This window comes from Archocentrus centrarchus, unplaced genomic scaffold, assembly GCF_007364275.1.
Source record: "Archocentrus centrarchus isolate MPI-CPG fArcCen1 unplaced genomic scaffold, fArcCen1 scaffold_63_ctg1, whole genome shotgun sequence".
In the NCBI taxonomy this organism is placed as follows: Eukaryota; Metazoa; Chordata; class Actinopteri; order Cichliformes; family Cichlidae; genus Archocentrus; species Archocentrus centrarchus.
The window spans coordinates 897,921-1,004,498 of NW_022060280.1; the positions used below are offsets into that span (position 1 = coordinate 897,921).

General features: G+C 39.8%; 1 protein-coding gene across 1 annotated transcript; it reads left to right on the forward strand.

The window, feature by feature from the left end:
• The first annotated feature begins 14,113 nt into the window (after positions 1-14,113).
• Positions 14,114-84,129, forward strand: arid3c (AT rich interactive domain 3C (BRIGHT-like)). Its single transcript, XM_030725610.1, has 8 exons — positions 14,114-14,322; positions 14,621-15,250; positions 52,127-52,199; positions 70,321-70,504; positions 72,653-72,897; positions 74,388-74,678; positions 80,416-80,505; positions 83,178-84,129. The coding sequence occupies exons 1-8, from the start codon at positions 14,284-14,286 to the stop codon at positions 83,339-83,341; spliced, it is 1,716 nt and encodes a 571-aa protein (XP_030581470.1). The 5' UTR covers positions 14,114-14,283; the 3' UTR covers positions 83,342-84,129.
• Positions 84,130-106,578: the final 22,449 nt, after the last annotated feature.

The following is a 106,578-nucleotide window of genomic DNA, read 5'->3' on the forward strand; positions in this document are numbered from 1 at the left end:
ATGAACACCTTTTGCCAGCAATCCTTGCTGCTGTTTCTCTGCAACCTGAAGCCATCAGTAAGCCAGCTTTTGAAACTCAGCACAGAGCATTCAGTTTGAGAAATTAAACTGTAATGCAATGACATTGAACCTCACATTTTTTAGTTTTCCTTTTTGGAAGTCAGCTCAAGCTCACTAGCTAACATGTTATATTGCATTTTAAAACAAAACACATAGATTTTTATGGTTTCCTAGCCTTGGAAAACAAGTCCTGATGTTTTAGGTAACCTTCTAAAATGGCATACAAGCAACATAATATTAGAAGGCTGCCCAGTAGTTCTTTCTGACTACTAAACATAAAAAAATCTTGCAATAAAGAAGGTACTTACCTCCCAGTGTGCTTTGTATGTGATTTTAATGTACATAACTGTCATTTATACAGCATTACACTGGAAGAGTTGCACAGATAGAAATTCAGTTTTGTCACTAACACTGATTTATTACAAAGCCTGTTTTTTTATTTCTCTACTTTTATAATCAGACTGTAGCTTTAGTAAAAAAAAAAACAAACAAAACAAAAACCAAAAGCTCCAATAGTAGTTTTGATTTAGTGTTAGATTTAGATTTAGTATGTGTTTAGTAAACTGAGTTTTCCTACATGCATGTAGGATCTTCCTACATGCCCTACTCTCACCGCTCAAAGTGCTTTTTACTGCACACCTTGTTCACCCAGTCGCACACACATTCATACAAGTACTTTTTCCCCTATGTAAGTGCTTTCTCTAACATTCACGCACACTCACATTAGATGGCTGAAGTTCAGAACGTAGAGCACTTAATCTACTAATTGGAAGGTAGGTGGTTAGACCCCTGCTGCTGTCTGCATGCCAAAGTATCCTTGAGCAAGATACTGACCTGTGTGTGTGTGAATGTTAGATAGAAAGTGCTTAGGTGTAGAAAAAAAAAAGTGCATGTGTGAATGGGTAACTGAAGCATGTTGTATAAAACGCTTTGAGTGCTCAAGTAGTAAAGTGCAATTTAAGAACTAGTTCATTTACCATTTATTAGATGCATTGTTCAAGGGCAACTCAGGGTTCAGTATCTTGCCCCAGGTTATGCAGACTGGAGTATCTGGGGATCTAACATCCCACTCTACCTCTGAAGCCACAGCGGCCCGCATGTGGCTGCAGTTTTTTTGTCAGTAGCTACTCTGCTTCGTGTAAGTAACATTAAAGAAATAAGCACATTATATATGTATAATATTAATAGTGGTGCCTTTAATTATCTGTGCCAAAGATGGGCCACAGTTCACTGTGTTTTATCGTGTAGGATTTGTGTGTAATTTATTGAGTTACGGTCACAAATAACAAGGAAATGCATGTAGATTTCTGTCAAGTGTGAATTTGCTGCCATGCCTTTAAACCTACCAAAAGCCAATTCTGAACCTGGAAAAACCCTAAAGAGTCACTGGTACTTTTAACTGTGAATTCCCAAATCACATTTTTGTAGTAGTCATGAAGAGGGGCCTCTATTTTAGCTTACACTAAACACGTAGACCAAAAACTAAAGGTGAGAGAGCTTTTGCAATTGTGGCCCCAGACTCTGGAACTCTCTGCCCACCAGTCTATGTTCTGTGGGCTCAGTGGACTTACTCAAAAAGCAGCTTTTTTTCTTTTATCTTTTTACAACTGGGATTCGAGTAGCATTTTCCCATTTGTTTTTTTTTTTTTAAATCTTGTGCCTGTCTTTTATTTTTTTTAATTTGTAACCAAGAAGGGTGGGTGAACTGTCATTTGGTGCATAAGCTAGAATAACAGTCAGGACCTGTTCCCCAGCCTGAAGGTGCAGGGACGCAACCCTCTCATCTACTGGTGAAAACTCCAATGTACAGGCAGCCAGCCGAGGGGATACAAGAATACCCACCCCAGCTTGCCACTTATCACCGAGGGCAACTCCGGACTGAAACACAGTCCAGCCTCTCTCCAGGAGACTGGTTCCAGCACCCAGGTGAGCCCAGCTATATATAGCAGGTATCTCTCAACCTCACACGCTAGCTCAGGCTCCTTCCCCACCAGAGAGGTGACATTCCATGTCCCAGTAGCTAGTCTCCATACTTGGGGTTTAGTCTGCCAGGGCCTCTGCCCTTGACACACAATCTACCCGAGCCCTACAACACCTCCTGCGGGTGGTGGGCATACAGGAGGGTGGGCCCATGTCCCCTCCTTGGACTGCACCTGGCCAGGCACCACAGGCTAATGCCTGGGCACCAGATGCTTTCCCTCAAGCTCCCTCCCCAGGCCTGGCTCCAGGTTTTATATATTATATTAGGTGTTTCAGATGTCCCAGATAGGATTTTCTTATCTTACAGATGCATTTTCTTTGTCTTATTAGCTGCTCTTCAGAAACTGACATGTTTTTTTCTAAATTTAATCTCAATAATTGTGGCTGCTGTGGCTGAGGTGGTAGTCCCAGTTTGTCCACCGATCAGAAGGTTGTTAGATTGATCCCCAGATTCTCTAGTCTGATGGGAGTTGCAGTAGAATGTGCTTTGGGTGCTCAAACTGAGTAGACAGGCACTGCATATCAGTCCATTATTCAATAATAAACAATTTGAAAAAAACATTTTCTAGTATTTGTAATTTGTATACCTATATTTTTTTTTTTTTTTTTTTTTGTTTTTTTTGCATTTTGTTTTTTACTATTTTCTAAATTATTGCAGCTGGATAAAGATCCATGTAGTGCATTTTGAGAACCTAAATTAGAGTTTTGCTTAGAAAGTGGAAGACTATTTCTCATCTAAAAACTGGAAAATAAAAAAAATAAATCATATTGATAGCTTAGCTATACTTAGTAGAAATAAGCTGGATGAAGAAGATATCTTATTTTGAATTATGTTTTCAGACAATGCATTCTGAAACTGATTCTATAGACACACTATTATACTTCTCTTAACAAAAAAGGCTAAATAAGTTATTAAGGAGCAGTTAGCTTTTGTAGTAAGAAACAAATAATTGGACTACCATCATTACTGGCGGTAGTTACTGCATGACAGTTGTGAAGCAATTGATTGCACCCAGCAATCTGGTCAGCAATCTCTGGCGGTTAATCATTAACTGGATGGCGAGGTCAATGGTTCAAGGCTGGGTTGGTTGATAAATCTTCACCTCAAAGTTGATGAGAATTTGTTTTGAAAACTGCTACTCCTCAAATCAACAATGGCTCCTACATTTGTAAAGAGATTAGAAACATAGATGGACTTGGAGGGTGGAGAGAATGTGTGGTCAGGTGATCAACAAGCTTTCTGAAAGTTCTTGAGACAATAAAAGAAAGCAAACACACAAGACAACATATACTACCCGGCATCATTTTATGTTATATGCTGTTCATATGTTGTTCAAACACCACATGAAAACAATTAATTTAACATTCACAAATCATAGTAAGGTGCAATGTAAAGGTTTACACAGCTCAAGAGCATATTTAGAGCCAGGATTCATCCATATTCAGTAGTGTTTATTACAGAAGAGGTAAATTTACCCTGTGAGCTTTCTCAGCCACAGTAGCTGCGGAGTCATTTTTCTGTTCTTGTGTGGTTTTTCCCATGCTCACATGTTGACCATCAACCAAGACAGGGGGAAAAGCAAGCATTATCTGCCAAACATAGGTGTAAACAGTTCATGTATCAAATATTTAAGAAGCGTCAGTTTCTGAGGGTTGTATGAAAAAGGAGACATGTTTTATGCTGTTTTCTGTGGAAAGAATGAAGTATACTGAATCAAAAATAGAGTTTTCAAAAAGTCACCTTTTTAATAAGCAAACATCTTTGAATTGCTCTTGTAAGCTGTGGGCATAATATCAAGGTTACTGTAAGTAAAGCCTTGTTGACAACATCTCATCAATATAATTATGTTTATGAAGCCATTTACAAGTAATTGTCATACTATTGTTCACTGTACAGCAGCAACTGAAATAATTTAATAATAATTTCTAGGCAACCCCACTGACTAAAAGAAATGTTCTGTTTTTTTTTTACTTATTTTGCAAGTGCATGTAACATTGTTATTTATTTTATTACTAATAAATGTTTTCACCTTTATGAGTATATCCCCTGTAGGCAATACATTAGTCTTTACTCTGAAGAGACTTTGCGCTTGTTTTGGGTCTTCTGAACTGCCACTAGATAGAGCTATTTTCTATCGTTTTGAGACTCTCCTCACCCTATATATTCCATATAGATGAAGAATGATCCCCACAGTGCAGCTGACCTGGATACCTGGATAAGTAACACCACCTATGGTGGCCACATACCAATTGATGCCATGGCTATATAAGTACTTTAATTTATTTAAAAAGGGACCACGTACAATATTAACATAAATGCTACCATTTGATATATTGTACCAGAGTTGGCTTAAAACAAATTTTCATCAGCAGTCCCTTGGCAGGTTAAATACAAAGAACCTCAATAAAAGAACCCCCCCCCCCCCCCCGCTGATAGAACTACACTTTTTAATGATGTTAGGCAGAGTATTCCATTGAGTTGTGGCTTTCACAGAAAACACTGATTGTCCAAAAGCAGAATAACAAGAGGGACCACAATCTTTAGTTGAAGATATCCTTGTAGATTTCATGGATTCTCTTGAGCAAAAATTAATAAAATGAAGCAATGGAGGAGGGGTCAAACCATTTAAAATCTTAAACACTAAATACATATTAGAAAACAATTTAAAAATTTCAAATGAAATTAAATGATGCCTCTCCAAAACCTTACAATGATGATATTTCATAGATTTTTTTTGTCCATATCTTTTAGAGTTTGTTTATAAAGAGACTAGTGGTTTAATAACCATTTCCCCAGAACTTTGGGGAACACCCAACGAGCACCTAGCATTAACAGACAACACTGTGACCTATCAGATGGATATGAAGACATCCATTTGAGGACTTGAGATGAAAAATTAAACTTGGAGAGTTTTGAGATAAGAATATTATGATACTGTATCAAATGCCTTCTTTATATCCAAAAACAAAACAAAAAAAAAGTGTGTGTGTGTGTGGGTTTTTCAATTCCTTGATATCCACAAAGTCCAGCAGATGTGTTGTTTGGCGATGTGAACTGTGACATCAGCAGTTTCCTCTTGTAAAAAGAGAGATGGTCTTCAGACCCCTCTGTTATCTCCCCTTCAGGGGCCGGTGAAACCATGACTGCTGGCAGGATCAGCTTTGCCTACTGGCTGGCATAGCCATTTTCCCAAGTTGAATCCAACCTGCTTTCACTCAGCCTACCCAATTCTCCCAGGGTGGAGCAAAAGAATATAAATAAAATAAATAAAAAATGAACTAAGAAATTAAATAAAAAATATAAATAAATAAAAAGCAAGTATAAAGTGTGGCATGTGCACTGGCAGTTGCTGCCTGAAGCACAAAGCCAGTAAACTGCAAAATCTTGTAGTCTGGGATAGCTTGAGCTACCACACATTCAATTCAAGAAAAACAAACAAAACACAGAGAGAGAGAGAGAGCGAGAGAGAGAGAAGGGCCTTACACCCACAGTTGTCTTAGGCAAGCTTGTGTGGCTTTAAGTGTATGAGGTGTGATTAGCACCACAAGCACATATCCCCTCAGTTTCATAATCAGCACATTTCCCAGAATATGTCAAGCCCAGTGGTCCACACCTGTTTATGTTATGGAATATATGGAGGATAGCCATAATAATTCTGTCTATTGCTTAGGCCCAGACCCTGCTAGCATGGCCAGCAGGGATATAGCCTCATGCATGAACTGTTTTATATTGCCAGCTAGAGTGAGAGAAGTGAGGGCTCGAGCTTTCTCTCGTAAACACCCAGTCACTCTCATTAGGAAGGTGTAGCAGGCTAAGCTGCTTAAAGTGTAGTGTGGGCAGAAGAGCTGGGGGTGGAGTCTTCATCCCCTCACATTCCAGCTATGAGGGGGTAAACAGGGCTCTACTCTCTGACTGTGAGTTCATCCCCACCCACTGTCAAGTTCTCTGCCTTCCCCCGAGGGAACGAGAGAGGCTGGATATGAGACATCCAATGTCAGATGTGTTGGATGGAGTGGAAATTGCTGTTCTGCTCAGAGGGTGAGTACCACCCTCTGGGTCAAGCCTGCACAGTGACAAAATGGTGGAGGAGAAGTTAGAACAATTAGTTGGACAATTGACTGGTCTGTTCTTGCTCAGAGGACTAGTCCTACAGGGACGTAGCCAGGTTCCTACATCATTTGGAGCACCTAGGACTGCACCTCAACCTCTCAAACCACAGAATTCCTAGACATATGGCAGAATGCCAAGATGGGAACCCTCTGCCTAACATCTGTGAGACAGGTTGCCCTCAGGACTTCCTTGTCCCATTTCTGGTTGGGAGCATGGATGACGTGGAGTTTATGCCTGTTCCTGTCAGGTTAATGGCAGCCACAGTACACATAGTTCCACTGGCTCAGCTGTTCAGTGCTATCTCCTGTTGCTGCCCTCAGAAGCACCTGCATACCAGAGTTCTGGTAATCTCCACATTGGTGGGAGCAGCTGACCAGTGTGGGAAGGTGCAACATATTGGACTCAGTTCTTCATCACTGGGTTGTTTCATCAAATTCCTGGTTAGCTGGGGAACGGTGCCCAAGGGCAAGGGTGTCAACTGTTGGTGCCAGGAGCCAAGGCTGATACAGCAAATTGATACCTTGGAACTGCAAGCTGTCTATCTAGCTCTTCTGCACGTTGTACCAAACCTGAGTAACCACCATGTACTGGTGCAACAGACAGTACTATAATAGCAGCGTACTTAAGCAGGCAAGGGGGCAATGAGTGAATGAATGTATGTGTGAGTAGGCTTAAGAAGCATCTTGAGTGCTCAGTTAGAGTAGAAAACCATTATATAAGTATCAGTCCACTTACCATCTACGGACGATGAATGAGATTGGGACCATTTTGACACGGCTGTGGCAGATCTCTTTGCCTTTAGGGAGACAACTCATTGTCCCCCCTTTTTCGCCATAGGGAGAGACAGTGCTCCCTTAGGCACATCAGTGTCATAAGGGCCTTCTTTCCCTTTTCTCTCCTTCACCCTGCCCTGAAGAGATTTCAGGCAGAAGAGGTGAATCTCATCTTAGTATCTCCAAACTGATCCCTCACCATCTGATTCTTGAGAATTACACCACTTCTTGGAAGTCACCCAGGAGCTTATTCTCAGGGCCTGGCCCCATGGGCTGAGCAGTACCATGGGGTTGTCCCAGTTTGTGGTGAGTCCTCTGCAAGAAACCCAGGCTCCATAAACCAGGGCAACATATTGATATCATTGGGGAGTGTTCCAAGCATGGTGTAATGTGAGACAAATTCCTTTACTTCCATGTCCTGACATTTTCCAGTTTCCACAGAAAATTCTCTCTCAATTCTGAGAGCAATGGCAGCAGCTATAAAGGCAGCCCGTGTCCATCCCTAAAAATTGGCACAGGGCTGTTGGACCCTTTTTGCTCAGTTTATTAAGGGGGCTTATAGGGTCACTCTGCACCAAAGGCAACCAGCTGACTCTCTATGGGATTTGGAAGTGGCAATGCTTGTTTGAGGCCCTGGAAATAGTGAAGCTGAAATGGCTTACTCTGAAGGCAGCGTTCCTGTTGGCCATTGTGTCAGCTAAAAGAGTGGGAGGACTGCATGCCCTTTCAGCCTAAGATTGTGCCTAAGATTGAGTCCCATGTCTGTCAGTTTATAGAGCTATGCCCCTTCACCTTCCTCAAGATTGTAAAGTAAAGGCTGGTGAGCCACTGTTTTGTTTTTGCTGTAGACTAAAATAATTTGGGTTTACATTAAAAGATGAATATGAGACAGAACACTGGCATCTCAGCTTTTATTTCCAATTATTTATATCAGGATCTGATGCACAATTCAGAATATGGCACATTTTGTCCGAACCCACCCATTTTTCTAGTGAGCAAAAGCATTGGAACATGTGATCCAAAAGACATACAAAATGTCAGGCAGGCCAGACCCCACAAGGCTGCGTGTGCATTCTACACAGATTCTTGCCACTTCATGGGCTTTATAGTGAGGTGCTTCTCTCTCAGAGATCTGCACAGTGGTGTCTTGGACTAACCCATCCACTTTTATCAGGTTCTGCTGGATCGTGGTGTCCATCAGTTCATTTGGTTAGCACTTGCTGAGCTGAGTGCAGGAAGAGATGGCCTGAGAAGGCCATGCCACTGAGGCCCAATATGGCTCAGAGTGAGGTCATTTCTTTTTTTTTTTTTTTTTTTTAAGCCTGTCATGTCTGGCAGTTTTCGCGATCAGAATGATGATCTGATCTGAATGCACTGGTGTACAAAACATACTTGCTTTAACAAGAGCAGCTCTATAAGTGTTCTATAGGCTACTCTTGTTAATGTTTATATTTTTATTTTATTTATTCATACCAGGCCTGACAAGCAGGAAGGAAGGGGTAAGAAGAGGGATAAAAAGAAAGAGAGAAGGAAAGAAAAAACATTTAAACAAAGGGGAGAAAACAGAAAAATAGATACAGAAATGTAGATACACAAACATACACATATTCACACCTATACACATACACACAATCTAGCTGTGGTTTGTAGTAATGTGAGTGTGTGCGCCTCTGTCATGGAACATACTCAGTAATCAGGGCAAGAAGCCGCAACCATGCCCCTCAGGATCCAGGGCCAAACAGGGGACCCGGGGTGAGGTCATTCCATAATGTTAGCTCGGCATGTTAGCATACCAGCTAGATGGCTTGCAAACAATTGGTAGCTGGTCTTAGCACTTGGTGGGGCCTTGATAGTAGTTAATGTCATTGCTGTGTGTGTATCAAGAAATAGTTCTTGCGGTGATGTGTCACATTGGTGAACACACAGGTGAACACTCTGGTGGTTGTGGTGTCTCATTGAACTCAACTACCATTCCATGCTCTTGCAGGAGAAGCTGCACCTGCAGCTTAAAACATTGTTACCTGTCTTACAGGGTCCCTGTATCTATGCAATATAGGGGGGGGGGATGGCTCAGCGGCTGAGTACCTTGACACAATAGAGAATGATTTATTTGCATTATAACCCAGGTTCTCCAAGTAGAGAGATCATATCTCCAGCTCCAGGCCACTCAGAAAGGTGTTCCAAGCAAGGTTGACCAAAGAAGCATGTTCAGTGGTTATATAACCACAGCTTTAATTAGCGTGTGGCCAACACATTAGATGTTTTACTTTATAAACTGACCTCTAAAGTCTTACTACTCTACTTAGCTTTTTTTTTTTCTTTCAAAATCTAGAGCAAAAATGGAGGATCTCAGATGTTCCCAATCACTAAATTAACAGCCTCTTTTTCAGGTTGAACATCTTTAAAGTATAGTCACGCTCTATGCCAAAGGGATAACGATTTCAATAGGCCTGTCGTAAAATTAATGCAATATTAAAGTTTAAACTGTAAAAATATAATGTCTTTAAACTAAGTGGCAGATACACGGACTGATTGCACATCTTGGTGGTCATATCAAGACTGAAAGCGGCCAATGTAGAAGCTGAAATGGCCAGCCAGTAAGTACACTGCTCAGTAAAAGTGGTATGTTGCTCCTGGATTGTGGCAGAATGCACAAGTTTCTTTTGCAACATTTTATTTTACTCTGTGAATAAAGCATAGATTATGCGGCCATTGTTATATTTCTTAACATTTAATAATGCCATGGTGTTGTCACACATAATGGCTTTCATTGTCCTTCGGTAATCAAGAAATAAATAATAAAAAGTTAAATTACTGCCATAATAGCACCATAAAGTTTCTATATAGCCTAAATAAATTTATTTGCCAATAATTCAATTCAATTCAACTCATTTTTATTTATATAGCACCAAATAAAAATAAGTATGTATTAGGTAAAGACCCTACAATAATACAGAGAAAACCCAACAGTCAAAATGACCACCTATGAGCAAACATTTGGCGACAGTGGGAAGGAAAAACTCCCTTTTAACAGGAAGAAATCTCTGGCAGAACCAGGCTCAGGGAGGGGCAGTCATCTGCTGCAACTGGTTGGGACTGAGGCGAGAGAGACAGGCAAAAGACATGCTGTGGAAGAGAGTCAGAGATTAATAATAATTAATGATTAAATACAGAGTGAAGTATGAACAGAGTAAATAAGGGGAATGAAAAGAAACAGTGCATTATGAGAACCCCCCAGCAGACTAGGCCTATAGCAGCATAACTAAGGGATGGTTCAGGGTCACTTGATCCAGCCCTAACGATAAACTTGATCATAAAGGAAAGTTTTAAGCCTAATTTTAAAAATAGAGAGGGTGTCTGTCTCCCGATCCAATAGTGACCAAATTTTCATACAATAGTCATGCCATAAATATCTTAAAAATCAGTATATTTTCATTTCTACCTTTGACAAGGTGATTAAAAAAACTTTGCATTATACAAAATATTAAACTGCTTTCCCATTTGCTTGATGACATGCTTTTGAAATGCCTGATTAAGAACTTTCAGGTCTACATTCTTATTGATGCTGATAGCTGTGTTGGCATCTGCCAATATGGTTAGCCTAGAAACCTACAGTAGCAGCCCTGATTAATCAAATACTGATTAGGAGCTCAGTTATACTCTAAACACTTGAACCATCGGCAATTGTACAACTCCATGAGCAGCACGCCATTGGCTGCTTCTGGATTGTAGCATCTCTCGAGAAATCTTTAATTACAGCAGTGCATTTTCTTCAGCATTTTTCTCTGGGGTGAACTGATAACTGGGGTCAACTGAAAACGTATCAGTTATCAGTTCACTGGGGTCAACTGAAAACGTATCAGTTATCAGTTCACTGGGGTGAACTGAAAACGTATCAGTTATCAGTTCACTGGGGTGAACTGATAACTAAAACTACACTAGCAGGTGGTTCAGTGCAATTAGGTTAATGCGCTTAGAAACATTTTTTTTTCCAAAAGGAGGAATACTAGGAGAATTACTAGAAATTAAAACATAATTATAATGTAACTGTCAAAATGAACAGAAAAACAATCACTTTAAATTGATTTAGTTAAATTTTGTATATACAACAAACTATCCAGAGCTGACCATCTTTTTATTTGTATTGTAAAGAACAAAAATGAAAAACAAAACAAAACAAAATTCAAAAGATGGCAAATGGACTGGTTCTTATATAGTCCTTTAGTACTTTACTTGAGCACTCAAAGCACATTATACAGCATGTCTCAGTCATTGTTTCCTACACCTAAGCACTTTCTAGCCAACATTCACACACAGAGTTCAGTATCTTGCCCAAGGATACTTTGGCATGCAGACAGCAGCAGGGATCAAACTGCCAACCTTCCAATTAGTAGATGACCTTTTCTACGTCCTGAGCTTCAGCCGTCTAGTGTGAATGTGTGCGTGAATGTTAGAGAATGTGCTTAGGGTGGAGGGTGGGGGGTGGGGGGATGGGGGCACTTGTATGAATGTATGTTCATAACCTAATGTAACCTTATGTATGTACATAACCTACAGTAGCCAACGCCATTGCCAGCATTTATGGTGTGTCAGATGCAATGTGTGTGTTAATTATCATGTGGTCATGTCCTGGTGTTTCACATGTGGTGCTGGCCGACAGAAACAAATAAAATGCTGGGACTTTTTTCCCTTCTCGGTCCTCGCTCTTTGTCGTAGTAAGCTTTCTATCAGGTGCAAACATATATGTACCTCTAGTTTCTTCACTTCTTTGTACCTTCCATGTCTTCAACAGTCAACCGCCAGGAATATGCTGGCATTTGTGAGCTCTGTTATCATTATTATTCCTTATGCTATACGATGTTTGTTATTCTCTTACTGATAAATTCAAAAAATGTAGCAAAAAGTAGCCGGAAATTCATGAGATGAATCAACGATACCGAACAGGCCACGCACAATCATTGTGGGCTGCATCAACTCGATGTCTAGTTACATTCCTTGAGAGGTTCACATTAGGTACAGTGTAGGGTTCAGAGGGGTTTGCAGTTATGTATGTAGGCCCCACAAAGACCCGACACTTAAGTCTAAATCAGGCTATGGCAAAAGAGAAAGAAAAGGATGACACATGCACCCTAGGATGCCAATGTTCTCATTTTGAAACAGGAAGACAAATGGTTTGAAAGAGGACTAAAAGAAGCCATCTATATCTACTGTGAACGACCATAATTGAACAGAGGGGGTGGCTTACGACGCTGGCTGTCATCCACCTATAATTCATTCTTAAGATCTCTTCTCAGGCACCTCAACCCCCACTCACACCTTACTTCAGGTGACCTGATACACACGATCGGGTGGGGCAAGGTCTCACAGTGGTTTCACCCAAAACCCCTGGTGGTAATGACCCATGCCTTTTGTCACATCTTAGCTCATGTGATGACATACATGATCAATAGTGGACCTCCAAAGGGAACAATACCCCCAACTGGGCTTTAAATACCTGGGACTCTCCACCTTTTGGTTTGAACCGAAGAACTGAAGAAGCTTCTTGGCTAAGAGGTGAAATGTCTTCAAAGAAAGAAGCCCAATTGCCTTTCTCAAGCTCTTGAGACTCAGGGTTCAATATTTTGCCCAAGGACACTTTTGCATGCAGGCTGGAGCGGCGTAGATGGTCTCCTCTTGTCCTATGTCAGAGCGTTTTTTTATGCTCCTGCTTATGTTCTCTTGCCTATTCTCTTTGCCCCAGCGTTTCCAAGCCTTAGTGTCTTTCTCCTTGTAATACCAGTGATTCATAGTTTTCAGTTTTCCACTTTCAGTTATGTTTCACATTTTGGATTTTTGCTGCTTTTGTACCTCCCACCATTAGCCAAATAAATTGTTCGATTTCTGTTAAACTCTGCCTGCTTGCACGTCTTGCATTTAGATCCAACCCAAACATCCAGTATGCACATCCTGCAGTGTATGACACTAAAAGCATAAACAAAAAAAGTCTGTACATTAAACTAATTCACATTAGTAATCATCACACAGAAATGTGCACAGAAATATAATGGACTTATTTATCCATGTAGTAACAGATTAACAGTTAAATACGCAAATCTTGACTTGAGTTTCCAGAATAGGCAGGTATTTATTGAGTGTTTCTCACTGAAACCAAAAAGAAAAAGGAAAAAAGAATTTTAAGGTAGCAGTTCTTTATGGGCCAAAAGTGATATATTCTAAATGCTTGCAATTATTATTATTATTATTATTAAATAATCTTTCTTAGTTTATTACTTGGCTTTCAGTTTAAAGAACTGGGCTAGCGGACAATTGTATTAGATGTTTTTAGAAAGCACCTAGCAGCTGAAGAGCTGTACAGCCACGCTGCCCCTGTCAGTGGAAAATGGGTCTTCTTTCTTCCTTGTGTTTCTGGTAACAGTACAGTTATCGCTCCTTTCCAGATACTTGGGTGTATCATGTCAGAGTTGCCAATCAGTGAGTAAAACTGCATTAGTTTTTGTATTTAATATTGATTTTTTATATGATCAATGTAATGAAGTACCTGGATTTGATAGGGGTAAAAATTTTGTAACCAAAGGTTTATGTCCCAGGTGGGAACTGAATACCCATTACAGGAATACATTTATGATAATCTGTATCTGTTGTAAAATACATAAAATGAATTAAATACAGACAATAATATCATATCACAATATTGATCATATTAAATCAGTGTATTTATTATTATTATCATAGTATAATGAAAACAGCAGTAGTGGCTTTCAAATGACTTTACCGAACATACTATTTCATTTTATGCACATGGGTAATGTATCTTGTATTTTAATTGGGAAAGATTCAATAATGCTTTTATGATGTAGTGTTATGTGGTGGTGCAGCTTTACAAAATAAATGAATAAAACTACAATACAATACAATAAATGGTACCATGGTTTATGGAAAGTGCATTAAAATTCCACAAAACAGTTATTAAGCTAGCCTGTTTGTTGAATACTTAATTACATAAAATAATGAATACATTTTGGATTGAGGTCTCAGGAGCTGCATCACAGTACTACAGTATATGAGCATACGGTCATTTGCTGAGTACCTCCCTGCTGACCTTAAAGTATTTCTCAGTACTGACGCGTTGCTGCAGATGGACCAAGAGGGCTAATCTCTGCCTCCAGAGGTCATTCTCGCTACACTTGCCACTTGTTGCCAAAAGAAATTGGGGGCTCCAGCATTTAACACCGAACACGCTTTAAGTATTTATTCTGCTGACTATCGAGGCATTATTATATTGATGTTGAATGCCGAACGCCAACTGAAAGAAGACTCGTGATTAGGCTGACACTACTTCGGCGCACCTGACGGAGAAACATGGTTGATAACACAAGTATAGCAACTAAATCTGTTTTGGTAAGCGTCCTGGCTTTATCTATGTTGGACTTAAATGTTCTACTTTTGATTTCGTCTTCGTATTTAAGTGCCCGTAACATCTAATTTTAATGTTTAAAAACGTGAATTTTTTTTTCTTTCTGCATAGAGCTATTTTCTGACACTGTTTTCGCCACTCAGAAAAGTTTTCACTTGCGCCAAAGGTGAAATGTGTCATGTTATACTATATTAAATTCCACTCTCATAGCCTACCACGTGGCTTACTGAAGCAACAATTTATTCTTATAATATTTACGACCAAAATCTTTTTTCATTGCAGCAAAGCTCTTTCTCGTCTGCCAGCAGCCTTCCACGCCAGACTTCCGCCGCCTTTTCCCACAGCCTGTTCCCCGGCGCACAATCTCACCAGCCCGGCAACGGCGGCATGAAGCTTGAGGCTGTCATGGAAAACCTGCAGCGGCAACAGGCAGCGCGGTTAGCCCTGGAGGAGAAGCTCCGGCAGGCGGAAAAAGAGAAGGACCTCTGCTGCATGGTAGAGTCCCAGATCCACCAACAAGCGCTGGCTTTCCGCCGCTACCAAGCGGCGATGCAGGGCGCCTTGGCCGCCGGAGCTGAAAGCTCACCTGCAGGAGTGACTCTTCCTCACATGGAAGTCCGCATATGCGACGAAAACGGGAACTCCAACCCAGGTAGCGACGTTAAGGAACGGGACGGGGAGGGAGAGGACACGGAAGAGCAAGATATCATGGATGAAGAGGCGGAGGACCGCGATGATGCTGGGTTAAACCACTACCAACACCGTCAGTCCTCGCTCCAGGAAGTTTGCATACCTCAGCATCTTATGGCCAGAGTCCCAGCCGTCTTCGCTCCGGCTGGTTGCGCAGAGTCTCCATCGTCGCACGCCCAGTCGCAGCAACACGAGTGGACCTACGAGGAACAGTTTAAACAGGTAAGACACTGCTGACCTATTGAACGCATCACCATTCTTCCGGAGCTCAGTCTGGGCTTTCAGTTGTTTGTGAACTCTGATAAGATTTTGACAACAGCATATTTTTCATCTCAGAGTAGCTAAGTACTTAGAGACACTATATTGCGGGTTGTCATATGAAAACAGAATCCTTTCCCTGGGAAACTTTTATGCTTTTAGAAACGTGTCTTTGAATGTACTAATAGCCTGTGTTTTTGTTGCCTGAGATCATAACTAATTGGGAGCATTTATTGATATCCTTTCAGAGGACTGAATGGTAGTAAAATGTCAGTTCACAAATGCTCTTCCTGTGCGTTTAGTGTATTGAGCCCAAAACACAGGTACTTGTTGTGGTGTTTTACCCAAAGTTTCTTCTGGACTATGATTGGATGTAGCCTAATGTTTTGGGCATCATTTCTTTAATTTTCATTTATTGATTTTATTTATTGATAACCCTTAAGTTACTGTGATGGGATCATCAATCTGCCTAAACGATACAACCATTTAGCGTCACAGAGGATGTGCATCAATATACCTTTACTAAACAAGATATGAAACAGTAATTGATGGCTTAGATGGGTTTTTAACCACCCGGTACCCAAAGTTCTTTTTTTTTAAGCAAAGGCATAAAACCCTCATACACATTATTATTTATTTATTTATTTATTTTTTGTAATTAATAGCTTCTATAGAGGATTTGTAAATAATTTGTTCCTAAGTAATAAATCAGTTATCATACTTAGGTATCTCATTTGATTTGTTTTGTGTGTAATTTTTCTTTGTATTGGATATTAAATTGATTTCTTAAACAGTGCTTATGTTTTGTAGGCCACTGGTTATTATTAATCAAATAACAAATTATTTGATTGATACAGTTGTCTCATTATATTTCCAGCTTGCATCAGACAGATCTATACTCTCTCAGTGATTGTGGATGCTTCACATCATCTTTTATTTATGATAGATCATCCACAGACTTCCATAAATGTGATGTGTATAGTAGTGGCTGCATTAGTGCATCACATTAAAGGAACCCTATGCATGAAAATGCAATTTAAATATAAGCTGAAACCAAGAGCCTCAATATAGCAACAATTATGTGTGCAGGATGGTGAGGTGGCACTCCAGCAAGAATACTCATTATTCAGTTCTTTGTTTTTTCTGTGTCTATAATTCATTAATGGCACATTTACAATTATTATAGGTACACCAACTTCATATTCTACTGACTGCAGTTTATTTTTAATGTTACAATATATTATTTATAAGTTTAGCTCAGATAAACAGTAAAGCTTCAGATAATTTAACCTACACATTACTGTTATTATGTTATTGTTATTATAAAGTAATTACTCTTTGCTGGAAATTCTTTTTAATTAAACAAGGTTCCTGTGCCCATGCATGCTCCATTGAAGACAGGTTATATGCTGCTAAGATTCTTAAAGATGCTCAATTATTGTGGTGGTCATTTGTATGTAGTCATTCAGTGTAATGAACATGGGACAATAAAAGATTAAGATTAAGATTAAGATAGTGTTTATTCGTCACATGCACAGTTATACACAGTACAATGCACAGTGAAATGTATTTTGGACCTGCAACCATATATACACACACATATAAATAAGAAGAATAAAAATAAAAAAGTAATTCACACTATACACTATACTCTATATACTATACACTATACACACTTTTACGTGGAATTATAGATTATAAATTATAATATTTACATTGTGCAATAATGGTAAAAGGATGCTTATGCTTGCTAAGCAGACAGAGTGGAGCCAGCATACTAAGCATGCTCAAAGCTGCAAAACAGAACCACATTTGAAGGCAGTAAATTCATTTTTGAAAATTGGAACAAGATGTGGGCTAAATTTAAATGGCCCACTGAGGAAGAGAAGCTTTAATGTAATCTGAACCAAAATGAAGCAGTTGATGTTACAATAGCTTCTAAATCACTTGTGTGTGTACAGTATGAAAGTCAATACAGGCACACGTATTTTTGCCCTTAATTAGCTTGAACCTCTTTACATTTGCATTGTTTTCAGTTTTACTTTAATGTTGCCTTCTTGAATAATATTATACGGTAACCATGACTCAAATGACTCAAGATTAGTGCAAACAATGCTGACAGGCACGTGGTAAAGGTTATTTTAGCTCTTAATTACACAACAGGAGACAACATGAAGCAGAATCTGTACAGATGATTCAGGAAAACAAAAGAAATTCCTGAGTCACAAGCAGAGCTGAAATAAAAAGAGGTGAGGGAATGAGAGAAAGAGAGAGAGAGAGGAGCTGTTGCACAAAGTTTTGGCAGCCACTCTGAAAATGCCAGAAACTGGACCTTGTAGTATTCCAGTCTGGCTCACTCCCCAAAAATGCTGGGATTTCCCTGTCTGGTAGCATGCGTGGCAACTGAGTTGGGCCTTTGCCATGCTATTACAAAACAGATAGAGAATCGCATGCAGTTACACACTCTCCTAAATGTGCACACATTATTTACAAGTGTGTTTACACCAGTGACGTGCATTCAGTGGAGGCAGGTGAGGTAGTGCCTCACCTGTCATCATGACAAGTAAAATACTAACAATGATAAGAGAAAATACATTTGACCACTTGAATTTTCTATACAACAGTTTTATAAAACTGTTTTCTTAATTATTTCAACACTTTAATGGTCAAAATCGTGGAATTTATGCATTACCTGTTGAAACACATGGAAGAAATGTGGGGTGAGGCAGTGCAGTGCTGTGCCTCACCTCTGGTGGCGCTGTGTCGCATACAATAAATGAAGCAGGTGGTTGGCGCATGCCCATTGCTGGCTCTCTTTTTATTGCCAATATACATGTGCTACACATGCTGATGTTCTGCAGTCTGTCTAATATAATGAATGAATGTTGAATAAATGTGTGACATGTTTATTCTTTGTGATCAGTCATAAATGAAAATATACAGGGTGAGGCAGAAAGTACCGTGCCGCACTGATAGGGGGCAGTGGTGCGGCAGCATCTGTTTCCAGAGGAGTCAGTGCCTCACCTGTCACAAACCTCACCGCACATCACTGGTTTGCACGTATATGTGTACATGCAGGAGTTTGTAGAAACTGTAATACTCTGTGTTGTTTCATGTGGACTCATGTCTTTTCTCTATAAACTGCATTTTAGTGTTAAACTCACTAAATTAACTTGTATTAGTTGTAGTCAAAGTTCTAATGCTGAATGCTCTACACACAGAGAACTGAAAAATATTTGCATTGTTGGCACAGAACAAACAACAATTAAAGCAGACATGATATGTAGAACTACACAACCAGGTTTTAAGTTTCACAGCATTACACATATCTTAAAGGCATAGTTTTCTTACTGCAAAAAGCGCCTTTTGCCTGCAGTTTCATTCCAGTGCTGAGGGACTAATCTGCAAATTGAAAAATTATACCTTAAATTTTACTTTAAGGGGTACCCGATGCTTTCTGAGTAGTAGATAGTATTGCTATGATACTGTAACTGGGAATGAGAATGGATTGATAGAGCTGATGAAATATGAAGGGCTCTTTAGAAAACCAGAAAGCTTGTAAAGGGACCTTTCTAGAATTTTTCGCCAAAAAACACTTAGAAAATGGTGTGTTTGTGGTCATAAGACCTAAAGAAATACAAGGGAAACGCTTGTACAAAATACTAAAACAGTAAGCTAAAACAAAACCAAATTCCCCAGATTACCTGGCTTTGGAATTTTACGCCATTCACACCAGTGGATGAGGGCAAAAAGGCACATGTTTTCAACTTATGTGCATTTTGTTACTTGGTGTATCTTTATGTTTGGAATTCATTTCTTTATGTCTTTGTGTGCTCACTTGTGTATGCATCATATTTGGTGCATTTGGTAGGTTTCTATGGATTTAAAGTAAATGTTTTTTCAATGTTTCCCCTTCCAACTTCATAAAAGTTTATATTGTGAAGTTATGGTGTACCTTTTTTATTCCAAACACATAAAAAAAATTTTTTTTTCTTACCTGGCTTAATATGCTAACAAATTGCATGTATGCAAAGGTCACTGAAAAAATAACCAATAAAAATGAAGGAAGTGCAGTTTGTTTGAGCTTGGAATAAATCAAAAGAAAGGTGTCTATAATGACTATAGCTCTTTATGCAACTCCTTTTTCATGTTGCACTTTCATATAAATTTCCAAGGAAGGAAATGCTAAAGTGCAAGATAAAAAATTTTCTGCTTTGTTTTAATACACTCATATAGTCAAAATCATAAGCTCTTTAACCTCTCCTGCTCAGATCTGCTGAGAATTCATGAACACAGGGGCAGGACTTTGATGGGCACCATGCGGTCAATCACACGCAAAGATTGACTAGGATACTAATAATAATAACTAGAAGCACTCAGAGAGTGCAAACCTCCGCCAAAGCCATAGGGTCACTGACGCTGTAATACGTGTATCTAAATACTGTGAAATAATCTTTCATCTTTCCCAGACAACAATAACCCCCTATCCCGCAATAGTGAAGAATCTTTAAAAAAATTCCTGGATCTAGATCGTGATCCAGATCATCGCCAAAATTTAATCACTTCTTCCTCTTGTCATTTCCAACCACTCCACAAAATTTCATCAAAATCCGTTCATAACTTTTGGAGTAATCCTGCTGACAAACAAACAGACAAACAAACTAACATGACCGAAAACATAACCTCCTTGGCGGAGGTAATAATTAAAGCCGCAAGCGGCATTAAAGGCCCTCGCCACCTGTGAGCCCCCGCGAACCCCCATAGAGCCGCCTGCGAGCCCCGCAAACCCCAGCGAGCCACCTGCGAGCCCTGCAAATCTCCAGCGAGCCGCATGCAAGCCTCGCAAACCCCCAGTGAGCCACTTCTTCTGCCGAATGTAAAACCCGAGTTGGAGCTGTTATTGTAGGTGTTTCCAGTAGGTGGTGCTGCAACCGGCAGTAAATGTCATATGGATGTATTGAGGGGTGAGTCCTTATCACAATTGTGAAGTTTGATGCAGATTGGATGTGTCATTGGGATCCTCTTTCCAATAGGTGGCGCTGCGGCTGTCATTGAATAATCTCATGTGCATGTGTTCAGGAGTGGGTCCTCATCACACTTGTTAAGTTTGGTGCAGATTGGACAATGAGTGTTTGAATTTGAGCAACCTCCTGTTTCCACTAGGTGGCGCTGTCACTGTCATCCAATGTCATATGTATGTGTGCAGGGGTGTGGCCTTATTACACTTGTGAAGTTTGGTGCAGATTGGACAATCAGTGTTTGATTAGAGCAACTTCCTTGTTCCACTAGGGGCGCTATACCTGCATTCAATAATGTCATGTGGATGTGTTCAGGGTTGGGTCCTTATCACACTTGTGAAGTTTGAGGGCAATCGGACAAAGTATATGAGAAAGAGATGCAATCAAAATGTCATGGCGAAGGATCGAAGGTCGCCAGGAAGTTGTAGTTGTAGTTACCTGCAGGCTGTTTCAAGCCTGCAGAACACACACATGGATACGTGTCTCATATATGCCATGTCACGTATGCACATTCCACAGTATACTTACTACCATATATGTTAAGGAAAAAGCCAAGAATGTTGTTTCTAACATGCTGTAAACTGCGTTTGGTGTAACCCACGTGATCTTATTGTGAAAGTCCGAATAAAATCGCTGTGCAGGAAGCAGTCCTTTGGGATAGATAACTTCCGCTCAGCCGCGAGTTGAGTTCAAGGAACGGGTCTCTCCTCCTTGCGCAAGTTTGAAAAGAGTTGTGTGTTTGTTCTCTGAGTTATTAAAATGATCTGAACCTATCACCAGTCACCCTCATATATACCTTTTCGGAAACGTCTCGACCTGATGCGCATACCCATGAGGTCCGAGGTCACTTGCGACCGCGTCCCATGCAACAGCGCCCATTTTTGCACCTACGCCACTTACAATTCCAATAGGCTCCTCGCCGACCCTTCAGTTGTCTCGACCCTAATAATAATAATAATAATAATAATGCATTTTATTTATACGCGCCTTTCATGACACTCAAGGACACCATACATGGGTGAAAACAAGACAAAACACAAAAGCACAAACAAGTAACTAAAATGACCTAATGAACTAAAGCAAGTATGCAATTTGGAACAGGCAAGTTTTGAGTTGTGATTTGAAGATATGAAGAGAGTTGATATTGCGAATGTCTGGTGGGAGAGACTTCCATAGCTGGGAAACAGAGCAGGAAAAGCTCTTTTCCCCACAGTACTGAGGTGGGCAGGGGGAACAGTAAGGCAGGTGGAAGAGCAGAGAGTGCGGGATGAGGAGAAGATTGACTAGATAAGGAGGGGCAAGTTTGTGGATGGCCTTAAATACAAACAAGAGGATTTTAAACTCAATTCTGAACTTAACTGGAAGCCAGTGGAGCTGCTGTAGGACTGGGGTGATGTGGTGAAATGAGGGTGTTCTGGTGATAATGCGAGCAGCTGAGTTTTGAACTACAGTATTTGAAGCTTCTGGAGGGATTTGTAAGGGAGGCCAATTAGAAGAGATATACAATAGTCAATACAGGAGGTAACAAGACTATGAACAAGGATGGAGGTCGTATGCGGGGAGAGGGAGATTTTTGTTCCATGGGTGGAAATATGCAGACCGGGTAATATTATTGATATGGGAGTGAAAGGATAGAGTGCTATCAAGGATGACACCCAGGCTCTTAACCTGAGGGGAGGGTAAAACTGAGAAACTGTCGATGGTGAGGGAGAAACTGCCAACTTTGGATAAGGTGGATTTCATTCCGAGGAGGAGAAACTCAGTTTTGTTACTGTTCTAAGGAATTTAAGGAAGTTTGAGGTGAACCAGGATTTGATTTCAGATAAGCAGGCAGTGAGGGAGGAGGGTGGGAGGGAAGAGTTAGACTTGGTGGATAAATAGAGCTGGGTATCATCCGCAAAACAATGGAAATGGATGTTGCATTAATGGAAAATATTGCCAAGGGGAAGGAGGTAAGTTGTGAAAAGGAGGGGCCCCAGGACAGAGCCTTGAGGCACACCTGAGGTCACAGGAGAGGGGTGGGATTTGAAAAATCTAAGCTGGATGAACTAAGTACAGCCTGTGAGATAAGAACAATCCAGTCAAGAGGGGTGTGGGAGATGCCAATAGAAGATAATCTGTAGAGAAGGATGGTGTGGGAGATAGTGTCAACGGCCGCACTCAGATCAAGGAGGATGACGAGATAGAGCAATCTAGAGTCAGCTGCCATGAGAAGGTCATTTGTGATTTTCAATAGAGCAGTTTCTGTGCCATGGTGGGGGTGGAAACCAGACTTGAACTGTTTTGAGTTAGATGGGAGTGAAGTTGAATAGAATACAGTTTTTCAAGTTTCTTGGAAATGAAGGGTTGGTTAGAGATGGGATGAAGATTATTGTAGTTGTTTGGATCAGAACCAGGCTTTTTCAGAATTGGGGTGACTGCTGCAGTTTTGAAGAGAGTGGGAACAATACCAGTGGTAAGTGAAGAATGAATGATAGCAGATATGAAGGGGAGGAGAGAGGAGGCAGGACTTAACCAGAGCTGTAGGAAGAGGATGAGTCCTGTTTTTTTCTTTAAATGCAGTCAGTTTATATGTCAGTTTGATCATATCATTTTTATGGTTGTAAACATTTTGACTTAGAAAAGTTTAATGTCTTTGTTGCATATAGCTATTTTTCTACATTCTTTCTCTTCTAATTTATCTTCCTTGAACATCTTCAAAGAAAGGGGAACCAGGATGGTGACCAGGGAGAAAATATATAATGGAGAGCAAAGAGGGAGAAAAAAGCTTCCTCTCAATATCATCTAATACATAAAAGAATACATAAGTAATGTGTTATATTTACATACATGCATGTGCTGACTCAGCAACACTTTTTTTTGTTTGTTAGGCATGTAAAATTCCCAGTAAAATGGGTTGATTGAATTTGGACTGATATATTATGTTGCCAAAATTATTCCCTCACCTATCCAAAAAGATGATTAACCTTAGTCTGTGAGGAAGACACTCCATTTACATGAACAAATTGGAGTACCTTTAATACCTATGGTGTGTTCTATTCACTGTAGTAAAATATTGTGGCCAACAGTATTGAATGCTGCACTGAGGTCTAGCAGGACAAGTGTAGAAATGAATCCACTGTCAGAGGCCATAAGAAGGTAATTTGTAAACCTCACTAGTGTTGTTTCATTCAAATCATTCAACTGAGGTATTCCAAACATTTACATAACCACAGGTGTCATGCAGACTGCATCTACAAACATCTGTGAAAGACTGGGTTGCTCTCACGAGCTCCATGACGTCTAGTGTAGTACCGTGTTTGAATGCCACATGTGCAACAAGTCCAGTTGTGAAATTTCCTCTCTACTAAAAATTCTAGTCAACTGTTAGTGGTCTTATAACAAAGTGGAAGTGATTGGGAACAACAGCAACTCAGCCATGAAGTGGTAGGCAATGTAAAATGACAGAGTGGGGTCAGTGGATGCTGAGGTGCATAGTGCGCAGAGGTTGCCAACTTTCTGTAGAGTCAACAGACTTCCAAACTTCCTGTGGTCTTCAGAACAGAAGAACAGTGCGTACAGAGCTTCATTGAAAAGGGTTTCCATGGCCGAGCATCTGCATCCAAGCCTTACATTTCATGCTACCGAGTTTGTAGGAACAGTTTGGGGATAGCCCTTTCCTGTTCCAACATGACAGCACAGCAGTGCACAAAGCAAAGTCCATAAAGACATGGATGAGCGAGTTTGGTGTGGAATAACTTGACTGGCCTGCACAGAGTCCAGACTAGTGATGGTGATATCAATTGAAGAGTTCCATCCAATTGGTGAACTCATGGCCCAAAGCTTCATGGTGCTGCATTTGCTCTACTGCACCATCAAGTGGCCAGTAAATGTAAAACAGGCAGAGTGATTATAATCACACTGTGGCTTTTTTGTGTGAAACTTTGAAAATAATAAATTATATTTTGATACCAATACATAAATTCTAAACTTATTAATATGGTGTCTGTCTTTATGATACAATGGTGGGGTAAAAAGAGATCGGCTTTCCTAGCTCAGCTGTTTTTTGGATCAGTTATTCTTTTTTGCTGGTTCCATCGCAAAAAAATGAAGCTCAAAACAAACTGTGTGGGAGAGATCGATTGGGTTTCGCCCCTTATATTTCAACTCGCACGCCAAACCTATGAACCTTTCCTAAAACAGTCACGTAGTATGACTGGCTGCAAGGCTTCAAATGTCATCAACACAAGCCTCAATACACACTTCACAAAAATCTTCATGGAGTACTCAACACAAGACTCAAAGCCTTGACACAAAAAAGACACATCCATAGTCCTGACCTCAACCAGACAGCATACCTTTGGGATGAATTAGAGCGAACCAGAGACTGCAAGCCAGGACAAGTGGCAGATAACAAATCCAGGGCAGGAACTTTACTGATTCTTCAATATATGTGACCTTCAGCCTCATTTGCATCCTGTATTATGACACATACAGCATTTTTTGGGCCAGTGCATGTAATTAAAAGCTGTGCAATCAATGTCTGGAAATTTGCATGTGCCACCTTGGTAGCTGCTTTGTGATAACAAAGTTGAGTAATTGCTGATAGACAAATGCCAAGCTAGCAGATTAGATTCCTACTATAGTGTGTGTTTGTATGTCAAGGTCTCTCTAACATACTGAATAGGATATACAGTGTCAGTTGTTTTATGATGAGAATTTTGACTTCTCAGCAAGATGGGGAACAACCTTTTTCGTAAATTTCCTCAGAAGTTTCAAGTTATCAAAACTGTATGGGAATTTTGTTTCATGTTCTGAATGAGAAACAGAGACCTTTAATTTGGACCTTTAAATTTTTTATAACAGCATAACGGCTAAAATCCATTTACATCATAAGAATATAGTCTAGATGTATGGGTGTCTAATTTTTAGGAAACAGTGCCAAATTTCATTCCTGGGAGATATGGGTCACAGGATCATGGGCGCTTTTATTCTTGGATTGCACATCTTGTCTTCTGTCCCAACTCAAATCACAATAGTTTGTGTCGACCATCCCTTTGGAAAGTCCACTTTTCTGATGATTGTTTTTCATTAATTTATGAAGTAATGTAAGACCAAGGGCTCTGGTTAATAAATATCTTCTTTGCTCAGTTTAGAGAATTCATTTAAGTCTGGAAGGACTAAAATGTGAACCTGAGGTGGGCTTCTAGCTGACAGACACATAGGTCCACACACCACTTCCATCTGGTGTACCTACTGTGACAATGTGCAAATATTCACACATATGATCACATATAGTAGAACAGATGTTTATGGAGTTTGGTTCTGGTATTTCAGCTCACTGAGGCAATCCAACCTGGCCTGTCTGTCTGTCTGTCCGTCTGTCTGTCTGTCTGTCGCAGCAGCTCATCTTTCACCATCCCTATCCCTACCATCCTTCTCTGTCACACCAACCCTCTGCACATCTTCCTTCATTACATCCACGACCCCCCAGTATATTGTCTACTATCTTTCCTCTGCACATGTCCATTCCATCTCAGCCTGGCCTCTCTAACTTTATCTCCAAACTGCTTAGCCTGAGCTGTCCCTCTGATAGAATCATTTCTAATCCTGTCCATCCTGGTCACTCCCAATGAAAATCTTAACATCTTCAGCTCTGTCAGTTTGGCCTCCTGTCTTTTTATCAGTGCCACCATCTCCAAACCATTCATCAGGGCAGGTCTCACTACCATCTTGTAAATATTCTGTTAGGAAAAAAAAAATCTTTATTTAACAAAGAGTAGGCGCACACAAACAGTTCTCATAGCTTACTATGAGAACTGCTTGTGTGCGGAGGAGGAGTTTCATTTCTTGCAAGAAAGGAGCAGAATACATACACAAAGATGTTGTCTGCATGTGCTCACTCAAGGAAGGTCCGAGGGGCATTTTTATACACTTGATTATGTGCAAACACATGACCTTGTATGACAGAAGCAATGCAGATAAGGAAAAAGTTGGCAGTTCATACAGTTCACCAGCTGCAAGTAGACCTTGTACAGTCTGTTCAAGGCAACTTTTAATAGATCATGCAAGGTTTTCTTCATCCTCCTGCAGGCACTTTCTGCTCAATTCTGACAAAGAACTTATACATAAGCATGATTATTGTAACTCTATGATTATTATACTACCACAGAACTTATTTTCCTAACATTTCCCTCCCGTTTATACTAATCATGCATGTCTTGTTTATTAACAGGAATTCTAGGTATGACTCTCCTCTCGACTTTCACCATGCCCTTCATTATGTTGTACAATCAGAGGCATAATTTCTTCTTCATACTTGACTTGGTACATGAAAGTCTTTGTCACAGCTGTGTCAATCTATCGTTGAAGCAATCCTCTGACACAGGGTATGCAGCAGCACCCACACAGTGTCAACAGAGCCACCACCACTGCAACAGAGACTAAAAGAGAAGTTATCAAACCATTCCACCCCCCCCCCCCCCCCCCCCCCCCCCCCCGAATCATTGCTCCATCAATCCAAAGAACAGATCATTAATACCAGAATTTTCTGCTAGTTCAATTGATAAGGATTGCAGGCCTTCTAAAACCCTTGTCACTGAGCCATCAGGTGCTGTATTATTTGGAATGAAAGTGTAACAAGCTTCACCAAACATGGCACATATCCAGCACCATCCTATTTTGCCATGCAGTTAGGGAGGTTTTATGTAATTGTTTACTTAATCCTTCAATTGCATCTCTAGAGAAATTTACAGACCTTTGCTGATTGTAATAGATGTAATTTATCCAGTCCACATTCTACCATTACCCACATTCACATCCTGCAGTTATCTGATTCCTGGCCTTGAATTCATCAGGGAAACCCCGGGGAGTCAAAAGAGCCTTGCGTTTGGGACTGTTTAGCCCGACAGAACCTGAATCAGTGTGTTTGGGTAATTTGTGGTGTGCCCTGCAGAACACAGAATGGCATTACTAACTGCACCAACGCACAAGTGCCGTCCCATCCAGCTAGGGGATATAATTGGTATCCCCCACAAAACCACCAGACAGTGGCCCTTTCAATTTTTTGTCAAACCAAGTTGTTGTACATCCTCCCACCACTGTGGTAGCATTCCTACACCAGTGAGACAGATGCCCTACACTAATAGTTAAAGTATTTTTACAGGTGAAACAGGTATAATTTCACTGGGAGGAGTCATAGTCGCCACTGGTGGAAACAAATAATCCAGATTAGTGCAGTCGGTCACCTTAACAGTCTGCCTATGATTAAACAATTGGATCATGCATCGGAGGCCCTCTGGGCCATTTAACAAATCTAGGGGGAAGGGAACAGTAATTAGATGAGGCCTAGCAACTGAGCAAACCACACAATTGAACTTGTTCATTCGTTCAGCAGAATATAACATCCATTCCAGCCACCTGTTCCCTCCATTGATTCCTGTCTCTATTGTTACAGTTACCTCAAAATTAGTTACATTTACATATGTAACTATTTCTGGTTCTGACTTAAGTTGGGGTGCACTGGACATCCAGCTAGGGGAAGTGGTGTGTGATGTAACACTACCTGCTTGGGTTGTAGGTTTGGGTTGAATTACTAAAGAAAAGACTCTAAGTTCATCTGTCCCTCCCACATCTGTATAAGTACCTGTGTCATTTCTGTGCAGGTTGTAGATAGTCACAGTCACCTGATTACAATTGCATATATCTACCTTTATTTGGCCACACCTATAATTAGCTCTTCCGTTTATAATGTGCCACCTCTTAGTTAGGGGGTGGTTCGGCTGCATTCACACGTCTTCAAGCATGTGTGGATGCATAGATTTGCAGTGCCATTCAGGCAGTCCATATGTCCCACTCCACCTCCAGGCACTCTTAAAATCAAATGTAAAAGTCAGAGTCCATCCAGGCATGTGATTGCATGTTGACCTCTTCTCATAAGAAGAGGGAAACACTACACCTAATACTATCAAAACATAACCTTTTATGATCTTCATGGCCACCCTAGTGAGTGCTCTGACCTGTGGCCAAATTCACTGTGTTTGAGACAACTATCCCCTATTGGCAATAGCTCCCTTTGTAGCCACAGACTTCGAGTCAGATACTCTACTGGGGGCTTCTTTCCCTATTCTTTGTTTTCACTACTCAAATTAACAGGTTTGCAATGTGACAAGTGTATCCACATCTTTCTTTCAGCTATCTTTACTGCTGTGAGTGTGGATAGCAGTACCTGGTAGGGTCCTTCCCACCTGGGTTGTGACCAAGTCTTCCATTTCAGGACTTTGATGAAAACCCACTCTCCTGGCTTTACTGGAGAGATTTCCGGCGGTATTTCCTGCTGGGGTAAAGAATTACAAGACAACACTTCTTTAATGGCTAAGACATTTTTCATGTATTCAGCCATGTTCCCTTGTATTTCCAAAGGGTCAAGATTAAATGGCCCTAACTTAGGTATCCTAAAAGGTTTTCCAAACATTATTTCAAAGTGTGTTTATCCATGTTTAGCTGTTGTGATTCTCATATGTAGAATTACCAGAGGAAGACAATCAATCCATGTTTTTCCTGTTTCTGCCATTGATTTCCATAGTTTTGATTTAATTATTCCATTATGTCTTTCAACTAACCCTGCAGATTGAGGATGATATGCACAGTGATGTTTTAGATTTATTTTTAAAGCAGTAGTTAATTCCTTTATGATTTCATTTACAAAATGAGTGTCATTATCAGAGTAGATGTATTGGGGTATCCCAAAATGTGGGATAACACTTCCAACTAACATTTTTGCCACAGTGCATCTGGGTTTGTAAATGGAAAGGCTTCTACCCATTTAGAAAATGCATCAATAATAAATAAACAATACTTTTCCCCTTGACATTTGTTTAATTCTATAAAGTCCATGTGGATTTGCTCAAAGGTTTACCTGGAGGTGGTATTTTCCCCCTTTTAGGTCTGAATTGTCCTTATGGATTATTCTTTTGACATATTTTAATGTACAGCACTTTGTGTCAGCTGTGGTTGTTTTAATGCGCTTTATAAATAAAGATGGTATGGTATTAAACACTTGGCACAAAACATTTTTGCGTAATTTGTGAATCTATATGTATAGTGAATATCCATCCATCCATCCATTCTCTTTCGCTTATCCTGTTCAGGGTCATGGGGAGGCTGGAGCTTATCCCAGCTGACATAGGGTGAGAGGCAGGGTACACCCTGTACAGGTCACCAGCCTGTCACAGGGCCAACACAGAGAGACAGACAACCATTCACACTCACATTCATACCTACCATAAGGTATGAAGTGAATATTTTTCCTATTATCATACACATCCCTCCTGTAGACCCATGAGAATTCCCATGTGTCAATAATGCTGCATATTTATGGTAAATGGTCTAGTTCTTATATAGTGCTTTTCTACTCTCTCTGAGCACTCAAAGCACTTATACAGCACATTTACATTAGTTCATCCATACAAGCACTTCCATGTGTAGCTAAGCGCTTTTATTGTCTAACTTTCACACTCTAACGCTTGTGTTGGAGAGCAACTTGGGGTTCAGTATCTTGCCCAAGGATACTTTGGCATGCAGCCCAGAGCAGCCAGGAAACGAACCACCAACCTTCCGATTAGTAGGTGACCTGCACTACCTCCCGAGCTACAGCCACCCCTAAGAAAATGTAGGGGGATCTTGGCAAGATTGGTTTGTCTTCTGGTCATACATAAATATTGTCTTGTTTTAACTTTGCACCTTTTTTTTAATACATCTTTCTATCCATCATTTTATCCAATCTTTTTCTTGTTTGGGAGAATGCTGTTGAGCATCCCTGAGTATTTCGTGATCTAAATATATGTGTGTGTGTGTGTGCATGTTCATTTGTACATAGTACACAGTGTCAATTTCAGTTCCTGCTGCTGCTAACTTGGCCGTTTCATCAGCTTTACGGTTGCCTTGTGAAACTGAATCTTTTCCATTGGTGTCGGTGGTGTACTTGCACAAAGCTATCTTCTCTGACAGCTGTATTGCTTCAAGGAGCTTTAGTATAAGGTCTTCATGATTAATGGGTTTTCCTGTCGATGTGATCATTCCTCCATTTTTCCATTGTTGCGCGAATACATGAACAGTCGAAAAAGCATATTGACTGTCTGTATATATAGTTACTTTTTTAGTTTTTGCCCACTTACATGCTTCAGATTATTAATTCTGCAGTTTGTGCTGAACAGTGCTCAGGTAACCTTTTTGCTATTATTACTTCAGTCAAGTTTACAACAGCATACCCACTTGCATTCATACCATCTGGATTCTTTTTACAAGACCCCATCTACATAAAGAGTTTCATCTGAATCTACAAGTGGAGTATCTGTAAGGTCTGGCCTGGGAAGTGTGGACTGGGTTACAGTCTCTAAACAGTCATACGACTCCCCATCAGCCTTTGTGGGTACTAATGTTGCTGGGTTTAAAACAGTGCAACATTCTATAGTGATGTGAGGCTGTGAGAGCACAACAGTCATGCATGACGAGTGTCTGGAGGGTGAGAGATGTGCTATTTTGGTCTGCAGCAGCAGGACATCTGCAGCATGAGAAACTAACAGGGTGAGGGAGTGAAACAGCACCACGCTCACAGAGGATGTAATCACTTGCGCTGCAGCGATTATAGCCTGTACACAGGGCGGAGCTGCTCTTTCTACAGGATCTAACTCTTTAGAGTAAAATGCAACAGACCTGCTTTTTCCTCCATGCTTTTGTGTCAAACCAGAGGTCATGAATTCATTTTTGCAATCCACAAGTTGTGTGAATGTTGTCTCATAGTTAGGAAGAGCCAGCACAGCCAAGCTTGCAATTAGTTGTTTAATTTTTAAAAAGGCTTCTTCTCTATCTTGAGTCCATTCAATTAGATCCATTGCAGCTAAATTTTCTTCATAAATCATCTCAGTCATTGGTGACATTTGTTCGGCATAATTTGCAATCCAGGCCCGACAATAATTGGTTATGCCCAGAAATGACATCATATGTCTTTTAGTCAGCAGTTTTGGTGCCTGCAGCATGTGTTTCTCTGCCATCTTTTGACAGGGTGTGGCCCAAATACTTAACTTTTGGTCACCATAGCTATGACCTTGCTCTGCTAAGAATTGTAACAGTGCTAAAGTATATGTCTGGCATTGTTCTTTAGTTTGGGGTGGCTGCAGCTCAGGAGGTAGAACAGGTCACCTAGTGATCAGAAGGTCAGCGGTTCAATTCATGGCTACTCCAGGCTGCGTGCCAATGTATCCTTGGGCAAGATACTTAACCCCAAGTTGCTCTCCGACGCAAGCGTTGGAGTGTGAATGTTAGATAATAAAGCACTCAGCTTAGTTAATCATGGAAGTGCTTGTATGAATGGGGTAAATGTGTTGTATAAGCACTTTGAGTGCTCAGAGTAGAAAAGCGTTATATAAGAACTAGTCCCTTTAGTTCTAGAGGCTAACAAAATGTCATCTACATAAAAAAAGAGTTGGCTTCCCTGTGGGGCATTGAATTTAGCTAAATTTGATGACGTTGCTTGGGAAAAAATGGTGAGGCACTCATAGTACTCACAGTACCCAATGTAATCATGTAAAGGTAAATCTTTTCCCTCTGTAGGTAAATGCAAACCAGAACTGCGAGTCTGGATGAATAGAAATGGAGAAAAAAGCATTAGCCAGGCCTATTACAGAAAACCAGGGGTTTTGAGGGTCTAGGTCATTCAAAAGCGTGAGTGGATCAGGTACACAAGGGGCTCTTGGCTCTACTGCTTTGTTTACAGCTTGCAAATCTTGTACTAATCTCCATCCTGTAGAGGGTGGTGCCTTTTTTACTGGAAACAGTGGTGTATTACAGGGGGAGTCAGTACACCCTCTAATAATGCCTGCTTCTAACAGCTGAGTTATTATTGGCTGAATCCCCTCCTCCGCTTCCTTTCTTAATGGGTATTGTCTCTGGTGAGGGCAAAAACTTGATTTTGGTATTATGTGAACAGGTTTCACACCCTTAATTTTTCCCACATCAGCTACACCAGTGGACCAGAGCTTTTCAGGCAAGTGTTGTAATATAGCCTCTTCTCCCTTTGCCAGAAGTACAGTGTAACTACTATCTGGTCAGTTTACTGTCCCAGATAAATGCACACCCATATTTGCTACTGTAACCCAGTTTAGTCTTGTGCTCCACATCTTCACATCTTGAGAGAAGCACAATAATCTATTTCTGGGTCACTGGGGCAGGGCTGCCAGTCAGTGGTTTCTAAATTTTTAGTGACCATTTTTCCCAAATCCTCCCACTGATCTGTTTTTCTTTTTGCTGGAGAAACATGAGGAGACACATGCTGTCAGAACGTTGACTTATCTTTTGGATCTAGTCTGCAGGATGCAGCTATTCTGCCATCTGAGGTTCAAAATAGCCAGGTTATAGGTACACGAGCATTTGGTTCTTTAAAAAAAGCTACTCCAGGCTGCGTGCCAATGTATCCTTGGGCAAGATACTTAACCCCAAGTTGCTCTCCAACACAAGCGTTGGAGTGTGAATGTGTGTGAGTGTTAGATAATAAAAGCACTTAGCTTAGTTAATCATGGAAGTGCTTGTATGAATGGGTGTGAATGGGGTAAATGTAAACGTGTTGTATAAGTGCTTTGAGTGCTCAAACAGAGTAGAAAAGCGCTATATAAAAACTAGTCCATTTACCATGTAGTCACTATCTGCGTTCCCTTTTTCTCTGACTTTTTGGTAGAGTGCCCAACACACTGCGAGGACCTGTATTAACCAGATCCAAACTGTACCAGTAATGTGGCTCTGAGCCGCTTTAGAGAACAAAAGAGTTCTCTGGAAATGGAACCATGCGATGAGCTTCCATGCCCACCTCTGTAGGAACTACAGCTATCCCCTAAGGTCATCATTAAATCTCTCCCTAAAAGGTTCACAGGGCAGCTTCCAGAGCAAACAATGCTCCCTCTTGCTGTTTGACCAGTTCCTTCATTGGTAATGGTAATTGGTTATGACACTTTCCTTCTGCTGTTTGCACAGTTATTTGTTTATTTGCCATTTTTACCCCTTCAAAATCTGCTTCAGTTATAACTGTTCAGGTGGCTTCGGTGTCACACAGAAATTCAATTGAGTTACCTTGGACTCGTAGGACTAATTTGGGTAAATGGGCGGACAGGTACGTTTCCACATGTTCTAAATGTAGGATTTCCTCCTGCTGCTCAGGTTCTGGTCCTTTCTACTGATACTGGAGGGCTTCTTGTCTTTGGAGTCCTCACCCTTTTGGGGGAAGTGATTTCTCCAGTGTCCTTATTTCCCACATCTGAAACATACAGTTGGGTCTGCTTTATCTTTCTGGCCTTTTCCCCTTTTATGTTTTGGGTTGTATCCCTTCCCATAGTTAGGTTGCTCACCCTGGTACATTACAGCCAGAGGAGTCCCATCATACAGAAAGAGGCCTGGGGTGTCTTTCTTTTTTGTTTTTGCTGCTTAAAATGTTGTTCTGCATGCCTTGCATAGGCCAATATGTCCTGCGGTGGCCTAGTACATAAGTTACGTGCATTTTACAGACAAATCCAGATGTTGCAGGTTTACAGCCTTGGAGGAAGGCATTCTTTAGCTGTTGTGCAGAAGGGCCTGAATCATTATAGACACCCGGTTCAGGAAGCACCCTGCTGGAGATGTCAAACACCTTTTTATGGCAGTCAAAGTAATGATCCACGCTTTCGTCATCCTGCTGAGTACAGTGGTTCACTACTGACATGTCTGCTTTGTAGCAATGCAGTTACACGGGCATTTAAAGGCTTTTCTCCATGTGGCAGAGCATGGCCTGTGGCAGTATCAGAGTTCCAGTTTCAGCTAACACCAATCTGGACCTAACACTCTTCTCACAGCCCTCTCTACTTCTTGGCCATTTAGGTGGCAGCTCCTAATTAGATTTTGAATATCAATAACAAACTGCTGGGTGTCAGTTTTGGGGTGAGGAATGTCAGCAGTAGCTTTGTTTACATCCTCAAGTGTCCAGGGTCTGAAAACTAACATAGTAGGACGCTGTCATTGGCTTCCCACTTCCTGTCCAGCCTGGGGATTTGGAACTTCTATCATGGGAGCCAGATAGTCTGGATCTGTTTCTGCTTCTCCTGGGCCCAAAATTCTTACATGTGTACATAAAAGAATTTTATGTATACATGTCACTAAGATTTCTAAGGTTATACCCTCCCTTATATACAGTGGGTATGGAAGTTGGCTCTCCCAACTGTGTGGCTAAGATGGCGGCGCGCATAGTCGCAGCGGCTCAGTGCTCTCCTTTTCGGTGCTCTGTGAAATTGTGTATGTTGTTATGTGTGCTTCAACTGTGGCTCAACACATCACCATTATGTCGGGCAGACATTATAACATACAGACGGCACGAACTCCTACATATAGGAGCACAAAGTGAGCAGGCGGTTATGGCTGACTTCCTCCACTCTCACAACATCCCGGTGGACATCGCCAGACCCCCTGGCTCTTTGTGGTTCATCATCCCTGTGAGGGGGGGTCGCAGACGGAGACGGCGCAGAGAAAGGAGGCAGAAAAGAGGCGGCAGAGCTGGCGTTTTGGAGAGGCTACGTAAACGGCCTCATAGACCTCCGTTACCCAGTGTTTTCCTCGCCAATGTAAGATCACTCCCGAATAAAATGGATGAGTTGAGACTGCTGGTGGCTACAAACAGGACTGTGAAGGACTGCTGCGTTTTGCTCTTCACTGAGACCTGGCTTCATTCATCCATTCCTGATGCAGCCATCGAGCTAGCCGGCAGGACAACGCACCGGCATGACAGAATGCGGACCTCCGGTAAGAGCAGAGGAGGGGGTGTGTGCTTGTATGTAAACAACAGCTGGTGTACAGACAGTATGACTGTGAACAGCCACTGCTCTCCGGACCTGGAGTACATGACTGTTAAATGCAGGCCCATCTATCTGCCCCGTGAGTTTACAGCTGTTTTGATCACTGTTGTTTATCTTCCCCCTGATGCTAATGCTAACTCGGCTGTTAGTCTCTTACATGACACGGTTTGCAGTCAACAGAGCAGATATCCTGAGGCTGTACACATCATTGCAGGAGACTTTAACCATGTCGATTTAAAGACTGTTCTACCCAAGTTCCATCAGCATGTTAAATGCCCTACAAGAGGGAACAACACACTGGATAAAGTCTACTCTAACATCAAGCTGGGTTTCAGGGCTGTGCCACTGCCACATCTGGGCCAGTCAGACCATCTGTCCCTGCTTATGATTCCAGCATACACCCCCCTCAGCAAAACTGCTCTTTCTACATCTAAGACTGTTCAGACCTGGCCTGAAGGTGCCTCTCAACAGCTGCAGGACTGCTTTGAAACAACTGACTGGGACGTATTCAAGCACCAGGACCTGGAGCAGTATACCTCGGCTGTTCTGGACTACATCAAGTTCTGCACCGACACTGTAACTGTGGACAAGAATATCCGGGTTTTTCCAAATAGAACGCCATGGATGAATGGAAAGGTGCAGAGCTTACTCAGAGAAAGGAACATCGCCTTCAGAGCTGGTGATGGGGCGCTTTACAGCGCTGCCAGAGCCAACCTGAAGAGGGGCATCAGGGAGGCCAAGGCTGTGTATAAGAGGAGGATTGAGGACTGTTTCCAGAGCCACGACTTCAGGCAGGTGTGGCAAGGGGTTCGGCATATTTTGAACTACAAACCCAGCCTGTTAGTTGATCAGCGTAACATCAATCTGGCAGAGGAGCTGAACAGCTTCTTTGCACGCTTTGAGGTACAGCAATCAGAGACAGCCATCCAACATCCCTCAGCAGGCAGCAGCAGCATCCTCAGGCTGCAAGAGCAAGAGGTGAGGCGTATGCTGGAAACTGTGAACCCCAGGAAAGCTGTGGGGCCCGATGGTGTCTCTGGACGGATACTGAAGGTCTGTGCGGCTCAGCTGGCTGGTATTTTTACCAGCATTTTTAACCAGTCCCTGAGCCAGGCTGCTGTCCCTTCCTGCCTGAAGTCCTCCATTATCGTCCCCATCCCCAAGAAGAACACTATCAGAGGTTTGAATGACTACAGGCCAGTAGCACTAACACCAATTGTTATGAAGTGCTTTGAAAAGCTTGTCCGGGCTCACGTCATCTCCAGTCTCTCTCCCAGACTAGACCCCCACCAGTTTGCCTACAGAGCCAACCGGTCCACAGAGGATGCCATTGCCACGGCCCTCCACTCTGCCTTCTCTCACCTGGAGCAGGGGGGGAACTACGCTCGGCTGCTCTTTGTGGACTTCAGCTCGGCGTTTAACACCATCCTTCCTGGCAGACTGGTGACTAAACTGTCAGATCTGGGGATACCACGCTCCACCTGTCTTTGGATCAAGGACTTCCTGACAGACCGTTCCCAGAGGGTAAGAGTAGGTCCCCACCTCTCTTCAGCCATCAGCCTCAGCACCGGCTCTCCACAGGGCTGTGTGCTGAGTCCCCTACTCTTCACCCTCTACACACATGACTGCACCTCCGTACATGCCAGTAACTGCATCATTAAGTTTGCGGATGACACCACTGTGGTGGGGCTCATATCAGGCGGGGATGAGTCAGCATACCGGGACGAGGTGCAGCGGCTGTCAAGGTGGTGCAGTGAGAATAACTTGATCCTGAACACCACTAAGACAAAGGAGATGGTAGTAGACTTTAGGAGGACAACACATGTCATTCAACCTCTGTTCATCGAGGGGGATGAAGTGGAGCTGGTTTCAGATTTTAGGTTCCTGGGAGTACATCTGCAGGATGATTTGACCTGGAGTATCAATACGACCAGCATTGTCAGGAAGGCCCAACAGAGACTGCATTTCCTGAGGGTTCTTAGGAGCAACTATCTGACCCAGAATCTGCTGGTGTCCTTCTACCGTTGCTGTGTAGAGAGCATCCTGACCTACTGTCTGTGCGTGTGGTTCAACAGCTGCACAGCAGCAGACAGGAAAACACTCCAGCGAATCATCAACACGGCTCAAAAGATCATAGGCTGTCCCCTGCCCTCCCTCCAGGAACTGTTCAATGCCCGCTGCCAGAGGAGGGCACAGAACATCCTCCAGGACCCCTCACACCCTGGACACTCCTTGTTTCAGCTACTGCCATCAGGCAGACGTTTCAGGACAATGAAGGCCAGAACAAACAGACTGAGGAACAGCTTTTATGCCAGGGCTATCATTGAACTGAACTCTGTGTGGTTTGGACAGTGATGTGGGGTGGTAGTGCTGACTGTGTGCGTGCGTTGGTGTGTGTATTGGGGCTAGATTCGTCTTAATTTACTATTGTGCACTGTATTTTAGTAATCATTTTTATCACTCATATTTTTATTATTTTATTATTTATTGTCTGAGGCACCTAGAAAGGAATGCATTTTAAATTTCGTTGTGCAACTTCTGTGTACAATGACAATAAAGATTCTGATTCTGATTCTGATTCTGATTCTGAAAGTACTTTTCACTCTTTGTTTCATTGCAGTCATTTGCTAAAATCAAAAAAGTTCATTTTATTTCTCATTAATGTACACTCATCACCCCATCTTGACAGAAAAAAAAAGAAATGTAGAAATTTTTTGCAAATGTATTAAAAAAGAAAAACTGAAATGTCACATTGTCATAAGTATTCAGACTCTTTGCTCAGTATTGAGTAGAAGCACCCTTTTGAGCTAGTACAGCCATGAGTCTTCTTGGGAATGATACAACAAGTTTCTCACATCTGGATTTGGGGCGTCTCTGCCATTCTTCCTTGCAGATCCTCTCCATTACCATCAGGTTGGATGCGAACGTTGGTGGACAGCCATTTTCAGGTCTCTCGAGATGCTCAATTGGGTTTAGGTCAGGGCTCTGGCTGGGCCAGTCAAGAATGGTCACAGAGGTGTTCTGTGACCATTCTTTGTTAGTTTAGCTGTGTGCTTAGGGTCATTGTCTCATTGGAAGGTGAACCTTCGGCCCAGTCTGAGGTCCTGAGGACTCTGGAAGATGTTTTCTTCCAGGATATCTTTGTACTTGGCCGCATTCATCTTTCCTTTCTACCAGTCGTCCTGTCCCTGCAGCTGAAAAACACCCCCATAGCATGATGCTACCACCACCATGTTTCACTGTTGGGATTGTATTGGGCAGGTGATGAGCAGTGCCTGGTGTTCTCCACACATACTGCTTAGAATTAACGCCAAAAAGTTATATCTTCATCTCATCAGACCAGAGAATCTTATTTCTCATAGTCTGGGAGTCCTTCATGTGTTTTTTGGCAAACTCTATGCAGGCTTTCATATGTCTTGCACTGTGGAGAGGCTTCCGTCGGGCCACTCTGCCATAAAGCCCCGACTGGTGGGGGGCTGCAGTGATAATTGACTTTGTGGAACTTTCTCCCATCTCCCTACTGCACCTTTGGAGCTCAGCCACAGTCATCTTTGGGTTCTTCTTTACCTCTCTCACCAAGGCTCTTCTCCCACGATTGCTCAGTTTGGCTGGATGGCCAGGTCTAGGAAGAGTTCTGATCGTCCCAAACTTCTTCCATTTAAGGCTTATGGAGGCCACTGTGCTCTTAGGAACATTGAGTGCTGCAGAAATTCTTTTGTAACCGTGGCCAGATCTGTGCCTTGCCACAATTCTGTCTCTAAGCTCCTTGGGCAGTTCCTTTGACCTCATGATTCTCATTTGCTCTGACATGCACTGTGAGCTGTGAGGTCTTATATAGACAGGTGTGTGCCTTTCCTAATCACGTCCAATCAGTTTCGTTGCCTCTGGCTCTCTGGACTCTTGCCCTTTGTCCGTGGGGGCTCCACCTGTGGTCTCCCTCCTTCCCCCTCTGGGGTGTGCCATCAGGATGTGTGGCCTCAGGTTTTCTGAGCTCCTGGGCTGTAGATGGCCTAGGTCCCCTGAGTCCTTCCTTATTTGCCTCTGGATTGCGGGGGGCATGGTTGCAGTTTCTTGCCCTCATTATTGAGTACATTGCATGACAGAGGCGCATACACACACATTACTGCAAACAATAAAATTGTGTGTATATGTATGTGCATGTGTGTGTGTGTGTGTATGGATGTGTGAGTGTGTGTGTGTATATCTACTTTTCTTTGATTTTTTCCCCCCCTTTCTTCCTTTGGTTCCTCCTCATTGTACTGATAATAAGTTGCCTAACATGCAAAGTTGTGGAAAGAATGGGATGTGATAGTCCAATACACTGTGTGCAGAATTATTAGGCAAGTTGTATTTGATAGGAGTCTTTTTATTATTGAACAACAACTATGTTCTCAATCAACCCAAAAGACTCGTAAATCTCAAAGCTTAATATTTTTGGAAGTTGGAGTGGGTTTTTTTAGATTTGGCTATCTTAAGAGGATTTCTGTTTGTGCAGGTAACTATTACTGTGCAGAATTATTAGGCAACTGAATAAAAACCAAATATGTACCCATCTCACTTGTTTATTTTTACCAGGTAAACCAATATGACAACAGAAAATTTAGAAATAAACATTTCAGACATTCAAAAACAAAACCAAAAACAAATCAGTGACCAATATAGCCACCTTTCTTTACGATGACACTCAAAAGCCTTCCATCCATAGATTCTGTCAGTTGCTTGATCTGTTGATCAACATTTCGTGCAGCAGCCACCACAGCCACCCAGACACTGTTCAGAGAGGTGTACTGTTTTCCCTCCCTGTAGATCTCACATTTTATGAGGGACCACAGGTTCTCTATGGGGTTCAGATCAGGTGAACAATGTCATTATTTTTTCTTCTTTTAGACCTTTACTGGCCAGCCACGCTGTGGAGTATTTGGATGCATGTGATGGAGCATTGTCCTGCATGAAAATCATGTTTTTCTTGAACGATACCGACTTCTTCCTGTACCACTGCTTGAAGAAGGTGTCTTCCAGGAACTGGCAGTAGGTCTGGGAGTTGAGCTTCACTCCATCCTCAACCCGAAAAGGCCCCACAAGTTCATCTTTGATGATACCAGCCCATACCAGTACCCCACCTCCACCTTGCTGGCGTCTGAGTCGGAGTGGAGCTCTCTGCCCTTTACTGATCCAGCCTCGGGCCCATCCATCTGGCCCATCAAGAGTCACTCTCATTTCATCAGTCCATAAAACCTTAGAAAAATCAGTCTTAAGATATTTCTTGGCCCAGTCTTGACGTTTTATCTTATGTTTCTTGTTCAAAGGTGGTCGTTTTTCAGCCTTCCTTACCTTGGCCATGTCCCTGAGTATTGCACACCTTGTGCTTTTTGATACTCCAGTAACGTTGCAGCTCTGAAATATGGCCAAACTGGTGGCTAATGGCATCTTGGCAGCTTCACACTTGATTTTCCTCCATTCATGGGCAGTTATTTTGCGCCTTTTTTTACAACTTCCCTGTTGGCTATTTGCCATGAAACGCTTGATTGTTCGGTGATCACGCTTCAAAAGTTTGGCAATTTCAAGACTGCTGCATCCCTCTGCAAGACATCTCACAATTTTTGACTTTTCAGAGTCTGTCAAATCTCTCTTCTGACCCATTTTGCCAAAGGAAAGGAAGTTGCCTAATAATTTAGCACACCTTATATAGGGTGTTGATGTCATTAGACCACACCCCTCCTCATTACAGAGATGCACATCACCTGATTTACTTAATTGGTAGTTGGCTTTCAAGCCTATACAGCTTGGAGTAGGACAACATGTATAAAAAGGATGATGTGGTCAAAACACTTATTTGCCTAATAATTCTGCACACAGTGTAAGTACGAAGGCTGATCTGTGATTTGGATCACAGATCAGATAAGTGTCAGAGGTGTTTTGTGAGCAGTGTGTACATTTCTTTGATTCACTGAATTTCATTTTTTGTAATTTATCACCAGTGTAGTGTGTTCTATTAATAAGTTTATGTTATATAAGTTGGAAATTTGTTTTTTCATGTAGTTGAAGATGTAGCTGCAGATTTGAGTCCAGAAGTCAGCATTAGTAATGATTGAAGGAGGAAGATTGAAACTGGGAGGATATTCAAGTTTCTGCATTGTTGAGCATTTTTATATTGTATATTTGATGTAATTTTCCCAGGGTGTTTCAGAATATGCTCTATTGGATTGAATAATTAAATTAAATGGAAGAATTTCCAGTGCCAATCATTTGGATAAAATGTTGAAAGTTAATAAAAGAATTATCTTGAAATAAATTAAAAAGATGAGTAATTCCTTTGTCTTTCCTATTTATTAAATTTAACATGCTTTTATTGATTATAAGATATGAGTTTTTCCAAGATATTGATTTGATTACATGTCAAATGTGGGAAGATTATGGAGTTAACCACATAAGGGGTGGGAGTCATCATTTAAGATGGAGCTGATCATTGTCTGTAGCTGTCTAGTATACAGAGACTCTGGGTCAAGCTGCGATTTACCAATCAGCTCCTCTGACCAGTTCATAGTTTGCATCAGTTTGTTCCTGTCCTTCAACGAAGGGTTACTATACCATGACACCAAGGAAAAAGATAAAACTGACTCAATAAAAGATCTATAAAATACTGTCATAATGGTCTCTTGTCAGTGTGAAAGGAGGGCAGGTTCTACAAACAAAACAAATGTCATTGACTCTTTTTGCACACTGCGTTACACTTTGTGTCAAAATTCAATCATAAATCAATAATAGTCCCATGATACTTATAAGATTGCACACATTCCACAGTTTGACCTAAATGTTTGTGGCATCAGGTGTGGAATCTGAAGTCTGAAATCTACAATCATATCTTTGGTTTTCGATATGTTGAGCTGGAGATCAGGCTCTTAACACCATCTCAACAGTGCTCAACAACAGGTCCATGGCTGGTTTTCTTGCCATGTAAAAGACTAACAATGGCTGTGTCATCTGCATATTTTAAAATGATTGTATTTTCAAACATGCTCTGACAGATATTTGTGCATAGAATAAACAACAAGGGAAACAAGACTCACCCTTGTGGTGAGCCAGTGGACAACAAACAAAACCCTGTTTACTCGCACTCTGTGTCCTTGTGTTATAAAGTCCAGAATTTTGCCAGCAAGATTATTATCTATCTCAAATTGATCTAAAAGCCTATGGATTAAAACATGTGGTTGAATTGTGTTAAATGCTGAAGAAAAATAAATAAGAGGGTGGCATGACACCACTCTCCTTCCAAGTGATGAAGAAGCAAGTTAAGAAGAGTGACTGTGTCATCTTCCACTCCTCTCTGGGCGTATATGCAAACTACAGAAGATCCAACACCTGCTCAGTGTTCTGCAAAATCTCTTTTTCAAAGATTTTCATTAAAATTGAGGTTAAAGATATTGGTCTAACATTACTGAGGCTTTGGGGGCAATTAAATTTAGGAATAGGGACAGCATTCTTCCAGATACTGAGGAAGTGCTGCAACCTTAAGGATTAATTAAAGATGTATTGAAACTCCAGGCTCAGCTCCTCTACAGTGTTTAAGAAGCTGCCCACCACTTATTTTCCTCAAAGTGAAGAAATTCCTTCACAACTTCACTTTTGTTAATATTAGAATGTGGACTCTTCCCTTATGTGTGGCTCAGTTCCTGAATTCCTTTGCTGAAATTATATATGTCAAAACAATTATAAAAGCAGTTAAAATAATTAACATTATCTGAATTAAGCCCAAAAAAATGCCATGAGTGCTTGTTTTTGCATTCTGCAATTTTGCATTTTGCATGCAGGACCAAGCTGAGCTGAAATTATTTGCAGCCATTTTATTCTCTAGAACCAATTTATAGGCTTGTTCAGCTTTTAAAATGTCTCTTTTCACCTGTTTGATGACTGCCTGCAGCTCAGTCACCCCTCCCTGTTGAAAAGTGTATCTCTTTGAATTGTGGAGTTTAACTGCTTTATTAACCCTTGACTTATTATTTACTTACATTTTAACCCTCTTACATGGAATGATCATCTCTCTGCAAAAGGAAAAACATCAGCATATTATGTCCACAAAATTGTCCAGGTTATCTCTGTGGATTGCTTGAGGACATCCCAGTTAGTACATGCGAAGAATTCCCACAGGCAGAGCACTGCTCCTTCATTCCAGTCTTCAATGTTCGTGATTTTGTTCAAAGGTTTTTCTATATTTATTATTCATATTTCTCGTATTCAGTTGGATCCATTTCTTCCCACAGCTTTTCAAAACAGCAAATTATAGTCCAGTCACAAAATATATAATAGCTGTTGGTCAATTTTTTTTCACACCAAAGATTGTGATTATTGTAGGATCCTAACAGCAAGGCCTTGACACTATTGTGCAAAATGGAAAATCAAAGTTTATAACTTTGTTTTACATTTTGAAAGAGTTAATAATGAACCCAAATTCTAATCCTCTCCTGAATTTAACCCAATTAAATTTGAATTTTAACTAATCAAAGAAAATCAAGTGAAAATCAAGCCATGTGTGCCACCACTATTCCTTCAGTTAATATATGCTTTGTTTGTTTACAAAAATAAAGAAACATAGATGCAGGACAACAACAAAAAGGAGTCAGCCAAATGTAGAAATCTAATTTCTTGTGTACTAAAACATTTTTTATTGTGGACCAGTATATCCAGTCTCAATAGCCAGGTATTGGTCCGCCAGGGCCTCCACCCTTGGCCACTGCCCGACACACACCTGCCTGATCTGAGCCCAAATGGTGTTTTGTTATTGGACTTCTGTGCAAACCACAGTTTGTCCATAACAAACACCATGTTCAAACATTTCAAGGATTCTTTATTGTCATTCACATTGTATTTGCATATAGTGGAATGAAATTCTGTTCTCAGGTCCCAGTGTTGCCCATGTAACACTTACGACATTCAAGTAATTAAAAAAAATATATAAAAATATAACCAAGGATGTTCACAAGTGTACACGGCACTAGGTTGCAGGTCGATCGATTTTGTAACTGTATCATCAGATCTGTATTGTTTTATGTTTTGTTTTGTATCATTTTAATGCAGGAAAAAAAAACAGTGACTCAGCCAAGAGATTTCCTGCCATGTAGCTCATTTTGTATCTCTTGATTCATGGTCCAATTTGTATCCACCTATTATATGAATTTGGTAATGGAAATCCAATTTAAGTCTCACCAGTGAATGAGCTGCGGCCTTTATTTTGTCTTATCCAGGTAACTTCAGAATCTAACCTGCTCTGGATCAACGTGTGTCATAGTCCTGGGCCTTTTCCCCAGTGTTTGTGGTTTTGCTCATTTAAGTTCTGTTATTGTTTAATTTCTCTACTTGTGTTTCTTAGTTTGCTTTTGCCTTAGTTTTATTATGGGTTTGTATTTTCAGGTCTTACTTTAGTTATTTGATTCATGTTCTTGAGTATTTAGTTATGTTTAGATTCCAAGCTCTCCGGCGTTTCCCATATCCTCCTGATCAGTCTGTGTTCCTGTGTCTGTTTTGTTCCCTGTGTCTTAGTCACTTGCCGCACGTTTTGTGTTTGGTTTCACTTCCGGGCGTTTCCCTGTGTGCTGTGTCATGTCTGTGTTTCTGTTAAGGTTGTGTACAACCTCAGCATTAAAGCTGCTTTGAATTCAGCTCTGTCTCTAGTGTCCTGCATTTGGCTCCATCCCTGCCTGCCACACAGTCAGACATGACGACAGGAATAACAGCACTGCTTACTCACCAATAGAGTCACCAGAAAATAGCACCATTCCTGGAAGATCTCTTAGACATCTGTGCACAAATAGTAGGAGAGTCTAAAGTTTTATAATAGTGTTTGAAGTGTTTGTGTTTCGCACATAAGCGTCAGTAATAAATATGATTATTAGATGCAAGTTTATTTGTTTGGCTGCAAGCATTAATATGTAAATTGGGACACCTATTTGCACTTGTGGACTTTATGTCAGTCGTATGCAGACCAAACTCTGTTTTATACTTGCTGTTATCATACTTGCTCTTAGAACATTAAACACTGTTGGAGGTGCAGATGAAAGAATAAAACCCAAATCTGTGCTTATGCAAATTTGAACATCAATTTAATGGAATACTTGATTATAATCCATCAGATTCTCCTGTCCTGTGTCTTAAAGATAAATTTGTGATAAGTTGATAAGTCTGTTAACTCACACAACTAGTATTTTTGTAAACTTTTCCTCCTGCCTTCAAACAGGCTATAGTTTAATACAGCAGCTCTTTTCCAGTTTTACTGACCAAAACAGTTCAAGCACCGTGCACACACACACATACATACACACATATATACAGTGACTTTAGCACATTATAATACATTGTACAGTGCTTTTCCTTTCACACTATCAGCTGTTACTTTTATTATGTGTGTAACGTCTTCTTATATTTTTCTAATGTAATTATTTTGAAATCAGCCACTTGGCTGCCATTACACTAATCAATATGACTGGTCAGATGTTGTCAGTGCCACCCTTTTTATGTAAACATGCTCACACCCAGATCAAGACACCGTGGGTTAACTTAGTGAGTTGATAATCAGCCTCATGTGACCGCTTACCCTCATCACCAATGTTAGGGTAAGTGAATCCAGATAACAGAAAGACACCCTGGTATGCTGAATTCACTTCGTAGTACAGGGTAGCTCAGCAAAGGTATGATGAGACTGTTTCAATCATGAAATGAGCTTTACCTGATGACCTGCTTTACCTCCTGAGCCACAGCCACCCCTGTGAGAGTGTGAGTAATCATTCTGTAGTCATTCTGAATGAAAGTAATGCAATGATTAGAAGATCCAATAGCCGGTCTTCTATGGATAGCCACAGTAATACACAGTGCTTTTCTATGTGGATTACTTTAAGCAGGTATTGCCTCTATTGGAATATTATTTCCCCTTTTTAGATTATTCCTCTTGGCTGTGGTGGAAATAATCACCTGACATCTTTAATGGTTCTTACAGGTTACTCTAGCCCTTAAAATTCAATAGATCCCTGAGGCCTATTTATTTCTGGCCACTAAAATATTCCTAGCTGTCATCACCAGATCATATCAGTAAGACTGTTTTTACCAGACATGATTGCTGATTACACTTAACTATTAGGGTTGCCAGTTGGTTGAGTCAGCAGAGGTTAGCGGAGTCAGCATCTGGATCACTAGGCAGTAGAGCTGGGTGACCCTCTTCCACCAGCTTAAGCAGTTTCTATGAATATCTAATAGGGTAATAATCATAGAGTTTCTAACCCATTAGATGCCAGATTCTTGTACAGGGGTATAACTGGGATGTGACAAATGTTATACATTCAAGATCAATGACACAATAATGTTTTCTAGATATGGTGATTTGAAAACTAGAATCACATGAATTTTGACTTTAATAGTTGTACATTTTAAAACAGAAGTTAAAAAGGGTACTTATAGGTGCACAGGGAAAAGAAACAAATTTTCACCTTTGGTCTGACAGAAGCATACCACCTATCAATCTTTCTTGATGATTTGTGCACATAAACTTAGCACAAAAAGTAAAGTAAAGGAAATCATCATGGATATACATGATATGGCACAGCCCTAATAATAAGAATCAGAATCAGAATCAGAATCAGAAGGTTTTTATTGCCATATGGGTGAACAGGTTCACAGCATTAGGAAATTGCTGCGGTACTTCGTGCTTACAGAAAAAAAAAAAAAAAAAAAAAAAAGTATAAAAACTATAAGAAAATATACAAGTATACAAATTGCAAATATACAGAGATATTAGAGCTTACAAAATATACAGTGCAGAGACTAATTAAAAGATAAAAGAATGTAAACTATATTCCACTAATATGTACATCAGTGCAGTCAGACAGGTGCATAGACATAGGGTCATCAGCGTTTGTGGAGGGTGGTGGTAACAGTCTTAGGGTAATTGTTCATGAGTCCAACAGCAGAGGGGAAGAAACTGTTCTTATGGCGGGAGGTTCTGGTCCGTATGGACCGTAGCCTCCTGCCTGAGGGGAGAGGGTCAAAAAGTCTGTGCCCAGGGTGAGAGTGGTCGGCTGTGATCCGACCTGCACGCCCCAGTGTCCTGGAGGTGTACAGGTCCTGGAGAGATGGGAGGTTACAGCCAATCACCTTCTCAGCAGAGTGCACAACGCGCTGTAGTCTCTGTTTGTCCCTAGTGGTGGCTCCAGCGTACCACACAGTGATGGAGGAGGTAAGGATGGACTCAATGATGGCAGTATAGAACTGCACCATGGTCCTTGCTGGCAAGTTGAATTTCTTCAACTGCCGCAGGAAGTACATCCTCTGCTGGGCCTTTTTGACGACAGAGGTGATGGTGGGCTCCCACTTGAGGTCCTGGGTGATGGTAGTTCCCAGGAAGCGAAAAGAGTCCACTGTGGTGATGGGGGTGTCAGTCAGGATGATGGAGGGTAGAGGGGCTGTGTGCTTCCTAAAGTCCACTATAATCTCCACTGTCTTCTGGGCGTTCAGTACCAGGTTATTGTGGCTGCACCAGGACACCAGACGTTTGACCTCCATCCTGTAGGCCGACTCGTCCCCGTCTGAGATGAGTCCGATGAGAGTCATGTCGTCTGCAAACTTAATAAGCTTGACAGACTGGTGGTCAGAGGTGCAGCAGTTGGTATACAGGGAGAAGAGCAGAGGAGAGAGGACACAGCCCTGAGGAGTGCCAGTGCTGATGGTCCGGGAGTCCGAGACATTCTTCCCCAGCCTCACGTGCTGCTTCCTGTTCATCAGGAAGTCAATGATCCACCTGCAGATGGGATCTGGCACGTTCATCTGGGACAGCTTGTCTTGGAGGAGATCAGGGATGATGGTGTTGAAGGCAGAGCTGAAGTCCACAAACAGGATCCTGGCGTAGGTTCCCTGGGAGTCCAGATGCTGTAGGATGAAGTGCAGAGTCAGGTTGATGGCGTCGTCCACAGACCTGTTGGCTCTGTAGGCAAACTGCAGGGGGTCCAGAAGGGGGGCTGTGAGGGACTTGAGGTGGGACAGCACCAGACGCTCAAATGACTTCATGACCACAGAAGTCAGTGCCACAGGTCTGTAGTCATTTAGTCCAGTGATCCTTGGCTTCTTGGGGACAGGAGCAATGGTAGCGGTTTTAAAGCAGACAGGCACGTGGCAAGCCTCCAGTGAGGAGTTGAAGATGTTCGTGAACAATGGGGCAAGCTCGTTAGCACAGTGTCTCAGTGTGGCAGGTGAGACACCATCTGGACCTGGAGCTTTGCGAGCTTTGACACTCCTGAACTGCTTTAGCACCTGGTCCTCCTGAATACAAAAGACTGTGGGGGTGGGGGATGAGGGGGACTCTGGGGTGGGAGTCCTTGATGATGTGGGCTTCTCTGAGGTGTGGGGAGTGGGGGAGGTTGGGGGGTGAATATTTGTGTTGGCTGTATTGTAGTTGGGACTGGTGGAGGTGTGAAGGCTGCTGAACTGACCATCAAAACGACAATAGAACTCGTTCAGTCTATTTGCAGTTTGTAGGTCGTCTGTGGAGTGGGGGGTTTTAGGCTTGTAGTTGGTAATCTGCCATCTAAATATAGACAACAGCAAGGTCTAACATTGATGCCCATTACTTCTAGTTTAAAATGAACTTTTACACAATCCAGGGTGAAAATAAATCCTTGTGCCTCTTAGGAAAAGATTAGTTTCAATATGTTGAGAGGAAAAAACCAAAATCTAGCACACTCTTGCGTAAATGACCATAGATATATGCACTCAAGACTAATCTGTTGTTTTAATCTGAGGTTGATCCCCTCAGTGATCATTGACCAACTTAGGTATGTGGACATATGAAACAGCATTATAATAGGCAGTGACTCAAAGGCTGTAAAATACTGCTTTTACAGAACAGAAACAGTGTCATCATCTTCATGTTAGATTTCACAGAGGTGCAGACTAATTAAAGAGGATCATATGAAATTGCAAGACCACAATCTTCAAGTAACATAGAACATGAATGACTGTTCACACCTACTGTGTTTAAAAAAGAAAAGTGCATAGATTCCTTCAACAAGCAAAACTGGAACAAATATCAAATCTGAAAAAGTCAATGGTTAAAAGTCACTTCAGTTTCTCAGGATTGTGGGCTTGGAATCTTATAGCACAGCGTCTTTTGTTTCCAAATATACTAGCAGCAGAGAGGCAGCAGTATTTCAATTGTGTGGTTGTAAACAACCATCACATGCTCCCCTCTTAAATGTCTTGCTGGGACAGAAAGAGAGGTAATCTGCTGTACAATTGTTCTTGCCTGGGATGTAATGGATAGTGAAACAGAATGGCTGCATTGCAAGGTACTATCTGGTAATTCTTTGATTCATATCCTTCATTCGCTCCAGCCTTGTGGTCTGTTTCCAAAGTAAATTCTCTTCCTGAGAGGTAATACAGTACTCGAGGGAGTCAAGCACCCACTTTATTGCCAGTGACTCCTTTTCCACTGGAAACATTTTACAGGTGATGAAAGCAAATGGATGTCGTTGATCTGGTGGTCCCTGGTGAAGGACAGCCCCCAGATGCCTGTCAGTTTGGAGAATAAAGGGTTTCTCAAAATCTGGGTTATACAAGACTGGACTCTTTCTGAGTGACTCCCTGATTTACTGGAAGGCCACCTCAGTTTCTTCTGTCCACTGGATCTGGTTGGGACATCCAGAGGGGAGCTGCCCTAGCAAAGAAACGAGGGATAAACTGATGGTAGAAACTGCCATACCAAGAAATCATCCAAGTTGTTTTCTAGACTGTGGCAAGGAACAGGATTCAGGAGCACTGATTTTATTTACTTGTGGTTTTATTGCCCCATTTCCTATGACCAAACCCAATTATTCTATTTTGGCCTTAGCAAAGACACACTTTGATGAATTAACAGTTAGCCCAGCTACTTGGATACACCCTGTCCCAGATGTTTGAGGTGCTCCTCCCAGGTGAAGCTATAAATCACAATATCATCAAGATATGCTGCAGCAAATTCTGACAGTCCACCTGATCCATCAACCTCTGAAAAGATGCAGGTGCTCCATGTAATCCAAAAGGCAGAACAATGAATTGGAATAGACTCTATGGTGTCAGAAAGGCGGTCAATTCCCTGGAGTATTGAGTGAGTGGTACCTACCAATAGCCTTTGCAAAGACTTATGGTTGTGAGATACAGGCACAGGTATAATTTCCAAACTGTGGGCTTTATTGTACCCAAAAAAGGACAAAAAAAAAAGACTATATACAAGCTCATGAAAATAAGCTATTTTAAGAAACAAGTGGGCCCATAATGGAGGTCAACAAAACAAAACTTTACACAATACATATGCTTAACAAAATAACAAAACTCAACAAACTGACCTGCTCAAATGAGAGACAGCTCAACCTATATAATAACTGAGTAAACCATTTTAGATACCACAGAGGAAGCCACAGAGACAATAATCTGTTTTGTTAATAAAATTCTGTTAAATGTTTTCCCTTTTTTATTTGCCTCTTTTATGGTTCCTCAAATGAGCATGGTGGTGCCTGCAATGTTCACTGAATAAGCTGGTGTGGGTGTAGGCAGCTTGCTTGTCATGGCTTACTAAGGAGTAAGCCATGACAAGCAATTTAGTAAAAGGTAGCATGAAAAACTGAAGTTGGACATGATAATTACACCAAATATGAAAGGAAATCATAGTATAGAGTGCAGAAACTGGATCCTTTTGATAGGTTGTAAAGTTTTCCTTTAATAACATAATCTACATCAATATCACAAGCTGTGACTTAAGACAGATTGTGGGAAAGGTAATAGTAATTTACCATCACATTATTCACGTGTGACTCTGCCAACTAGTTTTTTCCTTAGATAAGACACTTGCTTGACTCCAGCAAAACACTAGCACTTTTTCCTACTGCTGACTACCTTACAAATTGTGTAGGTCTCCCTTTGCTTTTTTTCTCAACACGGTCAATATTGATTTTTTTTAAAAATTAGTCACAGCTCTCAGTTTGCACCACCTGTATGACTCGCTCTGTAAGTTTGACTGTATCGTGCTGCGACTCCAAATGTTTCTTCAAATTTGATGAAGTGTTTTTGAAGCTAGATAGCACTTTGTCGCCAGCACAAAGTGCACAACCAACTTTGATATTGTCATCTTCAGCTGACACAAACTCAAAACACAGCCTGTATTTCCAGCTAGAAAACGTTTTACGTTTGTGTTGCTATGTGCTATTACTGTCCTCATGCTGAAAACCGGACTTAATTGTCACATCAGCCAGACGTCTGGTGATCTTAATTTGCCAGTGAAATAAACTCACTGAAAACAAGCACTGTGTTTAAAGTTAGTCCTAATTTTTGTACAACATTGAACTAGCTCGCTGTCCAGGGAGCTCAATCTCACAGGTTTCCCGACCAGGTTAAAACATGCTTGATGAAAATGTTTAAAATTGATTATGGTAGTATATGCATACTACCACTTTAGTTCTAAAGAGTCTGGATTCAGTGTACCATGCATCTTTACGTTTTATTACAAATGGAAAGTCTCTGACTCACCACTGCATTCTTTATGATTTGGTTGGCTGGCCATCACTGACAGTTAAAAAAAAAAAAACAGCATTTTCTCACTATGCACCTTGGACATGGAATGATTTACAGAAAGACCTAAATTTAAATATGCCTCTGTCTGTTGGTGAATTTAAATGCATAATAAGGAATGCAGTGAAGGAGACTTGTGGATGTTCCTTTTGAGAATCCACTTAATGTTTTAATGTTTTATGTCATGGCTATTTTAAATTGTATATTGTTGTGATTTGTATTTCATGTTGTATTTATGGTATTTTGAGATGTTTGTCAGTTTATATGGCTGCTTTTTTGGCCAGGTCTTCCTTGTAAAAGAGACTACAATCTCAATGGGACTTCCTGGTAAAACGTAATAATAATAATAATAATAATAATTTTTAAAATTAAATTATGTAATTTCTTTCTTTCTTTTTCAGTTATATGAACTGGATGATGATGAAAAACGCAAAGAGTTTCTTGATGACCTTTTCAGTTTCATGCAGAAACGCGGTAAGTGAGTTCTACTTTAGTGTAAGAATATTCTTTGACCTGTAAAATTTTCAAGCATTCCTTAATATGTAAGATTCGGCCTTCTGGGAGATAAGGACATGTCCCTCACAGTCACATTATTTAAAGGTATCTAAACAAATTTAATATGGTACTAATGTGAAATTAACAGTGCATTATGTTGTGGTGTCAGTCATGTCAGCATGATAGAAACAATGCAAATGAAAAGTCAGTCTCTAGCTTTATTGTGGTGGACACACAAATGTTGTTATTAAGAGCTATTTTAATTCATTTCACTTCATTTTAGTTCATTTATAAAGTGGCAATTTACAATGCTGGTGCCTACCCGACAACATACCAGAGAGATATGCAACAATCTGATGCTTGTGAGATTATGAATGACCATTTGGTGACAGTGAAAACAATCCTGATAGAACCAGACTTGGGAATTGAACTTACAGTACCAGTTGAAGGATAGAAAAAACAAAGAACAGCAGAGAGTTTTCAATTGCATTTATGTTTTGACACCAGAACTGCTTAAATGGGCCTTGTTTGTTTAATCATTCATAAATTTTGATCTTCTACCTGGTGGTCTAGTCAGTGAAATGCAACAAACAGCAAATACATTGCTCATGCTCATGTTTTTTTTGATCAGAACTCATTATTTATCCAAGTAAAGCAACATCACACACAAAAAGTACTTGCACTATAGAGTTCCAGAAGAATAATATGCTTGTTTCCCTCTTATAGAATCACTGAACTAGTTTAGATCTTTTGATCTGCTAGAATATTATGAGCGCAAATACATGAAATGTTCTTTTACTCTTCAGCCAATACTAAAAGTTTGGAATGTTTATATTCTGAAGCCAATCAGCTGACAAAAAATAAAATGGTTAAGCAGTTAAAATGTCTATTTTAGAAGCGCAAAGCTAGCATGCCTTGTTTTTATTACTGTAAACACAATACTTACACACTTGCAATGGCAAAGGAGATCTTTGGAAAAACTAATATTTTGATAAGTTCTTATTTCATTATATGACATATATAACAAGAAGGTTTCCAAACAAACATCTGTCATTGTAGTTCACTCTCTTGGCAGTATTTACTTTTAAGGGAAGTTTTTTTTTTTTGTATATCTATTCATTTTGTTGTCTTTGTTCTTTTTTGCATACATGTTTGAACTGCAGTAAAAATCAAATGAGGGTAGCATGACAGATGTTTATTTTGACTGCACATACATTTTGTTGCATCACAGTGTAGTAGAATGGGCTGTGTGAAATCAAGGTACCCTAAAGTGGGTGGCTCTGTCAAACTGTCTGAAAGCTTGTTTAAAGCTTTTTGATGGCTCTCCATCCAAATAAAGGATGTGTTTGGTGGTGGTGGTCCCATTTTTGTATTGTATTCACCTGTTTTTCTTTTGTTTTAGTCACAAGTGGTGCTGTTTTGTCTCGGTGTAGAGTCAGGAGTTGGTATAGCAGCTCTGCCAACTTTGAAAAGTCAGGGATGTATGATATGTAATACGAGCGAAAACCTAAAACTCAGCTCAGCTCCCCTGCAGTGGTTGGTGATTTGTCTTTCAGTGCCTGGAGTGGAGCTATTTTTGATGGATCTATAATATAGCCCTGTTCTAACACCATGTGTCCCAGGAATCAAACTTGGCACTTAAAGACAACACATTTGTGCGGTGTGAGCTTGACACCATGTTTTTGGTAGCTCTGTAGGACTTCTCAGATATGCTGCTGAGTTTCAAATGATTGGGAGTGTTCTAAGTTGTCATCTAAACAGGGCTCACAGGTAATGTTCCTAAGACCCACTAGGCAGTCCTCCATACTCCTTTGAAACACCACCGGGGCTGAACTCAGTCCGAATGGTATGCGGTTCCACTGGTACAAGCCCGAAGGTGTAATGAATGCTGTGAGGGAGCAACTTTACGGATCTAGGAAACCCTAGTGATAGGCTTTGCCTTGATCAAGGACAGAGAACCAGGAATTGCCATGGAGGGAATCTAACATATCTTGAATCTTTGGTATTGGATGACTGTCTGGTACTGATTTCTGTTAAGTTTTCTGTAGTCACAGCACAGCCTCAATTCACACGACTTTTTCCGGACACAGACAACTAGTGAAGAGTATATTGACCTCGACTCAGAAATCTACCCTCGACTTAACAGGTCTTCTAGATAGTCCTTTACCTCTTGATGCAAAGGCTTGAACTATACGTCCTTTACACAGGTGTTTTGTCATGCAGCATAATATGCATGTTTAGAGACGGGATCACATCATAAGTGAAAGCTCCTCTCTCAGCAGCTGTCTCACCTTTTTCTGCTGGTCAGTACTGAGATGGTCTGGGCTGATGAATGGGAGGCTCCACTGAGGAGGCTTGTGGTTAGTCTGGGGCTTGCTGGAGACCACATTTACCTGAATAGAGAACCCAGTGTCAGTGTGAAGTCTTTCTGATATCTTTCCTGGATTTTCAACTGTAAATGGATACACTGCCTTTATTTCTTCCAGGTGACCCAAGATGGTACGGGGATGCAAGGTGAGATCTTGCTTATTTGTATTTGCAATGGAGATGGGAATATATACTGACCTTCGCTGCCTGACAATGATCAGTCCCACTTGTACCACCAGGCCCTCTGGCAATGGTGACACTGTATCAGGAACAAACAATGGGCTTTGGCCTGCGTATTGGGTCCATACATGTGCACGAACGTGCATAGTGCTTTCTGTGTTGCAGCCAGCTTTATGCCCTTCTTCTCTGTAAGGACTGCCCTTACACTGTGAGTTTCATCTGGTGTCTGCAATAGCTTCAGCATTGACATAGCTATTTTGACTGATACTGAATGTTTGACTGATTTTCCATATATACTTTGCTTTGAAATGGACTTTTTCCCACTTGCCCACTATTACCTCTATTACACTGAAACCAATTATAGGCTGTTCTGCCACACTGGGACCACTAACTTGCTCCTGCGTCGCATAACGCTTCCACTGGTACATTGTCAGGGTGGCATTGGACAGTCCTCTCCCAATAAGGTTTATGAGCTTAGTTTGACATTGTGAGGGGATTTAACTATTAGGCTGTGGTGGGACAGCTGCAGTGTTGAGCTTACCTGGCGTCTTTGGTGAGCACGCAGGATTTGCCTGCACAGATGTAATGTCTATATGGGACCTGGGGAGTGGCTGAGCTAATAAAATTCCCTGCTTAGCAACCCCATCCCATTTCCTTGTGAGTTTCTCCCTTGTCTGCAGATGACCTTCTTGGCCACAGCAGAAATGTCTCACCAGTCCCAGTCTCTCTACACACCTGGCATACTTTGGGCCCTCTAAACAATGGTGGCTTTCGAGTTGGCCCTGATGACTCTGTTCATAACTTTTTAATCTCCTGGACCTCTGCCCTAATGCCTTCAATAAGTTTAACAGTCTTTGCATCTGGTCCTTCATTTTGTGTTTGGGTTTTTTGTTGCTTTAGTCATTCTTTCCACATCTGTGCCATCCTCATTGTTTGTGGGCAAGTAGTTGCAACTAGTATATACCGCTATGTATTTTATTTACTCTGAGTGATTTGACAGGTGACTGCAGGAACTTACATTGAATCAGGCTGGGACTGAAATGTTCTTCCTTAACTTCTTCACCAGACTTACAATGCAGTTTCTCTCTCAGCTCTATCGCTCTGAACAGAAAGGCTTGGCCAGACTCTTTGGGCTCACAAAGTCTATGAAGTAGGTCAGATGATGAGTCTGCTTCGGAAGGTCCTCTTAACATTATCTTTAATGTATACAGGATGAGGTCTCGCTTTACTTCTTGTAGGCCTCTGAGATGGAGGCCAGGATTGACAACTTTAATCACTGCTTCAGTGATTTCATTCTCAGAATATCCTTTCTTCAGGCCACACCCAATCTGGTTGGTCATATTGTTGGTCTTCTCCTCCAGCACACACCGTTCTTCTTAGTGACCTTGTGAGTTGCTCGTATTCATGTCTGAGTCTAAGGGGCATTGAATGGTGTGCTCAAGGTTCTCAATGGATTTGGTGCAATTCTCACAGCAAAAGTAATTTTCACTACTCTTGATGCAGTAGTTAAGTCATTTTTCACAACACAGACTCACACCTGTGCAAAAGACCTTGCAACAGTCAACACCTTTTTTACATGTTAAAACCTGAAAAGTCAGTCAATCACCTCAACTCTGTGACCAATGAATAAAAACCCTTGCAACACCATTTTAAGACTTAGACATCAATTTCTTTGTACTTTCATCAAAACCTTGAGTGTTTCAGAAACTGATAACCTACTGGATTTTCCCCTGCACAGTCATCTCTGGGATTTACAGAGAATGGCCAAAAAAAGAGAGAAAATAAATAGTGAGTGGCAGTTCTCTGGGTGAAAATGCCTTGTTGATGTCAGAGGTCAGAAGAGAATGGCCAAACTGCTTTGAGGTGATAGGAAGGCAATATTAACTCAATCAACACCTCATTACAAACAAGGTATGCAGAAGAGCATCTCTGAAAGCCCAGTACATTTGACCTTGAAGCAGATGAGCTACAATAACAGAAGGCCACACTGGGGGACACTCCTGTCAACAAACAACTGGAAACGGAGGTTACAATTCACATGGACTCACCAAAATTAGACCATAGAAGATTGGAAAAACGCTGTACTCCAATGGCCTACACATTAAGCAGATCTCAGTCCAGTAGAGCATCCTTGGGATGTGGTAGAAAGGAAAATTGGGCTGACAAATCTGCAGCAACTGTGTGATGCTGTCATGTCAATATGGAGCAACATCTGTGAATCTATGCCATAAAGCTCTGAAGGCAAAGGAGGTACAACCCCGTACTAGCGTTTGTGTGTGTGTGTGTTTGTGTGTGTGTCCGTGCGTGTGTGTATTTGTTTGAAACACCGATGCAATGCTGGACAATATTCAGGAAAGCGGGTGATCTAGAGTTGTGAGTGACAAAATCAATTGAGAAGAACTGCAAGTTGAGCAAAAGACGGAAATTGCCATGGTCCTGGGCTGTTTGCTCAGTGTTTTGTGTTTTTGTTCTTAGACATTTGTCATTGTTAAATTTATTCTGTCATGTTTTATAGTTTGTTTTTTTAACTTAGATTCCCAGTTTATTATTGGTTTTGGATTCTTTTGTGCTTCAGGTTGAACAGGTGTTTTGTACGGTGTGTATTGTTTACCTTGTATCAGTTTGCCCCGCATTCATGTGTCTTAAGGCCTTTACAGGGTGGCTGTAGCTCAGGAGGCAGAGCAGGTCACTTACTGATTGGAAGGTCAGTAGTTCAATTCCTGGCTGCTCTGGGCTGCATGCCAAAGTATCCTTGGGCAAGATACTGAACCCCAAGTTGCTCTCTGACGGAAGCAACGGAGTATGAATGTGTGTGAGTGTTAGACAGTAAGCACTTAGCTTAGTTACACATGGAAGTGCTTGTATGAATGGGTAAATGTAAATGTGTTGTATAAGCGCCTTGAGTGCTCAGACAGAGTAGAAAAGCGCTATATAAGAACGAGTCCATTTACGCGCCTTTGACACTGACCCCATCATTTCACAGGACAAATTTACAGCATTTATTTTTTCGTATCAAGTTCAATTTTTCTGATTTTGGCAAGTGAATAAACAGGTCTGACCCATCAGACCACTGTATTTGGCAACGTGAGATTATGTCTCAAAATGCACACCAATATACTAAATATACAGTGATGTGGGAATAATAAAATTAAACTATTTTTCCTCAGACACAAAGCTAGATGCTGCTCCAGATCAATAGATCCACTGAAATTATTTCTCTGCCTCCTCAGAAGTGATCCTATCTCTGCCAACAAGAGCTCAAATTGCCCCACTGATATCCTGAAAGCCGTTGTGATGCAGCTTCAACTCCAGGATCAAACCATGAAATTCTCCCTGCTGCTGCTTTTTCATGATAGTTGGCTGAACCCAGAATCTCTGTTTCTTCCTTCTCTTGTTTAGAAACATCAAGATCATGTCATCGCTTGGTGAAAAAATATTTTTATTGCACAAAACATTTGCAGATATTTTATGGGTCCGGTGTGTAAAGGCCTTAAAGGCTGTAAGACATCTCAGAGTTGAGATTTTGAGCAATAAATTGTGTAGATGCAGCAGTTATCATTGCTGATGTGTCAGATGTGATGGGCCAAAATTATACATTTAAGCTACCCACTTGAAACAGAGAGTGACTTGTTACTTTATGAATAATATAATATAATATAATAAAATAAAATATAATATAATATAATATAATATAATATAATATAATATAATATAATATAATATAATATAATATAATATAATATAATATAATATAATATAATATAATATAATATAATACCCAAACAAAAACCCTGTCTAACCACAGTCTAGTTGTGCGTTGACACAGCTGCAGAAAAGTACCTTAGATGAAGTAATGATGTAGTTGACTGGTCACTTGGGCTTAGTGACAGTATGGATTGTTGTGGAGCGTTCAATTAGAAATTGATTTTGGACTTAGTGTAGGGAGACACTGTCAGTGCAGAGCAGATCATCAGCAGCTTGTTTCTGCTGCTTGTTTGTGACAACTGTGATCCCAGTCAGTATTTCTTTAAAACATCGTTGTCATTCTGTATTGACAGATAAATGTCACTCAGACAGGCTTGTTAACCATAGGGCCCAGTGGAAAGTGTCAAACAGAGTTGCATGCTTTTTAAAATATTGCTAACTTAATGGTTGACTGAATCCAGGTCATATTAATCCAAGAGAGCTCTCAGGGTTGTTTGGTGGACTGTCATTCTTGTTTTAGAAATAGGTATAAATAGTTTTATTGTTTTTGGACCAAATCTAATGGTTGTAGTGTTTTTAAATCCTCTGATAAATCTTGGATAACGAATAACTTTGTTTGTTTTTTTGGGAGGGGGGCATACTTATAAGGAAGAATATTTAAACTTGAGCATTTCTCCTGCATTCTGCTCTTTTGACTCCCACAATTTCATGCCATTAACTGCTATCATTGACTACCATCTCCCATAGTTTTGTTGTTATTGTTGTTAAACATCTTCTGTCTGACCTCAAGTGCTTGCTTATTGGGAATTATCAGGTTGCTGGGGTGTTCTTTGATACTGAAGGGTTTTTGTTTTTCTTTGAGATGTTTTTAGCTTTTCTTGCCAAAGAAAGCTCATAACATTGCAGAGCACTGATCATCTGTCCATCTAGCCACAATTCATATGAATCACTACTCTTCCTACAATATTGGTGAGAATTTAATCAAACATACACACAGTGATCAATCATGTAATGGATGGAGACCCATTTAATTCAATCCAGTTCAGTTGTATTTATATAGCGCCAAATCGCAACAGTCATCTCAAGACACTTTATATTGTAAGGTAAAAAACCTACAATAACTGCAGACAAAACCCAACAATCAAAACTACCCCCTATGAGCAAGCAGTTGGTCACAGTGGGAAGGGAAAACTCCCTTTGAACAGGAAGAAACCTGCAATAGAACCAGCCTCAGGGAGGGGCAGTCATCTGCAGTTGGGGATGAGGGGAGGGAGACAGGACATAATGATCATCACCTCATCATCACATCAACACCTTCAAGAACATGGTTCTCAGCTGGAAAAGGGTGGAGTGCCACTTCGCATCTGGGATGAGTTACTATCCCAGTTGGAGGAGTTAAAATATCTTGGGGTCTTGTGCAAGGCGAGGGCAGTGGAAGATTGACAGGTGGATTAGTGCAGCATCTGCAGTGATGAGGATGCTGTACCCATCTGTTGTCTTAGAGAACTTTGAACAGGTGTCTCTTTCCATTTTAACTGAAATAGTTCAGCATATGCAATGCTCTTATTGCCCACTAGACAGCATCCCACCCCATCTCCTCAAGGATGCTTTTAATACTCTTGGACCATGTATTGTGGCTCTAATCAATTCCTCTCTGATCTTTGGCTGTGTTCCAGCTGCTTTTAAACACACTGTCATACAGCCCCTCATCAAAAAGAGCAATTTGGACCCTTCATTTCTAAACTAAATTTTCTGTCAAAGGTTTTAGAGAAGGTTGTTTACACCCAGCTACAGTCATACCTAGATTTAAATGGTGTCTCTGAGAAGTTTCAGTCTGATTTTAAATTATGATATAGCACAGAAACAGCTCTTCTAAGTGTCTTTCATGACCTGCTTTTAAGTCTTGATGCTGGTGATTCATCTGTCCTCATACTCTTGGACCTGACTGTGGCTTTTGACACTGTAGATCTTGGCATTTTTCTGTTAAGGCTTGAATCATGTGTGGGTATTAAAGGAACAGCACTTAAATGGTTCCAGTCATATTTGTCAGATAGGAGTTCCTCTGTCCATTCAGGACAGTATTCATCATCTGTGTCTCCAGTCAGTTGTGGGTTACCTCAGGGTTCTCTGTTAGGTCCCATTCTCTTCGCTTTATATATGCTTCCCTTGGGTTACATTTTTAAAAAGGATAACATCTCCTGTCATTGCTTTGCAGATGACCTAGAGATACATTTACCTTTATAATCTAACAGCCATGCTTCTATCCAGGCACTAGTGAACTGTCTTAGAGATGTTCAATCATGGCTAAAGATAAACTTCTTTAAACTGAACAAAAGCAAAACAGAAATTATTTTATTTGGGCAACCCCGCTTTTTAGGTGGGCATGACAGTGCTATTGGTCTCCTAGCCTCTTACTGTCATTCCGTTGCAAGGAACCTTGGTGTGATATTTGATAGTGCTTTAAAATTTGATAAACAGATTAGCTCCTCAGTAAGGCAAAAGCCTACCTCCTGCCACATGACTTTGAGAGAGTAGTTCATGCTTTGATTACCTCTCATTTAGGCTATTGCAACTCTTTATATGTTGGCTGTGATCAGTCATTACTTCATCACTTGCAAGCTGTTCAAAATGCAGCAGCTCGTCTTTTGACAAGAAAGAAATGGTGTGATCACACCACACCCATAATGGCCTCCTTACACTGTCTTCCAGTCCATTTCAGGATCCAGTTTAAAATTTTATTACTTGTTTTTAAAAGTCATTTTAATTAACTTCTAAAAACATATTTATATTTGCTTGTTTTCAGGTCTAGTTGAGCTGAGTACCCTCCTTTTATTATGTAAACACAGCTTTGATTTACTTTGTTCTATTTCATTTTTAGTATATATTTATTGTTGATTGTTCAGTGACTGATGTGTAGTATATATTTTGTATAACCTGTACAACTCTTTGGTGAACTAAGGTTGTTTGAATGTGCTATAAAAATAAACTTTGACTTGAATTGACTGTTAAAGCGAAGCTGCCGATTTACCGATCAATCTACCTCCCCAACCTCACCTATGGTCACGAGCTCTGGCTAATGACTGAAAGAATGAGATCATGGATACAAGTGGTAGAAATGAACTTTCACTGAAGTGTGGCTGGACTCAACCTTAGAGATAGAGTGAGAAATTCAGTCATTTGGGAGGGGCTCAGAGTAGAGCCATTGTTCCTCAACATTGAAAGGATCCAGCTTAGCTGGCTTGGGCATCTGATTAGGATGCCTCCTAGGCGAGGTGTTGTCCGCTTGCAGCCTAGGACAACGCATTGATGCACAGCAGCTCTCTTGAGTGACTGGAATGCTTAAGGCCTTTACACACTGGATGCGTTGTGAAAAAAAAATTGTAAAATTGCTGTTCCCATATCACTTTATATTCAGTGTATCGGTATGCGTTTTGAACTTTGAGCTCACATGTTGCTAAATACAGTGCTCTAATTGGTCAGATCAGTTTATACACTTGCAAAAGTCAGAAAAATAAATGCTGCAAATTCATCCTATGAAATAAGGTGGTTGGTGTGAATGGCTGCATTAAGAATAGGTGAGTTTGAAAAATATTTTTAATGCACGAAACATTTGCATGCATTTTACATGTCCGGTGTATTTCTCTTTAGAAAGAGAACTGAAATTTTTCAGGCAGTGTAGCACAATGGTATTTTTTTTTCCTGAGATAAGAACCTGTCGATTATTTGGATAAATTAGCCTGGAAGTAACACACACCGCTTTCTTAATGGGTAATGATGAGTTTCCCTCTTTTGTCAAATCAAACTCCATCACGTGTAGTCATACGCACAGTGGTTACATACATCCTGGGATAATCCGCAACTTTCCATTTTCATATGGACAATTTAAAAACAAATTCAAACATAAGTCATAAGGATCCACTGATTTTTCAGCTTTTCTAACAGCTGGTTGTGGTGAGAGCAGGTTCATCTAGCAAGTTTCAACTTCTATCAAATTGAGACATTTCAATGTCATTTGAGTCAGCTCAACCTGACCTGACTGTTGGAGGAATTCATACAGTACTGATTCAATCAGAATTCCAACTGAATTCAATGAACAAGAGCAATGATGGAAGACAATTACCCTTGTAAGCAATATGGATGCATTCCACAGCTAACAGTTCAATATTCACTTAGAAAAATATACCCTTCGACCCTAAAAGTTCCCAAATAAGCTGTGGTTATACTCATTACACAGAGAAAAAACAACCATGTAAAATTTTACTTTCAAACTACAAAAATTTTAGCAGTCCCTTGAAGTACAAATGTTAATATCCAAAACATAATGCTGAGTGAGCGAGCACTATACATGTATACAACATGTACAGTGCCTGTAGCTCAGTAGGTAGAGCAGGTCACCTACTGATCAGAAGGTTAGCGGTTCGATTCCTGGCTACTCCAGGCTACATGCCAATGTATCCTTGGGCAAGATACTTAACCCCAAGTTGCTCTCCGACCGTCCCGTCGGAGTATGAATGTGTGTGAATGATAGTTAATTAAAAAGCACTTAGCTTAGCAAACATGGAAGTGGTTGTATGAATGGGAGTGCATGGGTGAATGTAAACATGTTGTAATAGCGCTTTGAGTGCTCATACTGAGTAGAAAAGCGCTATATAAGAGCTAGTCCATTTACCATGTACAAAGGTGTAGTTTTAATCTCAAATTTGGCATTTGGCCAGTGTTAAAAATTATGATATTAGAAAGTTATTTTTGACACAGAAAGATTCATGTCTAGAAGTTGACGGAATTCTTTATGTGCTATTTTTTTCCAGTGTTGATGACAAAACACCTAAAAGAGCCAGGGTACCAATACTTTTTTTTTCTGTAATTCTATTTTTGTGCTCTAGTTTTGCTAGATACCCTTTTTTTTAGATTTCACTGATTTTATATAGAATAATCCAGGAAGCTGGTATCTCTGTATGTTAAAGAGTTAGAGGCGCTCAGATCACATTGTTCAATTGTTAAATTCTCATTCTTCTTGTTCTGTCACTGAGTGAGTGTAGGTACAATTTTTATAGCCATTCAGGCTTGGACACAATACAGGAAAGAGTTTTTCTTATAGACATTAATCATCACGTCAGTCACAAGTTACTATAAAAACAATAACCTGACCAGCAATAGCTTCTTTCTAAGCAACAACACAAAACACAGTTTGTGTTATTTAAACAATGGCTGATTTATTTTTACTGCTGATTGACCTGTAAACAGCCTGCTAGACTATCCTAGAATTGTCTTCAGGTTCTTCTACATGAGCTTTTTTTCAGTTGCTGGCTCAGATGCGAAATATCTGTACATCTACTTTGAGATTTTAAACTTAGTGTGACCATTGGTCTGAATTGCTAAATGAAGCACAAGAGTCTAACTGGTTTGTAGCATTAGCTCTTGGGTGAGTTCACACCCTGCTTTTACAGATAAATACAAATAACCTTAATGTTGGATTAACCTTTACATACATATCACAGGTTGTTTGTGAACTTGGGCTGTATTGCACTGTTAAATGACTTATCAGCTGTATGCCTCAAACAATTGGTTGTCATAATGTCAAAAACATTAAAAAGGTTATTTGTTTCTACATTAAAAAAAACATCAGAAGGTTACTGTCACAAGTTTTTTGTTTTTTCAGTAATAATATTCTAGGTGAAGACTATTTTATTATACTATTTCATTATAGTATTGTTCTGCTTTCACTTAGATGAAGTCACATTTCCTCTGTTACAGTGTAGTTTTTCTTCAGCTTGTCAGAGGAACCTAAACAGCTTGAATCGTCTAGCAGAATCATGTGGATGTTTGAAACTGCTTGTTTGTCAATTCCCAATTTAGAAATTCCATCAAAAACAGATCTATCATGAGCATTTTTCTCAAATAAATCAACTTTTGTCATTCACCTAATTGATTCTTAATAATTCTATGGAGATTTTTTTCAATCTTTTCAATTTTTTCGGTGTTTACCTTGCTGCTGTATTTGGCTTTCACTTGGCTGTCACTTCACCGAGTACCTTTCAGTGTTCTTTAGTAAAGTTGTCATACTGTTGTTGTACTGTTGTATGTACTGTTGTATTATCTGAGTAAACTGTATTAGGTTATATAATACTTAAAGAGTGTAGACTGTATTTTATGTACTTTTGCATGCATTTCCTTCTTTTTTGTTTTATCAATGATTAAGAATTTTGGTTTCTTTCTTTAAAATTTCATTTCTTAAATACACTGAGCTTGTAAAAAGAGCTTGCTTACATTCCCCATAATAAGATACCATAAAAGATAAATATCTGCAAAGCATCAAACAATTTCAAATTATGATCACAATTGTATATAGAGTATATTTTATATGCTGTTTGCTGCTGTTGTTTGCTGCTGTGCTCGTTTCTTGGTACTTAAGACATCAAAAGTCTTTAGCCATAGTCATTTTTTACAGTTGGCTTGACTTCAGCTGTCATTCATACAGTTTGGGTGTCTGTTGCTGAGCAGTCTCACAGAACTGTGATTGTGGCTGTAGACACATTTTTTATTGATACAAATGCCACAGAAAGATGAGAACTGACAGTATGTTCTGCCTGTAGTTCCTGACTCTTCCCTGTGCTGTCATCTTCAAGCCCACCGCATCCTAATGAAGAATCCTTAAAAGAATAATGTGTCATAATAGTTTAGCAGTAGCAATCTGGGGGCAACAGCGGCTATATATTTTACGTTACTCTTTTTGACAATCTTTAAGATAAAAACAAAAGAAGAGAATATCACCATACAGATACTTTACCGGTCGTAGTCAATAAAATTCTGCTAGTGTGCTCAAAACATCCTCTTAGATCTAAAATATTCATATGCTGATGATGACAACTGTGTTTTACACTTTCCTCCTTGTCTTCATTTACGAAGTTGAGCAGAAGTAGATAAACAGTTGGTTTCCCTTGTATCCTGACATCAATCATTAATTCAAGGGTTAAAAGCACAAAGTCAATGAGGAGGAGAAATTCTCATTCCATTATTGGCTGAGAGGTGCATAGTGGATGCTTAAGCAATGAAGCCAAGCATAAAGATGATTACTGCACTACAAGAGGCCCTTTTTGCCACATTGTTCTAATTGCAAACTCTTCTTCTCTTAGCAGCTGAGAGATTAACTGAAGATGACTGTCACACTGTGGGCAAAGTGGATTTCATCCACCCTTTCCACCATTGCTCAGTGTTATAATGACACATTGTCTGATAAGATTATTTGTTCTGACAAAAGGCCTTTATTGACACTCTTTTATTCCTTATATCTCTTTCAGGGAATCAGTGAGACAAATGCATCACCCTCAGTATTGAAAGCACGTAAATCTTGTTGTAAGAGGTTTGTGTCTCCTCAGATTCTCAGACAAAAGCTAAGGTTTTATTTATTACCTCAATCTTTGTTTAGTTGGCTATGTCTTCAACAAAATAATAGTTTTATAGATGGCATAGATGTCACTGATATTTATGTAAATCAGTGATAAATGATTAAAAACTGGAACATGGAGCCTTGGCTCTAGTGCTGGTTGTTGTACTTTTTTAATGTAGAATTTAATTCTCTCAGCAACTCGTGTGTCGTATAAAAACAATACAGTATATCCAGTATTTTTTTCATTCTAAAAAAAAAGTAATGATTTTCATTCTTCTAATTTTACAAGCCAAATCTGCACTGCAAATATTGTTAGTAAAGTTTTTCATTACCCTAAAATTTAATCTAAGTAACATACACACACTGATTTGTCGCAGCACCACATCACTGTCTTTGTCTCATAAGGATCTTAATCATCATATGAAATTGTAAATTGTAAATGTAGTGTTATTTATAGTTTTTTCTATTCTTACTGCAAACTCAAAGCACTTTGCACAAGACAAGATGCAGAGTGAAATGTGAAATAGAACAGACACGATAATGAATTTCTGAATATTAAAAACAAAATACACTGACAATACTATTCTTCACAAGTGTCTTTGAATACTCAGTTACAGTAGAAGAACAACAACAGACAACAGCAATAACAATGGTGGGGGAAATATACTTTAACTCTGCTTAAAGGGACCAGCCTGGTACTGTGTACTGTCACCAGGGGCAGTGTCAAAAATTTGTCTTTGTGGGTGACTCTTGTTGTGCTCTTGCTGGTCCTTCAGAAAGCAGTTATATTGTACCGTAGTTATAACACATAAAGACTTTATTTGTAGTGAAGCAAAAAAAGTAAGTGTGGAAAAATATGTAAACTGTCCACTGCAGCCAGTGCCCAAGCTTCTCATGATACCTTTTTGACCTTTGATGACTTTCCATGCTTCTTGTCTTCATGGTGAACTCCACTGTACTGTCCACTGCATTCGACCTACAAAGAGTGTCATCACCTTTGGGCTGCGTACTGTTAGTGCTTGGGTGCAGCCCTAAAACCAAACAACAGTGCTTGGGTGCAAAAATAGATGTACTGCTTGTCATGACTACAGGTTCTCCATGTTATGCTCACATCAATATCAGTGTTGTTATGTAATGTAAACTGTATTTTGGTTGTTTCTACAAAGGGGTCTTCTTTTTATTTTTTGTTGGTTTTTATTGCAGAAATGTCAAACATTATGTTGTTAATTGGTATAAAACTCTACAAAGGTTGCATAGCTGTAATCCTTTACTCTGCATAGCCAAATATGTAGGTGAACCAACACAAACCATGAATTCACTCAATGCAGTGGTTCTCCAACTGTGGTGAAGTCCCTACTGATGCATCACTGATGGGGAGAATATAGGTTAAGTAATTAAACCTTTATTTAACAAAAATTCAACTCAGATGCTTTTTTTTAAAGTATTGATTAAAAAATTGTGGGCTGTGAATATTTTTTAGCTTCTGAAGTGAGGCATGCTTGAAAATGACAATTACTGCCTTACCAAAAATAATTTTGACTCTGGTCTGCTTGTGTACTCTTTAATGTGTTTTAAATGTCATTTGAATTATAAATATATTCCAGTATATATTCCAGTAATACTAAAATATATACTGTACATCAAGTGTGTATTGAAGAACACACTACTAGGGAGTAGTAGTGTGTTGGTAACCTAGTTTGAGGTTTGCTGCATCAGAATAAACAGCCTTGATGGCTTAGGAAAAGACTTTCCTCAGTTTGCGTTTTCTATTTTTGAGACAGGTTATGTGCCTCATAATTTGTTATTCCCTGACTATGGGCCTCTTTGGTTATGACTCAGGTGATCGTACTATTCTACACCACAGTTCTTCTGATTCACAGTCAGTGAATCAGAAGAACATTTTGTGATTTAATTTGAGGTTTTACATTTGCTTTTTCAATGTAAAAACTACTCTGGGTGAGTTCATTCAGCATTTACCCACACACATAGTGACACAGATTTTTTCACATGAAAAGTAAAGCTTGTTCAAGATCATAGTTCTTGTTTTAAGCTGCCCTTGAATTATACAGAAATCATTTTCCATCTACATCAAGCCTGTTCTGCACTTTCTTTACCAAAGAGTGATGCTGAGGCACTGCAGCTTTAGACTTACTGCCTGTATTGTCTTGTGTGAAGTGGGAAACATCAATCTTTTCTTTAATAGTGTCTCATTCATTCACATGCCATCACCACAAAATGAAGCCGTAATTACTGGCCTTAATTGATGTGGCTTTACCACCTCAGATGATACTTCAGACCTTTTCTTCTCTTTCACTGTATAGGCCCCACTGCTGTTGTTTGCACTATACTTCTGCAGCTATTGATCACTATTATGGTAAATCCGATGGCCACAATGGAACTCTGTCAGCAAAATGCAGGTTAATTATCTCAGGGTCAACCACTTTTGAATCTTCACAAAGCATTTGCTATTCTCACTTTATGCCTAAGAATAAATTGCAAATAGAAATTATTATCAGAGCACCTTTATTTTGTTAAAATGGGGCAGGTTGGCAGTCATTAACAGATGGTTCTTATTGACCAGAGTATGTTTGTAGAGTTTTAAACTACTCAAGACTAATTTATCTGTTATTCTGTTGGATTTTTTCTTGTGTTAATGAGTTTTCCTTATAAGTCACACCCGTTACAGTGTTTCCCCAAAGAAGTTGAAATGTTGTGTAAAACATTGATTTAAAAAAAAGGATGTCATCTTTTGCAGTCATCTAGAAAATATTTTCCTGATCAAACATCTCACAACTAAATAGGTTAATTATACGTCTGTTTATATGTCTTTATTTAAATGACTGGGCCTCATGTATCACTGAATTAAAAACAGAATTTTGCAGTATAAATTACTACATAGGCTCAAGATCACTTCTGAAAAACATTGTCAGTGTACATACCACAAACACAAATGTAAGTTAAAATGCCAGCAGACAGAGATCGAACATAGAAACGCTTCTCTAGGCCTAAGCTCATTTAAGCTACTCTGAGGCAAAGTGGAAAACTGCTGTGTGACTAACTAAATTTATTATTCTATTTGAAAATCACAATTTAAAGGCCAGAATCTTGTGAGTTTATGGGACTGGATCAGCGGACATTAGTAGCTTGCACTTTTGTAAAGATTGTCTTTACAGATGTGGCAGCATATGGTGATGGGTATCATATGTTATTTCAATATGATGGCAGCCATCAACATATGCTGCTACATCTGTGAAGGTGAAAATATTTTGTGCAATTAGGAAAGAGAAAACTACAACAAAGGAGGCCCCAAACATTCACTTTTTCTCACCTCTAGTTTCAAAACTAGAGGAAGTGTCAGTTCCTGAATATTTGAAGAGTGTTGTTAAAGGAAGATGCAGTGCACCACAGAGGTAAATGGTGGCTATTTCAGTATCGGGCTCCATGTGTCGAAGTGTCTTTGGGCAAGATGCTCATCCCTGGCTAAGCCACTCCATGACCTTAATGTGGTTCGTCTTCTTCTAGTATTCTTTCGGTCCATGTCTTGCTGGAAGAACCACCCACCCTGGGAAGACCCAGGGCATTTAAAACGCACCAACAATGCACTTTAAATGCCCTGGCTGAGTAAGGGGGCTCTCTTGTAAGGTTTTTGCTTTTTTTTAATAATGTGATGCAGTAGTCCTGGGCCCTTGCCAGAAAAAAAAAAAAACACCTCTAAAGCATAATGCTTTCTCCACCATGTTTAATATTAGGGATACTGTCTAGTGTTCACTGTCAGCATTCTTCTACCTCCAAAGACGGTAAGTGTATGTATGTCAAACAGTTCGATTTTGATGTTGCCTAACCACAGCACATTCTCCCACATTCAATCATATAGGTGTTCACTGGCAAAGTTCAGATGAGCCTGCACATGGGCCTTCTTGAACAGGGGTACTTAAATGGCATTGCAAAATTTGAAAGTATTGTGGCATAATGTGTTAATGTGATTTTCTTGGTGACTGTGGACCCAGCGGCTCATTAACAAGATCCTCCTTACTGCTCCTCACAACATACTCTGTTCTTATGATCACTGATTTTGCACAAAATGATATCTTGCCTAGGATATTTTTTTTTTTTTGCTTTTTTATGTATTATTTTGTTGATAATTTATGTTTCATGATTAAATATACCTTCTATTGAAATAACAGACTGTTCATTTCTTTGTAAGTAGTTAAAATTATGAATTTAGCAGGAGGTCAAACACATTTTTACCTATGAATGCATGATTAAGTATTAAACATTAAGTGGATGTACATATATGAGACATTATAAACTTTCTTTCAAGTTATATTTCCTGTTCCTGTTCCCATCAGACATTTGACTGGCTTGAGATAAATTGGCCTTATAAGAAGGTACCGAAACCTATTGATGGTAGGAACCACAGTTAATGGAATTGATTGTGGATATAGTGTTTGCTTTCTGCAGGGACTCCAGTGAATCGGATTCCTATCATGGCCAAGCAGGTGTTGGATCTCTACATGCTTTACAAGCTTGTCACAGAAAAAGGCGGCTTGGTAGAAGTCATCAATAAAAAAATATGGCGGGAGATCACCAAAGGCCTTAACCTCCCTACCTCTATTACCAGTGCAGCTTTCACTCTCCGAACACAGTGAGTACGAGAACAGGTTATCAGTCGTCTGTTACCCCCAGATGACCACATGTTATATGTGTGGTGATGAGAAATGAGACACTTAGTTGCTTATTTTAAGTAGTGAGCTTTTTGATTCAGTGTGTATTACTTTAGCTTCCTTAACTGCAACAGAATCCCTATAACTCTAAAACACAAACAAAACAAAAACCATAAAGGGGTTATTTGATCCTATATGTCCAGCCAGGTAAAATGCCCAGTGCTCTTTATTTCTTGCAGCACTGTCATGTGAATGGTGTGTACTAATCCCTACAGTCCATCCATCCATCCATCTATCTTCTTCCACTTATCGGGGGCCAAGTCTCGGGGGCAGCAGCCTAAGCAGAGAAGCCCAGACTTCCCTCTCCCCAGCCACCTCGTCCAGCTCATTCAGGGGGGACCCCAAGGCATTACCAGGCCAGCCGAGAGATATAATTTCTCCAACGTGCCCTGGGTCTGCCCCGGGGCCTCCTCCCAGTAGGACATGCCCGGAACCCCTCACCCAAGAGAGGTCCAGGAGGAATCCTAGTCAGATGCCTGAACCGCCTCAAATGGCCCCTTTCGATGTGGAGGAGCAGCAGCTCTACTCTGAGCCCCTTCTGAATGGCTACACTCCCCACACTCTAAGGGAGAGGCCAGCCACCCTTTGGAGGAAGTTGTATTTGCAATCTTGTTCTTTCAGTCACTACCCAAAACTAATAACCATAGGTGAGGGATTGACAAGTAAATCAACAGCTTTGCTTTCACGCTCAGCTCCCTCTTCACCACGACGGACCGGTGCAGCATCCACATCACTGCAGATGCAGCCCCAGTCTATCAGCTGATCTCCCGTTCCCTTCGCTCATCACAATTGAACAAGACCCCAAGATACCTAAAATCCTCCACCTGGGGTAGCAACTCATCGCTGAGCCAGAGTGGGCACACCAAACTCTGAATCTCATTGTTATTAATTATTTACATTTTTGTCAGTAGGTTGAAATCTTCTTGCTTTATGTCTTCTCAGCTTAGAGTACAAAAGTACAAATAGAACCAGACCAAAAAAGGAAAATGTTGGTTTTTGTTGAATTCATAGTCTCTACATTGTTCTTAGAAACCATTTTATGTAAGGTAATCTCCAATATTTAACAAGTGGAAAAAATATGTAGTAATCTACAATAAATAAATAATCTAAATATTCTAAAGTGTACAGAAGCTGTGTAGTTTAATTGCCCTCACAAATATATATAACAACTTTTACAACATTATTTCACATTTTGTCATTGATCTTACACAATAACACAAAGGGATAATTTCATGAGTGACAGAATATTGTTTGCTGAAAATCAAAAAACAGTGTGTTTTGATTGTGAACAAATTGTTAGCAGCAGGCAACAGAAAAGCAGCAGCAGCAGCTTCAAGAATTCGTGCCTCAAAAGACTTAGCTCTGCTCATGAGTATCTCTTTCAAAGAAATAGGGTATACACCCTGTTTTTAGAAGGAATCTTCAGACCTTTGTCTTCTATCAAGTAAGAGTCAAGCAGAACCTGAAGTAGCAATATATTATTAAAGTATGTTAGAAGCCTTTTAGCATACTTGTCAATTCTAGGGTGCAGCCCTGAATTCAGCTTTTAAAGTGACCACACACAACTTCTCAACCACATCATGCAATCATTAATCACATCAGGCAAAAAAACTGTCACTAAAGTAAGAATAAAAGCACAACAGCACAGTGGAAATGTGAACCTGCATGTTAGGCTTCTGGGGACATTTTTGTTAGTTTTAGTTTAAATTGTTCTGGGGAAAGAATAATTTTATATATGGCAGAGATACCTGAGATATCACCACAACAAACATAGCTGAAAATTTTAGTTTCCCTAAATCTGCCCCATTAAAGAACTGGGTTTGTCATTCGCATGGCATATAAGAAATCCACTTTCTGTAGAACATTAACTCTAAACTGTTTTTTTTTTACGTATTTAATGCACTGATTCAGTCCATCAAAATTTCTATCAGAAATGATGCTTTTAATCCTTCTCCCAATACATGAAAAAATCTCTGAGTTGTGATAGATTGAGAATATGTAACAATATAAGACAGCAACAAACAAACAAACAAACAGAAAACAGTAAACCTTTAGCATCTTCTTTGCAGGTATATGAAGTACCTCTACCCATATGAATGTGAAAAACAGGGACTGAGCTCCCCTGGTGAGCTTCAGGCAGCTATTGACAGCAACCGTCGCGAAGGCCGTAGGCAGAGCTATGGCTCAGCAATCTTCAACTGCTCTCCTGTGGGAACCCCTACTCTTCTGTCCTCACCGAAGCTACAGATGTCCCACCTGCCTATGCCCACTCACAACAGTGGCCATATCTCCCAGGTGACTGTGATCAAGAAAGGTAAGAAACTACAATAGGTAAAATGGTAAATTGATATTTATATAGCACTTTCATGCACTTTTAGACAAGACTAAGGAAAATGTGATTTAATAATATCACTTTACAACCATATAGCTCAGCTGTGAAGAAATGTCTGTTTATAACAGCCTTATAAAGCAGACATTCTCTTTCCTGTTTTCTAAGCGCATTGTCTATTTATATAAATTATAGTAAGATGACTCACGGTTTTCTCACATGCTCCATTTTTAATTTGCTGTTAATGCAGATGCACCCCCATCTTTATTTGCTACTTTCAAAACATTAAGTTGAACAGTATGTGATGACAGACTCACCTGATCATCTTCTCACTTTTGAGCAGAAATACCTGTTCCACTTTACCCTCCTCGGAATACTAGAATCCTTACACTGATTACCTTAAATGCCTTTATGTGGCTTGGCAACAATGTCTTTTTTTTTTTGAAAATTTTTAATGTGAAATATTTAAATTTTATGGTAATCTTTATTGAAAAGAACAATTTGTAAAAATCAGTTATTATTAAAACAGCAGTGTGTTGCACATTGCTTATGTACTAATGTAATTATTCTGTACAGATGGGCATTACAATGACTACACCATGCCACTATTTGCCCTTAATACTGGATTCTTCAAAAAAATTTTTACTATGCAATACATTTTGAGTATACAAAGACTTTTATAAAGAGCAGGGTGTGGTACTAGTGGAGCAAAGTAATAATATATGTACTTTTGAAGTTTGGTACAACCAGTCCTTTAACAGGCAATATTTTTGCAAAGTTTGGGATTCAAGTGTTATTTTTCATCATATTGCATTTTTTTTTTTTTTTTGATTTATTAAGGCTTCATTATGGAATTTGTTCAGTGTGACCAGAAGGCCAGATCCTAAATAAACAAATTGCTTCCTGTCAGTATGAAAATGATTGATTTCTTCTTTAATAAAAAAAAAAACTTTGTAAAAAAAAAACATTATATTTACAATTCTTAAGTATTATTGTTAATGTGCTTTATGCACAAGTAACATCCTTTATTTCAATTATGAATTACAGTAACTTACTGTCACTGATGGGTTAGCATTTACACTTAATCAAATCATCAACCTCTATTGCACTATAGCAGAAATTTGTTTGTAAAAATCTATGTAAAAATAAATGTTTTAGTTATTCTCATGCACAAAACAAACTGATCTCAGTCAGAAAATGCTATTTTGGGCTCTAAGTGCTGAAACTCAGTATTGTCTGGCATGACCTTAAACAGGCCAGCCATGCTCAAAAACCCTCCAACATGGTTTGAATTAAAACAATTCTGCAAGGAAGAGTGGGCCAAAATTCCTCCACAGCTAAATAAAAGATTTATTGCCAGTTCTTGCTGCCAAGGGTGGCAGAAGCAGCTATTAGGTTAGGGGAGCAATTCATTTCTAACATAGGGTTTAGATAACTGTATTCCCTTAATGAAATCAAATTTCTTCTTCCTACAGAGGAACCCATGATTGTCAGCTGCCTGCCCAGCCATGTGGTTCTCCCCATGTCACCCAGCAGCCATCATGCAGCAGCCATGGCTGCCCAGGCAACAGCAGCTCAGGCAGCAACGGCTGTCCAGGCAGCAGCTCTGGAACAGCTACGAGAGAAGCGGGACAGTGGTGAGCCACCAGAAAAGAAGATTGCGATGATTGCAGAGGAGCAGCAGAGGATCATGCAGCAGGCCCTGCAGCAGAACCTGCTAGCAATGGCCTCCCAGCTACCCCTCAACATCAGAGTCAACAATAGAGGTGAAAACAGTCATTTAAGATTTGAGTGCACACTGTTTAGTTTGTGTTGTACAGTATGTGAATCTGTGCTATTTCTGAATTTAATTTTGCAGTAAAACCCCATTAAGTGCAGTATGTAGAATGAAAATGGGCTTTTTGAAAAAAACAAAATTAAATTTTCTAGAAACAATGTTGAGGGCATGACCTCTGTCTCCTCAGTGGGCATTATATCTACATGGCTTTCTGCTGAGTGAGAAACTGCTCAGGATGGGTGTCACCACTTCTACTGTCTCCTTGATTGCTGACTATCTGTCAGAGAGACCTCAGTTTGTACTGCTGGAGGCTACCCTGTTTGTTGTGGTGGTTAGTAATAGTGGAGCACCACGGGGGACAGTCCTATTTCCATTCTTGATCACTTCAAATCAATTTTATTTATATAGCATCAAATCACAACAACAGTTGCCTCAAGGTGCTTTATATTTTAAGATAAATACCATATAATAATACAGAGAAAGCCCCAACAATAAAATGACCCCTCTGAGCAAGCACTTGGCAACAGTGGGAAGGAAAAACTCCTTTTTAACAGGAAGAAACCTCCAGCAGAACCAGGCTCAGGGAGGGGCAGTCATCTGCGTGGGGTGAGAGAAGTGAGACAGGACAAAACACACATTGTGGAAGAGAGCCAGAGATTAATAACTAATGATTAAATACAGAGTGTTGTATAAACACATAGAATGAAAAGAGGTGAGTAAAGAAGAAACACTCAGTGCATCATGGGAAGCCCCCAGCACCTTAGGCCTTTTGGAGCTTAACTAAGGGAGGGTTCAGGATCACCTGGTACAGCCTAACTATAAGCTTGATCAAAAGGGAAAGCTCTAAGTCTTATCTTAGAAAGTAGAGTGGGTGAAACATGCCACCTGCAGAAGTTCTCTGATGGCACTGTAGTGGTTGGGTGTATTAGGGGTGGGCAGGGAGCTGGTGAGGAGCTTTGTCCAGTGGTCTGGCAAAAAGGTCCGTGTACTTTTTGGTCATTAATTTTTCCATTTTTAATACAGATATTGAAATACAAAAAGCAGATTGGTTAAAAAACGGATTTAAAAAAATGAAAAATGGACCATTTTTTAATTTTCATTTCATACTCCAAATCCATATAATGTAAAACAAATTCTATTTCTTTTTCCCTTTGAAATCAAAACATAAATTCACAAAGAATAGGAAACAGAAAAACGGTCCATCTTTTTATTTCTCTCAAACCAGAAATAGGTTTTTGGGGGGTTTTTTGTCAAATCAGAGAAACTTTCCCATTGACTGCTGTAAAGTTACTGCAAGATGGAGCAGCATGTTGTTTTTCTGAACAGCAGACACTTGTCTCTCAGGCTTTTGACACCTCCACCTGCATCCGAGAGCTCACTCAAGCCATTTTCCATGCAGAATCTTCTGACGCTCCACGGGGAGAACCCTGTTTCTTCTTCACAGCTATGCAAACTAACCACAGGGATTGCTGTAGAAGACACTCCCCCTCTTGCCATGTGTACAATTGCTTCTGAATGTGGTTCTAAAGCCGTCCTAACAGCTCTGAAAATTTGTAAACTGACAGAAGCAAGCTTCAAATACACTCTTTGAGTTGGCTTGACAATGGTGTTAAACTTCCGGTTTTAGAAAAATAAAAAGATGGACTGTTTTTCTGTTTCTTATTCTTTGCTAATTTATGTTTTTATTTCAAATGGAAAAAATAAATATAATTCATTTTACATTGTATGGAATTGGAGTATAAAATGAAAATTAAAAACGATCTGTTTTTCAATATCTGTTTTCAAAATGGAAAAACAAATGACCAAAAAGTACACAGACCCAGAAATCCCCTCCTTCTGAAAGTCAGCAAGACAAAAAAAAAAAAAAAATGGTGTTTGACTTAAGGGAAAAAACTGTAACTGAACCCATCAACATCTTGGGCAAGGAGGTGGAAACAATGGACTGTTGCAGATACTTGGGTGTTCACCTGAATAACAGACTGGACTGGAGGACTAACAGTGATGCTGTGTACGAGAAGGGGATGAGCAGACTCTACTTTCTGAGGAAGCTCAGATTTTTTTAATGTGTGCAGCAAGATGTTGGACATCTTCTATCAGTCTGTAGTCTGTGTGTCATTTTCTTTGCTGTTGTCTGCTGGGGGCAGCATCAGTACCAGAAATGCCAGCAGTACCAGCAAACTGATTTACAAGGCTGGAACTGTCATTGGCCAGAATCTAGAGGCATTTGAGTCTTTGAGTCAATGAAGGACCGGAGGTCCCTGAACAAACTGCTCTCCATCATAGATAATCCATTTCACCTGCTCCACTCCACACTACTGAGGCAGAAGAGCCCGTTCTTCAGACTTATTCAACCCTGCTGCCATAAAGAATGCTTCAGGAAATCAACCCTACTGTTCTCTGTGAAACTGTTTAACTCTTCTTTCTGTGGCAGGTGACACATGCCAGGCATAAGTTTCCACACACATTCTGTATTATATCTTCTTTCAGCTGTTTCATAGATTTATAGTGTACAGCCCCAGTCTTTTTTTTTACTCTTCTTTAACTTAACCTAGTTTTAGTTCTTATTTTGTTTTTTTTTTATCACTATTGTGTATATATAACATTTTTGTTGTGTATATATAATCTCACAGTATAAGGCCATCACTATGTCTCTGTAGCACCTTTACTTTAACTATGTTGTTTATTTATTGTAGACTTTTTATTCTTTATCCTGCTGCTGTAACAATAATTTCCTTTTGTCAAATCAGTAAAGTATCTATCAATCCTTAGGGCTGCAACTAAAGATTATTTTGGTTCTGACTAATCTATCAATTATTTTTTTGATTAGTCTAATTAACGATTATTTCAATCTTGCCTCACCTGTTCAAACCTGCCCACCTGTGAATATCACCTTGTTGTCTCTTTTCACAATTAAAATAATGAGTTTGAAAATAATCAAATGTATTTAACATTGTGACATCACAATAAATATGAATTAAACAATGCATATTAAAGTGAATGCAATTTTTATTTTTAAATGAAAATATAATGCGCAAAAAAGTAAATAAAAATGGCCTTTTGTTCAAAAGTTCAAATATGGCTTCAAATTAAATCAAAAAGATTTTTCTGTCCAAAACAACTGAAAAGTTTACAGATGATTGAGTTCATGAAGAGGTTTCCTATTCAGAATGAACGCTGATATTAATGTGAGAAAACAAATAGGAGCCAATGTAGCTGCTCCTATTGTCCTTCACTCGTTAGCTAACATAACTGAAATGCTGCCACTTAGCAAACATCATCCATGAGAACAGAAACATTGCAAACATTAACAGGTATCAACAACGCACTAACGTACCCGTCACAGCTCCAGGGTGCCGGCGTTTTAAACACTCAGCATTGCACTGATGCTGCCGTGGAAGGAAAGCTCTGCTTTGCACAGTCTGCATTCAGCTTTATCTATCTATCCTATCTATCTATCTACCTGTCTGTCTGTCTGTCTAGAGTGTCATTATTGACTCTCCTGTAAATAGAATAGTGAAGAATAGGGTATTTGATCTCATTTTTAATTAAATGCAAACTATGAAAAAAATATGAATATATGAGCCTATACCAGGTGTGAGGATAAAAGGTGGGGTACACACTGGACAGGTCACCAGTTTGTCACAGGGCCAACATAGAGAAACAGAAAACTATTCATGCTCACATTTATACCTAGGGCCAATTTAGAATTACCACTTAACCTAAAAAAAATATGTTCTTATGCTGTGAGAAGAAGCTGGAGTACCCAGAGAGAGCCCACACAGTGAGGACGTGCAAACACCACAAAGAAAAACTGCAGCTGGCCAGTGCATTAGAACCCTCTCCTTCAGTGAGGTGACAGTATTAACCACTTCACCACTGTAGAAAGAATGTGCTGCCAGTTTCATGTTATTTCAGAAGGGTTTACCCTGTACTTCTGTAAAGACTAATATTCTTCTTGGACTCCATGCATAGAGGCTGATTTCCTGTAATGTCTTTCTCTGTGTCTGAGGACTGCTGAAAGAACAGTTTGTTTCTCAATACAAATTTGGGTAAAGAGGGAACAGCTCTTGCTATACCTCCTAACTACTGCTTGTTCAGTCATTTCCTTACCATTCATACCCATTTTGTACACTAAGAAAGTTCTTTTATAATCTTGTTCAATCATGTTAAATGTGCTGTTTAAGGCTGTATTTTATCGTCGAATTCAGTAGCATCTACCCTGATTAGTATCACTTTTAAGTGCATAGTTTTATAAAAGTGTGATACAATCTGAAATATTTAACAGTATGTAGTAGTTAATATTGCACAGGGGTGTACTCTTTGTTGTTTTTGTTAAAGGTATACCAGCTATACTTTGGCACTACAAGGAATACAAATTTAAGTACATTTTGTTGAAAGCAGTCCCAAACAAATACGCTATTGCCTTCTTTTAAAGTAACATTTGTTAGAGATTATAGTATCCAGCTGTTTTAGGAAACCGCTGAACCTTTATTTTTTTTTTTAAGAATTATGTATGTTTTCAGAGAGACATTGAAGGTCCTGCTTTTCCATAGGATTTGTTAAAATCTAGAATAAGGACCTCCTCATCACATCATGTTAACATTAATTAACATTTTACATAATAGATGTGCATTTAGATGTGAATTTAGTTTAACACAAGTTCTAGGACAAATATTTTTACGTTTGTAGAAACTGAGTTAAGGCTGATTTTTAATATGTAATTCTAAACCTGACTTTATTAGCTGTGCCTGACTCAAAAATATATGTTGGCAGTGTCAAACACAGTAAATGGTCCTGCCAGATAGGCTGTCTGAGATTGTGCCATCAAATACCTGAACCACTAATATGCACATAATTCATCATATAACATGTAATTTAAGACTCAGCCCATAGATGTTTTGAAGAAATTGCTTTGTTTTGTTTTTTAACCTCAGAATCCAGCTGATCATGAGTAAAAATGTCCTTCTGGCTGGACTTTGGCTGCTGCCGGCACAGCTCATGACAAGCCATAAGTCACATATGACTTAATGATAGAGGTTAAAGGAAGAATAAGAGGCCTAGCTACTCAAGTGTGATATAATTTCTGTCTGCATCACTGCCTCTCACATATTAGTCATAATAGCTGGCTTGCATTTGATGCGTGATTGAAGAATGAGGTTAATTCCCAGACTGGCCATCTGGCTCTACTCGTCAAAATGAACACTGTCATTTAAAGATTACATCCAAACACTATTATTTGTCTCCACCCAAATGCACTTAGATGAATAAATTTGTGTTTTCAGATGGTTTTGCGGCAGCCAAATAAGATCATTTTGTGTGTACTGGTGATCCATTTTCTTAAGGTGATTTTAATTTGTAAAGTTTGTTTTATTTTGTTAAAGGTTTCTTTCGTGTTTTGTTTTTGAGCACTACTGCTACACTAAGCTTTCTCTCAACTGGTTTCCATGGTTAAGTAGAGGTTTGAATGCTTTAATGATATTTCTGTCATTTATGAACCTGACCAAGTTTTCCAACTGTGTGGTGTGATAGGATTCATCCATAATTGACATGCACAAATGGCTGTGCCATCTTTTGACAGTTCTTTCTCCCCAGAACTCTTTAATAAAGCTCTCCTTATCCTGTCACTCTCTGAATTATCACCAATACTCCTCTTGCTTCTTCTGTTCTCTTTCTAAATGCTCATATTGAGTTTTCTCTCTCTCCTTCTGTGCCCCCTCTCTTGACAGATGATAGACAAGAGACCGCATTGAACCTGTCTACCAACGGCATTAGCAGCATCAACATGTCAATAGAAATAAATGGAGTTGTCTACACAGGTAAATAGAAGGGCCGTTTGCTGATGTAATTGCAGGCAGGAAATTCAATAAGTTATAGGAGCACCCTGGTGCTTAGTCCTCTACGCAATTTGATGTCTTTGCTATAAAATCCATCGTAATGAAGTGGCAGTCCAATAGTGTTAAAAAAGTTAAATATCTCAAAATTGGGCCTGTGGATTAGAGCTAGATGGGGTTTATTTTCGTTGTTTTTGTGTGTGTGTGTGTGTGTGTGTGTGTGTGTGTGTGTGTGTGTGTGTGTGTGTGTGTGTGTGTGTGTGTGTGTGTGTGTGTGTGTGATTACAAGTAGCTTGTGTCTTGAAGTAATTACTGCATCTCTCCTTTAGTGCAGGCAAGTCATAGCAGCGTACCATCGTATCGTAGCTCTCTCTCTCTCTCTGTGAGACAAAGTTCAGTAAGCACAGTGTCCATCTAGTTCATGCTTCCACAAGCTGATATTCACTTTAATCTGCCTTTATCTTTGGATCTTCAGATAGAGAATTACTATTCAGAAAAAGTCTTCTTGGGCATGTTTAGACAGCTTTCAATGCGGTTGCTATTTTCAGATTGCTCTGTAGAAGTCCTGTAATGCCCACTTGCAGTTTCCACTCTGGGATTTACCACTGCACCTAAAACTTGCATAAAGAGGAAAGATCAACTTGTGTTTCAAACTGGCTCAAATTTCGTGTGAAGGATCATCGCTGGTGATAGGGACTGTGTCACTGGCTGCTAATGAGCAGTTACCAGCATTTTTCCACAGTCTCTAAGCCAAAAGGCAGTGAATCAGGTGAGGAGCAAGAATGGGAAGTTATTATTTTCAACACTGAACAAGTTGAATTAGTCAGTGTGGTCTCTGCTGTAACACTCTGTGGTGTCTGAGAGACAAAATTCAGCAGAAATGACCAATGCTATGGTGCGTACAAGAATGCCTCAGTATGTCAATTCCATGACTTGCTCTATATATATATATATATATATATATATATATATATATATATATATATATATATATATATATATATATATATATATATATATATATATATATATATATATATTATAGGGAGAGGAAAGGCAGTTTCCAAGGGAAGGGAAGCTTAAAAACCATCCCTGTTGGCTATAAATTGCTAATACTACCCACTCATATGTAAAGTGCTAGTGGCAATATGTGACCCAATTACCAGTGGTGAATGGGTCACAACCTTCAATACAAGAGCAGTAAATTTTGGTCAGAGTAACGAGTAAAATCACAAACTAGCCACCTCCTATTACAAGTTTTAATTCACTCTTTATATGTATTTATTACTACAGTGAGTAATTTCAAACTGGATTTATGTTTTTACTGAGGCCCACCTGGGCCCACACTTTGGGAACCAAAGCTAAACATGCCCAAGAGGAAAGACTTTTTCTGATCAGGTGAGTGTCTTGGCCATTGAAGAATATCCCTTTTCTGTGTCTTTAGTCACACTTGAATTGCTTTTGCTGTATGCTTTTGGTCATTATCCATAAGTCCTGTCTGATTGCTTTTGCAGCATTTGGCTGAATCTGAGCAGGTAGTATAGTCCTGTATATTTCAGAATTAATCCTGCTACTTTTACAAGTAACTGAGAGATCAGCAGTCACATCCTCAATGAACACCAGTTATTCAGTTCCACTGGCAACCACACATGCCCTAGAAATGAAGTGATATGAGATCATGAGCTGTGCCTGCCCTTCATCATACTTTTCTCTTCCCATTATTCTGGTACAAGTTAATCTTGGTTTAATTTGTTCAACTATTTTTGTGGAACTGGAAAGGCTCTCGTAGATGCTTTTGACAATGATACGCCTAGATGCTGTGAATGATTTTTTTTAACTAAGGAAAGAATTCTATGATCATCCCATTTAGTTGTCTTCCATGATCTTCCAGACCTTTTGGTGTTGCTGAGCGGGCTGGTACATTCCTTATTTTAAGAACATACCGGATTGTTGATTTGACCAGTTCTTAAGTTTCTGCTATCGCTCTGATAGGCTTATTTTCTTTTTTAACCTTATGACGGCCTCCTTCACTTGCACTCACATCTCTTTGGACCTGTCAGTGAACAGCTACCAAATGCAAGTTAGGGTTAGGGTCTGGAATAATGAGGGAACAGGCCTTACCTGTCCATGAAATGGCTTATCTGTCAATTGTCCAATTACTTCTGAGCCTCTGAAAATGGGGGACTATGTGGGTAAAAGGCTGTAATTCCTAAACAGTTAAAGCAGTACTTTTGCTAAAGCTGTTTAATTAAAGCTGAAAGTCTGCACTTGTATCACATCTTGATTCTTTGATGTAAAATTGACTGTGGCAGCACAGAGACAAAATGACAAAAATTATGTCACCTTCTAACCACTTATTAGCCTAACTGTAACTGTTGCATTTAAGCCAATGCATGGATATGTGTGTCTTATATCAGATTATTCCCTTTATTTGTTAAAAAAAAAAAAAAAAATCTGTTTTTGTCAGACTATTAATTTCCTTGTCCCTTGTCAGATCCAAGACCTACTTTTGAGATTACCACTGAGGAATACTGAGCTGTACTTTTCTAATCCTACACAGACTGCTTTAAAAAGCGACTTCAATAAAACACTCTGAGAATTGATGTCAGGTCAGTGCAGAGTTCAAGGCTAACTTAGACTTGGTGTTTGTTCAACAGGCATCCTGTTTGCTCGGCAGTCAGCCATATCAGGGATGACGGGACACCGTGGGAAACATAGCCGTCAGACTCAGGGAAAAAACAGTCCTACAAAGTTCCAGCCCTCTTCATCCTCAACATCCTCTTCTTCCTCTCTCCATGGACACAGAAACTTCTCCCCCTGAGTATTCTGAGCCTCCACACCTTCTCACCTTCCCCTCCGATCCCAGTGAGAAGAACCCTTTTACTTTCAAAGGCACCAAACAGCTTCAGATATAATCCAGTTGATTTCAATTGTAGTTTACTTTACATCTACACAATCAGATTCCATATAGATGAGCAAACATCAGATTAACAAGCAACTGTTACATAAAGCGATCTACCCCCACACTCTTGCTCTGAATGTGTATTGTGTTACGATTACTTTTAACCTTGAGTGATTAAAATCATCTTTCATGTCCTCAAAAACATCTAGTTAGTGTGTAACAGTTTAAAAGTGGTCACCCATCAACTTAAGGTGCAACCATGATGAATTCCTTTCTTTGTACCCCCTCATTCGAATGATGTGACAGCTGAATTGCAAACTTCAGGCAAGAAACCACAGTATTTGATGATGTTTGTAGGCTTTATGACAGACCTCAGAAATGGACTGATTACAGCGGATACCAAAGAAAATTTTTTTATCCTTGTTCAATATGTCCAGCAATAATGATTCAGCCATTCAGCTTGTAGATTACAGCATGGTAATAAAAAAGACAAGCACATCAAACATGAAAATCATCATTATGTAGAACAGCTTAACAGACAACCAACAACGGAAAGACTGCACATTAACACTGTAATGTTAGAAGTCAAAGTGACTGTGCTTAAGAGTGTCCTCTCTTAAGCACAGTCAGCTCAGTAAATCCAAATGGAATAAGCAAAATGTGTCTCAACCCCATATTGTACACTAATATGAATGTTATTGTCATCAGGTTCATTTGCTAAGTTTCCCCCCAAAACATCTAGTACTAAATTGGCGATTTCCTAGGTTTTCTCTATTTCCTTTAGTGTATAATAATTTAATAGTTGTTAAAGTATGTACTATGTAAGCATTATTACTGCTCATATATGTATTATTAAAGCTGCATCTTGACCCCAGGCAGGTCTGCAAGGGCCCTGTACATTGCAGTTTTTCAATTGCAAGCTTTTTTTCTGTCATCACAAACTTTTATGAAAACATAATTTAAAAAGCAAGCTTGTTAGCCAAAATCAAAGGTTTTTGGTTTTGTTTTGTTGTTATTTATTTTTTGTTAGAAAAATACATGTTTACTGCCTTTCAGAGTGTACAAAATAGCCAGTGGTTAGACTGATGTAATCAACATTTTGTTCTGGTCCAGGGCTTTCCTTATTCATTAGAGTATTTAAGTAAGATGTTTTAAAAGTATTGCTGACTGTAAACACTGTCGTAATGGTCAAAAAAACATGCAATATCTCTGCTGACGCTGAGTGTGACAGACTTGCAGCACATGACATTGTAGAGTTCTTTCTAGAAATTTTCTGGAACACATCAGACCAAAGCACAAATGTTGTGATGCTGTTAGGCAAAAATGGCTGACTGAGCTTTGAGCAAAACTGAATCTGGAAAGTCCTCAAATGGCTTTAATTTCTTAGAGAAATAATTGTGACAAGAAAGAGCAGCAGTCCAGCTTGTAAGCAGCAAGTGAACAGCAAAAGGGAGGCTAAAGTAGAGCATACATAAGACCTTCAGTCTGCATAAAGCAGTCATGAGTCACACATTGGGTTTATTTAGTCAATAGATCTGGGTTTCTTTTGCAATGTTATTGTGTCTAATATCAGAGAATCTTTCATTCGTTCTTTCTTTCTTAAAGATGTTTTCTTCATTGTGAAGTGAAATGAAAACCAGTTTGAAGTTAAATGAGTTTTTAATGCATCTGTTAAAGCATGTAACTGCACATTTTATTTATGTGTTATATTTGATCCTGTATCCATTGCTCTGCCTTTTTTGTTGAAAAGTCTGTAAGAGTCTTGTTGAATGCTTGTTGACAATACCTCACCACACCACTTGTATATAGTCATAGTAAAGTATAAATACAAAATACAGTAAACATCGCCTAAGTCGGATTCAAATGGCCCATGAAATTTCATCCCGCTTGTAAAAAATTATTTTTATGTGTAAGTCGGATAAAATCAGATTCTTCAAAATTCTTCAAAATATCAGTTTGGGATCTAATATTGAATTTCACAGCAACATCTTTCTGCTTCATCCCTGGATTTGCTTGCACTAATTTTATAATCTTGTATTTCTGCTCGCAAGTGTGAGTTTTAGCTTACACTTGCCTCCTGCGCTTGCCATGATTGTCTCCGGTGAAATGAACTGATTCATCCAGTGCAGCCAATCCAGATATGACATGACTGTGTAGACACTCAAGCAATCTCCAGGCTTTGTTAGCGTATGTAGTACATGAACGAGCCGCTGCATGGAAATGGGCGTGGCAGGAGCTGAAGAGGGCTTTAGTCCTAAAGTCATCCGACTTATGCGATCACATTTAATTGGAAATGTATTACAATGGGACCAGATATTCATCCGATTTCTGCGATTTCGACTCAGGCAACTTTTACTGTATACCTCATAATTGTCCTTTATTTTGACAGTACATCCACTTGAATTCAATGTTTACTTCAATGGATCACTGGACTTTTTTTTTATATGATTTTTTTTTATATATAATTATACAAAAGAAGGGAATATTTCTTGACACACATCTACCTCATTTGTTGTAGAATGTGCCAAAAATCATGTCCACATGCCAAGATGTTTCATAGCTATGTATTTTGTAATGCAAAATGCTTTTCATTTTGAAAAAGAGACAATAGATTATACTAAATAATAAACCAGCAAGTTCAAAGTGCTTTTTACATTACACAGTAGGACACTTGTCAGAAATAATCCAATTTGCATCAAAAAGTGAACATAAAGAAGAAAGCCTTGCTCTTGCTATCAGTAGGGCCTGATGATGGGGGTGTCAGTGTAACAGTCAGGGTTGAAGCTTTCCCATCATAAATGAAATTTAAGTCAAAACATTTTGAGTTATAAATATGTGGTATGTTTTTAGCAGAGATGCTGGTTCATTGATAGACTGTAGGATGCAGTTGAAATACTAGTGTCTGATTGAGATGAGATTATACTGTCATATGGTTCCTAATGAACTGCCTGAAAATTCGTATGTAGTCATAGTTATTCTGAAAATCCATTAATTCAATACCTTGTTCCAAATTACTGGCAAGATCCTAGAACACTAAAGAATGGTATCAGGTCAATATTAAGAAGCTGGGTAGATTTCCCTAACCTGTAAAATATGGAGCATTGTTTCAGCCATGATGATGTTTATAGTGTTATTTTAATTCTCCTCAGAGTTAGCTTTAATGTTGTCCACCTGAGAAATATATACACACTTCTCTCACTTTGCAACTCTCTTAAGTTATTTCAGCTCTGGAAGTAAAAGTTCATTTTCTCAGTTCTTAGGTAAATTAAAGGTGAAGCGCTACTGACAAATAGAAAAGAACTAGATGACAAGTGACAAAATTTACAATCGGATTTACCAACTTTTGCTAACTCTGACTTTAACCAACTACTTGTTTCAATCATGAACATAATTGTTACAAAATTCTTGACATTTTCCTTTAAAATAGTTTGGCAGCCATTGACAATATTTTCAGTCAGAGGCAAGAAAATTACTTGCATAGGTTTTTTTGAATGATGGTAACAAAAAGTCAGCCATAACAATCTGGGACATTGTGAAATTTGTGACATCAACCTAAAAGGCCATAAAAATATTTAGTAGAGCCCTGTGTTTTGTTGAGAAGCACAAAAGAGGTCGTTAAAAGAAAAATGATGATATAAGTACTCAAACTTCTTCTCTCACTTCACTGCTCCACAGCAACTTTTCATTAAAAAAAGTGTCATCTGCTCTCTGATTAAATCACTCAGTTACCATTCATGATGAATTCTCTTCAACAACCGTCAGAGGATGTGTCACACTTCTGGCTCAGGAGCCTGCATATTTTAGTCACTCAGAGGTTCCAGTTGGTTAAAATACATCAGCACTGGGAAGTAAGCAATTTTTAGAATGTGTTACATTGTCTGGTAGCAGTGCAGCAAGAAATGATTTGTTTGTACAAAAAATGCTTCTGACAATTAAAAAAAATGCAAAAGAACAAAAGAAAAGTCATCAGTTAGTGGAAGAAAGCTTTGATTGTAGAGGTACACTATATTGGCAAAAGTATTCGCTCATCTGCTTTCACACACATATTAATTTGAGTGGTATCCCATTCTTAATCCATAGGGTTTAATATGATGTCGGCCCACCCTTTGCAGCTGTAACAGCTTCAACTCTTTGACGAAGGCTTTTCACAAAGTTTAGGAGTGTGTTCATGGGAATTTTTGACCATTCTTCCAGAAGCGCATTTGTGAGGTCAGACACTGATGTTGGACGAGATGGCCTGGCTCACAGTCTCCATTCTAATTCAATCCAAAAGTGATGAGGTCAGGACTCTGTGCAGGGTAGTCAAGTTCTTTCACACCAAACTTGCTCATCTGTGTCTTTATGGACCTGCTTTGTGCACTGGTGCACAGTCATGTTGGAACAGGAAAGGGCCATCCCCAAATTGTTTCCATAAAGTTGGGAGCATGAAATTGTCCAAAATGTCTTGGTATGCTGAAGCATTCAGAGTTCCTTTCAATGGAACTAAGGGGCTGAGCCCAACTCCTGAATAACAGCCCTACACCAAAATCCACCCTCCACCAAATTTTACACTTGGCACAATGCAGTCAGACAAGTACTGTTCTCCTGGCGACCGCCAAACCCAGACTTGTCCATCAGGAGAAATTATAATTCGTCACTCAAGAGAACACTGCTCTAGAGTCCAGTGGTGCCGTGCTTTATACCGTTGATACTTTGCATTGTGCTTGGAGATGTAAGGCTCGGATGCAGCTACTCAGCCATGGAAACCAATTCCATGAAGTTCTCTATGCACTGTTCTTGAGTTAATCTGAAGACCACAGGAAGTTTGGAGGCCTGTAGTGACTGATTCTGGAGAAAGCTGGCGATCTCTATGCGCCACTATGTGCTTCACCATCTGTTGGCCCTGCTCTGTCATTTTACGTGGCCTACCGCCGAGTTGCTATCATTCCCAATCACTTCCACTTTGTTATAATACTACTAACAGTTGACTGTGGAATATTTAGTAGCAAGGAAATTTCACGACTGGACTTTTTGCACAGGTGGCATCCTATCACAGTACCACACTATAGTGATGTGTCATTTGTGAATGAACTGGCTCTCAGAGCTGATTCTTTGTAGTGAACAACAAGAGCCAACTCCCATCGGGGAAGAGTTAGATTTTCAGCTGCTCGTGCTCAGCTCTGCTAAGCATGCAGGGGCAGGACTTTATTTTGATGGGCACCCCATGCAGCCAATCATAAAATGGCCTTTATTTCATTGACTTGTTTGCTGTGGTTTCTGTGGTTCTGTGTTTATTTGTTCATTTAAAGTTTTTATTAAAATGTTAAACAGTAGTAACTGTCTATTTTTTTTAATGAAGAATATTTATAAAAAAAAAAACAATGTTTTTTTTGAAAATGCTGACTTAAAAAATTGCTTACAAACTTACTTACTTACACAAACCTGTCATGATCCTTGGTCTGTTGACCCAGCGTTTTGAGCCTTGACTGTTTATTGTGGTGCTGCAAATTTGAGTTTTGTTTTCCTTAAGAGATTCCTTCTTGGTACATCTTCTAGTTTTGCCTTGTTATGGGTTTTTGTTCTTAGTTTTAGTTTATTTGACTCTTCATGCTTTCATAGTTTAGTTGCCCAAGTCTTGTGCATGTTTTATTTAGGTTTTGAGTCCCTCAGTGTGCCTGCCTCCTGTGTCAAGTCTGCATTTCCGTATTCCTATTTATTTGCTTCCTGTTTTATTTTGATGGTCTTCTGTTCTCTGTGTGTTATGTTCAGTTTTGCTTCCCTTACCCCATTAGTGTCATTTTGTTCACCTGTGTTCCCAGCTGTCTTCACTCCCCTTATCCCTTTTGTATTTAAGCCCTGAGTTTTCCCTCTGCTTGTTGTTCAAGTTGTATAAGCGCTTTGAGTGCTCTGATTGAGTAGAAAAGCACTATATAAGAACTAGTCCATTTACCATTTACCATTCGTCATTAGTTTCACTGCTGTGTGCCTTTAGTTCCTGATTCATGCTAATACTTTTGTTCATGCCAAGTTCAAGTCAAGTTGGCTGTAGCTCAGGAGAGCAGGTAGAGCAGGTCATCTACTGATCGGAAGGTCAGCGGTTCGATTCATGGCTACTTCAGGCTGCGTGCCAATGTATCCTTGAGCAAGATACTTAACCCCAAGTTGCTTTCTGACACAAGTGTTGGAGTGTGAATGTGTGTGAATGTTAGATTCAATTCAATTTATTCAATTCAATTTTATTTATATAGCGCCAAATCACAACAAACTGTCGCCTCAAGGCGCTTTGTATAGATAATAACAGCACTTAGTTAATCATGGAAGCGCCTGTGTGAATGGGGTAAACATAAACGTGTTGTATAAGCGCTTTGAGTGCTCCAACAGAGTTGAAAAGCCCTATATAAGAACTAATCCATTTACCATTTAAGTTTTAGTGAGTCTGTAGTTTGTGCCGCTGGCTCCTGACCAGCCCTGCCTTCCATTTTTACAACTGCTAATAAAGCCTAAATTTAAATTCAGCTCTCACCTTCAAGTCCTGCATTGGGGTCCTCTGCCTGCCTGCCACAGTGGTTACATGACAAAACCATACATAATTGCTAAATTGCACTAAAATAGAAGGCGCTTAATGTTACCAAATGAAGAGCCATTTGGGAGCTGTAAGAGCTGCCTCTTCTAAGTGACCAAAAGAGCTGAACCCCCCATCATTACCACACTGGAATTCACTGAGGTTTTGAGAATGACCCAATCTTTTACAAATGTTTGTAGAAGCAGTCTGCATGCTTAGGTGCTTGGTTTTATTACACATGTGGAAGTGACTGAACACCTGAATTCAGTGATCTAGAAGGGTGAATGAATACTTTTGGCAATTTAGTGTAATTTGTCTCTATACCTTTATCTTGAAGTCAAGGTTGCAGAGATTCAAACTCATCCAAGATTTTTTAGTAGATGCATCTATGGTGTGAATTTGAACATCCTATCTCGCATTCTCGAGTTATCGCATTCACAAGATTTTTTGAAAAACTTGACCCCCTGACCTCTAACCTTGATTGAGTTATGGCAGAAATTTAATCAGGTGATCTAGAGGTCACTAGCCAACTTTCATGCAAACTTGGTATGAATTGGACTGGTACTTTTTCTGTAATACTGTTAAGAAAAAACAAACAAACATACCAAGAACAATACCCCATTCGCCCCTCCAGGGCAGAGTAATGATTCTTTTTGAGTACACAGCATGAAATATTGCTGAACATTTAGTTTATACTGAATTAAGATTTCCCCTTTTCATGCATTATACTTTTTTTCTGAAAAATACCTGTGGACTTTTAGATAAATTAAAACATTTACCTTTGTCCTTGTGTTTCCTTCACTGCAGAAACACCCCCCCCCCCCCCCCCCCCCTTCTTAATCAAAGTCTTCTGAACAACATGGCACAGGAAATTGTTAGCTTCTCTCTCGTATTTATTTTTTATGCATACTGGGCTTTTTTGTAACACTTTATCTATGAGATTTCAATACAGTAGTGTTGAAAACCTGAAAACAGTGAATTTTGTAATAAGTCAATACCAATGACAATGATCTACTTTAGCATATTAACCATATTACCATAATCACCCTCAAATGAATGGTCATTCATTTTATTAATTGACTAATAGTATAATTATATAAAGAGGCCTTGAAAACTAAGCATGTAATTGTCATGGTCCTGGGTCTGTGTTATTGAGTTGTTGGATTTTTGAGGTTAAGTTTAGTTTGTGATCTCTTGGTTTATTTAAGTTTATATTTGCATCAAATGTTTTCTCTTTGAGTATATTTAGTTTTGTTCCTCACTTCCAGTGACTTGAGAGCTGAGTTCTTTTTCTGTGTGTCTTCCCTAGTACAGATGTTTCCTCCCTCTTTTTTCTTGTCTCCTGTGTTGTTATTCTTGTGTCAGTGTTCCTCAGTGTGTCTGTCTTACTGTATGGTGTCAAGTCTGAGTTCCCGTCTCCATGTTCAGTTGTTTCCTGTTTTATTTTGTTGGTCTCTTGTCTCTTGTGTTTGGAGGGTTGGGGGTTTCCCTTGTCTGGTCTATTGTGATTTGTTTCACCCACGTTCCCCTCCTGTTTCCCGTTACCTTGTGTGTTTATTGTCTCAGTCTCCCTCTGTCTCTTGTCATAGTCTCTGCGTACGTTCCTGTTTATGTCCCACCTACATTCCTGTTTCTGTTTCCTACCTCCAGTGTTTCCTTGCTTGTTTTCCCAGTTTAGGTTTTCCATTGTTATGGTTTCCCTTGTTCCTGTAGCTTATGTTCACGCCTTGTATCAGCTTCAATAAAAGGCTCGCTTTTTGTTTCGCCCTGTCTGCCTGCCTCTGTGTCATGCACTTGGGTCCTGACTACCTCCACACTCCACACAGTCTGCCTCCACAAACCATGACAGTGACTGAGTTGTATATACTTTCAGATTCTACACAAAGGGAGTACAGGGCCAGAAGAAATGTAGACCCATTTGGAAAGCAATCAAATATTGCCGTCAAAAGTTTCATCCATTCAGTCTCATCATGTTTTTCAACCCTGTTATAAATTAAACCCAGTTATGTGCTTCTTTTTTCTTTCTTTTTTTTTTCTTTTTTTTTTTTTTTTTTGCATTTTTATATTAAATAAACCAAAATACAATATCAGTATGTGTTAAATTGTGTGTATTAAATTTGGAAATATTATTTGATGGAAATGTTATCAAAATTGACACTTCAAGTGAAAATGTTCAAATTATTTCATAGTGTTTGGCATATTTTCTTTTTTTAATTTAATCACAAAATGTGATCATTTTTTTTTTTTTTTTGCATTTTTGGCCATAGCAGCTTTTGTCTACAGTGGAGAGTGACAGGAAATGGGGGAAAGATACGGGGGAAGACACGCAGGCAAATTGGCAACGGGCCGGGATGCGAACCCGTGCCGCAACGCGGCGCGTGTATGTGGTCGCCGGCTTCACCACTAAGCCACCCAGGTGCCCAAAAATGTGATCATTTTTAATATACATAAGAATATAATCATAAACTTCTTATAAACATAAATAAATTAAAAAAGAACTGTGATAGGGTTGAATTACAGTGTGACTTTGCAAAAAATAACCTAAATTTAGATATTTTATAGAAATTTTTTTCTATAAAGTGTAAACAATAATGAGTCACATCACATCAAAAAAAAAGATTCAAACATTTAATGTAATTTTTTCTTACCTTTGTCAACCAGAAATGATTTTAACTACTTGCAGTTACAGTTTTCTACCTTTAAAAAAATGCTAAGATTAACTACCACCTGTCTGTTTTTGGTTTGTTTGTTTGTTTGTTTGTTGTAATTTAACAAATCTCAGCCACTGAAATGCTCTATGGGATTGTTGTGTGTAGTAAAAAAGTTCTTATCTGGGATCTGGATCTGGAACTGTATATTTTTTACTTTCGTGGCCTAGGTGTTCCTGGATCAGATCTGTTGCGCTGTCTCTTTCTTAGCTTCCTGTAGACCGTAGTACTGAATGATGCCCATTATAGAACACCTCACATAACTGTGTGGCTGCAACATTTTTTTCTCTTACCAAAGGGATTTTCACTCTCTTTCACACTCACTTGATTTTTAGGTCATGAAGCGCAGAGCAGACAAGCAAAGAAAAAGTGACAGCTCTGCATGCAGAAAAAGTATAACTAAATAACGTGTTGTATTTTCCCTATGCTGTGCTGTGCTTGTAGTTTTTAGACAATAGTTGCATTATTGACTGTACATAAAGCTTTAAATGTATCTTACTTCTGGTTGAATGACTGAACCTAGTGCATTATGGAACACTGGATTGTGGTGCTCAGGGGTTAAAAATGTATTTAAAAAGGAGGTATGAGGGAATTTTTGGATTTGACGTTTGACTTGTATTCAGAAATAAAATCATGCTTTTAATGTAACCTTTCTTTTTCTGATTATTCTACAAAATACACTGTTCTGCACTATGCACACATATTTGTTTTGCAAATTGTGTTGGACACAATTTACATTTTTTCTCATCAATGTACACATAATACTCCGCAGTCAGTATTTGTGAGGTTTTAAATTAATGCAGTTCAAATAAATGTAACAAACCAAGAGTTACTTTCTTATCGTAGTGCAACCCAGTAAAGAAAAACAGTAAAAACATTTTTTTAAAAAAAGACATTTGCTTTTCTTAAAACTGATAAATGGAAAACTGGAAACTCTTTCAGCAAATGCTTGCAGTTTGTTGAGTGCAGCATTAAGCAGGTAAAATGCTGTAAAGATTGGTTAATTAAGACTGAGAATCCTGGTGTAATTAGGGGCAGCAAAGATTAGTGGTTGTCAATGGTTCAGCTAGGATTTGCAGTAATAGGTTTATTATTGGGGCTTGCTGAATGTTACTTTATACTTCTGAATAAACAAAAACAAATTAGGAGCAGTCATCCAATAAAGGGTTATCTTGTCAAGGGCCGACAGAAATCCATGCCCCTATAACACAGTGTTAATTTTACGCACCACTGACAAACACAATGGTAATCAATAACACTACTATAAAATAAGGTGAAGCATCACTCTGCACTGAAGGTGCTGGATGGAGCTGTGAGTAGAACAGAGAAAAATGTTGGCAATATTTTTGGAGTTTCTCCACACTGAATGATAAATGAACAAAACCTGTGCACAGTGTAACATCCTGTAACTGATGCAGCAGGAAAGGGTCAGACTGGTGAGCTCCTCCTTGCTAGCGAAGGACAAAAGTATGATAGCAAAGTGCAAACTGCACTGAGAAAACAACTGCTGACTTGCAGTCTTTGAAAACGTATGTAAAGACAGCATGCTAACACAACACTAGTAATGAAAAACCCAGAGCTATGTTAAAGCAAGGCAGCCAGAGTCTGGCCATCAGCAAAAGCAGTGATGAGCACTTAGTCTTGTCTCTATTTCTACCTGGACATGTTGCCACAGTACAGTGGTGATCGCTGTGAAGTGCTTTTTAGGCTGGTTTTCAACTTTTCTGGTTTTCTTTTTATCGTCTCTCAGTAATTATTTATTTTGATAGTGACCTTTGACCTAGGCAGTGAAATCTTCACTGAATACAATCACTTTGTCTGCCAGGAAGGATTTACATTACTGATCTGAACAACCGATTCAGGCCTCATCCATACCAATTAGCAACTACTCCACACATCTGTAGATAAATATCATACTGCAGATGCACTTCATTTTGCAAATTAATTGCATTGCTATTTCACAAATAAATGATAAATTTGCTATTTTCAGTTGTGAATAAGAAAGTATACCCTCTTTCAATTCAAGTTGAGTTCTGGTTGTTGACTGGACTATTGCAACACACTGATTATTACTGTTTTTATTACTGGTTAGATATTTTACTAGGAAGTCCCATTGAGATCACAGTCTCTTTTTTAAGAGATTACACACTTGCAACACAAAGGATAGAAGCCATATAAACTCAAAAATACTTCAAATACAACACAAAACTCACAACAAATGTATAATATAAAAACATTAAGTGGGGTCTCATGAGAAACATCCAAAAGTCTCTTTCACTGCATTCCTTATTATGCTTTTAATTTCATTTAATTTCACTTGTAGATGGGCATGTGCAAATTTAGGTCTTTCTGTAAACTTTTCTGTCTAAAGTGCATATCAAGAGAATGCTGTTTCCCCCAGCACTCTAGGTAAATCAAAAAGCTAACATTTAGAGGAGCGTAGGTAGTACCTATCAGTACTGGGACAGAGGAGAGTGCAGAGGTAAACTGAAAGTTCACCTTAAATGCCTTTATAGAGGTAAATACATCAGAGCAGTTTTCTTTGAATGGCCAGTGATGGCCAATCCACCAAATCATAGAGAATGCAGTTGTGAGTCAGAGACTTTGCATTTGAAATAAAACATAGAGATGTATAGTACACTGAATCAAGACTCTTTAGAACTGAAAAGGTAGCATGCATATACAGTGTATCGCCATAATCAAGTTTTTTCTTTAAATAAGCCAGAGGTGTCATGGATCCAGCTGCCTTGCTTTCTCTGGACCTGTTATTCTGGCTTTTCTATTAACCAATCCTTGTGTTTTAAAGGCGGACCTCCTCTCATCCGCAGTTGCCTGTGACCTGACCGGTTCCACAGCTGCTGGCGATTTGATCATCATCCGGCCTATTTAAGTGGAGAAGGTCCTACACTTGATGCCAGATTGTTACTTACCCCTAGTCAGTTGAGATACGGCTATCTTGGCAGCAGCAGTCTCTGCCCACTAAATGTCAATTGAGCCGCTGTTTCCTTTTTCTCCCTAGAGACTGGAAAGCTGGAGTGCGAGCCAGAGAGTGTATGAGCAGAAGAGGAGTGTGGTTAAGGATCAGTTCAGGAGAGGTATTCTGTTTTATGGTGGAGCATCCTAGGGGAGTCCTGCCCTCCACCCGCTGCCGACAAATTTCAGTTAACATATGCACTGTAAATAAAGCTTTTGGAAGTGTGACTTACCGTCTGCATTCTGAGTCCTCTCTTCACCATGACAAGAGGTGTTAAACTCAATGACAGAAGAAACCTCCTACAGAACCAGGCTCAGGGAGGGGCAGTCACAGGACAAAAGACAAGAGAGCCAGAGATTAATAATAATTAATGATTAAATGCAGAGTGGAGTATAAACAAAGTAAATAAGGTGAAAAGAAACAGTGCATTATGGAACCCCCCCCCCAGCAGCCTAGGCCTATAGCAGCATAACTAAGGGGTGGTTCAGGATCACCTGATCCAGCCCTAACTATAAGCTTTATCATAAAGGAAAGTTTTAAGCCTAATCTTAAAAATAGAGAGGGTGTCTGTCTCCCGAATCCAAGCTGGAAGCTGGTTCCACAGAAGAGGGGCCTGAAAGCTGAAGGCTCTGCCTCCCATTCTACTCTTAAGTTTCCGAGGAACCACAAGTAAGCCAGCAGTCTGAGAGTGAAGTGCTTTGTTGGGGTGATATGGGACTATGAGGTCTTTGAGATAAGATGGTGCCTGATTATTCAAGACCTTGTAGGTGAGGAGAAGGATTTTAAATTCAATTCTGGATTTAACAGAGAGCCAATGAAGAGAAGCCAATATGGGCGAAATATGCTCTCTCTTTCTAGTCCCTGTCAGTACTCTAGCTGCAGCATTTTGGAACAGCTGAAGGCTTTTCAGGGAGCTTTTAGGACAGCCTGATAATAATGAATTACAATAGTCCAGCCTAGAAGTAATCAATGCATGAATTAACTTTTCAGCATCACTCTGAGAAAGGATGTTTCTGATTTTAGAAATATTGCGCAAATGCAAAAAAGCGGTCCTACATATTTGTTTAATATGTGCATTGAAGGACATATCCTGGTCAAAAATGACTCCAAGATTTCTCACAGTGTTACTGGAGGCCAAAGTAATGCCATCCAGAGTAAGTATCTGGTTTGACACCATGTTTGTAAGATTTGTGGGGCTGAGTACAAGAATTTCAGTTTTATCTGAATTTAGAAGCAGGAAATTAGAGGTCATCCAGGCCTTAATGTCTTTAAGACATTCCTGCAGTTTAACTAATTGATGTGTGTCATCTGGCTTCATTGATAGGTAAAGCTGAGTATCATCTGCATAACAATGAAAATTTATGCAATGCTTTCTAATAATACTGCCTAAGGGAAGCATGTATAATGTAAATAAAATTGGTCCTAGCACAGAACCCTGTGGAACTCCATAATTAACCTTAGTGTGTGAAGAAGACTCCCCATTTACATGAACAAATTGGAGTCTATGAGATAAATATGATTCAAACCACTGCAGTGCAGTACCTTTAATACCGATAGCAAGCTCTAATCTCTGTAATAAAATGTTATGGTCAACAGTATCAAAGCTGCACTGAGGTCCAACAGGACAAGTACAGAGATGAGTCCACTGTCAGAGGCTCTAAGAAGATCATTTGTAACCTTCACTAATGCTGTTTCTGTACTGTGATGAATTCTGAAACCTGACTGAAACTCTTCAAATAAACCGTTCCTCTGCAGATGATCAGTTAGCTGTTTTACAACTACTCTTTCAAGGATCTTTGAGAGAAAATGAAAATTCAGATTGGCATATAATTAGCTAAGACAGCTGGGTCAGTGATGGCTTTTTAAGTAGCGGTTTAATTACAGCCACCTTGAAGGTCTGTGGTACACAGCCAACTAATAAAGACAGATTGATTATTTTTAAGATTGAAGAATTAATGATTGGAAAGACTTCTTTGAACAGTCTAGTAGGAATGGGATCTAATAAATATGTTGCTGGTTTGGAGGAAGTAACTACTGAAGTTAACTCTGAAAGATCAACTGGAGCAAAAGAGTCTAAACAAATACCAGCAGTGCTGAAAGCAGCCGAACATGAAGATAAATCTTTGAGATGGTTTTGAAAATTTTTTTCTCTAATGTCTAAAATTTTATTTGTAAAGAAATCCATGAAGTCACTACTAGTTAACGTGAAAGGAATACTCGGCTCTACAGAGCTCTGACTCTTTGTCAGCCTGGCTACAGTGCTGAAAAGAAACCTGGGGTTGTTCTTATTTTCTTCAATTAATGATGAACAGTAAGATGTCCTAGCTTTACGGAGGGCTTTTTTTTTTTTTTTTATAGAGCAACAAACTCTTTTTCCAGGATAAATGAGCATCTTCTAAGTTAGTGAGATGCTATTCCCTCTCCAGCTTTCGGGTTATCTGCATTAAGCAGTGCGTTTGTAAATTATACATGCAGTCAGGCACTTCCCTTTTTAGAGGAGCCACAGTATCCAAAGTCATACGCAGTGAGGATGTAAAACTATTGATGAGATAATCGACCTCACTGGGAGCAGAGTTTAGGTAGCTGCTCTGCACTGTGTTGGCACTGAAGAGCATAACAATGAAGGAATTAGATCCTTAAACTTAGTTACAGCACTTTCACAAAGACTTCTACTGTAATAAAACTTATTCCCCACTGCTGTGTAATCCAATAAAGTAAATATAAATGTTTCGAAGAAATGATCATACAAAGGGGGCTTTCAGGGAATACTGTTAAGTCTTCAGTTTCTATGCCATATGTCAGGACAAAATCCAGAGTATGATTAAAGTGGTGGGTGGGCTCCTTTACATTTTGCATTTGTAACACCTTACGCAGGTTTTATGTTATGTGTCAAGCAGGGTAACACAAATCAGAAAGTCTTCTCATGCAGACCAGCGGCATTACATCAGCACTGAAGAAAACCCAATGGACTATGCAACTCAACCAACAACTGCTCTCAAAAGCACCAACTGGTTTACTGTACCTTCATTTCTATCAAAACCTCAAGAAGGCTACAGTTCTCAGACAGATGTCTTTGAACTGCGTGATCCAGATATGGATCGGGAGGTTTGCCCTGAAGCAACCACCTGTACCACAATGGTTAAAAAAGGTGTACTTGGAGTTTAAAGGTTCCATAGGTTCTCCACTTGGAAGTCTTTGACTCATACGCTCTCTACACTAATATAGAAGGTAAGAAGTGTTGAAAAAACACAGGAGGTGGTAACACAGGAGATGAAGAGGCACAAGCAGTAACAGTAATCATTAGAACCACAAATTAAGGGGCTTTCAAAAAGTAGCTTTGCTGTCTTCACCAAATCTCCAAACACTTTGGAAGTTGACTCCCTTTCTGGACAAAGATGGATTATTGAGAGTCAGTGGCTGTATGTCCAGTATCACCAGAGCCACCAGTTACTCATGTTGGTTTAGATGTTTTTGGACCTTGCATGGTGACTCCGCATGCTGAAAGTAAATGATGGGCCATTATATTCAGCTGTTTGAGCACTAGAGCTGTACACATTGAGGTCATAGAGACTATTACAGCTGCAGGCTTCATCAATGGACAGACATTTCAGTACCTTCATTAGAGAGACAAATAAATCCTGCAGTGATGGCAGAAAGCTTTTGCCTCTTACTTTGAAGAACTGTTTATCTATCTGCCAAACTGGGCATCCTGTGAGGGCAGAATAACCGCACTGCACACATCCACGTTTCATTAAATCGGACATTTATTTTGTTCCTAATGCTGACTATCAGTTGTCTGTGTAACTGACTGAACTTGCATTGTTCTCATGAAAAGGTAGCTGCCTTACCACGAGTGCAATTTGAAGTAGTGTGGTCAGCCTTTAAATAATTCATTGTATTATTATTTATGCTTTTACTATAGCTTAGCACAAGAAGTTACCTAAAGCTATGTGAGGATAGTTTCAGCCAACTATATGTACTTGTACCAGCTGTTGAGCTGTTTGTTAGGCACTTCTATTTAACAGCTCATTAACACATTATTAAAGTCAATCAGCTACTCACATGGCAGCAACTCAGTGCACTTTGGCATATAGACATGGTGAAAACGACCTGCTGAAGTTCAAACTGAGAATCAGAATGCCAGACTAGCTTTCTTAGAATTTCAGAATCTGCTGATATACTGGGATTTTCCCACACATTTGTTAAGGACATAATTTATACCATATGTCAAGTTTTCCACTTATAGCTCTTTGGGAGTTACCTTGTTGATGCAAAAATACTGTTTTATGGCTGTTAAACTGTGTTCTTTGGCATTGCTGTAGATTAAAGAAATGGGAATAAATTATATGCTTTTGTGACAGGCTGATATAGCAAAGTGCTTAAAGATACTATTTAAAATAGGTTCTTTACTAATTTGTCTGTTATATGTAGACACAACGCTGGTTCATTCCTTGAGTTAGATGCCCCTTTATGCTTGAATGATTCATAGATCAATTTTAAGTGGATTGACACACAAGAAAGCATTCCTCTGAAAATGGTCAGGTACAAGGACTGTACTGAAAATGAGTGAAAAAGAAAAGACCTTCAGAAAGCCTGAAGAACTATTGCTCAAGATTACTTTAAAAAAAAAAGTTACAGGAAATTCTGGCTCCTTGGAAGCAAAATATAAAGAAATGAGGGGTGCTCAAGACTTTTACACAGCAATTTATTTATTTACTTGCTGGACTGTGGTGGCTCATCTTTGTGTGAAAATGATGTCTCATGTCTCCACCACATCAGCATCCTGTCCCAGGATAGACAGCTTGTGTAGCTGTCCTCTTCCTTGATCATCCAGGAGTTGTACTGAAAGTCTGAGGAGTACAACTGAGGAGTGTAAGCGCTTTGAGTGCTCATATCTGAGTAGAAAAGCGCTATATAAGAACCAGTCCGTTTACCATTTACCATTTACAAGGTGTCAAGGAATGAAGACAGCACATCACCAAATCAGACAAAGCACCACCCAGTTTCACATACTGCAGCCTATCAGGTAGTCAGTAATACATCGGATACTGGATGTGTTAATGACATTTCCTGTAGCTTCTCCCCCAGTAGCAGTGGCTGGATCATGTTAAATACACTTGAGAAATCTAAGATGATGATTAAGGAGATTTTCCTTAATACTGGTATCTTCTCCTGTTTCAGACTTGTAAATGTAACTCCAGATCACAGACAGCACAGGCCCTCAGAAACCTGGGGTTGATGCCATCAGGGCCAGAATCCTTGCTCTGGTGTGGTTTCCCCAGCTGTCTCTTACCCTGGCCAAAAGTCACAGCCCATCAGAGGGTTCAGCCTACTGACTGTAACCTTAAACCCACTGATCTGTTTTCTCTTTCTATTCCATATATCTTTTGTGTTGTTCTGCATGGGCTTGGCCTCCAGCTTCCTGCTGCAGTAGTCATTGCATTTCCTCAGCTTCATGCTGCACTCTTCCCAGTTCTTCCCTGTCCCCAGAACTGAATGTTTTATTCATTTTACTATGCAGTTCAGGTCACTGATCCTAGAATTGTTATTGTTTGTATTAATATTTTTATTAGGAGTAAAGGGGACAGTGAGACAGAAAACAGTGTTGCTTATACAACATAAATCACAACATAAACCACAGGTCCTCTGTGTCACAAATAAGGATGAAAAAATGTTAGCACAAGAGGTCCTGTATATCATAATGAATAAGGCCTATAGTCCATCTCCTGAAAAGTTTCTATTTTCTTATTTATAACATAAGACAAGACAAAATATGTATATATAAATATAAAAATGAAACAAAAACATACATACAATATATTCTTGTTCTCAAAGTAACACACAGTCCTTGGCTGGTAAGATAAGAATACTTCACTGATCCCAGAGAAAAATTCATATGTCTGACAGCAATCTGTGTGAGAATTGAAAAGCCTGATGGCTGTGGGTACAAATGATTTTCTGTAGGAGTTCTCCAGTACTCGTGTTTTTTCTTTCATAAAGATGAAATAAAGTGGGTGATCAGAGCTGATGGTAGGATAGTCAACAAATTGTGTTAATCCAGTTAAGTGGAAGGAGAGAGAAAAATGATGAAATCCTGAAATTATGAAGAGTGCCTCTGGATGTTTAGTCTGTTTTCACGGAGAACTTGACGTGGCACTTCGGCTGTTGCCTTGGCTAGAATGTACACAAGTATTGTTATTATATGACTGAATTTGCTTGGTACATAATATGCTGCACACCACGGCAATAACTCAATATCAGGACAATACATCTTCTCCTTGAGAGTGATATGTGCAAGATTACACCATCTCCTGTTCATAAATAAAGCCAGACCCCCAGCTTTTTTCTGGTGAAACCAGGTAAATCCACATTAGTATCTGAGATGTGTTGATTCAACCATGTTTCTGCCCTCACGGTATACTTTGTGAATCTTCACCAATATCTCCTGCTCATAAATTTTCTTGGGCAGAGAGGTGACATTTCTGCTGATGACTGTTGGCAGAAAGGGCTTATATCTCCACTCCCAAGCCTTCACCGTTTGCACTAGTACAGCAACCACAAAAGCACCTCTTTATGCCAGCTGGAATAGGGTGGTACCTTCTAGAGTTGCTCCGTTTCAATGAAAAAAGCTCTTCTCTTGAGTAAACCCTTCTCCCCACAGAAATATCTATTAGTACTTGACAAAAACAAACAATAAAAACAAAAAATCTATAGAAATACAACTTAAATAAAGTTTGAAAGCTACCAGACACTGCTGCTACCAGTTGAAGCGCATGTTCTACAGAAAAAAAGATGGCACAGTTGTGTTCAAAATAATAGCAGTCCAACATGACTAACCAGATCAATCAATATTTTTGGTAGAAATCATATTACAACATGGCAAATAATTTACCAGTAGGTGTAGCAGAGTCATAGAAAACCAACAGACCCAACATTCATGAGATGCATGCTCCTGAGTCTGTGTAATTGAATAATTAATTGAAAGGGGTGTGTTCAAAAAAATAGCAGTATAGAGTCCAATCAGTGAGGTCATTCATTCTGTGAAAAAACAGGTGTCAATCAGGTGGCCCTTATTTAAGGATGAAGCCAACACATGTTGTACATGTATTTCTCACTGAAAACCTGAGAAAAATGGGCCGTTCGAGACATTGTTCAAAAGAACAGCGTTCTTTGATTAAAACGTTGATTAGAGAGGGGAAAACATATAAAGAAGTGCAGAAAACAAAAGGCTGCTCGGCTAAAATGATCTCCAATGCTCTAAAATGGAAAGCAAAGCCAGAGAGATGCAGACAAAAACAAAAGACTATCATTCAAATGGATCGAAAAATAGCCAGGATGGGAAAGACTCAGCCAATGATCAGCTCCAGGGTGATCAGAGACAGTCTGATGTTACCTGTGAGTACTGTGACAATTAGAAGACATCTGTGTGAGGCTAATCTGCCAGCAAGAAGCCCCCATAAAATCCCACTGTTAAAAAAAAAAGGCATGTGCTGAAGAGGTGGCAATTTGCCAAAGAACACTGGCCTGCAGAGAAATGTAGAAACATTTTGTGGACTGATGAAAGTAAGATTGTTCTTTTTGGGTCCAAGGGCCCCAGACAGTTCGTCAGACGACCCCTAAACACTGAATTCAAGCCACAGTACACAGTGAAACATGGTGGTGCAAGCATCATGATATGAGGATGTTTCTCTTACTATGGTGTCGAGCTTATTTATCGCATACCAGGGATCATGGATCAGTTTGCATATATCAAAATATTGAAGAGGTCATGTTGTCTTATGCTGAAGAGGAAATGCCCTTGAAATGGATGTTTCAACAAGACAAAGACCCCAAACACACCAGTAAGCGAGCAGTATCTTGGTTCCAGACCAAAAAATTAAAGTTATGGAGTGGTCAGCCCAATCCCTGGACCTTAATCCAATAGAAAACTTGTGGTGTGACATCAAAAATGCTGTTTCTGACCCAAAACCAAGAAATGCAGAGGAATTGTGGAAAGTTGTCAAATCATCCTGGGCTGGAATACCTGTTCACAGGTGCCAGAAGTTTGTCGACTCCATGCAACACAGATGTGAAGGAGTTCTCAGAAACAGTGGTTATGGTGCTAAATATTAGTTTAGTGATTCAAAGGAATGCTAATTCCTAAAGATAAAATATTCACTTTATGCAGTTCATAAAGTGAATATTTGAGTTTATAAAGAAAAATGCAGACACTGCTATTTTTTTGAACAGCCCAACAATAATTTTTCTTAATTTCCTGTAAAGTAATTGGAAAATTAACACATTTTTCTACATGTTTTGATTTAGAATATAATGTGCAATGTCCCCAATGCCTGTAAATAAAATTTTAAATTGTAGTTGCTGTATATGGCCGTGCTCTTTAAGAAATGAATCTTTCTGAAACACAGAGATTTACAGAATTTAAACTAGGAGCCTAAGAGTGCCATGATGAGTGGTCCCCACCTCTGGCAATATCTCTAATGTCAACTTTTCTCCTCTTTTTGGGAGTAAAAGGCAAAACTGATGCAATTTTTTTTTGTCAGGGTTTGAGCTTGTGTGGGGTTTTTAGTTTTTGTGTTGCACTTTCAGGTGGCGAGCTTGGTGTTTCCCTGTGCAGTCAGAATCACACCTGTGAGACATCAGTTTATTTGTGGCTGGGTATTTAAGGACCAGTTGTGGCAGTTGTCCTCCATGGTGAAGCTCAAGCGCCTGCTATTCTCTGCCCTCTCCCTAGTTAAAGTCTCTCGTCTTTTCCCCAAAAAAATTGCTGGAGAAGTCCAGCTCGCCTCTCTGATCTGCCACCTTCCATCTCTCACTGGTTTTGAGTTCAGTCATGCTGTTGTCCAACACCAGCCTACCCACTCTCCACCAATATCCAGCAGAGCTTGGGTCTCCCCCCAAGCTCTGCTTGCTTGCACCTCCCAAGTAATGATATTACTTTCACCAACACTCACACCATCCTATCTCTACCTGGCTCTGTTTAATGATCTTCTCCATCTCTGTAGAAGCCACTCCTGCTCCCTGTGTTTGGTCAGACCTGGTTCCCTATCCCCACAAACGCATATGTAGACCAACTTGTTAGGATGCTCATGTTTTTAAAAGCAGGTCCATATGATTTACGGTTTGGATTTTATAGGCTATTTTGAAAGAGGAGTCCAAGCATATTTCATAGGCAGTGGGCTGAAAGCCACACACAGTGAGTGCCATCAATGTGGTAACTCAACGGGATCTCCTGTGATGCCAGTGACAGTTAATGAGTGACTCATTTGAATGTTATTAGGTGATTGGTTTTAATCTCCTTTCTCTCTAGCCAGACCATAATTCTTGTTCTTTTAGCTGGTAAGTAGGCTGCTTTGCTCTGTTGTAGTCTGACAAACTCAACATTCACAGCCAAATCCACAATAACTGTTCTCAGCTACATATCTTTCTGTTATTGTTGTCAAACAGAGTGACAGTGAAATATTGTTTTAAATAGTCCTTTAACAGTCCTTAAAGAGCAATAGCTGTTCAACAGAGAAATTTAAGTTGCCACTCACTCATCCATGTCTTCATGGACCTGCTTTGTGCACTGGTGTGCAGTCATGTTGAAACAGAAAGTGGCCATCCCTAAACTGTTCCCACAAAGTTTGAAGTATGAAATTGTTCAAAAATGTCTTGGTATGCTGAAGCATGCAGTCCTTTTCACAGGAACTAAGGGGCCAAACTCAATTCCTGAAAAGCAGCCCACATCATAATCACCCCTTCACCAAATTTTACACTTGGCACAGTGCAGCCAGACAAGTACTGTTCTTCTGGCAACTGCCAAACCCAGACTCTTCCATCGGATTGCCAGACAGAGAAGCATGATTCATCCCTCCAGAGAACACGTCTCCACTGCCCCAGCGTCCAGTGGCAGCGTGCTTTACACCTGTGCAGCTGCTTGGTCATGGAAACCCATTCCATGAAGTTCTCTATGCACTGTTGAGCACTGAATGAGCTAAGCTGAAGGCCACATGAACTTTGGAGGTCTGCAGCAATTGACTCTGCAGAAAGTTGGAGACCTCTGTGCCCGATGAGTTGCTGTTGTTTCTAATCATCTCCACTTTATTATAATACCACTAACAATTGACTGTCAAATATTGGGGTTTCTGTGGCTCAGAAACCAATCAGAAGGTTGGCAGTTCGATTACTGGCTGCTCTGTGCTGCGTGCCAAAGTATCCTTGGGCAAGATACTGAACCCCAAGTTGCTCTCCAACACAAGCGTTGGAGTATTAATGTGTGTGAATGTTAGACAATAAAAAACACTTAGCTTAGATTCATATGCAAGTGTTTGTATGAATGGGGTATGAATGGGTGAATGCAAACAGTTTTATACACCTGTGGCCATGGAACTGATTCGAATACACTAAATGATTTGGATGGGTGAGTGAATACTTTTGGCAATATAGTGTACACACACACACACACCCTGATCAAACATAAAATTATGACCACCTACCTAATATTTTGCTGTCCCCCTTTTGCTGACAAAACACCCTTGACCCATTGAGGAATTGCCTCTACTAGACCCCTGAAGGTGTGCTGCTGTATCTGGCACCAAGATGTTAACAACAGATCCTTTACGACCTGTAGGTTGCAAGCTGGGGGGATCCATGGATCAGACTTGCTTGTCTAGCACATCCCACAGATGCTCGACTGGACTGAAATCTGAGGAATTTCAACACCTCAAACTTGATGTTGTGCTCAAACCATTCCTGAACCGTTTTTGCTTTGGGCAAAGGAGCATTATCCTGCTGAAAGAGGCCACAGCCACCAGGGAATAGCGTTTCCATGAAAGGGTATACATGGTCTGCAGCAGTGCTTGGTAGGTAGGTGGTACAGGTCAAATGTAGCGCATTTCTACTCTACTTGAGCACTCAAAGCACTTTATTCAGCATGCCTCATTCACCCATTCAC

Coding starts and splice junctions, on each gene's coding strand:
- arid3c (XM_030725610.1), top strand. CDS start 14,284: ATGGTTGATAACACAAGTATAGCAACTAAATCTGTTTTG. Junction 15,251..52,126: donor ACGAGGAACAGTTTAAACAG/GTAAGACACTGC, acceptor TTTCTTTTTCAG/TTATATGAACTGGATGATGA. Junction 80,506..83,177: donor AAATGGAGTTGTCTACACAG/GTAAATAGAAGG, acceptor TTTGTTCAACAG/GCATCCTGTTTGCTCGGCAG.